The following is a 116828-nucleotide window of genomic DNA, read 5'->3' as shown; positions in this document are numbered from 1 at the left end:
ATTTCATGTATAACAAGTTTATGGCCAGTTTATTTGAGCTTCTTGGTTGTAAGCAGCTGCATGTAGGCAACTGTGGGCCATCAGAACAGGAAACAGAGCTACATGGGAGTTAAAGCTCCATACAGCTGCAGAATAAGGTGTTAATTCCTTAGCCAGCTTTGTCAGTACGAACAACCACTTTATATTACACAGAGCCTCACGATTCATTGTCAAAATCATTGATTAATACAGATTCAGTTTTACTTTAAGGCTTGATTCTACCCAGCCACTGAGTTTATGCCCCTCCGAGTCACTCAGCGCTACTTTAGGGGGTCAGAGAAAAATGTTTTTGACATGTGTGGGGGCCTAGGGGAGTGCTAAGAAAAAACAACACACCTGTTTCCCCCTTTTAATGCCTTCTCCACACCCCTTCCCCCCCTTTGAACAGCCACAGCGGCATGGAGAGTGGTTTGCACCGGTGCTTAATCCAGACGGGCGAGGACAGTGGTATTGTCACCCATTTAGAGGGTTCTGGGGACACGTGGCTTACCCTTTAGCACGCCTGAGGGGGTACGGGTGAAGGCAGGCTACGGGCTGCAGCAGCAGGTGCTGTGACGGATGTCCACTGGAGTGCCAAAGCAAACATAGGGAAGGCGAGGTGGGGTCAGGGTGGGGCAGACAGAAGGGTAAAACGGGTATGGAGAGATTAGAGCGCGGTGGCCCTGCCCTTTAGATAGAGGAGAAGGGGAGGGGGAGTGAAAGAGAGATGTGGGTGGTGAAAAAAAGAGGTGTCAGGACACAGGGTCACATTCTGCTGCATCATGCTTCTATGTTTTCAAGCAAGGTGCCAAGCAAATGACCTCAGAATGGAGTTCAGCATGAGAAAATGCAAGTCAGAAAATTATCTAAAAGTCCAAGTCAGCTTTTATTTGTTGAGCAAACAAAGGGAGTGTGTTTAGGTTTTGTGTCAGCCCCTCTTTCATCCAAACCTACAATATACCTCAGAAAACTTTGAAGTCCAGATCCAAATTCCAGCACCAGCAGTGGGAGAGGAAGTATGAATCAGGTAGAGTTTCACTTGCCTCATGTCCTCTAATGGCCTACCCAATCACCAGGACATGAGCGTTACACAGAACATGTGCACAGGAAGCCTGGAGGTATTACTGTTACACAACAGAAACTGGATACGCCTTGTTCGCTAACCTTGGGTCCCTGTCCTGCCCTCAGACCCCCTCACACCATTATGAGGGCGACGAAAGAAGGGCACAGAGAATGTGTGAGCTTCAAACCTATTCTGGACCGCAGCTCTGCAGGCTATAAGGGTGTGTTTGTGAATAGAAGGTTGAATGGAGGTTGTAGGGAGTTTGCATCCCTTTGCTAAAGGCCCTGGACACATCTGGAAAAGTCTTCAATATTCCCATGGCAATGACATGCAGGTTTTCGGGGTGTGGGGTGGGAGGTGAACAAGAACACTCAACAAAGAGGTGGAGAAGCCAAAGGTTAGGCTGCAGTCTATGGGTTTGATTAGGCAGATGTAGGCAGTAGTGGAAGCACTTAAATCCTGCACTGGGCTAAAAGTAGTATGTTATGGGGAAACGGCATTCAAAATTCCTCATAAGAAACAGGGAATAGGTGTTGGCAGTAACTATTAACAGTAGAAAGTACAGGGATTTGTTGACATACTGACATAAACTATAATATATGTAATAAAAATATATCAGATTCAATGTGTCATCTTTCTAAAACACTGAATAATGTCTGAAATGCCATCAAGTTGAAACAGAGCATGAGAGCTGGCCAAATTCTACTGGGGCACGGAGCATGTTTTCCCAACAACCAGAACATGTTCCAGAGTGGACTATCAATACCGCTCTGTTTCCACTTAAATCCCAGACGTCATGTGCTGCAGCTAGACCTCTGTACGTGACTCAACCAACCTGACTTAGTCGTCAACACTGCAGAAAACACGGAATTGTCAACAAATCTTACAAAACTGATTGGAATTAGTGCCGGATCAAAAATACATACACAGATACAAAAATGCCATCAATAATGAATGCATGACAAATGCAAAGAAAAGCATAGTTAGCTGGCCTGAAAGTTCACATGACCTTTATCTGCCTTGGAAGAGGCGTTACTGTGGAATTTCCACCTCCGCATGTGTGGTAAGCTACTCATAACAAGAATTCAAACGCAATCCATGGTCTGGGTGATGTGTCTGTATTTGGCTTACACATGTGTGTGATCAGTAAATCTGATATCTAATTTGACCCATTTGATTAATCAGATTATTTGAATGGAACATTTTCGCATGATCTCACACTCATTCTTGTCGTAGCACTGTGCCTATTCCTCAAGCATCTGCCTCTGCATCTCTCCCTCCCTCTCTTTCATTTTTCTCTCTCACTCTCAAAATTTCTGCCAAACATGCACTGGCCCAGAAATGGAAATACTCAAGTAAAGCACAAGTGCCTGAAAATCAGGTTATCGTGGTCATTTTCCACCTTTTCTGTCTGCGTGTAAGTTGGTGCTGTTGTTAAAATTGTGGACATTGTGGACTCAAAATGGACAGATGAATCCATCTTTTGACATTGGAACAAATACCATCCATCTAATACTTGATTCACTAAACAGTGTTTGTTGGCAGGACAGGAGTCAGTGGGGGAAACAGGGATGAGAATAGCAGGTGGCAGCATGACTTCCTGTAACCTAGACCTGGCTTTGAGTAAGCCTTGGACGTCAGGGGGCCTCTAGCCAAGTCTGTTTTGTTCTTTCTGTCCTTCTGTGTCTGGTTCTCTTGTTTGTAGTTGTGTCTCACTCTTTCTCCCACTCTTCCTCTCCCAAAAGTTTTCATTATATATTTACAGTGTGTTTTTCCAGAAGCAGGGCTGAGATGTCTAGTCAACCGAGCAGGACATGAGCAGTAAACATGAGCTGTGGAATGTCTGATAGAAGTTCAGGGGTCAGAATGAAGCATGCCTTGGCAGGGACAGAGGGACATAGCCACCTGGTCATCTGGGTTAATTATAAATGAGGCAGGCCGCGAGGGGGGAAGATGAGCTGGACAGCTGTCTCTCCAGACACACTTACACAAACACACACACACTCACACACAGGATCACAGTCGGTACGCACGGTGCGCTCTGCTGAGCAGCAGATCCCAGGGGCCCGTCGTGGCTGAAAAGAGCTCCACCGCAGCCAGGTGGAACTGGGGAAAAGTTCACAGTTACAGTGACCAAACTCTCTTTCACTCTCTCCATCTCTCCAAGGTGCTCCCACGGAAATACAAAATAAAGTACGTTCCTTGGATTCCTCCACTGTAATTCACTGGTATTCTCATGACTAACCTGATATGAAACAGACCTCTGAGGCCCGTGGAACCAGAGAAATGACTGATTTGTCAAGAACTAGACATTGTTGATTGGGAGATGAAATGAGGAAACCCGAGATTAATGCTACCATCATGACTGATGAAGATGAAAAATTCAATCACAGGTCTCGGATAATTTCAACATGCATATGGAGCATTGGACTGTAATGTATTGGAGACAGAGGCAGCATCTGCTTATACCAAGACTTCACTCATGGATAAACAAACAGTAAGCAGCTTCATAATAGGGCCTCCGCCATTCAAATGGCAATTTGTCACTGTCTTCTCTGAGCTGCACCCAGGGGCCTCTGTGCAAATGGACAGTGCTCACTTTAATCGTCAAATAAGCATTTTTACTTGCATAGACAGGACACACACACACACACACACACACACATACCAAATAGAGGTAGAATTGTACAAGGAGACGTGTGTGTGACACTACACCAAGACAAGTGTCACCGTTAGACTAGTGTGTTATCTTAGATGTTGCTGATGTCACATTTCAAATTCATGTATAAATCATGTGCTAGTTTACAAACCGTGCACTGCCTACCTGATTGCTAACATTACACAGTGCAATTTCCTTTTGGCCCAGATCAGGAAATTGTTCTTCAGTGCTGAGGAACATTGTTTTGTCGCTTTTGCTCACATTGAAAACAGTTATTCTGTCGATGCCCAAAAACATCCCTTTGACTTGTTTTGCATGACGGTACATCCTTGTCTGCTATCTAAGAGCATAGAAATGGCAATAGGTCGTTGTGTGGTGGAAAACACAATGAATACGGAGAAAAAAACAACAACCTAGAACTGAGTTTCTATGAAATCAGAGGCCACAAGAAGAAAAAAGTGGTTCTGAGCACTGGTAGGAAAAGGATAAGATGTTGGATCCTGACACTCCATATGCTAACGTGTGCTGCAGGAATCTCAGCCAGTTAAGTCAACTAATTTAACCAATCTTCAGGATCTCTGTTGGTGTAAGTGATGTTAAAGCATTTTAACCATATTGACCTCTGTATATTCACTATACAGAAGTCAATTCTGCTCATTTGGTGGGATCACATTGGGAGGACATCCAACATGTCTGAGCTTCTCCAGGTACCTGTTCCCCTGCGTTTGGTACAGGGTACCAAAATAGTCCTCTGACATTTCTGTCTATGGGCGTTTAGTTAGGTTGACTGACTGTCGGTATTCCCCCAGCGGACGTGGTTTCAGAAAATGACGCAATGTGCGCTGTCTCTATGCAGTGGTATGTCTTCCTCAGAAGATCTGAAACAGGACACAAATTGGATTATGACTATCAGTTGTCCTCAGCACCTATGATCTACTTGATAATATTTCACTTGCGTGTTGATGGAAGGAAAATGATAAGGCTGATTATTTTTTGCTGATCCCACACACAAAGTAATGCTCCTCAAGACATCAGACACACAGCTCCCTGCTACATGAAATATGTTTTCACGTTCACCAGATCGAGAATGCAGATGAGCAGACATTGTCAAAAAGTGCTGACAGTGGAGAAAGAATCGCCTCTTCAGTGAAAGAGCCTTAGTCTCTGCGAGTGTCCAGTCACTGGAAAAGTCATTGAACTAAAGTGGAGGAGGGATCCTGTTTTTTCACTTTGGAAACCCATAAGAATCCAAAGCCTGAGCAAAATAACTCCCCGGACGGCCATAGCTGGGACGGTAAAGCCAGCACTGTGTTTGAAGTAAACACAGAACCTGTTTCCATTGGGCACAATAAGACTGCTGTCGGCTTAATCGCTCTCAAGACAGCAAGAGAATGCTCTCTTAATGTTGCAAAACAAACACGTGTGAGCGCTTTGTGTGCTGAAAAAAAAGAAAGGATCGGGGCTTACATGCAAATCAAAGAGTATAAATGCATATTAGGATCAAGAATGCATTGGGCTCCGTCTTTCAAGGACATCATATTAATCCAAGAAAGCACTTAAGGAGGAAAGGTTGGCTTTAGCTAAGGTTTATGCTTTCTAAGTTGCCATAACTCTTAAAACACATGCATTACTCTAACTTGAATGATATCTTGATGTTTATTAGTTAAGGAATGAAAATCAATTATTTGATAGTGACAGGACTCTTCTCGATTGAGATTCGTAGCTATTGATGATTTATTAAAAGTGTATTTTACTGAATCAGCATCGTCTCAATTCAAGGATGGTCGTAGTTACATGTTTACCGTGTATTGTAGCCCTACCAGGCACTCAGCTATGCCTGAATAAATATAGCTCCTGTGTGAAAATGGATAGAAACCACAAGATTTAGATATAAGTGATCCAGTAATGTAACAAGACGGCTTATTTGAAGGCTGGCTGTACCGTCCTTTGTCTCTGCTACCATCTAGTGGTAACATAGGACAAGCAGTCTGAATGGTTGTCTATGGCCTGAAAATAATGTTTAAATATGGAATAACTTAGCCAGAGGTGCCGCAAAATCTGCAACAATGTTCCTTGATTCACGGGCCACATCTTCACAACACTTCAGGGGATAAATGTATAAACTTAAAATCATTTTGCCAACATACATAACCACATCACCACACATGCACAACCGCACACACTCACACACACGTAAACTCACAAACCAAGGCAAAAACACAATCTCCTTGGCTGAGGTAACAATAACCTTCTTCCAACCTTCTCTTACCATGAGCCTGAGCCATGAAAAGTAAAATTGAGCATTCTTTTCTTTAAACTGTCATTTGAAGTCTGATCCATAAGGATCAGCACACTTGACGCTAATGTGATTTGTCAGACCCATGCAGAGGAACATCCTTACCTTTTAATTTCCAACCACACAGTGACAGCTGGGGGCAATCTGCTGTGTATCACCCATGCCAACCCGTTTCTTCTCGCAGGCATCTGCCTTTGAGAAACGCCAATGTCACCTGTCACTCACAAGGGCCATTCAACCAATTAGTCCCCCGGGAGATCTGATTAGGTGGGCCTGCCAGCGTTTAACTCACAGAGAAAATGAAATGCGCTGCTGTTGTCTGTGCTTATCGTGGTTGAAACCCACTGTCAACAGGATGCAGAAACCGGCCAGAGACACAAGATGGATGTGCATTCTCATGTAGAGATGTGATCTTACAGAATTGTATTGTAGCTCGACTCTAGCTATTCAGTTTGAAGCGTATGAGGTTTTGTTATCAACATGGATCAATACACTAATTTACCGAATGGTAAAATAATTTGCTCTCTGATGACTGTTGAGTGTCTTTCACATTCACATTTTTAAAATGTTCTGCAGCTTGCATGCACCAGGGTGAACCAATATTTGTCCTTCAAGTCAGCCTGCAAATATCAGTCCTGTCCCCAACAGGTCAACAAATCTGAGTAGACTTACAGATGTACTGTGTTTGAGTAACTTAAAGCACAGAAAATCTATTCTTTTCTATACTCTATGTCAGAGGGAGATACCCCACATGCTCACATTTACACATTTGATGTCTGTAGTTATTTTGAAGATTCAGATGTTCAAACATGACATAAGCTCATATCACACGTCAGCTTTTCTCCTTTGCTTAAATACAGGATTTGAGTTCTTCTTCCATCCCCACTGACTCCCATCCTGGGTGGGCCTCTATAACTGACCCTGCACTTTGACCTCCCCAGTGACAAAAGTCTTTCACTCAGTGGAGGTCAAACCTTTATAGTGCCCATTAAAAACAGTTTTGACGTGATACTGTGGCCACTTTCTTTTGAGTTTTCTCTGTCTGTCTGCTGGGCAGAGCAGTTGGCCTTCATCCCATGTCACCTAGCTACAACATCTAGCAAAATCCAAACAAAGCAAAAGTGCCCATCAGTTGCAAGTTGAGCCCAGCTGTTGCTGGGGCTAGGAGAGATTGGAGAGAAAGTGGAGAGCTGTGTTGGGGTGGCAACTAAATGTCCAACGCAGGGACGGGGGGGGGAGGCAGCGGGCAGTGGGGGTAAGGTGGTGGTGGTGGCAGGGGTGCAGAAAGGGAATACAGGGGATGGAAGGGATCAGGCTGGGGTGTTGTATGAGGGATCAGGTGGTGTTTGGCCAAGGCCTGAGGAAGTATCATATGCAACACCTTCATGCGGGAAGGTTACTCTGGGCTGAGGCAGCCTCCTAGACCACAGGACTCAGGAAACGCTGACGTATACACACACATAGACGTTCACACGCACACAGATAAACACCCTCTCACACACACATTTACACAAAATGATTTAAAATTCGAGGCTGGCAGCGAATCACATTCTCAGCAAAAGTTATAGCCTAGCCCCAACACACACACACACACACACACACACACACACACACACACACACACACACACACACACACACACACACACACACACACACACAAATTCATTGATTAATCCTTTCAGGCTAGCACAAACACAGCAGTTCGAAACAGCTGAGGGATGAAACTGAAGGCCTTCACCCAAACAAAGCTTAGCAGGTCACAATCAGCTCAATATTGTGGAGTCGCTCTCAGGGTCGAGGGATCACTGCAACTTTGCACCACGTCACTCATAATCTCATCAAACACAGATATTTGACTGGAACCATTGCAAATATTCAGGCAGGATATGATAATCAAAAGCAGAGGCCTTTATGGGAGCATTTGGCATTTCAAAAGATGTCTTTCCATATGATTGAGGAAACAGATAGCATTCCATAATGTTACAAGGATAAAAGGATCCCATTACTCTTGAACGGCAGGTCATATGCATCCATTATGCGTCTGGCTAAGAAGATGAAAAGGTCAAGTCCTATTTTATCTGTACATCTATCATCTATCTGTCCATTTTGGAAAGGCTTTAATGCTTACAATCTGCACTGTTCTTTCATTTATAACAAAGATAATTCTGCTGATTGTACAGAAACTCTTTCTCCTTCCCTCTCTCAGGCCAAAGCGTCCAATCAGCAGGTGGTGGTCCTGCGATTGACATCTGACTGAGATGTGATCACAGATAGCCCTGGCTCTCTATTCCACCTGGAGCTAGCCCGGCAGCCGTGACTGACAGCTCTGCTCTTAATAATTCATCCGGCCCTGGGTGTCTGAAGGTCAGGAGATGATCTGCTTGGGCTTCGGGTACTGAGGAGAGGTGGCACAGTCATCAAATATTTATTGACCCGCTGTACTCCCAATACACTCTCAAAATACACAATCTCCTCCCTCTAAACACAGTACAGATTCGCACTCCCACAGCTTCGGCAGAATAAGGATACGCACACACACACTCAATGCTGTTCAACTGTGATTTGTGCGCAAGTGTTACTGGTTGCGAAATGAGGTCCTCAGGAGTGTCTGTGTGTGTGTGTGTGTGTGTGTGTGTGTGTGTGTGTGTGTAGATATGATGGGATAGGAAAGGATAGGACTATATGCTGTGTGGTTGTCAATATTTAACAGGAAAACATGATTATAGATATTGAAATGATAGGTAATCGATAATTCATTTGGGTAACTACAACAGGAAGAAAAAATTTGGAATGTTGCGACCGGGGAAGGGGGATCATGGTTCAGTTTACAGGACTGTTGGGCCTTGGTGGAGGTATTTCATTGGATAGTAATGCAATTTTTAGGATATATGTTTTATCATCATATGTTATATCATCATCATATGAGAGGGTACAGGAGAGATTTCAATCACCTGTATCAAAAACATGACAGTAATTCTATGATGGATTTTCATGAAAATCTCAATAAGTGATTAGCCCAGTGTTACATTACGTTGACATATATCAGTCAGGTCCATACAAGGCTGCTTAACATTTATTAATGAGTGTTTAACAATCCTCCCCAGCTCTAGGGCTAATCAACTGATCCATTTCAAACCAGAGATCTTGTTCCAGAAGTGCGCATATGAAACATTTTGCGAGCGAGCAAGAACCTCCATATGTGGACATGTCTCCACCAGTCAAGCCCAGCAGCTGTAGAGACGCCAGCATAACTGATGACCTAATGTTAGTCCTGCTTCATCACGATCACTCCTGAAGGAACACACACACACACACATACACGTACACACAGAAACATCAGCCAAGCCATGACGCTCTCCTCCCTCCCAGGTGCTGCTGTTGTTTGTTCTAATATTTGGCAGCACAGCGTTGGATTGCAGCAATTCTGTGCATCTGTATCAGCTTGATACTAACAGTTACGTATTCTGCGTGGTATGCTACAGACCTGGCACACACACACACACACACACACACACACACACACACACACACACACTAATCTGTTTGAGAAGAAGGTTTGTAAATGTAGACCAGGACCCTATAGACTTTCTAAATGTGTGGTTATGCATATTGGCTTATGTGTGAGTGCATGTGTGGCCGTTCATGTGCTTTTAACACATCAGGTAGGTGTGATGGAAAACAGCATGTGTGTTTCTTTTCTCAAGAATGAGCCATGCAACTCTAGTTTAAGGCTGAAAGTTTATGCACTGAACAGCAAAATGTGAAAGCTTGTAAATCTTTATTTCGCCAGCAGTGAGAGAAAGACTTCAATCTTTCACTTGAACAAAATAAGCAACACCAGACTAATGCATGGAAAAAGTCATGTTTACATTTTCTTGTTTCTCGTTTTAGGAGTAAAATTACCTGAAGTGTTCAATGATTTAATAAAAATGGAAATAAATGTAATACCTACATATAATAATAACTAACTACTCTGATGACTATTGTGTTGGGAATAAGTGAAATATTACTTAAGTAAATGAGTTCAGTTCATTTCTAACAATCTGCATATCACATTCTTGTTGTGGGGGTGGAGAGAATGCTGATCCACTTTGGTTTGTGATTGGATCAAGTGTGTGTGACAATTTCACTCTGCTAATACGTTTCTTGCTGTAAACGCCAGCACTGTATTGATTTTATGCACGAGGTGAGACAGGAATTGTTTATTATGTGGCAAATGAGTGACTGTTGGCCTCAGATAGAGTAAACTGGTGCATGAGTGTGCACTCATTTTCTCCCGATTAAAAGCTGATAAGCTGTGTGTGTTTAATTAATAGAGTTCGCAGTGATGCAATGATTTGATGTTGTTGTTGGTCACTACGTATCAAAGGATCTCAGCAGGAAAAATGTGTAGAATGTAATCATTACAAAGGGGATTCAATTAATGAAAAGGAGAAAAGGTGTGATTGTTATTTAAACTACTGTCATTGTATATCTACACAAAATAAGTGTATGATTATGTACACTGTGAGTCCTTTGTGTGTGTCTGTATGTGTGTCTGGTCCACTGCCGTGTACAGGGTGAGGCTGTAGATGCCACAATTACATTAATAGTCTCTTCAGTGGGTTGAAACGTGATGTATTTCACTTGGCCTTTCTGGCACCACAGTAACTTGAATGAAAATTAATCTGTTGGTTTGATGGTCTTACCGACACCGGTCTCTGCGATCTAGTGGTAACCTAGTGTTAACAAGTCTGAATGGTTGTCTATGGCCTAAAGGTTTTCAAAAAAATAATCATTCTAAAACTGTGATCCACATCAACCTTGAAATAAACCATTAGGTTTCATGGCCCATGAGCCACCTCTCCCCAAATTTTCATAAATATCCATCAATAAATGTTTGAGTTATCTTGATAAAACACACACCCACATACAAACTAAGTAAAAAAAATAACCTCCTTGTTAGAGGTACGAACAAATCAAACAACTCTGATCTGTCCTGTGATCTCAATCATGTAGCTTCTGTCGCACAAATTGTTGCTGCATTCAGGTGTCCAGAGGGCAACCCATGACAAATGACATGCATTGTGTGAGGATGCAGATACATCAGCAGTTGTGTGTGAGCTCAGGAGATGGAGCCACAGGTGTTAAACAGTTAAGCGCTTTAGCTGCTCCGGGGGAAAAGATGTTATTGAACCAGGGAGGCTTCTCAGGCAGGCCCTCTCTTCAGGGCAACTCAAAGCCCAGGGGTCAGAGGTCACTCTGAGCTGTGATGGAAGCCATTTGTTTGGTTGTCATGGCTCAACAGGTGAGCCCGGGGTGGAAGGGGGGGACAGGGCTTCTCAAAACATCTCACCCTGCTAGAAAAAAAAACACTAGAGGCTCAATATCAGGAATGTTCACCACACACATGGTCACTCACTCACCACACACGTCACAACAACCTGTGTTTACCCGTATTCACACCATTCTGTTTGCTTTGTAGCTTTGTGAGGTGAAACTGCCCCCCCAAAAAAACTTGCTGAAGCAGAGAGAAAGACCGACTGCGACCACCGCTGGTGTGCGGCCCAGTGCATGTTTTTGTTGGGAGTGTCACAAGGTCGAGGTTTCTTTCATTTGTTTGGTGGAGGGAGACACACCATACTGCACCTGCGCTGCGAAGGCCCCAGGACAGGCGGTTCCTGTTTTCCATAGGATCCAGCCTCAGGGTTTGAGCCACAGAAGACTAATCATCGCAGTGAACATGTTGCTGCACAAATTCCTCCACCCCTTCGCTCTATTGTGCAAACTGTGTGGCCAGTGAAGCACATTCTATAGACAGCGCACAGCTCGTTTATACAGGTTTTGGGTGACTTCCATATCTTCACAATAAGGATTGATTGCTTGTCAGCAACAGCTCATTTAAAGCTAATTTATTTACATTATTCTATAGATTTGATTTGTATATTTAACACGCATCTGTATGGAACTACTCCAAGGTTTTTATTTGAAAAGAATTGCTTGGCTGTGTAGTCCTGTACTACAAGTCAAGTCAAGTCAAATGTAAAATTGGTCATTATGAGGACTGATCACTGTGGGAGTGTTACTTTTTTGTCATTATATACCATTTTGGGATGTTTGGTATGAAATAAGTTCTCGAATGGAATAATATAAATGCAGAATATTTTAAATATACAGCAAGAAAAGCAAAAATAAAATAAAATAAAATAAAATAAAATAAAATAAAATAAAATAAAATAAAATAAAATAAAATATAATAAAATAAAATAAAATAAAATAATGGTTCTTCAACTTGTGGAAAACCTGTGTATATAAAACTTTTACAAAAAGAATGAAAATTCTGAGTCTGTGTCAGGTGGAAAACCTTGTACCCAGTGTGGTGAAGAGTGGAAACCGTATTGATTATCAAATTTAGATATTTTAAAATGCAAATAACTACAGAGGCAAGGGTAAAAGCTGATTAAATGTAGTTTCACTGCATTGACTCAGTGCTGTCTTTGTGATTTAGCAGCCGGTGCATCTTGACTTCTCCAGAATTCCCAGCTGTGAATGCATGCAGAATGACATCATATTTCAACATAGCCTGTTTAATGGGTAATAACTCAGTGTGTTCTCTTAGATAGCAGATCAATCCACTAAGCAGCAAGGAGTTACGGTCCAAATCTGAACAAGACGGCACATTAACTGAATTATCATAAGGGGCCGTGACTGTTTCAAAGCTGTACAAACACGGCAGTACACATGAAAACATCTATTGTGTGTGTGTCCGAGGACGAAAAATATAGCAATTTCTGACCAAGAAAAATACGTGGAACATCATCATCTCAATTTTCCAGCAATCCCCAGGCTCAGCAGCACATGTGCAAATGAACACACACACACACATGCACACACACACACAGATGTCCTATGTCATCCTGTCTCGATGGGCTCTGCAATAGAGATAATTACATTTAAATGCAGCCATTTAAAGATAAATGAGCAATAGTAAGTAATGATGGCTTATTTCCCATCTGTCTGTGCCGTCGCTCTGCAGCTGAACCTTGTGAATGAGCGTCAGTGTTCTACATGCACAGGCTGATTTTCAGAGCTGCAGTTTATCTCAGCCATTACAACCATCAAACATTAAGCAGTTACGTCCCAAATTGGAGAAATGTTTCTTTTAATCTCCTTGTTTTGGCGTCTTTTCTCCCACCAAGGAGGTTAATGTTCGCTGTCATGATTGTTAGCAGGATATCTCAAGAATTTAATGACAGATATCAATTGAACTTGGTGGGCAGGTTGGACGTGATGCTGGGAGGAATCCATCTAATTTTGCTTAAAGCTTTTAAACAATCAAATTCCGTCGTTATGCCCACAGGATTTTCTGCCAGTTTGAATGTTTTTGTTATTTCTTGCATCTGCTCCTACAATATTGTATGAATTGTCACAAAATGCTACATGTTGGACAAAAGTTATATCTCTGATTTTTGATATTCCTTACTCTTTTGATATAATTGCCAGCCACAATTGAGTGGGTGTGGCTCATTGTATAAAAAGTGCTATGTCTCATCAATGAATTAGTCTATTGTAACCAAACTGAAGCAACCTGATGGTTGCGTTACAGCAACAACAGATACTGTACGTATAGCCTGTAACATTGGTCATCGCACAATCAAAAATGTGTTGGTTTGTCAGCTGGGGAAGGAAGTTGATCAGCGTCTCTTTAACCTGTTAAATTGAATCATTGAGAGATTGGGGTCATTATTGAAGGAAGACCCAGACTTCTATTTTCCATGAAGCAAATCAAAGGATGAACTTATTGTTCTTTTTTACCACAGCAGTGGTCCTGGTTCTGAGTCATGGGAATGTGAAGCAGACAGTGTGAGAAGTGTTTAAAGAGAACTTAATGCTTTGCAGGTTTGACTGAAACCAGGCCAATGACACGCAGGAGTGTGTTGTTGGGTGATTGAAAAAGCAACTGTGCAGAGGGAAAATAAGAGAAGGTCCCGGACGGGGGGAGGGAGGCCCCGAAAAAAACATCCTGCACGAGGTTTACAGCTTCTCCCAGAGTGGGTGAAGGAGAAACTGGAGCAGAGACTTCTCCACCTGTGTCGTCTTAGTTTGTCTCTGTCCTCCTTTTTTTCCCTCCATTTCTTTCTCTCCTCCTCCTTCTTTCTCTTTCTCACACACACAAAACAAGTCCAGGGCATGCAGGTGTGACGGTTGTGTAAGCAACTTATCCCAGGTGCGGATCAAATGTTTCTGCTATGACAAACTACGCACAGCATTTCCACATTCCAATACATTATTAACCTTCTGTTACATTCTAATTGTTTGAAATGTCAGACACTGAAAAGTACGTTTTAAACATCTGATACATCTGCTGTTTATGTTATATAATAGCTGACTTCAAAGAGTAAATGACAAGGTTAAGCCGGTTGTAAAATCGGTTTGGATGAACATTTAAAAAGAGTCGGTGGAGTTTTTCAGGTCATTTCACATCTGAAGGAGTTCTGTTCTAGACCAGCAGCTCACCACTGTTTTTGGCAGGAGCTTCGCTAAATCAAAACCTCTCGTTGTATGAGACGTGTGCGAATGGAGAGTAGTCAAAACATGACGGTTGATTGCTAAGTTCTGAGCCTAACAGACATGGAAAACGACAGGTAATGTTTTGGTGTGGAAGAAACAGGATCTCTCAGGTGTTTGTGCACTGCAGTCAGATTTATTTGAGCTCAGTGATTCTAACTTAGAAGAGATACTCAGCGTGTAGTGACTGTGAACCTGCTGGCTGCTGGGCACTGTGGCTTTGAACTACGCACCCAAGCGACCAGCGGTGTGGACTCACTAATCTAATTATATACATACTGTATATAAACTTTAATTAATAATTATCAGTAGACAGTGAACGATTTTCAAAGTTATCAATGCCCCGTAGTATAAATAAGGAAGGCACTGAAGTGACGACATAATTGCTGCTCCATACATTCGAGTGTTGTAGTTCCTCAATTAGTTATAATCTTTCGGTCGAAAAGCTTCTACAGAAACACATATAAGTATAGAGTATCACGTCTGGTTGAACTGTTTTCATTTATTTTGTGACATATATACATTGTTTTAGCTTGATCTGCTAAATTACATTCAATTTCATGTATATTGTATGTAGTTATCAAGTGTACAGTATAATTAACCTCACATACAGGTGTGGAAAGCAGAAGCATTCAGTGAGTAAAAACTGTGATTATACGGCAATTAAGGCAATAAAGGATTTTATTCAAACATCACGTACACACTTAAAAGCTATTTAAATTGGCACACATCTCAGTATGCTCAATCCAAGTAACAAGCAGAGAATTTGCGCTTGTAAACCGAGTTATTAAGGCCTGTAAAAGTCATCCATGCATGAATATGGCTTAATCGCATTTGCCTTAAATCGCAGATGGGACAAATACTGCCTGTAAAAGTTTGCACTTGAAACATCAAAAGTAAGATGTGTTAGCAGCACAGCAGTAGAGCGTCTGCTTAACTTCTTGAATCACAGACACACACGCGTCTTCAACAACTGGCAGAGGCTTTGCAAGTCTTTGCAATTACGTAGGCATTTCCTGTCTGATCTAGAGATTTAACAGAGGAGGAGGTAAACGATGGGGGGGAACCTACAGGAGACGCTGCGTCATTACGCCTGTGCGCTGTTCGTGTCTGCAGGCACGCACAGCACACATATTCACACCTGCAAATGGGTCAGTAATGCTCATACCAAATGTGCGCTCACATGCCTGCATGTATGTATTCACGCGTGTTGACACACACACACACACACATAGCAGGCAGGGCATGAGGAGAAACACAATACACTGTGCATGTCTGTAGAAACCTGAAAAACAGCATATGTAAACCCCGATTTCATAGATTTGGAATACTCGTATGTTTGTTTCTGATATTATACAGACCAAATGAAAGAAATAGTGAAAGGGAAGACTAGAAAATAGTTTCTTGCACAAATAACAGTTTGTTATTCCTCTATTTCATTCAGTCGAGCCAAATATGAAAATCAAAGTAGATGAGGCCCCATTCCATGATGAAATGTGATCCGAGAGAGTTTTATCCAACACAATCTATCTTCTCCCCACAATAACTGCCAGACTGCTGCTCTGCTGCGCTCTCACCTCAGCCCACAGAAAGTTTCCACTGCTAATTACCTGCTATGGTCATGTTTTAATCAACCTCCGGTGTGTGTCATTTGGGACTCTTCACAGGTGTCAAACACGCAGATTGTTCAGAGGACGTAAACCTCTGACGTCTGCCTCCACGAGTTGAAACTCCCGACCGGAGCCAGAGCTGAGATGTCCAGTAGGATTATGTCACAGGAGCCTTTGGAGAAGAAGAATGTGATGGTGTGCTGTGATGTTGATGTTGATACTTGCCTCCTACAATGTTATAAGTTTCTTTTGCACAACACATGGTGTGATAGATACAAGGTTAAGTAAGGAATAAGGAAATACTCAATGCCAGAATATAATAAAGGACTTTATTTCTTTTTTTCTACCATGGCCCTCATATAAAGCCATAATTAAGTAACTAAACATGCTGACACTAACACAATTGGCTGGGACTGGGTTATTTAACTTGAGTTCTCAGTACAATACAACTTAATTTGTGTAATCCTTTGAGTTTTTTAACTCAAAATATTGCATATTCGTGCACATTTCATTCATTTTCTTGAAATATCTCTAATTCTCTTGGGCTATGGACTTTATTCTTTAAATCTCTTTTCCTCCCCCCTTTTTTCCAACAGTAGCATGAATACTCCAGGAAAACTTTGCCCGCAAGAGCACCAAATTGTACTGTGACCTATGTAGCTTTCTGTCACTGTAAACATGCTGTTACCAGTATACAGATGAGGGGAAAAAAGGGATAAGTGTTGCAGAGAGACGAAGACACAGAGAAATTGCGAATATCTGGTAAGATTTAGACAAGCGGAACCACAGTGCAGCTGCCTTGTCACACTCCTGGCCTCAAACTGCCTGAGGTGCCCATGCTAAATAAGCACAACAAATTCAGCACAGGAGGTGTGTGTGTGTGTGTGTGTGTGTGTGTGTGTGTGTGTGTGTGTGTGTGTGTGTGTGTGTGTGTGTGTGTGTGTGTGTGTGTGTGTGCGTGTGCGTGTGTGTGTGTGTGTGAGAAAGAGTGAAGAGGAATGGTGAGCATAATGCAGGTTTGACACGTAGCAGCTTCTTACTGGCAAAACTAATCGCCTCATCATGTCTGGGGTGCAGAAGGTTAAATTTATCTGCAGGGCTTACGTCAACATGGAAAAGCTCCAGAAGAGTGTGAACGCCAATTAATCGCTGTCAGCGGTTCTAATGAGCTAATGAGGAGTATACGCAAATTTTTGGATGGCTTCAGCGGTGAAATAAAACGAAGTCTGCAACATAGAGTATCAGATGTCCGAATCTCATTAATAAATGGAATATCATTCCTCTCTCCCTCCAACAAATGGAGGCATCTGCTGTGTGTTCATGCTCGTAGTATGAATTGTGCAACCGCTGTAGGAAACCTCAATGTAAACAGCTGGGTTACTGTAAATCTTTCACATCATGCCAAAAGCTACCAGTCAGTAGAACATTTTGTTTGTCAATCACACATGTGGAAGACATTGAAAAAGAAGAATCTTGCTTACTGGAAGATGTGAAATCAAATTTGATGGCATGACAGATTTCATTTTGCAAATTAGTTTTGCACAGCGTCTCAAATGTATCTGCTGCTGAGGGATGCTCATTTATAGGCTGAGTCTTGTTTAGGTTTTGCATAATAGTTTCACAATTCACAGTAATGAGATTTCCCCTATCCATCGATCCAACATGTTCAAAGCTGTGTTTGTGTGTGTGTAAACACTTGTGGATGAATTGTGTGGCTTTGTTTACATCCACGCTCATAAATCAAGTATAATGTGATCAAGGCGGTACTGTGATTAAGGTGGAACTCCTGTAGACAACATATTGAGATTATGTTAATGTAATTATGCTCAGCAGCACCCATATGCTTTAATCACAGTAGTTTTTATGCTTTTATTATTCAAACTTCTTATTCATCTTTTACACTTTCTTAGTTCTATATCCTATTTTTATGTCTTTGAATAGCCCAATGTTTTATCTCTTGTTTTAATGGTGTTTTTATGCTAAGATATACTGTATATATCTGTATATGACTTTGTTGCATTTCTTCCAATCGGAACAATGGATGTGATGTTCTGCTCACGCCCCAGTTAAAACACATGATGGAATGCATGGGGAAGGGTCGCTTTTGGGAGCCCCAGGGACAGAATTCATGCATTCATAGAAGGATAGTGACATGATGCTTGTTACTGATGGGAATAGATGAGACATCACAATGCAGGTAACCCCAACCCCATTTTGATCATGTTGGTTTGCCTGTGTGTGTCAGTTGTCTCACAATTTGGAATGTACCATGTCTAGAAAAAGCTACAACTTCATTAGGAGCAACAAACTAGCACACAAACTGGACTGAACAGGTTTGTAGAAGTTTGATGCCTTTCCTCAATCATGGCCCAATAATCAGACTGTGGTGCACATGCAAACATAGCCAATGTAAGCTCTCTGTTTCTGATTCTCTCTGGTTGACTGTTCATCTTCGGTATTCCTGCAGCACCGGCTCCAAAGATTAAAGTCGGGGTACACGTTAAAACGTTATGAGCGTCCATCGAGAACCTTTCCAGCTGGAGGCGAAACCCTGACAGCTTTTGGCTCTTGCTTCACTTTATCTCCAGCGTTCACTCTTTTTATGGAGGAGAAAACATTTGCAGAGGGAACTTTTGCTTTACCTCTTACTGCCCCCAACCCCCTCGCCCTCAACCCCCACCCTCATTGCCTCGCTGTTTGACTGTGACATCATTTAAGGTTTCAAAGCTAACTTGCATGGCGAGGGGTCTCCTGTGCTGTAGGGGAAATGGATGTACATCACAAGCAGCAAACATCTGCTAGGTAGTTCACACAGCATCGACAAAATCTGGCCGTAACTCAGAAAAGCTCAAGTGGCCTTTTGTGTTTGTCTGCCCATTTTCCTATAAACAGATGTAGATAACTTCTGTATAGTTGCCATAGGCCATAAATCAGGCAGCAACTCACCGATAGCACCATCCAGTATGAGGATCCAGTTTGTAAACGTGTCAGCATTTTGTCACCCAATCTCTAAGGTTACCTGTAATAAGTTATAAGTTGGCTTGTTTGCACGAATAAAGATCAGATTTGCACAACAATGGACATGATGTTGTTATAATTTATCATGGTAACAAATTTGAGGTGACTTTATGATACAAAGATGCATATTTCCTCATTTTTGCCTCTACACTGGTGAACGATCTTCACTGTGAATGTTCCAGCTTTGTTACTGTGGGTGCCTGATATAAATGATGTGTTAAATGATATTCTGATTTACAGAATGAGCTCCATTGAACAAAGGATCTGAATATTGGTGTCTAATTTTTACTCTAAAGGAGTTGTAGACACACATTCACCTCATTTATAGTCAATGCAATAATTTACCTCCTCTGTTCATGCACACACACACATACACACACACACACACACACACACACGGTCTCACAGCCCTCAGCACTGCTCTGTGGGTCTTAAGTGTGCATAACATGGCAGCCATTATCCTATTAGCAGCAGCAGAGGCCTCGGGGCAGGCAGGGGGGAAGAGAGCGAAGAAAGAAGCTGGCACCAAAGAAAGAAGGTGCAACGGATGGAGGGATGTGAACCAAGGCAAGAGAGAGAGAAATACAGCACGATCATAAGAATGGTAAAAGAAGAAAGAGCAAGAGGAATGTACTGTAGTTGTTGAGCAATCGAGGAGGGGTCTTTCTGATCATCGAAACTAATTCCAAAACAAGCGCTATAACTAGGAGACATCCACAAAACACTGAATGTAGCCACCTGAATAAACTTGACAGGGACGTCTGCTGTGTGCACGTCATCACTACTGCACCGAGCGTGACTCTGAAAGCTCTTTAGAGTCCTGATTTCTCTTTGAGCTTTGGTAGAGGACCCCGCCAAGCTCGATTTGGCCCGGCCCGTCCGCACATCCCTGCTCCAAAGTCAATCTCCCCTTTGAACTGCAAATAATGCAAATAATGGACTCCTCCGACCGCTTCATTATCGCACGCTAATTTCCATTATGATTGATTAAACCAAGCTGCTCTTCTTCTCTGCCCCAGAGGCCGACCCAGAGAGCTCTGAGCACAGTGGGGACATAACGATGGGGCTTAGGCAGATTCTGTACCCTCTCCTCCCTTCTCCTTTCCTTTCTTCCTTCCTTCCCTCACAAACTTCCATTCCTCACTTTTCTCCGGCTGTATTCAGCGACCCTGTCCGGGCTTCTTTTCACAAGGTCTCTATTGAAGCCAGGGATAAAAAAGGCTCAGCGGCAGCAGCTGGCCACTCTTTTCTCCGGAGCAGGTATGGAGGGGCTGGGAGCTCCTCTCTGCATGAGCGAGCCCCACTCTTCCAGGCCCCATTCAGCTTTCCCATTGCCGCTCCTATTCACCGAGGCCCTACTTTGTCAGGAGCAAGGGAACGCAGAGAAAAAGGAGGGATCTCCCTTCTTTTCTCTTTGTATTCCTCCCATAGCTTTACAATCGCTCCCAAAGCCTCTGCTAATGAGTTTGCCTCTGCAGTGTTGAGAGGGGAGAGAGAGGCAGGTTTGTAAAAGAGGAACATTTGATTCATTTGGGTTCATTCTCTCCGCTGATGGAATGTCAGTCTTGTGTTCACCGGCTTGCTGGGTGGTTTGTGTTGTGTATGCCGGCTTTGGAATACTGGGAGAGCTACAGTATATTGCACCAATCAACGCTTTCTTAAAACATACAAGTGCAAATACAGGAAGCAGTGATTTTATAGAATTTATGGAGTCATGTGGTCCAGAGGAAAAACGCTTCTTTCTCGATAACCTTGAATAAACCTGTTTGTGAAATACCAGTGGGAAACTACACACGCACACGCACGCACATGTTTTGCAGCATCAGTTAACGCGCCATCTAATTGGCATTTCTCCACAGTTAATGATACACTTCAGATAATGTAATGATGCTGAATGAATTGCTCGTAAACATATATGACCCACACCAAGGGAGAGGCCATATGGTCCGCCGTGCAGCAAATGGGTATCCACTTACTTCAAATAAATTGAATTTTCCACCTCTGGCCTGTGGTGCCATTGAGTGTTTGAAGACTTAATTGAATTTAGACTGGTGGACCATTCTGATTTAGCCGGCTAATTAAGCCACTCAGTGGATGTCTGAACACCGGGCCTATGTGTAACCAACCGTGAAATGTGCTAGGTCAAAGGTAAGCTTAGGGATTTTATATTTCTTGTGTTTCAATGTAGTCATTTTAAGATCCCAGTGTGAAATACTATTAATACTATTGCTTTTTAATGTAAGCTTTTAGAGAGCAGAAAGCAGGGAGTTTGAGTATAAAACCTTCTTAACAGCCACTGGAGTCGGAGGGGAGAGGAGAGGAGAGGAGAGAAGAGGAGAGGAGAGGAGGGAAAACGAGGAGGAAAGAAAGAATGAGATCCTCTCCTTGGTCCAAATGCATTCACAGTAAAAACACAGAAACAAAGAATGCTGGCAGACAAAACTCTGTTTGGCCGCCGCCGTACAACACAGAAGTCACCTTTGAAAGAGAGAAACGAGCGCATTCCTCTCCTGGCGCTGAACAAAAACCGTTCCAGGCCATTGCTTCTTTTATGAAATATTCTATTGACAAGGCCTATTAAAACAAGCATAGCCAAACAAACAAGAGAGACACCCTTCCACACCCTGTCTGTCAAAGAGTGTAAAACAATCTACGGCTCGGCTTTTTGTTTTTGCAGGGTAAGGATGTGAGCAATGTGGATACAAGTAAACACCTGTTGAAAAGATATGGAAACTAGCTGCCACGTTGGCCTTACTTTCAACAATGCATACCTTCACTGTGGTTGACACTGTGACTCAAGGTGTAGGCATAACTGACAGGGCCGAGCACCTCTGGCCACGCCTCCTCCCCCGCCGTGATCCAGCAGGTTGGGGAGGAGGCGCTGTTTGTCTCTCATCGCTTGCCGTTGGGCCGCCAAGCTGCGAGCCTTAGCTACTGACAGGATCTTGGCACAGAGCGGCCTGATTCACTCTCCTTATTGAACAAACATCATGAGAAATGTAAATGTTAGCACACACTTTCAATATAGGTAGAAAAAAAATAAAATAGAAGGAGAAGAAAAGCCAGAGCCAGTGTGTTTGGACACCTGTAGGGCATGTGGCTGCATTGAACCCCGACAACAAGCCTCCTTTATTCAGCCTCCTCTTTGTCTTCACCTCCTCCATTTACAGTTGTTTACTTCACCGCCCTGGTGAAATATTAGCGCCTTGTGCATGAGTCGGTTTTGCCCTGAGTCAAAATGTGTGGCTTGTTTTTGTGTAAATATTGGGACTTTATAACATTTGCCCGCAGTTAAACTTGCAGCATTTGCAAAATGTTCAGTCTCAATTTTTTTGCAACACGTGGAGGTGTGGGTCACAAAGCCGGTGTACGCTGTGTTACAAAATAGAACAATCTGCCATTTTTTCTTCTTCTTTTGTAGTTCAGATCAATGTTCCTTGTTTTACACTGTATTTAAAGCATGTTTAAAATAGTGTTGTGTAACCACTTAAAGCCAAGGGTACAGTATAAGACAGAAGCTTATCACCACATTGACATTGAAAGGACTTTCCTGCTTTCTGTCCCTCTTTCTTTTAACAATCAAAGACAAGGTGCGTCAGTATCATTTTCCTCCTTGTCTGTAGCTCCCATCAAAATATTCTGTGACATTCTTAATTACTGTTAACAGCAGCTGGAGTGTGTGCATTTTACCCATTGTTTTGATGTTCAGTTGGCTCTCAGGCTCCATGAAACAGCCAAGTGACGGACTAGTGAGCATGTGTCAGACATCCAAATGAACTGTATGTATGTGTCGGTTTTGGACAATTGCAGACATTTGAGTCCTGCTTGTGAAAATATTGTACCAATCTTTTTCCCTGTAGCTTAAACCAGATCGAACATACTGCACTTTCAATCGCTGCATCAGCACAGAGTGAGACAAAATATGTTCATGTGCTTTAATCTTAATCAAGACTCACTGGGACTTTTGCTCCAAAACAAATCATTTGTACTCCACGAAGCCAACAACGAGAGGTAAGGCAGATCCTTCAGTGCAGTGTGTTGGCCAGGAGGATTTGTATACATGTAAAAGTTGGACTTTTTCCCACGAGGACATTACTCTGTCATGGCTCATGTTGTCCTCTCATATTTTCCCTCTCACTCTCTGTCTCTGTCTCTCTCTCTCTCTCTCTCTCTATCTCACTGTCTCCATACACCTACATCTGTTTCATTTTGCTTTCCCCCCACTCTTCCCTCTCATTTTCCCTTGTAGCCCACGCATCACGCCACTTAGGCAGTAGGCAGACCGTTATCGACAGAAATGCCCAAACTGTTTCTGCTTCCCATTAGCAAGGCATCCCCTTGCCCCTGCAACACCCGTTAGCCATCCAGTCCTAGTATGATGAGTTGGCTGGGTTTCACGCCTCTCCATTTTATTGTTGAGGAATGGCTGGAGCAGATGGTTTGTTATCTTTGAAGATTCCAGTAAGACGAGCGTGATGAATCGCTCCGGGTTTCTCAGATCCATCCCCCCTCTCAGCGCCACCACCACCACCACCACGGCCATCATACCCGCCCTGCAGCATGTTCAAAAAAACTTCAAATGAACTGCAAAGAATTTGCATTAGACTCATTGAGCTTCACCCAAAGAGCTACCAGTCAGCATTTCTCACAGCAGGTCCAACATCTTCACGTTCGTGTTACTTTGGCCATGTTTGCATGGGCACTCATTCTACTCCAGCTGTGCAAACACCAATATGGTTGGTGTTAAAAACATCCATACAGAAAAAAAGACAAGGGTTCATCTGGTGCAGTCATTATCCCCTTTACAATGCACACTCATGACAGACTCACGTCCACTCTTCTCATCAGTCACAACTTCACACACATATCAGCAGCACATGGGTTGGGTGCTGGGGTGAGTATGAGGAGCAGGGCCCAGTTATGGTAGCAGAGGCTGTTAATTCCTTCCTGCCAATATGAATTCTTTGTGGTGCTCTCTCTTTTCTCAGAATATAAATCAAGTCCGAGCCTGAGGAGAAATATCCCTCAAAGATGGTGCCATGTCAAATGTCTGAGCCCTCGGGGAGAGAAACCAGAGTCTGAAAAGAGCCTGCACACTTGTTCTCCTCACTGCTATACATTTGTGACAGATATAATAAGATTGCAGTATTAGAGCAATATACTGTGGTTGCTTGAAATGAAACATGAATTCCTTTCCAGACATGGAATTCTTGGTAGCTGTCGTTGGTTGACTGCAAATACTTTTCTTTATTTTACATTTCTGGAGATGAAAATTAACTTTCAAAGTGATATATATATATACATTATTTTAAATGGGTGTATCAGTTTCTCCACCAAGGCAGCCCTATGCTACGGGAAACAGTATCTCTGCAATACCACATGAATTATGCTGAGTTCACAAGCCACAAACTCGCAGTTTATTATACAGGCATTTTACTCCCTATAACCTGAGCTTGGTTGAAATTTTAACCTGGAATTTTGCCCATTGCATCACTCACAGTAAAGTTATTTGTGTGCCTAGTCATTCAAAGCAGGCCATCCACCGTATAAATCACATTAAAAGACGTGTCAACGGTCCTCTCAAAATAGACCCCAAAGTACCTGGACCAAATACCCTAACTGTTGAAGGAACATTAAAATGCAGGGGGTTCAACATACTTGGAATAGCTGTGATTGTAGACCTCCTGTCAGCTGTAGCTCCTGTTAAAGCTACAAATGAGAATCCAACAGTGGGCAAAATGGAAATTCTGTTTTCAATATGAGGGATGAATGGTGTCACCTAAAACATGAATCATCACAAAGTGTTGTCTTTTTCCAAATAATTATACATACATTATTAATAATATTATTTTTTTATACATTGAAAAATGTTTGCATTTGGTTGTTGTCCAATTTTGGTTGATAAGAGATCCATTAGTATGATACTTAGTCTGAAGTCTATTACTCTAAAAGTATCTAAAAAGCCAAAGAAAGTTATGAAAATGATGCAACATCAAATTACCAAATCGTACCACATGTTGCAGACAAATACATTAATTAGCGATAGTTATTTAGCTATTAGTTATTGACCCCTACACACTGTGTGTTTCAAATATGTGTTTGTGTGTACTTGGCACCAGTGTACAGAATACTTGTGTATTTGAGGAGCGGCTATAGTTTATATATATATATATAGTTTCTCAAATTTAGGCACTTTTTGTCTTGTTTATTTATTCATTATTTTATTTTAGACATTTTATGTTCCCTCTTATGTTGGTCTCACTTAGTAAGAATAATATAATAGGAATCCTGAATTTGATTTTCTTTGTGACTTTGTAGTATGTCTGCTGTGAAAAAAACACATTCTTACTGGGGTTGATAAAGTCTATCTTTGTTTTAATATGGGTAAAAATAAACACCTGACATTTACCAGGGAATAAGAGAGCCATGGAGGAGGCTCCCTAAGAGTTGAAGAGGACAAAATGAGAAAGAAATACTTGATGGAGTGACATATGACCATGTATGTTTGTAAGTACCCACTAAACAGTTAGCCTATTCTTTTATAAGACGTTGCACAGATTCATCATTGGTCGCATTTGTCAAACTAACAGAATTTTTGGAGAAACTGCAGATATCAATTGAAAAAAAAAACATTTCCACTATAAAAGTGCTTTGCATCACAGATGAAGTCATGTTTTAACAGGGTCTCATTTTTCAGATATTTTCCCTGCTCATGAGGGCCTCACCTGTGGGCTACTGTGTTAAAACACACACACACACACACACACACACACACACACACACACACACACACAAACACACAAAATGCAATGTGAAACCTTTGCTTATTCAATGTAAAAGGAACGAGGAACTGTGCCACTAAAGTGCCTGCAGTGTTGCAGGTGTGAATATTTGTGTCCCCATTACTTTGATTAATTGAGATGAAATCTGGGACTCATCCCAACACAAAGCGATCACAATGGGTCTGACGAAGCCAATCAATATGATCTGTCAGTGCCAGGAAAGAATTGTGATGAGGAAAAAGTGTTCATGGGGGCCAAGTGGCTGACAGCCCACTGATTTATCACAGATGTGTCTTTTAGAGACAACGAGTGAACACGGCTCCCACATTTGGGAAGAATTTTGTGCTATCATGTGACCATTAGAGGGCATATTCAAATGATGCAAAGATCAGTTTTGATTCATTACACATGCAAACACACATACAGCACATGGGTGTGCCCACAAAAAATACCTACATAAGCACCCAACCGCCATCATTCACACATGCACAGACACACCTGCATATTTATCCAGCTCAGATGCACAACTTTTCACAATAGCAAATTGTAGATTTGTTCTGATTGGTTTGGCTCACATAAAGAGACCGAAGCAGATGCAAGCATTCTGCCAGACATCTAGAAAACTCTCACACCACACATACATACAAGGAGTTTATCTGCAAAAACAGAACATCTGTAATGCAAAAAGTTATACAATCAAACTAACTTTAGGTTAAACAAAATAAATAAATAAACTTAAAAAACAGACAACACAATTTTATCGGTATGACCGGGAATGCAGATCAAATATGATTTTAAAATAATAATAAAAAAAAACTGTTTAAAACAGTATGTAGGTGGATCTATGGATGTAAGACAACAACAAAAAAATTAAGATTATATGATGATTTGTCTAAAATGAAATGTGGCTGTTATTGATGATCAAAGAAAATTGTTTTCTAGCAATTACATTTGCACATTGTAGGTATTGCAAGTGAACGAATTGTAAAGCCTAGTATTATTTCTTTGTAACTTACACTTATCATCATCATCTTAATTTTAATGTTCACCTTACTCAATCATGTCCTGCTGGAGTCGTGTTGGTGTCTGTCTCTTTAAGAAGCAGTGAGAGTGAGAGGGGGCGGTGCGGTTTCACACCCCGGGGTGGGAAACATGGGCGGGGCCAGCCACCGCTGACTGACAGCCGCTCAAAGGCTCTGCAACTCCGCGAAGACCCAAAAAATCACAACGACCAATCAGTGTAGGATGTCACCCGTCAGTCAAACGGCACCAGCCAATCGCGACACCGCAGGGGCGGTCCTTGGGCTCGCTGTTGTGCTTCCAACGTGGGACCGCAGAGCGCTCATCATGAAAAAAAAGAAAAAGTAACTCTGGAAAGGGAAAAAACTCATGGTGGTGGTTCACGTACGGAAGGAGGGGGACTGTATTTTGCTATTAATCGGATCGTCGAGATTTTGTAACCGCAGACTGCACCTGATAAGTCGCTGGTTGAGTTCTCCTAGACGAGACAGAAGAAAGTTGGGATTATTCAGCACCGGAGTAAAAGCGGTGTTTCGGTTTGGACGTTGTGCGGCACTCGCTGCGAGAGATCGGAGTTTTCGGCACCTTCCCGCGGGTCTTAACTTATTCCACGCACTGTTAACTTTACACCGCAGCCAGAAGTTACACTGCGAACGCGGTGTGAAGTTGAGCCCTGTGAGGACTCGAGTTTTGACGCCACTCCGTTGGTCCACAATTATTTTGAAGAACACGGCTTTTCATCCTTCTATTACATGTTTAAAACATGTCAAAAGCAATGGACTTGTCGGAAATTTTACGTATTTGTAGCAATGTATGAGCGTGTGTTTGGCCTTTAAATTTACGGAGACTCACACGCTACTTTGAGCCTACTTTTACTGGGTTATCTATGAATTACCTTTGATTTCAAACCCGCTTCGGACACTGAGGGAGAAAGTTGGACTGGGCACTTGTGTCCTGAATGACTGCTTCTGAATGGAAAACAGCTTAGTTCAACATACTTATCTATACTCTCCGTGATACTAAAAGGGAATTAATGTGTTGTAAAGGGTTTACAAGCTTTACGAAGCTTTATTAGTTTCCCAATTTGTGGATACGAGGAGAGCTCTGCGGTCGCGCTATTAAAACTGGATACAAAATGGCGGCGTCCCTGGGGCGATTTGGATATGTTTTTGGTTTTGTTTTTTATTTAATTTTATCGTTCGGACTGTTAATCAGTTATGGATTGGCTTCAGACTTGCACTGTGCCCGGAACTGTACCTGCAACGGGGATTCAGTGGACTGTAGCGATCTGGAGCTGACAGCTACGCCTCTGGACCTTCCAACCTGGACTGTTTCCTTGTAAGTAAAGCACCCAATGCCCACAGCCTATTTATTGACCAGCCCATAACGGGAAACAGAGTTTATTAACAGAAAAGTCTGCAATAATACAAACTGTTTATTGTCATTGTATGGTTTGTACGGTTCGCGGACTCCACTTGATAGGGGTTTCTCCAAAGGAATCCCGCCCGAGAAGGTTTTTGTGGTTATGGTTACAGTTCCATAAGGGTCTACTTAAAAGCAGGGGGAGTGCGGCAAACTTTACATTTCAACAGAAAACTAACTTTGATTGATTGATTGATTGATTCAGTTGAAACCAATCTCAACTTTGATAAAAATTGACCGAGGTCCCTCTATAAGTCTGAGAGGCATTTAAAGGTCCCTGCACTGCACTTTGGGAACCAATCAGTGTAACTTGGCTATAATGTTTTGTCTCGACATTAGTTAACAAGGTGTAACTTCATCAAAATTGTTGCAAGTAACCAATTAATGTCTCAACATGAACTTTAACAGACATGGTGTCATTTGTCTATTTTAATATTTAATATATTTTAATATTCCCGTTTTATCTTATTTTCTATGCGTTTTTAATCAGACTTAATTAGTTTTATTTACATGAATTGGCAGAGGTAATATATCGGCAGGAAACGGGATAGTCACAGACGTGCATTTTACATAGAAGAGGCCTGTTCTGCTGCTGAGCATCATTTAATCAATGTGAAATGCCTTGCCCAAGGGCACTTAAGAATTATTGCAATGGATAGAAAGAGCTCTGTGCGTGCCTTTATCCTGCTGTTGAGAACTCTAACCAGCTCATTCATTCTTCAAGCTTGAATTAAAGATTTGGACTGTTGTCAGTACAATACTTTTAAAATAAATGTGAGCCTAATATTATTGCAGAAATGCGGTAACTGACTCCATGCAATGATTTGTCATTGCATAAGTGAGTTTTTCCATTTTAGTTTGTGACACAGGAATGCAAGACATAGACATTTTAATCAACAAATTCGTCCACTTGTCCACCTTAGAAAGAACAAGTTGTCCCGTCGAGCAGATGGGCAAGTTTAGTTGTTATGACATTTCTAATGTCATAACAACTAAACTTGTTGAAATTTACTGCGGTTAAATCCTTATTCCATGATTTCATTCTGCTTGACACAGCTCATAAATTAGATTACTTGCAAATGATGCTTGGATTGCTCAGGATAAGATTAACAACAGGTAAAACTCTATCTGCCAGTTAATTTTGTGAATGATCCAAATTGGGACATTTGACAGAACATCCCCTGATACTGATGAAGCATCAGCTGTCACTGAGCTGAATGACACAAATTGTTTTCAGACAACACACTGCTCTGTCCTCGCAATCAACATTTTGGCTCCCACGGCAGTATGTAAGGACCAGCACGTCAAGTGTCATTTGTGAATCTTCTGTGACAATTGCTACAGAATGTTTGTGTGTCTGTGTGTATTTTGCTCCGAGTGCAGAGTGAAAGACCAAAGGCCTGAAGATTCCCCTGGCTCTCAGGTTCTTGTGTTCTGTCCCTGCAAAGCGAGGAATGCAACTTTCAAAAAGTCCTCTAAAAACATGAATAACAGTGCTTGTGCCTGTGTTGGCCCTAAGCACCACTTGGCCACATTCAAGTGCAGTCACTGTTTATCATGCATGTATGCAGACACACACTACACCTCCTGTCTTTATGGACAAAGCACAGCTACTGTATGTGTCCTGTATGAAACAGCTGCTCTGATTCTTTTGGTTTGTGTGATACTAAGGTCCTGCCTGAACCACATCTAGCTTTTATTTGCTATCTCAGTCAACGTTATCGGTCAAGATTTAAGGACCCGCAATCTCGCTGTTTTCAAAGGGAATGACTTTATGGTGTTGAATTATCTTTGAAACACCTAGCCTGTATATTTCCTCACCTCACCTCAAGATTGTCCCACTTTGTCGGCAAGTAGCTCAAAGGGGGCGAGCACTTCTCCTTTGAGGTTTGTGAAAGAGCCAGATTAATAGATGATTACTGTAAACCCAAACAGACAAGTATGGAGAGTTTCACTTGTGGCTGAAATTGATCTCATTATAAGGTACCTCACTTCAAGCCCTGTCCACTTGAGTGGATAAAATTACTGACTTACTCACTGTTCTTGAAAGTTGTTATTTGAGTTTTTGTGCACTGCCTGTGCGTGGAATGTAAATGTTTTAAGTGTGTATACTAGGTGTGGGTTTACAGATGGTTGTGGCAAATCTGCCACACAGCCGTACTTACTGTAGGGATTGTTCCACACCTTCTTTGCTCTATTAATACGTCAGTCATGTTGCATTGTTATGAATAAGAAGCACAAGTAGTAGGATTATTCTGCATAAACAACTGCACTATGCTGTACTGCAGAGTAACTCAGGTTTAATTTAAGGCCTTTAACATAGTGGCAATAAATATCAATTTGTCTTGTTCCCTGTTGTTTGGTTCCAGTTTGAGTTTTTTTCTTAAGAATTTGTGTGAGTGTTTCGCAGGAAAGCAGACATAATGTCACATTTTATGAACTATGTCAATGTTGAAATATGTTGTCCAGCTTTAAGGAACACATCTCTGGCTCCTACTTTGTTTTGCTGACTGAGAGCATTTGCACCCCACTGGAGTTGCAGACCTAATGTATCTGTCCACTCCTACCTTCAGGCTTTTGAGCCAAGTGCAATCATGTGGAATCAACTGTCCCTGTTATGTTTGGCCTGGGGAGGGAGCAGCAGCAGCAGTGGTGGGTTGGTGTAGGGGGAGAGGGGGGGGCATTATTGGTGAATGTCAATAAACAAAGCCACCTTCTCTGTACCTCCAAGTGTAGCGAGGAGACATTCAGAGGGAAATCTCAGTCATCTGCCACAAACGTATCACTGCTATCAACACTGAGCTTTGCTATACAATATATCTCTTTTGTACTATTTTCTATTTTCACATTTGCTCTCTGCAAAGTTGATGTAGACCATGCAAAGAGATAAATCTGTTATGTCTACATTTCATGCCAAATAAATACAGCGACTTGACGTTGGTATTACAGTCAAGGCTCCTGCAGTGGTAGTAGTCAGGGCCTGCAGTTATCCAGCATCCCAGAGGAGGAAATAAGTCCCAACTACCTCTGAATTCTCAGCGTGATGGACAAGTTTGTTAACCTAGGGAAGTATCTTATCTCCGGGAGGATTTAGGGGAGACGGCAGAGCTGTCCTGACCTGTTAGAAGTTCCCAACTGGTGGCAAGTAATTATGACAGACAACGCACACATCCAGGTACACGTGGAATTACAGCATATAGTAAAGATTTGTTGAATTAAGATGACAACATTGATCTTGACTGATTAGGTTCACACTTAAACAAAAACATAGCCCACTATACAGTAAATGTGTTCTTGTAGTTACTTTTTGGCAACAAGAATGTACAGTGACAGCAGTGATGCTTTGGCTACCCTGGCAACTAATGGTATTTAATGCACTTTAGAGATCCAGAGCCATGCATATTTAATAATTTACCCACCACTAAACCTGATTAAAGAGATTTACTGATGGTTTTCCTGGCTGATTCATTGGCATGAAGAATTTTGTGTCATAAAATTGCTCCAATGTTGAAGGGGAACCATAGTAACACTTATAAGTGGTTATGAATGCATGGTCTTTGGCCAAATGTCCCAGGTGACTGTGGCTCACAGCATGTTAAGGAGTAGTGTTAGTTTTGGCAAAACCCTCTGTCCTTTAGCCATGTGCAAGTAGCTGTATTTTCTGGATTATGTTTTTTTCCCGGTAAGCTTATTCGTCTTTTCAATGTGACTTATCCACAGCTTTCATCTAAAAGATACATGGGACATCATGATTGATTTTCATTTTGCAGTTCTCTGTTTAAATACTCTTGAAGTCATTCATTCTCATGTTGGAAGTATGATATCATAACTCTTCATGTTCTGCTCTCGAGTAGCAGCGATCTTAGTCTTAGTCACACTTTCATCGCAATTCCTGAGAAAATTTCCCATTATTTAAATTAACAATAGTCTTAAACCAACAAAGAACCGATCCATTACATTTAAAATGTTAATTCCTGTTAGTTTATTGTTGTACTGGTCTATCCATAAACTATTGAAGACAATTGATCTAATACAGTATGTTGTCATATTAATGTTTTAGGACGAATGTGAGGTGAACTGAGAATTTGAAGTCTCCATTTACTAAATTGTGTAGTCTGAATGATTTCTTTGTTGATCATATCCCTTTACTGTTTTACATCTGTGCATAATATATGACAACAGACCACCATTCAAAGTTTGTCTGTCGCGTGTGATTGATGAATAGCCTAATAACATTTAAAGCAGCTTTCCTCTCGCGCACAGTCACATATTCCCTCTCAGGAGTGGGGCCTTATCTTATTTGTGGCCATGGTAATGTGTGTAAAAAGCATTTTTGCCCACAGTGCTGTCTGCGTAATGGAGTTTTGCAAGTAAATAAAAGCATGAGCATTACTAATGTTGGCTGTGATTGCTGTGGTCAGAAAGAGATAAAGCAGATACCCAGCGTGTGCCCGCTGGCTCCTCTGCATCTTTTCTTACATGAGCTGTTAAAATCCTCTCCTGTGTTTTGCTGTAAGGATCCAGAAAGCTTGTCAAAGAGGAACCAGTGCATAATCTGGTCAGAATCACAAGTGGAGCCAAGGCTCAACAGATTTTTGTAGCCCAGCATTTCCTGAGTGGTTTCCTGAGTGGTTGGCCATAACAATCTCTCTTGCCTTCGGATGTACAGCGGTGAATTCTGCTCTGACTCAACCCCAAGCCGTAGCCTTAAACCCCGCATTGCAGCCTTATTGGTAAACATCACCCCCAACAGTTGGTTTTGGCTTCAGCCCTCAGGAAATGGGGTTTGTGTCGGTGGTTTCCTGACAGAGGTTGGTGGCTCCACTGGCTGGTCAACGGTGGGTGGGGCTGCAGATCACCTGGCCTGGGGGAATATGGGGGTGGTGTGGCATTTTTCCGCCCACAGCATGGAAGTGTTTTGTCAATGTCACGGTCTGATGCTGTTGCCTTCAGGCTGGTTCCACTACTTGGTGAAAGTCCCGTCGGTGGTCAAAAACCTCAACCACTGTCAGTCATGTTGGAACACGCTGAAGCAAAACTTGACACGACTGTATGCTTCACTGTCAGAAACAACAAGCCTTTCCACCATGTATCAATAACTCTGCTGGAATTAATCAGTTTTTGTATCCAGGACAATGTCACATTAAGTAAGTAATGTGTGGTAAAGCGCTACAATTTTACAAAATAACATGAGTTTGAGGTCTGAGCTAGGCCTCTGACATTGTTGGTTGTAGCGTTCTGGAGATATTTGAGGTTCCCTTACCAGGACCTTAATCTGAGGAACAATGTGGTCCCATAATTTGAAGTAGCTGAGGGAATGTTGCGTGGATGTACTTTACACTGAAAAATAGGACCCAAATAAAACTTGCTTTACGAGGCATTACCGCCATTATAACGTTTCTGTTTGCGAACCTGAGTCGTTGAGCTGATATTGAGGCGTGCACAACTTCAATATTTGCATTGTTGAAAAAATAACAATGTGGATGCGACACAGGCCCTTTCAGCCCTACAGACCTAAGTAAGTAAATGTCAAATATCTCCAGAATGCTTCCAAAACAACAATGACAGTTTGGACGTCAATCACCTGACAACCAACACCAAAATTGCTGTAGTATTTAGGGGTAGGTTGACGGTTAATCTAAAGACAAGAACTGACCATTGTGTAAACTCCATTACTTGAAGATGAACATTTCAGTAGTCAGGCAGTGACGCAGCAGCAGCAGCAGCAGCAGCAGCAGCAGTGCTCCGCAGGGCTCAGCCGGGCTCAGCCTCTTGTGGTTTTCAGGGTATTTTTCGCTACGCAGCCTTGTAATCTTGTGGTATTGGGAGTAATTATACCAAGTTTGTTTATTGTCACAGTTTCCCTCGCCTTGTGACTCACATGTCCTCGGGCAGATATTATAAAGTTACATCTCGAGCGATTTCCAAGGGTTTAAGATGATATTGCCATTGGCACAGATTTCTATCAGTTTCTCTTTTTCTTTTTTCCCCTTATCAGGCGTTTACCGTAGTTCGATGTTTACTTAGATAGTTAAAGCACTAAATGTTCTATGTAAATTGATATCTGTTAGACAAATGACCCCATTTGAAGCGATTACACTGAATGATAATTCACAGTGAGCAAATTAACAGGGAATAACTGAAATTGAGCCACCCTGCAAGCGGCAGATAAGAGCCGACACGAACACGAAGATATGGAGTGAGCTCATGGCCGTGTCCTGGCTTTAATGACAATCAAACAGCTGCTGCCACAAGTCATTCTGCAGGAATCCAATCCGCAGAATAGATGGCCTTTTTGTGAAGACACTCTAGGGCGCCAAGATCTTTTTTTTCCTCGCACCCCCCTCCGCCACGCCGGTGTCTACAAAGTGAGCTTGATCGATGAATCATCTGTGAATGCTCTACATCTGGTAAGAGTTTTGGAAATCTGGAGGAGATGTTTGGAAAAAAAAAGAGAAAGAAAAGCGTGACTTGGACGGAGAGCGAGGTACTGCGCAAGTGGATCAGCTTCCTCACCAAAAGATCAGGCAACATGTCGAAGTGAGCAGACCCATGAGTGCTAACTGGGGCCAAACACACCCCCGCCCCCCCATACAGTAGAAAGAAAAGGAGTATCATAGATCCAATATCTAGACAACCACACGTTCACATGCACTTTGGATGTAACGATAACAGCCCACTATTTGGTCACTAACATTCTCCACTGGATATTGTGTAATTATCACAGAATTCTGCTCTGCAAGCATAATAAACAATAAGTAAGGGAAATAATTGACTAAACGATCTGTCTTTCTCTTGACTTTGAAGTGGAAAGCCTCGGGTGAGCAGTCTGCACAGCACTCTACCCCACCAAGGAGACATATTTATGTTATTCTTTCAGATTAATTGGGCACACTCATTTCCTTTCACAACGTAACGAAGCAGTCTGGCGCCATTTATAACAAATTACAGTGTTATCAGGCCAGAATCCAGCATTTAACGCTGCGGTGAGATCCTACGTGTGCGTGCATATACACACCGTACGTTTCAGAGTGTAGGGGTGTTGTTGCGCCTCTCCTCAGCAGTGCGCTTGCTGGCGTCGTCAGGCCTTGCCACGGGTTCATGTTGTGCCTCAGGCTGACCCTTTCCCCCAAACTCCCCCGCCTGTTTGTTTGGAGTGCCCTGCTCCGGCTCTGTCCCCAGCCCCAAAATATGGAAGAACGTTGGTGCACATGGCCCCAAGATGTGGCCCGAAAACTTCAGAATCCCGAGTCACGCTCCTGGACCGACGGATCTCAAAGGCTGAGAGAAACTCCTTTGTTGTGTTGTGTGTATTGGGGGGTGGGAGAGGGAATCTGTAATGCAAATGTGGGAACTCACTGCCCTCCCCACCCCCCAATATGCAATACACGTTTCTGATCTCTCGCATAAGTTCTCTTGAGCCTCTGAAGATCCTCCACGACAAAGCCTGCTGGTGTTACAGATGTTACCACAGCGCATTTGTCATTATCAGAGCAGATCTTCTTTGCCGGCTCAGGCTTTTAACCTTGTTGGGGTTGATGAGATACTGGCTCTTTCTGCCTCGGGCCTTCTACTGTTTGACTGGCATGTAAAATGGTGGCCTGGAGGTGGTGTTAGCTGTGTGTACACTCTCACTGCTGTTGCCTGGTTGTAAACTGGTCCTTAATGACAGGAAGAGAGGCGTGTCTGTGTCTGTGTCTGTGCGTGTGTGTGTGTGTGTGTCTGGCTCTCTGAAATACAGGTTATTATTTGACTAGTTTTACGATACTCTGCAATCAGCCACATTAAAGGGCCTTTGTGTCCCCGTCGGGCTACAAAGGGCTCATCACTGACATCACTTCACACTTAAGGCGAGTGAAGTTCACGCCGCCTTTATCTCTGACAGAAATGGGAACGATAATGATGATCTATCAGTATGTGCAAGTCTCCACTCTCTCTCTCTCTCTCTTGCTCGCTCGCTCGCTCGCTCTCTCTCTCTCTCTCCCACACACACACTCACATACAGGCCTTATGCTGACTTACGAGCATGCTGTCATACTCAATGACATCACTTCTCCTCTCAGAGCTTTCTGCTACTCCCACATCAGCCATAACACAGCTATCTTTTAAAGCCTTTTAATGAGTTTTATATGTCAAATCAACTACATAGTCGAGCAGTGACGGCCTACTGCGGAGGAAGGCGTCGGGCCACATTTTTCTCCACAGTTTGCTTAGTCAGACGGGCCCATTTATGAGATCATCCCATTGTCTCTCAGTGCTTTCTCTGCTGTGTCAGACCAAGACATAAGCTGATGTTGTTTTCAGGTGCCCCCCTCCCATCTCCCGTCTGTCAGTCAATCTTCTGACCTAGGCTGTTGTTGCTTGACCTTAATGTGATGAATAAGCCTGCAGCCAATAGTTATTTTCAAGGCACTATCAATCATTTTTTCTATAATACAGCTGAAAATAATAACAAATGCCACATAAAACTTACTAGAGGCCAGAATGTTGTTTTATGTTTGTCACAGAACCGTTATTTCGTAAATGTATGGTACTAAAACTACATTGGGAAAAACAAGCAGGCAACTTTCAGTGTTTATATTGAGCAATTGTGTGCGGTCTTTTTTGTTTGAAGTTGAAATAATCATTTAATTAACTGCACAGCTGTGTTGATGAATAAACACTGCACTTGCTCTTTAAGTTCACGACAAATCTCATCTTTTTGCAGTGACAAGCTTTGGCGTTGTTGTGTTCTAAAAATAAGGGCTCTCATTGAGTACACAGGGAAGCCAGACACCTTTTCCTGAAAGATGACAGCCTCTTCATGTTTGTGGTTATTGTTTGTGATGTGTGATGTGTGCAGGGGTGGAGTTGAGTCGATCCCGTATCTGCCCTCATTGCACCTGCACTCATGTTCCTGTGCGGGCGTGCTGGGAGAAAAGAGGCGACATTGTGGTCACCGATGTCTTGAGCATAGTTGGCTGGTGGAGCTCAGAATGCGGTGGAGATGTCTATAGAGTCTGTGTTTTACATTTGGGACTGAATGTTATGAGAATTCAGAGGCTTCAGTGTTAAATAGAGTTGACTTCAATGCTTCAGAGAATCGTTGGTCCTGACGGAGGCTGAAGTGTGCCACTGGATTAGATACAGACTTTACTGTGGTTTATTGTAATTGTCTAATTTGACACATAAATTGTCTTCTAGTCATATTCCACTTTTTTTTTTTCACAATTGATTTGTCTTCTTTACATTATACAGTTTCACTCTATATTTTAAAGACGCTGTCACTTAACTTAAACAAAGCTTGATTTAATAACATTACAGATGGGTTTGGCCACAAGAGGAAAAAGTAACGGGCATCTTTATTTAAGAAGAAGAAGAAAGAAGACACTTTATTGGATCAAATCACATGCGAACACGTCAATCTGAAATTTGCGTGTCCCTCTTACACACACACGCGCATTACAGAAGGGTCAACGCGGGGAATTGAATTTGTGACAAGATGCCAAGCAGGAAGAGAAATGTATGATTTCAAAGTCATTTAAGATATGAACTTAAGTGAGGCTCTCGCATTATTCCCAGGGCTCATCTCAGCGTCCATATTGAACAAGTTTGGGGCTGCTTCCTCAGTCAGAATCAAAACCAATCCATTGGGAAAATTGGTATTTGGCTCACAACAAAGTTTTAAACTATCACATATTTCTTGCATTTTTTTGGAAAGTACCTGGCTAGCAGCACTGATTTTGATCTTTCTGACTAATGTCAAACAGTCTGGCCCATTTGGATAAACAGGCATTGTAGCTGTACCATGTGATGGAATGCACTGTTAGAAACAATCGAGGCTTTGGGAACCAAGTGGCTTTGTAGTGTTTGCCATCGTTAATCACACCGCCTCTTCATATGTCAACAACACAGTTTTTTCTATGTGTGTGTGTGGCTGAACTAGATGAAGTAAACTTTGTTGTGCCACCACTGGTTTTGTTCTCTGTGCCTAGTTTACAGTTGTACATGTTTTTGGATTCTCATTCTCTGCGTGGTTCAAACTGCAGTCTTTTTTGGTGTTCCCCCTGTGAAGCATTCTGAAACTCAAATGACTTTTAACCTTCTGATCGTAGCCCAACAAATTCTTCTCGTAGAAACAGCACAATCCTAAGGTCACTTCTGGAAAGCATTAGGCTCGCTCAGCAGCGGTGTAAACCCCCCCACCACCACCAAACTCCCTCTCCTCTTCCGCAACAAACGGGGGAGAGACAAGGAGGGGCACGAGTCTTATCAGTATCACCTCATACAGTAGGTGTTAAAATGCTGTGGAACTTATCTCATCTGATAGGCAAGAAAATGAATCGGGCCGAATGAAAGGGAGAGAAAAAAAGTTGTGTAAACACCTCCCTTCCTCTTTGCCTGTCATAGGTGACTGAGAAAAAGGCACACACACACACACACACACACACACACACACACTCACAAACACTCACAAGGAGGACAAGTTTAGTTTGTTTCCGTGGCCTTTAGCACCAGTGTGGCAGGTTTTGCTCTGAATTGTGAATTGCTTTTTTGTCTTTCTTAGCCTCTTGATCCGTTTTAGAATTCTTTCATGAATCTGTAAATAACCAGATTTTTAATGAATTACTTCAATAATCCAACTTTTAGATGTTATAATAGATTGATAAGACCTGCAAGGTTTACTGGCAGTCCCCTGGCTCATTCTGTGGTAGTGAGCAGGTTGGTAAAACTCCTAATTGCTCCTCCAGATGACGTTTCTAAGCCAAACTATCCCTTCTGGTGCGTTTATGTCATGTGTGTGTGTGTGCATGTCTTAGCTGAATATGTACCTCCGGGCAGCGGTGGCCCAAAAGAAATTTTTTTTCCACTTTGCCTCGCCATAACGAGGTAATTGCCTCCCGTTGCAGGGGACGACAATTAAACGGTCCGGGGCACAATGGGAGGTGACCAAGCCAGTGATCATAACACAAGAGACACATGTTCACCTCCCTGTCAGGGCTCTGCCTCCAGGGCGGACACACACTCTGCTATTATCTCGTTACACACATGTTTGGGAGAAGGAATTGGGGAGAGGGACTGTCATTATCTGCAATCAAGTGCACAAGCCTAGAAAGTTAAATCTGTCAAGAGTGAAAGGGATTGAGATTAATAGACGTGAAGAGGTTTTAAAAACTGTAGTGCTGAAGTGGTAAGACAGTCGTAACGTTTAGTTTAGGTAAAGCTCCAGACCCATTCATCACTTTCTCCCCAGTGAGGAATTTGTGACAAGAAGGAATATTTTTCAGCGTTATTTTTGCATCAAGTAAGATCTCTGATATGTGACGGTAGCGGAGTCTCATCCCTCGTTGCGCATGGTGGTCTTTAAAGGCCACGGTGGGGTGAGAATGTGGAATGTGGTGTATCAGGTAAATGTGTCCCCAGTCTTTGGGAACAAGCAACCATCTCTCGGCAGGCCTGTGAAACATTCCTGGGCTGTCTCTCACGTCTGGGCAGAGGGTCGGTGGGACGGAGGGGCGGGAGGCGAGCGGCTCTGAGCTTTCTGGGCTCCCTTTGTCTCGCTCAGCCCAAACCCCACCACACACACAACACAAACACTGCTCTCACTGCAGCCTCCTCTCTGCCAGCAGGCCGAGTGCCAGCCAAGCAGGAGGTTTGTGTGTGTGTATGTGTATGTGTGTGTGGTGAGGTGGGGGGATGGCAAGAGAGATAGCATTTGTTTATGCGAGAGATTAATTTGATTCATATTGCGTGGGGAGCTTCATCTGTAATGCAGATGCATGCTAGGTGCACACAAACCCGCTCGCTCTCTCTCTCTCTCTCTCTCACACACACACACACACACACACACACACACACACACACACACACACACACACACACCCTCTCTGACAGTGGTAACGTTATATCACCAGACAAATCACTCTCTAATAAGCTTCTGTACAAGTCAAGTGCCAGCTATTAAATAGAGTGTTAGCCTAAAGTGCAAATTGACTGCTGCAGATGAATGGCCTGTGGCTATGTTAGGTAAGTGAGCCAGGAGTGAGACAGCCCGTATCAATAGTATTGATCCCCCCCCCCCCCCCCCCCCATGGAAGGCCAAGCTGAATGGACGTACTGCTGTGTTTTCTGGCATATTTAATGTGGACGGATGAGGCTGTTAAGACTGTTTCATTTCTTTGGTTGTTCAATGCTCTTCTTCAAATGCAAAGTCTTTACTCTTCTTCTTCTTCAATCTCCAGAAACCTTGGCAATAACGAGCTGACCGACATCAACGTAGAAGTGTTTGCCAACCTCCCCAATTTACGAGAACTGTAAGTAATCACCGACAGGATGCACGTTAACATAACGAAACATTTAGAATGCACACACACACACACACACACACACACACACACACACACACACACACACACACACACACACACACACACACACACACACACACACACACACACACACACACACGCACACACATACTTGGCCACTGAGGAAATTGCTCTCCCAGGTAGGACACTTAAGACAAAAGGGCCTCTGACACTAAACAAGGCTCTGTGTTTCTTTGGCAGAGGTGTGTGTGTGTGTGTTGACTGGACTCTTTGTAATTGGTCTCTTTCACGATAGGACATCATCAGTTGGCACGCCGCAAACTCATGCACACAATTACTTCCTAATTGACTGCCATCAGGGTGTTTGAGTTTGGCCCCTTTAAAGCGATACGCCCCTAATTTTGCTTATTTTTTGATAGTTTATTTGAAGTTGTGGCATTCTGGAGATATTTGTTGTCCATGTACATGAAAACCATGTACTACATTATATAACTTCTATAACTAATCTACATTAAGTTATTTTTAGTTATATACGAATATTAACAGGTTCCTCTGAAGGGTGTTGGAAGGACAAAATAGGGCGTTATCTTTATAACTTAATACAGTTCATAGGGTACATAGAAGAAGCCCTGAATAACTGCCTTGCGGGACACCTTTCTACCCTGAAAATTGTACTTCTGACAAACTACACTGGAGGCTCAGGTGTCTCTCCAATGTTTGATTGTGAATGTATTTGTTTAATTGCTTCTCCACTTCCAACGTCAGGGCGTTATTCTAAACTGCAAACGTTGGTCTTGATACATTTTCATCAAAGGAAAAAACGCCAGAGGAACACGCACGATTGCCACTCCACTTCCTAGCAGCATCCTCGCATGTATTGCCTTGAACTAAGTCCAATTGAGAATAAAGTGGTGGTTTTCTATATTAAGCCTCCCCTCCACCACCCGATACTGTGGCCAATGCTGGCCTTGTAAATATTTTATATGGTGAGGAGAGGGCTAGGCTCTATGTCACTCAGCACCGGTACACAAGACGCGCACGCACACACACACACACACACACACACGCTAGCTGACGGGTGATACACACACTGGTGACATCTTTGGCAGGCCGGCCAGCCAGTCATACGCTCGCGGACATCTGTTTTACTCCCGTGTTATTTTGGGGTTTTTAAAAGGATGACTTGCGGCTTGCTTCGCGACACACGTGTTGAAATCTTTTGAATCACACAAGGTTTGATTGAATTTACTTGCATGCGATGGCTGGCATGTAGAAGAACAGCAACAATGTGGCACCGCTCACTGTGGTGTATTAGTATGACCCTGTGCTATTTTCATTCCACATTAAAAAAAACATGTCCTATCTGGGGCTTAAAGTAGGAATTTGTAGTATTTGTTTTTTACCCCGTTATAGTAAACTGCCTCTTGACCTCACAACAACCCGTCAGCCCAAGGGCTAGGCCACAGTTTTGTTCTCTAACCCACTGCTGTGTGTGTTTCTCATCTTCAGACGGCTGGACCACAATGAGCTGACCTCCATACCGGATTTAGGACAGGCTGCCTCCAAGATCGAATCTCTCTACCTGTGAGTATCGCCCCACTTACTACTTATTTGAATCATCCAGCTGCGTTGCCACGTTCACCTCAGAATGGCTCTTGAAACAGTCTGCTGGCACATGTGTAGTGCTGAGACGTACTACTGCATTTATTTGAGATACTGCAGTTTGCTGGCGTTCGGGGATCCTTTTCTGTGTCAGGAGTGATTAGTATGCGGCAGAGTATCTGATTCATCTTGTCTATAGCGGGAAGCGCTGGCTGTGAGGGTTGGCTCACACTGTGTAGAGTTCTGAGTCGATTGCTTCTAGTTGTGAAACTTTGCCTTTAGGGATTGCCTCCGCTGGCATCTCAGAGATTTGCAGCCGTGTGCGTGTGTCATAAATGTAAGCTCATTGGCTCTTCAAGAGGCCCAAGATCAGAAAAGTTTGGATACTTCACTCAAGCAGCAGTTTTGGAGCCAAGAAACACAAACGCAGTGTCTTAATGGAATTTTGCTACTAAATTAGGAACTACTTTACCCAGAAGTAACTGGAGCAGGAACTACAATGTTCCTTCAGCGAGCTCTTTGCTTACATTCACATCACGCTTTGGATACTGTGAAGCTTAAGAGTGTAATTGAGGCCTACTCTGTGATATTGAGGGGCCATACTACTGTCTAATGTTTAAAGACCTCTTCGTCTCTCACACCAGTATCCATGGCCATGGCAGTCCCATAAAAGTCCCTGTTAGTAAGAAGAGAAACAATCAGAAAATGGACCAAAACTAATAAAGGTACAGGTACAAAACTTATCTTAATGCTGGATATTTGATGGTGTGAGTTTCTGTGACGTTAAAGACCGTCGTAAGGAATGGAAGGCAAACAAAACACACACATCAATCAAACTGTCTCTCAGTCATGAATACTCTCTAAGATAAATATCAAAAGGTTGGAGCCGATAAAAGAACCTGAGTTACCGTCAAACAGAAAATTAATTGGCATGGTGTTTTTCTTGGTAAGTTTCCATCCCCACAGAATGTCTGCTTCCACGACACAAACACACACTTGCAGACTTCCACAAGAATGAAACACAGTTGCGGTGATCGTGTCTCATCAATGTCTCATCTGTTGGGCGAAACCGTGCCTGCCTCCCCCCCCTCCCCCATGTGGCTGTGGAACATTCTAACATCTCACTCAACCAGAAACAAGAAAGCTAAATCCTCCCCGGCTAATCTATTGCTGACCATTACAAACAGTCTGTGTATTTTCTTTCGCACCTTGCTCGCATGCCGGCTAACTCTGTGGTACTAAAAGTATGCAGCTGCTGGTTCCTGTAAAGTTACTCATCATCATATCACTTTCCGCGGCGAGACTCACGCTTTTCCTCCCCCTGTGTGTCATAGCCGGCTTCTTAGAAATGATCACGGCGGCCATAATTTGGTCCGTGTGTATTTTAAGACATTTTTAAACCTTTAGTGAGGAGACCGAAGGTTTGATCGATCATTTCTGAGAAGTCAAAACCTGTTCAAAATGTTGGCGCAAGTAAGATTGTTCTTTTGGATGTGTTTCTGTGTATGTGTGTGAACCTGTAGGAGCCAACATGAACCCCTGTTTACTTGGCTCCTGAGCCAGATGAGAGCAAGTTCACCTTTACTTGCGCAAACTGTGCAGAGTCGCACCCTTTCCAAGCGTCTTTTTTTGGCCTGACTTGAAGCCTGTTGCTAGGGAAAGGTGTGTAGGCCTGACAGGAGCGGGGGGGCGGCTAGAGGGAGGGTTGTAGCTTTACAAAGCCATGCAGCTGAAGTGAAGGCCCGCAGAAGCACTTGCAGCTGCGGCTGTCCATCAGAAGGCTTACAGTAAAATGGGTGACAGCAAGCACGGGAGGAAGTATGATAAACAGAGAGGGAGGAAGGAATGGGGGATGCGAATAGGGATCAGGGTGACATCACGGCCGTGAAGAAAGTGTGGAGTAAGCAAAGGGCAGGTTTAGAGCAGCAAAGGAAGGAAGAAGAGCAGGGGCGAGGTGTAATGCTCAGGGTTTTCACTCAAGAGTAAACCCAGCATACCCACACTCTCCCCTGCCAGCAACTGAGCTCTCTTGAGTGTGAGGCTTTGTGTATATGCGTCTGTGCAGAGGTAACAGTATAGGCAGCAGGTTAGTGCGTTCCTTTGCCATTGGTTTGAGAGACGCTGGAATGCCGTCTGACGACAGGTTTGTGTGAGACAGTGGGTACACAGACAAATAGGAAGCTCGACAGGGAATCTGCCTCCGGTCCAATTATGACCTGTCAGAAAGACTTTGAGGCCATTATTTGGGGTTGCTACTGTTTGCCTAGACTCCACGTGTGAAACTAGCTAAGCGCTGATGATGAACTCTACAGTCACAGGCGAAAGACACAACGGGAATGTTGCTAAAGCAGAGAGCAACAAACCTCTTTTTTAGTTAAGAAAGGAAGGATCTGTTGGGAAACACAAAGCAGGCACCAACAATGTGTTGTAAAGAAAGTTTGCAAAGATTAGATAATTTTTTGGTCTCAGTAATAGGAATATATAAATCGTGATACAGTGTCATAACATTTAAAAAAATTGCAGTTGAACAAAATGATCAGTGTGACCTTGTTCTCTTTGTGTATCTGTCAGTTCCGTGTGTGCACTTCTGCTTTGTGTAAAATGTCATAAACTGAATAGTTCGAAAGAAGAAGCAGCGTTGTTAATTGACAAGGGCTAGTTTATGTCATCAGGCTAATTATGACTTTCTTCTTTCTTGTTAATTTCGTTCCTTGTGGAAGAAAGACTCTCTCTCTTTCTCCTTTTCTACTTCCTATTGCTCTCCCCCTTTATTCCTTTCACTCACTTGGTTGGCAGCTCCTTTTGATCCTCTGCCGCTCTTGGGCCGGGCTATGCTGTGTGGTTGCTGCTGCCATCTTCAACGTTTCTCCACTTGCTGTGTTTTGTGTCGACCAGGGACCAGAGTGTCTCATGAAGGACATGGTGAAACAAAACCAAAAGACAGACAGAATCTCACCTGAACATTCAGAAGCTTTTGATGGAACAACCAAACCCATATGCAAGCACTCCATAGTCCCACAATGCACTTGGCCGGCCCGCTGACGTCCTGCAGACTCGCAGAATGCCTCAGCATGATGGCAACAAACATGCAACAAAAAAGTTTTAAAAACAGTGTCAAGAGGCAGCAGAGCAGCACAAACTTTCCCTTTGTGCTCATCGCCTCCCCACTCACCATCAAAGAGGCCTTTTAAAATACATCTGGATAGAAATCATATGGCCCATGGGACGGTCCCATTTTGAAATAATTCCCCTTTTGTCCCGATGGCCGGCTTCAAACGGGAGCGGACAGGCCGAACGATTACCCCAAAGATGACACTAGAAGCAAAGAATGGGCATTGCTAGTATATGCCACTGATATACATTCCATACATCAAAAGAGGCGTCAAAATGAGCCTGATAATCAGATGGTCAATGGGGGGGATAATGTGATATGGAATTAAGTGGGATCAAGGCACATCAGGCCCTCGGACATCAAAGAAAACCAGAGGGGAAGCCAAGCTCCCCTTTAGCAGAAATGTTGCTGGCCGTATGATAATCAGCTCTATTAAACACCAGTATTGTATGCATGTACTTCAACCCACTCCGTGCCCACTCTTTATCTCTCTCTCTCTCTCTCTCTCTCACACACACATACAGCTGGGCTCAGGCTGTGGGAGGGAGCGGGGGAGGGGGCGGGGGAACGCAGCACAGGGAATTTGGTTTTGAGTGGATGGAAGAAGGACGGGGCGAGAGAAAGAGTGAGAGAGGTCAACCTCTCCCACCAGTTTGAGAATGATCTGTTTTTCCCAGCAAAGGTCACCAGCTGTTGACCCCACCTCACCCAACTACCCCCCCCCCCCCCCCCCCACACTCTACAAGGCTCACTCTAGCCAAAGTCTACCGGTCTGTCCCGTGTGTGTGTGTGTGTGTGTGTGTGTGTGTGTGTGTGTGTGTGTGTGTGTGTGTGTGTGTGTGTGTGTGTGTGTGTGTGTGTGTGTGTGTGTGTGTGTGTGTGTGTGTGTGTGTGTGTGTGTGTGTGTGTGTGTGTGTGTGTGTGTGTGCAAACGAATCACCCTTAACCATTTCCGCCACTGTTTATACAGGTGGGCCACTGTGGTGTGAGCCCTCCTCCTCCCAGACTGTGTGTGTGTGTTTGTGTGTGTGTGTCCATCTGCTGGCTGAAGGCTAGTAAGGAAGGAGGGACTGACCTTGTTTTGACAGAGTTGGAGTGGTTGAACACCTGCTCTATCACTCTCTCTCTGTCGTACACATACAGTTCTGTAAAGTTACACTCATAATAATAATAAGAATTATGCAAAGTCTTGTCCTCTGTTGTTTTGGTGTGACAGGTTAGCTCTGAATCCATTTGGGTGAAATTAGGCCTCATCAGTTGTCTGCTTCTTGTGAAATGTGAGGTCAATATGTTTGTGTACGAGAGTGTGTGTGAGTGTGTCAAATAGGTAGAGGAGGATGGTTCAAGTGTTAAGGAAGGGAATTTCAACTAACTATTTCGGAAAGGAAGCTGGATGTTTGAGTGTCCGTCTGTTTTGTGTGTACCTAAAGTATTAACTTGACTGTGCGCTTTGCATTGTGTTTGTGTTCGCGTCTGTGTGTGTTTGCAGAGGAGTAGAGTTGTGTTTGGGTTCCTTATTTGCCTTATGGCCTTCAACATGCTTTTCTTTGCGCTTTGGACTTGCACGGGTCATTCCCTCTGGCTGTGCCATGGTGTTTCCCCACAAACTCTTGGGAATTGTCTTGTTTTCTATGTCTCTGTTCCTCTCTTTGTGGAATGGGTGCTGGTCCCACAAAATAACCCACCGCAGATGTTGGAAGACACATGACCCAAAAGCAGGACCAGAATCAGAACCAAAACTGTTTAGACCTCTGTCAGGCCTCTGGATCGCCCGGGCAAACCAGGCCGGACTGAATGGAATCGAGGCATCTTGAAATAACATCTCCTTGTGTGATGTTGTAAATGTACAATGTTTTCCCCTCAGCGTTGACAACTTTTGACAAACTAGGAGGTCTAGCGTTTTAATCCCTGGTGGCATATCTTAAATTATCTAACCTGGCCTATGAAACCTCCAGCTGTCTCAGTGAACGTATGCTTGAGCTGTTGAAAGTGGTTTTAGGTTTTGCCCTCCTGGTAGCTTAGTCATTAGTCCACCCCCTGCCTTTGTCCTGGGGAGATTAGGACCTAGATAGTGGCCAGATCTTCTTGAGAATCACACAACCGACTCTCTTTTCCATCACACACTGAAGCACTCTGAAAGCCCCCTTGAAGTGGCTCTGCTTGGATCACCAAGGCTTCATCTATCCAACGGCTTTTGCAGCTAAGCTCTGCAGGGAGAAGCACAGGTGTCCTTGGAATTGTTTAAAGAAGGCCAGCCTCTGTTTGGAAGCTCTTGAAGTACACATTTTTCTGGTAGGATGGGGACCACTTTGTTTTGTGTATCCTTCTCTCTTGTGTCTGAGTGGGCTTAGCGAAGCGAGAGGATTCACAGTGTGTATCATCCTACGATGATGGGAAAGGGACACTAAAGTTGAGCAGCGCACAATTTTTTTGAGGATGTCTATCGCTAATGTGTTTGTGTGCCTTATTTTGTTTCCAGACATCATAACAAGATCCTCAGTATCGAGGGCAGGCGGACCAGAGAGCTGGTTTCTGTGGAAACTCTGGACCTGAGCAATAATGACATCACAGAGCTGCGAAGCCACTGCTTTCCTGCTGGCCTCCAAATCAGAGACCTGTAAGTACAAACTTAGAGTGTTGCTGTGACTGAGACTATTAGTAATACCATGAAGAAAAGTCAGAGAAAAAAACAAAGCTTCAAAATTCTGCGTCTGTGTTACAGGTATCTGAACAACAACAAGATCAGCGTGTTGGAGCTGGGGGCTCTGGACCATCTGAGTTCAACTCTGCAGATCTTGAGACTGAGTCGAAACCGAATCAGTCAGGTCCCAGTCAGAGCGTTTCAGCTCCCTAGACTCACCCTACTGTGAGTACCACTGCATCACAGACATTTAATGACTTTCAGTGTGTGCATACACTTTAAAAGCAATTAAGGCAATACATGGATCTTTTTCTAATACTTTAATGTGATTGAACTCTGCACAAATCGAAGTATAGTTAATTAGAGTAGCAGGCCAAGATAATGCGATTGTAAATCAATCTATTCAGGCACATAAACGTTTTCATGCCACCTCCACGTGCATTTCCAATGTGCGACATGTCTCTCATACTCTGTGAAAGGCGGAGTACCGGATTGAATGGCTTAATTGCATTTTAACTTAACTTTACACTGCAGTGAGGACAAATACTTTGCAGTACTGAGTGCATGTGAACGTACTTAATGTGCACTGACTGGTTTCTGTTTAACTCTGACGGAACCTTTATGCTTTAACAGTTTGGAACCATTTTATTAGCCGAGAGAATTGAAAAGAATAAAGAAATTTGAAGGAAGGGGAGTTTGCATTGTGTGTTGATGTAGCGATGTGCTTTTAACATGTGGAGCACTGTTAGCGTGAGCTATACCTCTGGGGGCGGACAAGGTCTGACTCAGTCAACACCAGAGCCACATTATCGTTGATTTATTGCCTTCATCCATATCCTCAAAGTAGTCAGTTCATTCCCCATAGCATGCTCCATTATCTTTCTCCAGCTTCCCTCTAGCGTAGCAGTGAGGTAGACCCATCTGTAGCTCAACACCTCCATTCTAGGGGATGAAGGGACTGGCGTAATGGGAGTCTTTCCAAATATGGCTCCAGCAGTTCCCCCAGATGCCATTGTTGGTTAGGTGGCCCCGGTGACACTGTATCTGCTCACCCTCGTGGTGATGCACGTTAGACACAAAAGAGCCCGCGTGGATGTTTATCTTTGTGAACCTGAAGGCTTTTACAGTCTTCACTCTCACATGCCAGATGTATAGATTCACGGTCAACACGGCATGGGACATCTTACACAGTGGTCTTCTCAAATCTCCTCTTATTCATCTCTATTAAATTGAATCGCAGTGATGATCAAATGCTTTGCTACCACTCGCAAAGACATACTATGTTGAATATTTGTGAATACATGGTTCTCCATGTATGGGGAGACGGCAACAGCATGATGTTATTTTTAGGTGTTTGGTAAATTGCTTGTGGTCCTCCAGTGGGATTTAGGTAGCTTGCGTTGGTGGAGAGAGATGGCTGCCTCATGACTTGACCCTTGTTTGTAAGGTAAAGCTGGCGGGGATACAATGCTGGCTCCATGCCACAGGTGCAGAGGACACCACTGAGGAATGCTTGTTAAGTTGGGGGTTGTTAGGGACAAAATGCTCTAACTTTAGAGGGTAAGCCACAGGAATTCTTGGGTTTTAAGTTTGATGGGTGTAATATTCTCGTGTTACCCCACCGATCTAAAATTCCAAAATACAACAAAGGGTAAAAGCAAAAGTGTGATTTCATGCCTCACTGATCAGTTGCTAAATTTATGTTTGTGTGTTGGTCTGTTCACCCTCCCTGTAGTGATCTGCACAGGAACCGTATCCGTCAGGTGGAGGGTCTGACCTTCCAGGGTCTGTCCAGTCTAGAGGTGCTCAAGCTTCAAAGGAACAACATCAGCAAGCTGACAGACGGCGCCTTCTGGGACCTGGCCAAAATGAAAGTCCTGTATGTAAAAACTCATCTGCCACTTAATAATTGCACCTACATGTATGTGAAATTTACACAATCAACTGTAACTGTGACACTTCACACGTAATACAGTTTTTCTACTGACTGATCTTAAAAGTCTTTACATCAAGGTTCTCTATGTCCCAGCATGTAAAAACTGCAGTACCTAAGTCTCTGTGTTTCCTGTCATGCAGTCACCTGGATTACAACAGCCTGGCGGAGGTGAACAGTGGCTCCCTGTATGGCTTGACGTCCCTTCAGCAGCTATTCCTCAGTAACAACTCAATCGCCCGCATCAATCCTGATGGATGGAAGTTCTGCCAGAAGCTGAGGGAGCTGTAAGTAAAGTTCCAGCGGTTAAATTCGCCTGAACACCCAAACCCCAGTGCCAGATGTCCGATATCATGGAAAGACAACTTCAGTTGAAGTGGAGGGTTGTAAGAGAGGGCATTAGCAGCTACTGTTTCAAGCATTACACTGTTTTTGCGTTTATCACCAAATTTGAAACTTCAATTCTCCCAGATTCTAGATCGACCTACATCTAAGAAGTGCAACCATCAGCAAATGGCGAATGAGAGTTAATGTTCAGATTTAGTATGTCAACTTGTAGTCTCTGTTGGGATCTAAATCCCGTGCTGTGGCTTCGTCCCCACAGCCTGAGAACTCAACACTCCTCCTCCCCACCCATATCAGCCATCTACCTTAGCGAGGGTTAAATGACATTGTGCTTTAACACTCAATACGCTACGCTATTCTCAGGATAAGCCTGTTTATCCCATAATTAGAGCCGGGCTCGACAGTGCTTAAGCCCTTCTACAAGAGTTTTTGTACTCAGGTTTGAAGCGCTGGGGTTTGGCAAACTGGCATGTAATCCTCTGTCGGTCGTGTTGTGGTAATTACACTGAAGGATCGCCCCTGCGGCCTTTGTGTAGCAAATGAGGAGTTATTATCACGACTTTTGTGTCATGTTGACACGACTGTCGTATTGCGGCTGTAAAGTGCTGCGCTCAGTTCAGGCGTTGCTAACTGCGAGGTTGCCTGGGGTACTTGTGGCAGTCAGGAGGGATGGAGAGGTGGAAAGACTTATTGCCTCTCCTGCCGCATTCACGTTAGTTTGCTTTGTGTATCTCGATGTCATTTCCTATGCGCAAGTCTGTAAATGACAGATTGCTCCCCGAGGCCTGCCGCGTATCATCCTGCTAGCTCTGCATCCGTCTGCGGTTATATGATTTTATTACGCAGGGTCATGATGACCCCCGTCCCTGAGACTCGTCTTTATGAGTAGCCTGTTATTGCATTCCAAATGGAACAGGTTGAGCTGCTCATCAGGGAGAATCTCTCCACACATGACTGGTCAAGCAAACCTGAAGCCCGGTCCGCAGAGAGGGCAACAAATGCACAATACTGCCTTTGACCGCTGTTTGAAAGATACCCTTATGTGATTTATCGTCACTTATAATCAAAATTGATCAAGCAGGTATTGCGTACATCACTGCAATGCAAAATAACCAGGTGGCCATCTAGATCTTTTTTTATTCCAAATTCCTGAAACAATTAAATGTGCACAGACGTGGATGTCAGCAGACACGGTGTTGAGGAGAAGCAGCATGTTCTCCTGGGGCTTACCACACGCTCAAGTGGCCAAATAAATCGAGGTTGTAGATATGTAAGACTCCAACCAAGAATTAGGTTGATCCGTTTTGTCTGGTTAGGACCTCACTTAAGCTTCAACGTCTGCTAAGCTCATTCAGTTAACATCTTGTGGTGGAGATAAAAAAAAAAAGGCACAATGGGGAAAAACACATGACAGAGCTGCAAATTTGACATTAAATCAGCCATTAGATTTCATCAGAATGATGTTGCGAGTTTGCCCGAAATGCTCTGCCAACCTGTCATCTCCCTCCAGACCTCACACTGAACATTTCTCCTTCTTTTTCCTCTCTCTGTCTCTCTCTCTCTCTCTGTCTGTCTGTCTCTGTCTGCTTTTCTGTTTCCGTGTATTCCTCCACCTCTTACCATTCTCTCTCTCTCTCTGCTCTGTCTCTCACCCTCTCTCTCTCTCTCTCTCTCTCTCTCTCTCTCTAGGAATCTGTCATACAACAACTTAACTCGTCTGGATGAAGGCAGTCTGGCTGTGCTGGGGGACCTCCACACCCTCCGTCTGGGCCACAATTCCATCAGCCACATCACCGAGGGAGCCTTCAGGGGCCTCAAGGCGGTACGCATCCTGTAAGTACACACCCCCACCCCCCTTTCCGCAACCCCCTATTACAAAAGCCCCAGAAGACCCCACCAACCCTCACATAACAGATTTGCCCCTGTTGACGATGAGGCTATAGGATGGGCCACATGGGAGCAGTGTAAGCTGAGATGTTCAATATTGGTTTTTGCTTCTGTGATATTTGATATATGAGCTCTCACAGTCCCCATGGTTGGTTTTAGAAAGGCAGCTTGTTTGCTTTTTCAAGGCCGCCGCTCTTTTATCGTTTGGTTCTCATTTGCAAATCATGTTTATTCATGAGTGAATTTAGAAAGAGGTGTGCATGCATCGCCGAGGCAACTTCGTCCACGTCTTTTCTCTCTCTTCGGCTGTTAAGCTGTTTGTTTGTTTGTCTTGACCGATGGTTCTCGACCACTTTGGATGCACAAGTGTTCCGTCTTGCTTACCTCCCTCGAGACTCCCCCCCCCCCCCCCCCCCCCCCCCCCCTTTTTTTTTTTTTTAAAGCCATGAAAAGCTCAGAAGTTTTTGTTCTCTCTGATCCACTTTTTTGTTTTTTTTGTACAAAAAGCCCAAACTGTCCCGGAGGAAGAAAAGAAGGTAATGAAAGAAAGTCAGAGGAGAGATTCAGGGGAAAGGCTTTGGTGGGTGGGGGTTTGGTTCCTTACCAACCTGGCTCTCACCTCTTCTCAGTGAGCAAGCCAGAGGAAAGAGTTGTGCCCAAGCTCGCTTGACAAGCTCTCTGTCACATGGTGGGGTGACAAGAACTCTATAGACTTCCCTGCCACATGAACATCTACAGAGGGACAGTAGGAGAGGTGCATTATGGTTTCATTCACCTGCGGTTTGCACAATTTCAAGTTGATGGTGATGGATGAAAGAAACTTAACTAAACTCAACTATCGCCAAAAAGTTCAAAGTTCAGTTGAGGTGGATTTTGTGGCGATAAATAAATTACTGACATTTGTGGATCTAGATTTGAATTCAACCAGAGAAAGATAATTAAAGCTACAGCTTTACTAGATGGAAACCGGCATTGCAACAGAAGAGTCGCAAGAGAAAAAGCAGTGAAACATTCGGTCGTCACTTCCAGTTCATACAGACGTACTTGAGACTGTCATGGTTATTAATTCTCACAGAATGTTGACTTCTGAGCGCTATCAGAAAAGCAAGGCTTATGCATCAACATCAAACCTTACATGTGTTTTGGCCAAAGCTGGAGTGGAAGCACAGCGTCTGTCACTGTGTTTTCGTGTCCTCTTCTCCTCCCCTCTTCCTCTGTCACTTTTGCTCACCGTGTCTTTGAGGCAGGCCTAATCTAATCAGCAGAGGGGAGGATGGGGCGCAGGCTCGGCACTGAAAAGGAGCCGGTGGAGCTTTAATTGGGCCTGTGCTGCTGGCCGTGCTGGCATGGGGCTGGAGCCTGCATCGGGGTGTGAAAGCTCCAAACAAGTCAGCCGGCGCTCTAATTCGGCCACGGGGGTTGTTGGCTCTTCGGGGCCCCCCCGTCCCTCTGTCCGCAGTCCCTTCTGCTCTACGGCCCCCACACCACTGGCCTTGCTTTAACAAGGCAGCGGCCATTCACGTCCACCCAGCCAGAAAGAGTAGGAAATTGGCAGGCCCCAGTCCGATCCAACTGGTTCTTTTCAACTTCCACTGGCTGTGTTGCAGAGGGGGGACAAGGGAGGCTCGGGGAGCGGGGGAGGAGGAGGAGGGGTGCAGGGTGCTATTGTGGAGGTGTGTGGGGGGGGGGGGGGGGGGGTGACCGTCAACCTCAAAGGCCTTTCCCAAGTTTGAAAAGAAGTCTTTGGGGAGTGCAGCAACTCAAAATTCTCTGACTCTAAGCGCTGTTGTTTTTGCTTCTTGCTCGCCATTCACCAGTTGCTTAGTAGATCCTGCGAGGGGAAGCAAATAAAGTGCATTCAACAAGTGTTTAGTTCTCCCCCTCCCCAACACGCTGGAAAAAAAACAACAAAGCTTTTATTCACCGTCTTTGTTGCTCTCATGGAGCCTGTTCTCCATCTCTGCCCGGCCGTGCCTGAGCTCTGTCACTAACCTCATTAAGAGCACTGGCTTTGGTTCTGGCTTTGCCGTACCTGCCACCATCAGACGAACAGGCCCAACTGTCTGGCTCCCATGAGGCTTTGTGCTCTTGCCAATCTCCCCATGCCATCATGAATTATACATGTTTGCCTGCAGTGGGGTTTGCCTTTGCACACACACTTCCACACCCCCCCCCCCCCTCCCATGTATGCTACTCCACCCCTCCAAGGAAAGAATTTGCTTGGCTGGCAGAGCAGAGCGGTGGAGGGGCCCTTAAGGCCAGGTGCTGGAGGGGTAGGGGGGGGACGGACGTGGGTGAAAGGGGGGTAACCCGTGACTTCCAGCCCAGCCTCTGCCAGGGCAGTGAAACGCTTCAGTGCTGGCAGACCGACATCCCTCCTCTTCTTCTACTGCCTCTTTTCCCCTCCTTCCCCCCTCTCTTATGCCCTCTTTTCTCTCGTTCTCCACAGGGAGTTGGACCATAACGACATCTCAGGCACAATAGAGGACACCAACGGGGCCTTCTCCGGGCTGGACAGCCTCAACAAGCTGTGAGTGTCTCCCCTCTCTTTTTCTTTCTTTTCTTTTCTCTGCCTCTCCTTCACCATCATCCCCTCCTTCCCGCCCCTCTGTGATTCTCTGAGCTGTTCTTCTGGACCAGATAATCCACAAGGTTCCTTCCATGTCCCAACTCACGTCTATCTTAGCCATTCAAGGCCCTACAGGTTAGCAGTTTGAGAAGTCTTAACTTAGATGGGATTCTTTTATTTCCTTCACTTCATCCAGTGGAGGTCCACTCCAGTTTTTCTACAGTCCAGTCTTTCGTTTACTTTTATTATGCCATGGTTCCACTGTTCCTGAGACCAAGTTGGGTTTGTTTTGGTAACAAGAGACAACAAAGACAACTCTAAAATCAGTTTTTTGGGATTTACTGAACAGTCTTTGTTTCATCACCTCAGCTTGTAGAAAGTTCAATGTCAAAAGTTAGCAAGTTGAGAAATTGGACTTGGATTTTCTGGCACTCAGTGGCCGTGAGCAATCATCAACCTGCGAGATGAAAAGATGATGTCCAGCCAAGATGGTTCCCAGTGTGAGCACTTCTCCAAGAGAAAGAAGGGAGAAACAGGCAGAGAAAGGGCTTTTCTTCAAGCTGGCAGGGGATCCGTCCCCAATAGGCTTATTCTATTTCTCCTCTATTCCTCCACTCTTCCCGTCCCTCTTTCCCAGTCCCTGTTGTTAGGAACTGAGAGAGGGTGAAATTGAGGGTTGCATTCAGTCGTCAAACATCAAACGTCTCAAACGCCCCGCCCCCTGACCCTGCCCCCTTTTGTCAAAGCGTTGGCGGAAGCGGCTCGCTCAGTCCCAGCACTGGCAACACGCACATAAACCAGCCTAGCCATGGGAAAAAGAGACGCAGAAGAAGAGAGGGACGGGGTGAGACATCAAAGTGTCCACAGCGCACACTGGGTTCCCCCCAAAAAGCAGCGTGTCAATGCCACCACATGGGAGGGAAGTGGATCGTATAGATCTAAGCCGGATAAGAGGTGTTTCTAACATTGTGTCTTCATCCCCGCTTATGGAAATCGGACGGGACAAAACCTTTGAAAGACCTCACTTACTTACTGAGATGGTGTGTTGTTGGCCTGTTTGGGGGTTAGAAGTGAAAATTTCAGATGAATACAGATCAGCAAGTAACCCCTGCCTACTACGCTGACTCAGCACAACTGGCTTAATTATTGCTAGAATATAAGGATAACACTGACAAACGAGGTGTGTGCGCTGACAGGCGTGCTTCCACTTCCTGTCAAGTAAAAGCTAGGAGAGGAAGAAGAGGCGGATGAGGAGGAGGAGGAGGGCTGGGAGGCGGGTGATTGTGGTAAAGGATTGGACCGTGGTATCACAGGAATACCTGGCTGTAACCAGGCATGACAAGCACATACACATGTGCACACGCTTGAACGTATGTCCTTACAAGCTCCTGGTAGGGGGAAAAAGGATCCTGCCTCATTTAAGTCACCGCGTATCCTCCACACGCACACGCACACGCACACGCACACGCACAAGCACAAATGCATGCACATCAACCAAACCCCGCCCTGTCATCGCTATTAAATTCTAATAAAGATAAAAGTGGCCTTTGAAGAGCCCAGGTGCCCCCACCCCTTGACCCCATCCAATCTCCCTCACCCTTCCTCCTCACTAATCTCTGCTCAGTTCAGATTTCCAATACCTCACTCCCCCCCTGCTCTTATCAGATTCAGCTTTGCTAATTGTGCTTCTCTCCCTCTCCCTCTCCCCCCCCCCCCCCCCTCTCTCCCTCTTGATCTATCGGCACCCTTCATGTTTGGAAACGGCAGGACTCTGTTTGGAAACAAGATCAAGTCGGTGGCCAAGAAAGCCTTTGCCGGCCTGGAGACCCTGGAACACCTGTGAGTATCCCACAAAGCTTTGCAGCCACTCCTCCCGCTCAGTGAGAGAGAGTGCTGGTCGAGTTAGGAAGGGGTGGGGGCATTTGCCAAAAGTAGCTGGCAGAGAGGAGGCAGCTAGCAATTTAATAGCGTCTTTGTAAAAGGAGAAGACCGGGGCTTTTGCGAGGGCCCAGCTGCTGCTCCCTCGTTAGCCTAGCTCCAGCTCTCAACTTTGGCCTTTTTTTTTTTTCTCCCCTGCGTCCGCCCAGGCACAAAGTTACAGAGCATATGGTCCGCTTGCAGAAGAAACAGAATTCCTCTAAGCTCTTTCACAGGCCGTAGTCGTTGTGCATGGGGGCGGGGAGTGAGTGAAAAGTTGGCGTGTATCCTCCAGTCGTACATGTCTGGGCCTTTCCCGTCATGTTAAAAAAGTCATCTCCTTGCTAATTAAAGGTGTACGCTTGTTTGTGTGTCTGTGTTTGTGTGTGTGTATACTGTTTACTGACGGCCCCTTGTGTTATGTGCCAACAGGAACCTGGGGGAGAACGCCATCCGCTCCATTCAGCCCGACGCCTTCAGCAAGATGAGGAACCTCAAAGCGCTGTGAGTTATTGACACGTCCGCACTGCGAACGTGCCGCAAAACCACACATATGTTCACGTTCCCAGAAGAAACATTTAAATGGAACCCCCCCGCCCCCCCTTCCCCTCTCCAGTCTCATTCAGAGCGACAGTTTCCTGTGCGACTGTCAGCTCCAGTGGTTGCCAGACTGGCTGGCCGGTCGCGGTCTGCAGTCGGGTGTCAACGCCACCTGTGCCCACCCAGAGAGCCTGAAGGGCAGCAGCGTCTTCCAGCCCCCCTCTGAGAGCTTTGTGTGTGGTAAGTAGTGTGTGTGAGTGTGAGTTTTGTGTTCATGTGGGTGGGCGTGTTGTGCAAGAGGCGTTTAAGCCACAGATGGACCATACTGACAGTTTGGCGCTGTGCAGTTGTTTACATGCTTGCACATATTTGTTTGTGGTGTTTTGTTTACCTCAGACATGCTAATGGATCCGTCTGTGTGTTTTCTTTGCCTCTTTTGCATCCAGTTATGCATGAAGCAACACACACCGACACCTATTCAGTAAACATTTGCCTTATTTGACATTGGAGCACGTGTCTAATCTCTATCTTTCTTTTTTCCCCCCTCGTCGCTCTCAAACCTCTAGATGATCTCCCTAAGCCACAGATCACCGTGCAGCCAGAAACCACGGTGACGGTGCTGGGAAGCGAAGTGCGTCTCACGTGTACGGCGGCCAGCAGCAGCTCCTCCCCCATGACTTTCGCCTGGCGCAAGGACCAGGAGCTGCTGCGCCACGCCGAGACGGAGAACTACGCCCACGTGGGGGCTCACCACCACAGCGGCACGTCTGAGCCGCTGGGTGGAGCGGGAGGCGTGATGGAGTACACCACCATCCTCCACCTGCGCCACGTCACCTTCGCCCACGAGGGCCGCTACCAGTGCATCATCACCAACCACTTTGGCTCCACCTACTCCACCAAGGCCCGGCTTATCGTCAATGGTGAGGCCTATTTGACATTTCCAAATGTTATGATTTAGCTTCTGAGACATGAAAATAGTGTTTTATATCATCAAAACATCAAACTTCAAATTCCTCAACTGTGGTATGGAAATATTTCAAGTCCTTCATTTATTATTAAGGATGATCAATTTTCAACTATCAGGATTTGTCATCTATCCTGCAGCTCCAATGGAAGTAAAATAAATCAAAATAAACTGGGTCAAAAGAGCTTAGAATGTTCTGTCGTTGTTCAAAGCTCTGCATATATTTTGAAAGGTACAAATAAATGTCAGTCCCATGTCTCGTTGACGTGTGTGTGTGCTGATTGCGTCTTTTCCACCGACTCCAACGCGTCTTCACGCTGCACTTATCTGCGTTTCAGTTGTTCCGTTTGAGAGATGAGCGAGTGAGATTAGTGAGCTCTCCCCACCCACTCCTGTAAACTCCCTCTCCTCTCTCAATCTCGCCCCGCTCGGAATTTGGAACAAATCGATTCAGCGGCATGTCGGCGCTAAACAGGGGCCATCTCCTCTTCGCTCTGTCACTCTTCTTCGCTGTAGATGGAGAGTCGTTACTTAAAGTTTGGTTCCCTGCCCGACTCCACAGCACACCTCCATGCTTACCTGCGTGCAGTGGAGTAACGACAGTAGACGTCCTGTTATTGCGTGTTTTTGTCCACTCGTTGCCGCCTTGGCATATGGCTGCATTGTGATGAGTGTGAAGCACAGCAGGGGGGGGGCGGTGGTTGGTAATCTGGGCTTGTGACCAAAAGGTTGCTAGTTCAAATGCCAGGACCAGCGGGGAAGAACAATTTTTAGACCAAACTGAATCTAGACTGCACTAGGAGAGCACATACCTCCGCCAAGACCAAGTAGTCACCCAAGTATGACTCTGTCTCTCAGTGATAGGAATAAGCAGGTCTCAGGATTTCCATATGTAGTGAGGTCACATGTCTATCAGGCTTGGTTGTAGTAGACCTCATTCATACAATACAGCACTTTTTGAGGACTGAGCCACGCCCACACATGGGCAGAAATATCAACAAACAAACAGACAATGTGTGTCCGTCTTGGTCCAGACATTCTACATGCAGACAATTGTGACAATTGACCCAAAAGTTGTTATTGCACCACAATCGGAGTGTTGAAAGAAGTGACAGTCCTGCTATTGATCAACCAACACTCATCAAATCCTATCTTGTGTCTCTTGCAGTCCTCCCATCCTTTGTGAAGACTCCCAGGGACAGCACCATCCGGACCCGCAACACAGCCCGGCTGGAGTGCGCCGCCGAGGGTCACCCGGCTCCGCAGATCGCCTGGCAGAAAGACGGCGGCACGGATTTCCCCGCTGCCCGGGAGCGCCGCATGCACGTCATGCCCGACGACGACGTGTTCTTCATCACGGACGTGAAGCCGGAGGACATGGGCGTGTACAGCTGCACGGCGAAGAACACAGCAGGCACCGTCTCTGCCAACGCCACGCTCACTGTGCTGGGTAAGACGTGTGTGTTTATCCACTGCACGCTGCTCTCACTGTCCAAATATTATCCAGAGTTCATCCGGTTTATTTCTAATTCCATAGGTAATAATTGGATGAGATCACAGCCTTGGCCAATCCCTGGTGTCTGTGCATCACCATGGCAACATAGTCTCAGTTTCACATTTCATTTTTCAACGGTTAGAAACATTTTTAATACGTCACCATGGAAGTTTAGCTTTGGAAAATCTGAGTGAATGCTGAATATTTCAGAAATTGATCTGAGCCAATATTGGCCTAATTAGGACTTTGTGGTTGATCATTTTCCCACATCTCCAATAACGAGCCCTTGTAAAAGGCTTTGGTCAGCCCCGAGGCCGTAGAATGAAAAGCTTTATATTTTTCTTTTCTCGGCAGCTGTGGTCTCACTTCGGGTCAGGGGCCAAAGGTCACAGTTGGGGGTCAAAGGGGACGGTGGGGGAGTAAGGCCGTCTCACAGAGGGGTGTTTGTTAGGCATTCCCACCCCTTCCCCTCCTCTCTGTGGGAAGGACAGTCATGCCTGCTTCACTGTAGGCCTCAGTGCTCACACTTTATTGGCTGTTTGACTCTGTTCAAACCAAAGCAAGCTGCTCTGCTGGAGCATCCCATCACCCAGAACCTGCTCTGACCTGCTCTGACCTGCTCTGACCTGTGCCGGGCTCAGTGGGCAGAACGCTGAGCTGGTTGGCTGGATTGCACCTCGACCTTTGTTGCTTTAGTGCTGAAACCTGCGACAGGCAGATGAACAAACAGACAAACACAGCCGAGCAGAACTTCTTGAAGCTGTTTAGATTAGTGACAGCATAGAAAGAACTCTCTCTCTCTACGTTACTTCTTTACTACACAACAGGCTGAACTTTGCATTGATGTCATGCAGTACACACACATGATAATCATACCCTGGGCCCTGTGTAGAATTTGATAGGCTGCGATAAGTATTTATTGAAAAAGTCTTGTCTCTAATTGCTTACAGCAGATTGGTTAGTGAAGCGTCGGGAGGGAAAGAGGGATGTTTGGGTTCCAGAGATGTAAATGAAGTGGGGGGTTGGGGGGGGGGGGGGGGGGGGCTGCTTGCAGTTGAGGGGCCCCTGTCTGGAAAAGAGTGGCGGGTGAAAAATGGGAGGTAAAGCACAGGAACGCGTTGGAGTGTGGGGGGAAGGTAGAGGAGTGGAGGAAAGAGAGACGAGGCGGAGGCCAATGAAGAGGGAGAAAGTATTGATAGAGAGAAGAGGGCCGACTGAAGTGGGTTAAGTGAGATCTCTTAATCTGTGCACGTCCCACTGTGAGGGGAAGTGCTCTGTCTGAGAAGAGAGGCCTACCTCACACACACACACACACAAACACACACACACACTCAATGTGCTCCATTCAGCAGATTGTGAAGTTTCCAGGGAAACACCGAAAATGTTGTTCTGAAGAGGATTTCTGCCCTGATGACTTTGAAAGCAGAGAGAGAAAAGTTGTAATGAACACCTCGGATTCTGTCGTTATGAAGTTAGCTGCTTTACACAAACACTGTGACGTCAAATTACCCACGCACAATGTCAGCGTTTCGCAACTAAAGCTTGTTTTTCCCATCCTATGATATTGAGATCAGATCCAAAACATGGAGCGGACTTTCTAAGATCCGTCGGCTCTCTGGGAACCGATAATCATTTCATCCTCCAGTCTATCAGCTTCTCCTGATCCGGACAAGATCCACATCCAGATGCTCGGGCCTATGTCTGATATGAATGTAATGAGAGAAACAGCCAGCGTCTCGGTTTACAGTGACACGATGTTCTATCAAGACATTTCAGACCAAAGTGGATCACATCAACGTTACCTGAGCTGAGACTGAAGACCTCAGGCTGGGTTTCAACCTCAGGACATCACATTTTCTAGACATTCTGTTCAGCTGAATCACTGAAAACTCCTCAATATACATTTGAATGAATTTAAACAAAACACCGACTGAACTGAAATCAATACTTCCCGTGTTCTCTCCACAGAAATCCCTCAGCTGGCCCAGGACCTGGACGACCGCAGCGTGGCCGTGGGTGACACCGTGGCCCTGCAGTGCAAGGCCCTGGGCAGCCCGCCGCCGCGCATCACCTGGCTCCGTAACGACCAGCCGCTGCGCCCGTCCGACAGGCACCACTTCACGCCAGGGAACCAGCTCCTGGTCATCAGCTCCGCCTCCCTGGAGGACGCCGGCCGCTACACCTGCCTGATGTCCAACACTCTGGGCTCCACGCGTGCGCACAGCCAGCTGGTGGTGACTCGCCACAGCCCGTGCGCCCCGTCGCCCGGCCCCAGCACGGTCATCATAGGGATCATCATCATCGCTGTGGTGACGAGCATCGTGGTTACCTCACTGGTGTGGGTGTGTATCATCTATCAGACCAGGAAGAAGAGCGAAGAGTGCAGCGTCACAAACACAGGTGAGCGCCTCAGTCTGCTCTCCTACTGTACGTCTCATGTGAAAGTGGTCTTAGAGTGATGATCCAATTTCTCTGCGTGTTCCCCTCTCCCAGACGAGACGATCGTTCCTCCCGACGTGCCCAGCTACCTCTCCTCACAGGGCACTCTGTCCGAGAGGCAGGATGTGTGTATCCGCGTGGAAGCCGGCGGTGGACCGCAGCCCAACGGACACGTAGATCCGACAGGTAACGGCACGGCTCAATCTCAGACATTTGGCCTCCCAAACTGTTTCCTTTACTCCTCGGGAAACCTATGAACGCCTGCTCAGCATCAAGACTAATTACAGCAGACACGCTGACCACACGCCAGCCGCACTGTTGCTCTCCTCCCTCTTAGTCATCTTGTTTTCTCACTCTTTTCCCCCACATTTCTGATTTCCTCGCCTCCAGGTTTCGACGGCGCCATCGTCTGCACAGACTGTCTGGAAAACGGCAACAGCTACTCCAAAGACCCCGACTACCTCGCTCACGGCTTCGGCCCGGCCGTGGGTGTGGAGTACCAGCAGCACTGCGTTCCCCAGCCCTTCTCTCGGCCTCACCCGGGCGAGCAACACGACGCGGGGCGCCACACAACCCCTCTCTGCAACGGGACCCCCAACGGGATCCGGAAAGACATGCAGGGATCGACGTTTCCTAACAGCCATAACACGCAACATGACAGAAGAGGTGAGGCGGTGATGACATGAAGGCGGTGACACCGGGCTGCTACACAACAGGGAAGAGTACGGGATTAGATCTGAGTCGTTTCCACACCTGGATACATTTGATTCAAATAAAATGCACAGGAAGGCTGATTTGCCTTTTAGGGGTTTTGCAGAGTTTAGGAATCTGATTTTAATGGTACACTAGTGGAACCCTGACAGGTCAATGTGCTTGCTAAGAGATTGTTGATAGATCGACTCCCTGTGCTCAAACCCCCTTAGGGGATCTGTTAAAGAAACCTGCAAAGAAAAGAAGCATTGAGTTCCTGCTGCCGCCGCAGGTCCAGACCTGCTGGGAGAGTTTAGCCTCTGAAGCAGAGAACAATACGAGTGGAACTGTTCCCTCCAAACACAGATTCTCACCTCCACATGTCAGCGCAGCCCTGTGTACACATTCCATCTCTCCACTGTCCTGAAGCTCAATGCATATTTTCTGTGCGTGCGTGCGTGCTGCATCATCATCAACCTGTTTCCTCTCCTCAGGTTCATCGGTGAACAGAAACAAAGGACAGACTGTGGCGTGTTCGCCGTCTCAGGACGAGTCCTTCCACAAGCCGGTGAAGCTGAGCGGTGTGACGAGCAGCGGACTGGACAGCGACTGCGAGCCCGAGCTCAGGCAGGCGCTGCTGTCCAACGGACACGCCCTCAGAGCCTCTCAGTGCGAGAGCGCCCCCCTAAGGAGAGCGAGTGACTAGCGGGCGCTCCATCCTCGATGGACTCACAGTTGCTGAGTGGAGTTTTGTTTTTTTTGCACTGGGAAAAAAATCGGCTACCTCATATCGAGGCGAACGGTCCTGAGCCCCCCGGATGTGGACTGAACCTGGGGGAGGGGGGCGGTGCCAGGAGGGGGAAAGAGCAAAGGGCATCCGGAGTTTGAAGGCGGAGCTTGAGTGGGCGGCGTCCCATCTGAGCGTATCAGCTGTACATAGTTAAAACCTTCGCTTTGGAGGTGACCAATCAAACTCTAGTTCCAAATAATGTGACTTGCATTTGAAGCATGCAAATGTAGGGAATCTTGTACAGTATATATATATATGTATGTATGTATGTGCAGGGGGAGAGAATTCTACATTTTGGACTTTTGACTGTACATAAGAGTTTTCTTATATATTATATAACTTTTACAAAAGAGTATTTGAATTTATGTGCATGACAAAGAAAGGAGTGATGGTATTTTTTCTTGGGAGCCTTTTTCAGCTTTGAGCCGCTCCAGCTGTGGTGCCTTATTGCATGATCAAAGAAAACGCAAGAAACCGAAAACGCGTAACAGCATTTAACGAGACTTTAGTCAGATATACTGGTTCACTCTTTATAGCGTACAAACAAAAACACATAATTGCACTTGAATGTTTTGACAAATGTCGCCAACCACGGCCTTACAGAAACACAACGTTACAGTCATTGTTGTTGTCGTAATGAAGGAGGAGCTTTGAGGTAAATTATTTTGGTATGTCAGACGGTTTGGTATGTCAGACGGTTCACCGCGGGGTTATGTTTGGGTGACGGTTGGAACATTTAAAGCACTTTTTCTACTCTTCATTAACAAATCTTCAGAATTGCAAATGATGTGCTGGGCATCTGCCGATAGGAAAACGGGGAACATGAGTCCCTCCTCTTCGTGAGGACATGCCACATATTTGTACACGGTTACGTCTTTGGTTCTTTAAGGCTCTTCAACCTTCTCTCTCTCTCTCAACAAGTGTTACTGCAAAGACTTAGATTGGCTGCTTTATTTGGCTGAGAAAGTGAGATTGGCACACACTCTCTTACACCGCCAGGTACAAGTGACCCAATTCCAATTTTTCGTCTTTGTCCCCTCATGGTACGTCTGTGATGTTGTGAATATGATCATGACTCGTATGCGTCCGTTGGAGCTTTTACTTCACCTTCGTCTCAGAGAGGAAACCCTTGTTTGTCCTTGTGGGTTGTTTCAGATTGGATGGACGATTAATTAACCACTTAAGCCTGAAAGGAAAACGTCTGCTACACCTGAGCTCCAGCTGTCAGCGTCGCATACAACACATCGTTCTGTCTCCTTTTAGCAAACAAATGTCGAGACTGAAATAAAAACTGAGACTTAAAAAAAAAACACATTTGTATCATAACTTCACATCGGATAAAGATGTGTCTCATTCTACCAACACCAACAAAAAAAGTCCTACCTGGAAACCTGGAAGTCCCCTTTGTCATTCATAGGATTGTATTTTAGACCCACTTGAAAAAAAAATCAGAAACCTGGGAGCCTGGGTCTTCAGGGGTTAAAAGCTATCAAAGAAAGCATATATTTAATGAAACAAATATATTGGAATTGGGCATTAAGACATTTGGTGTAAAAGTTTGAATACAAACTGAGCTCTGAAGCAGTAAGGATCTCTCTGTGGACACTTTTCATAATCAATCGTTGGATGTTGACATTTAATTCGCTTAATTCACTTCCACGTAAAGAGGTCAGATAATCAGGGAGAATGATGTCATTGTGTTACTGCTGTAATGTGCCTCTACATCCACCCATCCACAAGCAAACGGCCAGTATTACACCGGTCAGTGACCATGATGGAAGAACTCGCAGTACAGTCATGTTTTCTTGTTCAGCGTCGTGCGGTGAACGGTCAGATGAACGGTTGTGAAACTTGCTTTTACCAAACGTAGCGGATAATGCAGTCAGACGCTCCACACAGCCCTGCTTACACTGGGGCCAGGAGACGTTACGTTGTCTAATGTATGCATTGGGCTGCCCTTGTCTGAAGTGTGTATTGTTGCCAGTGGCCTTATCAAGGTGAGCCGGAGGACACACTCCTCTGGTTACATCTGATAGCACCTATCAGAGCTGATTTTACCAGTAAGACCAATCAGAGAGCCCGGGCGGGAAAAGGATCCCAGTGTATCCAGGTAAAGGTGAAGTGTGAGTGAGGTGCAGTTTGATGTTCTGAGTAATTTATTAAAACAAACTGTGGGAAACCATTCTACCAATGTCAAAGCGGAAAACATTGAAGTGTCTAACATGGCATTGAAGTGTAATAAAACACATTTTGCTATTAACTCAAGGGTTTTGCCTTTTATTCCTTCATGAAGAGTTTGCCTCTCAGAATGTTTCCACACACATACATGGATGCAGAGTACACATGAACTCAATGAGTACCTGCTTTAGGAGGGGGAGTACAGCAGGAAATCCTTCAGGCCCCGGTTGATCAGATACCTGCTACTGAAACAAAATTATAAAATCTCTAACAAAGGTAATAACATGCAATAATTTGTTCTTACTTCTACTACTAACCATAATGTTAATACTAATATCTTGCCTGTTAGAAATTACATTACAATCATTTAGCAGATGCTTTTATCCAAAGCGACTTACATTACATTACCACCCTTTTTTTTTTTTACAGAGGGGGGAGCAAGAGAGGGTTGTGCCTTGCACAGGGGCACCTCGGCAGGGACTCGAACCGGCAACCCTCCAGTCTCCAAGCAGAATCTCTACCCGCTGAGCTACTGCCTCCCTAATAAAGATAAAAACATAATTACGTTGCTTATTCTGGATGCAGATCAGAAAAATTCTACATTATCTTGCCACACTTTGGATGTGGTCGCCTGTTTCAACATTATAGTAACTCAGTGTGACTGACTGCACATCAGATCGAGAAGAGGAATCTGCTCATCTTATGTCTCTATGTCACTGACTGAACACACACCCAAACTGGCATCAAACTCTGACTCTAACTGTGGGTGAGGGTGATTGTTAACAAAGCATTGGATCACTTACACAGGTCTTGCACAGTCATGGAATTTCAAATGTGTTTTCCAGGCCTGGAGATGTCGAAGTTTTGTGAAAGTTCTTCATAAACATCTTTACAAATAAAGGGAAAACCTGAAAAGGGAAAACCCTTTTTTTATTCAGTAAACTCCCCTTGTTTCATCTCAGAAAAACAGGCAGTAGTGGTTACTGAAACATCTTGCGGCTCCTGGTTGTCAAGTGATTAGGACTTTGTCATCTTTGGCTGGACGACAACAGACTCACTCAAGTAACCACGATGCCTGGCAAATAGTTCAGACATTTAAGTGTAGAAATAAGCGTGAAACCCAGTTTACATGCTTGAGCAAACTGATTACATTACAATTTGGTTTGAAAATCCATTACTGAGTTAATCAGCTTTGAACTTTATTGTGCATGTAGACATAACTGACAGCAACAGTTTCGCTGCAGAGAGTCGTTGTTTTGTTTGGTGACAATGTGATCGCAAACAGCTGACTAAGCAGTTAGCATTGCACACACGGTCACAGACGGTGGTTATGGAGAAGCGATCAATTGAAATGGAGCATGCACAGAGATATGAAATCCAAAGACCTTGATCTTCAAAGAGGTGCAGTAGCTTCTGCCCCGGACCACAAACACACATGAAGCTAATCTTCCGAGCAGGGACGTCTCTGGGCTCCTAAGCTCCAAAGACAAGCACGCATATTTTTCCTTCTGTGGCCTGTTTAAAATATTTGCTATTGAGTCGGGGCCGACCGAGGGTCAGCGGCTGGCCAGAATGTGCATTCCAGATGGATGTTTGTCATTGGATGATTGACATGCCCCTGGCTGTGGCCTCCACCAATCACATGCAGACCATTGTTGTCCAACAGCGTAGTGACAGGCAGCATGACTAACACTCCCACCTGTGAGGCCATTTGTCTCCCGTGGCCCCCCGACAGGATTTACCAGCGCCCGGCTCACCTCCAATACCTGCTGCTGAAGGACGCTGCTGGAGCGGAGACGTTGCAGCTATCTCCTCCTGCCGCAGTCCTGCCGTGCTCACTGAACAGCGACATTTCAATGGTCTTCTTGCAGCAATTTGACATTTTTTTCTTTAAATGCTAGGTTATGTTAAAGGAATCACCAACTCACACTCACACTCACACTCACAGTGTAGAAAAACACTTTAATATCATATAGTACAGTACAGCATAGGGTGTTGTTGAAGCCAGCAGAACCACAGGCTGTTGGCAATGATCAACTCTTCATCAAGTGTTCCTTCTTGCCCTGCAGAGTAGCGGGGGACAAGCCTTTTTTCGAGTGTTGATCGAAGCGGGGGAAGACGATCCCAGCTTCCAGGGACGCTTTTCCTCCGCTTGGTCAGGAGTGAGGTAGAGTCAGAGGTACTTTTGGTCACTATAGCAGAGTGTGACGGACCTTCTCGTAGGCTCCCAGGAAGATGAATCCTCCCACACTGATACCGGTCATCCGTGGTACACTGCCCGCAAACAGGCTGCAGAGAGAGAGAGAGAGAGAGAGAGAGAGAGAGAGAGAGAGAGAGAGAGAGAGAGAGAGAGAGAGAGAGAGAGAGAGATTGTTGTTGCTGTTTAAGTTCAATGCCTCAGAAAGTCTTTTCCTATGACATTTGACCCTGATATTAGCTGGAAACTGGAATCAAACGCCATATTTACAAGTTATAAACTATAGAGAGCAACAAGGTATGTGACCTAGTTAGACAATTTTGTAAATTTGCCACTGATCTCCACGGCGGGGCTGGGCGTGGCTACATGGCGGGGCGACGGCGTGGCGTGGCGCTCTGACGCTCAGTATCTGCTGGTGATTTAGGAGTGTTTCATGGAAGCGGGGCCTCATTTCAGGTTCCCGAGGCCTCATCGGAGGAACGTTAGGAGGCCGGCTGAGGCCTGACAAGAATCTGTTGACGTTGCGGGGGTCAAAGGATGTGATGGGCCATGAGAGAGCGCCGGCCTCCCAAGGCCCCCCCCCACCCCCCCTCAGACCCCCACCCCCAGCCCCTCGTGCTCCACACAGCTGTTTTTGGGATTAGGCTTCAAGCCTCCACCCTCGGGCCTCCCTGGAGCTCTCACCCCCAGCTTCTCTCTCCCTCTCTCTCTCCATGACTGATAGCCAGATGACATCCACACATGTCCCTCTGCTGTCTCCATCCCTCTTCATCCATCCATCCATCCATTCCCCCCTCTCCTTCTCTCTCTCTCTCTCTCTCTCCCTCTCTCTCCAGCTGGCTCGGTTGCCGGGGGATTTCTCTTCCCTTCTTTTCTGTCTCCTTTTCTTGCTGCGTCATCCACTTTCTTAAACACATGTTCACTCGGCCCAGTCACTCAGTTCATCTGCTTTCTCATGACTCTCTCTCTCTCTCTCTCTCTCTCTCTCTCTCTCTCTCTCTCTCTCTCCTTGTACTGTTCCATCTCTCACCGTGTATTTGCCTACTAACACCTTTTGGCTGCCAATACGCCCCCGCACTCATCTGGTCTGGCCTTCTCCAGTCCAGATGTAACGTGTGAGTGTGTGTGTGTCTTAGAGAGTGAGAAAGCACATAAAACTGTCTACAAATACAGAAAGTCTGTCTGCCTTCATCACCTGTGTGGGTGTAAGAGCTCTTATGTTTCTGTTTGCACACATTTTAAGCCAACTTTTGAAATATTGCAACATCTAAAATTGTTCTTGTTTGATCAGCTGTGTTTTAGCTTCATACTGGAGCTGCACCACAAATTAAACCACCAAATCACATATAGCTGCGATTTCATCAAGCATATAATAGTGGGAGGAGCCACACAAAATGTCGTCATGACGGTAGGGGTAATATCGGTAAAATTGCAATTGGATTTCTTTTGACCAAGTCCTGCTCCACTGCGTTTCTGCTCACTTTTATCATTTACGTCGCTGCTAAATCCATCCAATCACAGGGAAGTAAGGCCAGCTGAGGTATATTTGTGCTTAACGTCCAAACGGCAAAGGCTCACAGCACCTGGGCAGGCAGGATGGGCTGTGTGTGTGTGTGTGTGTGTGTGTGTGTGTGTGTGTGTGTGTGTGTCTGTGCTCGTGTGTGTGTGTCTGTGCGTGTGCGTGTGTGTGTGTGTGTGTGTGTCTGTGCGTGTGTGTGTGTGTGTGTGTGTGTGTGTGTGTGTGTGTGTGTGTGCGCAGCAGTGCAGGGAAAACAGGTTTATGTGCTCCCCATTTAGAAATGGGGTCACAAATGGACTTAGTGCTTCTACATCAATTTTGTCAACTGCAAAGCTGTACAAGGTGCCAAGCATGTCAGGGATCTCACAACCATCCCAACCATTCACACAACTCCACGTTTCAGAATGCCCGGCCCAGATCGGGTGTTTTCCAGAAGACGGACTGTTGAGGGTTAGCTGGGCTTGGTGAGTGTGTCTGTGTGTGTGTGTGTCTGTGTGTGTGTGTGTGTGTGTGTGTGTGTGTGTGTGTGTGTGTGTGTGTGTGTGTGTGTGAGAGAGAGAGCGCGACACACACACGCACACACACAGAGGCTATATGTGTAAATGTGAGGGTCGGTGCATGAGAGTGTGTTTGTCTAAGCACGCAACAGCCTAAATGCTTCAGATAAACATGGAGACATGATTCAGATTGCGTCTTCATTGTGGGAGATAATCATCATCACCTGCTGAAACACACACACACGCAAGAACTGATGGCATTACTTAAACAACGTTACATATGAAACATGGATCCAAGTCAAAACAGTTTGGAAGCCAATTGGATCACCAGACCCAAACAAAGAGGATGAACTCGTCCCGAATTAACCCAGGTTCAGTATCTTCACAAAATATGACCTGATTACTAACGGCGTAAATGCTAAGCTGATGTCTCCTCTGCAGCGTCAGGACGTGCTGTCTAGGATCAGACCCACCTGTGGCCTCTGACATCTGTGAACAACCAGAGCTCAAATTTTCCCATCAGCCCCCTGGGTGCCCTGACTCACGCTGACATCACGGCTTTGGCGAGCCACTGAGATCTGTCATCAGCGAATCGTCGGCCAATCGCGTCTCTCGAAAGAATCGCACCAAAAATAGTCAGGAGAGAGTTGCTGCAGCTTCAGCGTGGACGATCTCCAGAGAACACACATTGGTTTCGAACCCTAAATCAGGCACTTTTAACAAACGCAGGAGGAAGACGCCGTTAAGAAGCTTCATCCCAAACTTTCCATGCTCCGCACAAAGCAAACGCAGGTTTGGTGGCGCGTTGTTGTTGCTGAGGAGTCGGGCGCAGACTTGCAAGCGCTCTGAGGTCTCTGGGGCCTCGCGCACACATGGAAGCACTTTAGGGCTTCACTACACTGCAATTGGGCCCATTACCATAATTACAGCTTTAAAGCCCCAGCAATTTGTATCAGGCATGCACCAGCGCAACCGCACAGGCCTTTGGCCCCGCCGAGCAGCGAGGCCTCCACATCCACTTTCTACACGCTCTCCTCCGTCTGGTCAGTTCATTCTCTCGTCTCGCTCGCTCTCACTCGTCCTTTATGTTCTCACTCTCCACCCCCGTCTGGCTTTGCCGCCTAAACTCCCGAGCACATCAATATCAAGAGAGCAATGTGGAGGGGGGGTGGGGCGGTGCTACAGGACCACATGGTCTAATGAACATCAGAGCAAGAGAGTAGCTGGGATGAGATGAAGATGAGGTTCTGTGGTGTGGAGGTGTGGAAGTGGTTTTGTTAGCATCACTATCAGGTCCATAGAGGCCCTGGAACCACCTGATGGAGAGCATAGTGTGACTGTAAACACTTTTTAAAAGCACTATCATCACAATGGGAAAAGGTTCTCTGTTAAATATATTCATTTGTCTCTCTTCTCTGTTTTTGTGAGGGAGGCAGTGGCTCAGTGGGTAGTGCTTCCGCTTGGGAACCGGAGGGCTGCCGGTTCGAGCCCCTGCCGAGGTGCCCCTGAGCAAGGCACCGAACCCTCAATTGCTCCCCCCTCTGCGTAGGGTGGTAATGTAATGTAAGTCGCTTTGGATAAAAGCGTCTGCCAAATGATCATAATGTAATGTAATGTAATGTTGTCTGTAGTACAGCGTTGTCTAAGTGAGATGTTTGGTTCTCAAATGATGTAACCTTTGAGATAAAATGACGAAAAACCCCAAAATGTGGAGATATCATCAAAACTGCAAGCTTCCCAATATCAAGAGAAGTCATAGGTTGGTTAGGGGCAGATGAAAAAATAAGTAGAGCAAAATAGAAATACTCAAGTAAACGTTGAAGCACCTCAACAACACCGTATGGACTCGGCTGATGTTTGAGAGCAATTTTCCCACAATGCATCCTTCCCCTTTTCCTGTGAAGGGGGAATCACCCCGGGCTGCCATTAAGCACAAAGCTGAGGGAGAAATGTAATCACCCTCTGATTAGATTCCAGCACTGCGGCCTATACAAACACCCAATGATATAGTGCCACAGCTTGTGTTCGTGTGTGTGTGTGTGTGCGTGCGTGTGTGTCGTCCCATTGGCGTTTGGCCCGCTTCCAGACCAAATCTGCTAAGAACATCAAGCGGAGGTGCATCGTAATTAAATGACGACGCTTGTACTCAGGCAGGCCGATTATTCACGGCGGCCGTTGTAGCGCCGGCGGCCCCTTTGCGGTCCCATTAGACGCGGCCTTCTCTCCCACGCGCATCATAAACGCATCTAGACGCATCAAATCAACCCGTCTGCTTGGCCCCTGTAACACCTTAATCAATACGACTGCGAGAAAAAAGCTTTTACACGTCTCGTTTCTCAGCTGCGGTTGTAAATTGGTCAGCGGGCGAGTGAGCTAGCGAGGGACGAGGCCGAGTTCATCGCAAATACAGGAGATACGGTTTTAATGGGGGGAGGGGGGCGAGGGGGGTCGCACACACTCACCCTGTGAGCCCACGACTCCTCCACACCTCACACAGCACCAGAGGGATGCTCACTGTGGACGTCCCAGTCTAGAGAGAGAGAGAGAGAGAGAGAGAGAGAGGGGGGAGAGAGAGGGGTAAGGTTTCCATTAACCTGATTTGGAGTTACAAAACGAAAACTCAAATCACAGAAACCTTGGATTTTGTGTTGAGTCAATAAGGAACTAACCTGCTAAACGCTAATGGAGGATGTGTTAGACTGAGTTTGGTTGTTTAACGAAGCAACTACATTGACTTTTTGACATCTGCTTGTGTTTTTGTGTTGTGTACAACGGTGGCAATCAAAGACAACGACACAGAGAGAGAGAGAGAGAGAGAGAGAGAGAGAGAGAGAGAGAGCCAGAGAGAGAGAGCAGGAGAAAGAGAGCGAGAGAGAGAGAGGCAGAGAGAGAGGGGAGGGGGGGTTAGAGCAAATAGAGGTGTGATGACGGATGGATCGTCTCCTTCGCTTCCTGCCTCTTGGACAGACATCTTGTTTAGTCTTCCTCAGCCAAACTTCCTCCGTCCCCCGGACAGCTGTGTCTGTGCAGGTGACACCTCCAACACCCATCCAGGCACGCACGCACTCAACCACCCGGCCATTTGCCCACCCTACACACATCCATACCCATACACACAACCCTCACTCTCTCTCCTCTCTCTCCCACACACACTCTTTTATTTACATAACACGGCTTAGCTGGCCTGAGAGTTTTTAATCCATCTCTCTGGAGAGGCAGAGGGGTGTGACAGTTGCAGGATCGGGTGAGTCCGGGTTAAATGAGGGTGGGGCGGTGGGGGGGGGGGGGTTGGCAGGTGGCAGCCCAGAGAGAGAGAGAGAGAGAGAGAGAGAGGGCGAGAGAGGCTGAGGAGGGCAGAGCAAAACGAGGAAGATGAGAGGAGGGAGTGTAGGGTGGGGTGCAGGGTTAGCATAACTGCCGGCCGGACTGTAAATCACCCCCACACTTGGCAGGAGTATGCATACATGTGCTGCAGTATGTATGTGTGTGTGTGTGTGTGTGTGTGTGTGTGTGTGTGTGTGTGTGTGTGTGTGTGTTTGCTCCCCGTTACGGCTCACAGGGCATGTAGGGAACAGTGGCGTCTTCCGCTGTAAATTGTGAATCGCAAATCAGGAGAAAACAGAAGAAGATTCCTAAGTTTTCCTTAGTATCTATGGTGTGTGTGTGTGTGTGTATGGGGGAGGGGGGGGGGGGGGGGGGGGGGACAGGTGGTCTTCTTCCGACAAGTTTTAGCTAGTTTGAGTTGTAGGTAGCAGAGATCAAGGACTGCATCCAAAGAAAACATCACTGGCTCTGAAGGTCAGAGGTCATTTCTGTAATTCTCATCAGAAAGATTGTGTGTCTGATGGTTTCAAACCGGCCAATCAGAGAGCCTGGATCTCGAGTTTGAGGTTTGACAGCACATCAGAGGATGAATAATAAAGACAGAAATACAGTATGATTCCAGTTACTATGGGGACATTCTCAAGGTCAACGGGTCAGATTATAAAAGTGAAAGTTTTGGTCTTTGGACTTACGTCAAGTGAGAGAGAAATGTTTGACTAGCGTCTTCCTGTTATGCTATGAAATGAATAACAGTGTTGAACATGTGTGAAAGCCATACAGGCTCGGAGGCTGTTAAAGTAGTTGACGGTGTGTTTGCTCCGTCGGCTGGTAGTAAATGTGGTGTAACGCGATGTTGACGCTGGCAGTTTGGTGCCATGGCAGGTGAGAGGCCGGGGGAAAGAGAGCGGCGTTGTGCGGTAGCGACGTAGGTTACGGTTGTGTCGCCCTGAGGACGGGACGGGGCGTCCTGCCAGCGCTGCAGCTGGGCCGGGAGTGGCAGCCATCCTGCCGGCCTGGAGGGGGGGCGTGCGGGTCCAGCTGTGCCAGGTGACCCACTGTAACAACGCCACACATTCATGCTGTCCACCCAAACAGCAAGAAGGAAGAAGGAAGCTTCTCCTCTGCTGCTGCTGCCAGACGGAAACTAAAGTGACAAGTTCCGACACCCTCATGCTCTGCCCTCCACTACACTGCCCCCCATTCCCTTCATCACCACCCTCTCTCTTTCTCTCCCTCTCCTGCCTGAACTTGTCGTCCTCTGCTGCTGTCGGAGTGTCTCACACAGTTTAGAAGAAATGATACATTACCTTCTCAGGCGAGGTGCTGCAGGTGAACACTTTGGCGCTGGGTGCACCTTGTATAAACATGCAATCTCTATCTAACAATGGAGGAATTGGGGGGCGGCCAGAAAGTGGGAATGTAGGATTCAAAGCAAACAGCACGATTATTTTAATATTACAAAGATAATATATGTAGAGAGGATGTTCTTTGTCTTAATCTGATTTATTTCATGTTTGATTAAATAGGTACAGAGCCTACAAGCAAAATGCTTTAACAAGACATCCAAGAGCGTCTAGAGTGTGTTGTTAATTCCACTATCTGATTAGTTACAATGGGGGAGGGACGGAACACTGTGTCTTCTACAAGGACAGTTGGGGCGTGCGTGATGGGTGGTGGGGGCGCTGCTGGTGCTGCAGGGGGTGACGGTGAACTCGGTACCCTTATATACCCAAACACACTCTCACACACATACACACACACACACACACACACAGGACGTAGTGAGGGAAGCCAGACACAGGAGTTGGAGTGAGCCAAAACTGAAAGAGGAGGTGGAGAGAGGGATAGTGCTACACACACACACACACACACACACACACACACACACACACAGAGACACACAAACACTCACATACAGTGAGAGTACAGGAGGGACACTGGCCTTCTGTTTCACCTCTCTGAGACAAGAAGCCTTGAGATGGAAATTCCTCTGGAGCGGCAACGAGTCCCCACATTAACACTAACCACACACACAAACATGTCTGCCCGACACTGTCCATAGTCCGGATCAAATGATGGATGTGTGTGTACGTCTCAGTGCTGTCCCAGGTCTACCTTTGCCTGATCTGTCCCGCACGTTGACAGTGTTGAAATTTGCTCAGGCTGTGGGCCCGCTCAGCGCTCTGCCTGCAAGCCTTCACCTGACAGCAATGTTTAAATGTTGCTGGAAAAGGAGCTGTGTGTGTGTGTGTGTGTGTGTGTGTGTGTGTGTGTGTGTGTGTGTGTGTGTGTGCATGTACCTTTGCGAGCATGATTCTGGTCTTCGCCACGTCGAGGGGAGTGGTTAAAAACGCTGCGGTCGCACCTACGGAGGAGAGGCGCATACACATGTTTAACAAAGTAAGGGAGGTCTGAGCAGAGACTTTAAATAATACAAATAAAGCTGTTAAAAGTCAAAGGATATCTCCACAGTTACAGCAACACAGTAATTCATCAACAAACATTCAGTTCATTCAAACCATAACATCGCCCAGCTGAGACCTTTACCATTATTAGACCACAAAAGCCAGAAAGACACACTTCTATTCCCGCTGCCCCATCCAGACCCACCGCTTCCTTTATGTTCCACACACACGCTCAGGCACACACACGCACACAAGTTCCAGACACGCACGTGCACACATTTGGGACACATTTAGGTGTGCATTGACACCCAAGTCACTCACAAATCTCGCTCTCGTTCTGTCTCTCGCTCACATGTACACAAAAACACACACACATACACACACACACACAGGCACAAACCACTTCCTCCTGTGAGTTTTACAGAGTAGTTACACCCCAAATTCCCTCCATCATTCCGCAGCCAAGTTGGAAGCTGTATGTGCTGTTGGTTCCAGAGGTGGCCCCACTGAGCTGCAGTGTGTGTGTGTGTGTGTGTGTGAGCGAGAGAGAGAGAGTGAGTGTGTGTCCCTCTGCCACAAACATAGCAACTGTTCTTGGTAAATATAACCATATGGGCCACCAAGGAGCAGTGCGACTGCCACAGAGGAAAACATTAGGATGAGTGTAATGTTACACACCGTTACCTTTAATAGCACCGGCTCGTTATAAAAACGTATTTAAAGGCATTTTCCTCACTTTGGTGGATTAAGCTCTTACCCAACCTTCACCATGGATACAAAGCCACAGCTCTCTCACCGTAGGCTATTGTATAATATTCTTGGGCGGATATAAAAGGAGCGCATATCCCAATAAATCTTGCAAACAAAAGTACCGCAGGCAGGTTTTGGGAAGATCTAAATTTGGCAGGAAACGCCATGTGAAAGAGATGGAGGTGAGATCACAATCAGGCCGTGACGTAATCGCGATGGCTTACATGATCGTTTCCGCTCAGACAGCTCAAACGGGTGGGGGTGGGGGTGGGGGTGGGGGTTGTTCAATGCACCAGGTGTGGCCGGGGACGATCGTTTAGCAGCAAAGATGCTGAGGTTTTAACATAAAGGGAAGAGGATGGAAACGATGAGGGCGCCAGGTGGAACACCGAGGATCTCTGTCTGCGCCACAACGAAATGAAGAAACAAAGAATGACAGACGGCTATATAGTGTGATTAAAGTGATTCTATTTTGATGTCCGCACTTTTTTTGGTAACTTGCAGCATTCTGGAAATATATGTGGCGTTCACTGACCAGGTGTCTGTAGGTCTTTGAATGGACCCTAATGGAGCCACGTTGCCATAATAAAAGCCAAACGCAACATCAGGACAGATGCATAGAACAGTGTGAGCGTTTGTCACTGACAAAAACAAGACGATAACTAAATAAAAACTACAAAACAACACTACTGGGAGAGACGAATTTGGAAGAGAGCCAATAAGAATGCCAACTGCCCTTACACAAATGCGTTTGTAGTCACGTGACTCAGACTTGAATCACCTCGGGAAGTCGACCAGTATGGCACAGCAGCGGCAATGAGCTGCCATACCGCTACTTAAATGTCAGCGCTTGTTGGGAGAAAGAGCAGGAGTGACATTTCTATACATTTCACATTAGATGTGGAAGAAAAAAGACCATTTTTAAACCGTGTGGAGCAGAAATAACCGACCAATGACAACACATACTATCTTTAGCATGTCAATCAGTCTCCTACGATCCGATACATCTTTGTAATAAAAACCATGCACTCGTGTTGTATTCTTAATGTAACACATATGCCAGGAGAAAGCGCAGAAATGTTGCATAGCGACAACCTGGATCTGTGTGAGAGCGAGAGAGAGGAGGGGACGAGAGAGAAAAATCGAGGTATTACATAGATCCAAAATTCTACAGAAACATAATGTATTACGTTTGACTGCTTAAAAGCATTGGAGGTGACGTGGCTCGGGATGGTAGAGCGCTCGTCAATGGTTTGGAAGGTTCCTGGTTTGATTCTGAGCAAGGCACTGAAGCACTAAATGCTCCTGCCTGATGTAGAGGTTGGTAATTTGCATGGTATGAACCTGCATCAGTGTATAAATGGGTGAATTTGGGGTAGAATGTCAGTACAAAGTCCGACATATATATGAAGTTCATTTAACTTGAGTCGACTAAATCTATTGTACATTTAGTCGACTAAAACCAGAACAAAACAGGTGACTAAAATATGACTAAAACTAAATGGAAACTTAGTCAAAAGACTATGCTAACACCAAAATCAACACTGCTATGTAATGCTATAATGACAAATAACATTTTCTTTGGGTACTGTTTTCCCTTACAACGCAACTTCAAGTCATGTGGCAACAATACACTGGCTGCGAAATGAAGAGAGAAGACACCGCAAAGTTACTGAAAAACAGCGAAACCTGCTTTGATATGTTTCTTTTGAAACCTCATGTATATGGATCAGGTTGTGGCAGCATTGTGGTTCTGTTCTGCACTGGTCTGTTTTCGCTCAAAATCTTGGAGTCGTGAAGTCCTGTAGCTCCCATCATCCTCTTTCTAAATGTGTACGCAGTCTTTCTAATGGCTTCTATACTGAAGTTACTCAGTTGAATCCCCAAATCGCATACATCTGTTTTAAAACACTCCTCTTTGTCTTTCATTCAATCCTGACACATCTGATCTATTCCCCTTCCATTTCTTTCCGTGCTCGTCCCCCCCACCCCAGTGTCGAGCGAGTTCAGGTAAGGTGGTGCTTGGCCATGTCTCAGCTCCTTGGGGTGCAGTGTCCTCATCTCCTCCATCTCCATTTCTCCACCGACCCCCAGGACAGCAAACATCAATCTGTCTGTCTCGCTTGGCTTATCGTAGTGTTGCAAGAGTTATGTATTAGAGCCTAAAACCATCCAACAGCAACTGCTCCTTCTGCGCATCTTCCACATTTTCCTGAAAATATGTTTTTGATTGTGGTTCTTGTGCAGAGCGATGATTCCACACAGCTCACATTTCTTATTACAGAATGCCGGCGGGTCCTTATTCATCATGCTGAATATAATGATTAAACTGCAAATGTCAACAACTCCTGCTTTTCCAACGGCAATGTCACTGGAATGACATCATCACCCAGAGGCAAATTCAGGTTAGTGAGTCAGCTGAGCAGTCTACTCTTGCCTGATGAGAGCGCTACCAAAAATAGCCCGGAACTCTTAAAAAATCATCCTCCCTCAAATCATGTCTGTGGTTCTGTGGTTTGTTGAGTATAAAATGCTAAAAAATGTGTATTATAGCTACTATAAAAGCCAAGTTGACAACTCGTTGGCCTTAAACAGCAGCGAGAGGCAAGAGTGTGAACTTTGTAGACTTGAATCGCAGACGATGATGTCACTAACGTATTCTGGCCACGGACCCAGAGTGAGTCTCCTTTCCTCCATTAGCTGGAGGAGAGCGAATGGTGAAGAAAACCGACTCTCAGCTGCTCCCGAGTCCAGCTTCCCTCTGCTCTATGGAAGCAATATTGAAATTTGAATAAGGTATGAGTTCATCATTTCCTCCCAACTTATTCCAGATGGGTTTGTCTTCAAAAACAGCTTACTACCTACTATCCAGCCCCAAAAAATGTCAACGAAAAAACAACGTCAATATCCCTTTTCGTCAAATATAACCACATCTTGGCTTTGAGGCGATTATCTGTGGTGGAACTCAACACCAGGCAGGAATCACCACCACAGGAACACGCTGCGGATTTTTTTTCTGAAATCCTTATTACATCCAGATAAGAATCCGTAAACTGAGTGGTCTTTGAAAAGATATGACATGTCTGTAGCATCTCCTATTGATGGTCAGAACTGGAAAAACACTTCTTAAACTACTACCAAGTCCAGTTGCCTGAGAATCAACTTTCCTTGGATACGGTGACCTAGATGACTGAGAACCTTGACAGACAATCGACCAATCACATCCTTCTTGTCAGAATACGGGTGGGAAAAAAATAACTCTTCTTCCTCATTCCTCTTTCCCCCATCATACAGACTGTCACTTTAGCCATCTCGAGTATCTTGAATAGACAGATAAAGTTGGGAATCAATCCAAGAAGTCAAGGAAATGTTACATTTAGGTGAAATCCATGACATATGAATAACTCTGAAAGCCAGAAATGGTAACAATGGCTAATATTCAATAATTAAAAAAATTAAAAAGTTGTGCTCCAACTTATGAGTATCCCTTAAAAATCAGAGATCACCCTAGATATTCCTGAATGTTCCTGACTGACGATGACTGAATAGCTAGCATGTGCCCTGTGTTCCTTATTCTCTCATTATGGTCTTTTCCTTTCCCTATTTGTCTTGTTTTTCCCTCCCTTCCTCTACCTTTCTCTCTTCCTCTCCCACAAACCACTTCAGGCCCCAGTGCTCATGAGGTCGCACAGCTGCTGGGGCCTGTAACCCAGGACTTGGCCCCCTTCTTGTCCCTCCTCTCTTCTCCCCCATGCTCGTCCAGCCCGCGTCGCAACAGGAAAGACTGCGAGAAAGTCGTCTCCACTCATCCATTCTTCTCTCCTTCTCTCACCTCCTCTCTTATGTCTGCTGGCCAGGTGAGGATGTGGGTCGCCAGCTGAACTAACCCTTGTGGAATCCTACAAGAAATGTGGCTTTGGGTAAAGCCGTCCTGCTCTCCCTGGCTGTGTATCCACCTATCCCTCCATCTATCCCTCCATCCATCCATCCATCTAACCATCCAACCCTCCGTTCCCTCCTTCCCTCCCGCCTCTTTCCCAAAGCAGCATATAATCCCCTGCACCTGCAAAAGCTCCGCACACTGCACTCTGCCAAGAGTAGACCGTGTGACCTTGCTTCCTTGACCACAGCGTCTGGGAGAAGACGAGAGAGAGAGAGAGAGAGAGAGAGAGAGAGAGAGAGAGAGAGAGAGAGAGAGAGGAGAGAGAGAGAGGGATGATGAAAGAGTGAGAAAGGAGGAGAAAGAGGAAGGGGGACAAAGAGGGAAAGATTGCGGTTATTGGAGATATCAGACTCATTGAAAACACATTGTGAACCCTGGTCGGGGGATCTGGGGGTCTGGGGGTCTGGGGGGGCTGGGGGGTCTGAATTCGTGGCTGGGAACCGAGACGTCCAGCTATTTTTATGTTGCCTGCTCTCCCCAGTGATGTCACGCTGCTCGTTTCCCAAGAAACAGGACAGGAGCGTGGGTGAATGTGTGTGTGTGTGTGTGTGTGTGTGTGTGTGGAGGGGGGATAATGCTGTAATGCTGGAGATTCAACGTCGTGAAGTTTCCACATAGCCGCTTGGTTCAACGTGAAATGAACGACTGATGTTGTCGATAAAGTTATAGGGTACTTATGTGATTCAGATCATCTGCTGAGGAAGCTGAGTGCAGCCAAAGCTCACTCTGTGGGGGAGCAGCGGGGAAATAAAAGGCTGCTCGTCGCCGGGTCAACGGCAGGACAACAATCCAGAATGCTGGCAAGAACGTAGACAGCAGCATCCAATGTGGCTTTAATATCTGCTGTGATTAAATTCCGATATGAAAACAGCAATTGAAGTCGCCTGTGACATACATAATATCTGAAAAACCCTTAATTTTTATCCAAAACATATATGAAGGAATATTTAGCAACAATTTCAATGTATGACAAATTCAGATTTAAGAGACATTTGACTGACCAAAAAAAGTCAAAGCCATAAACCATAAAACATTAAAAGTGGTAATAAAAATATATGCACAGATAAAAGCCTAGAAAACAAAAGAAAAATACAAAAATAAAAAATGGCTGGGACAGGCAATAAATATGGGCTTAAATGAATAAATGGAAGAATTGAAGTAAAACAAAATGTAAAAAAAATAGAATAAATCGTACAATATATGGACATAAAACCCTATCCAAAATTAAAAGATAAAATACCTCATAATTATATTCTAAACCAAAACAAATGGACAGTTGAATAAAACAAGTATAATTTTAAGCTCGGATGGTTTGAAGATAATAGATCTAAATCTAGAACTCACATTTCTTTGATTTCACAACTTCTCTTTTGTTTTTGTGTCTTACTTTATTGCCAATGTAAGGCAACGACTTTGGATTGTCTATGACAGTTCCTGTAACAAACCTTTCTTATATTACAAATGCCATCGTCAGCACGTACCGGACACAATTCCTCAAGCAAGCACTTAAAAAATGATCTACTTGGTTTATCAACAAAGCAGACTTCAAATGCTCTCCACGTGAAGTTATCATAATGAAGCTCTTTCAGTCTCTTTGAAAGCTTTCATAATGTAAGGTTTCTTGCACAAATGCGAGCGGCTGCTGAGGGAAACCACCTGAGCTTTCTGTTCGGTATATGAGACCAGCACACAAAGGGAGTCCAACTCTCTCCCCTCCCACTATTTGGGGAGATACTGACTATACAAGGTTCGTCTTCTCCTGAGAGCCCGTGTGCACAGCTGGGCCGCCTCAGGCACGGCAAGGTACGATTCCTTCTCAGGGAGGGCAATCAGGCAACAGCATGGAGCCATTACTAATATTTTCTTTGTCCGTTTCCCCCGTGAGTTTAATCTGTTGCACGCTCTCTTCCATCTCGTCCTCTGCCGTGCACACACATGGGCATCTCCAAAACCAGATGTGTGTGTGTGCGCATGTTACGCACAAACAAGTAACAACGAAGAAAAGGAGGAGGAGAATGGATGAACTCAGGAAGCGTCATGTGTATTCCATTAGATGGGTAGAGATTAAAAAGGAGATTTTTTTGTTTTCCACATCAAAGGCCCTCATCACATCTCTCTCTCTCTCTCTCTCTCTCTCTCTCTCTCTTCTCTCTCTCTCTCTCTCTCTCTCTCTCTCTCTCTCTCTCTCTCTCTCTCTCTCTCTCTCTCTCTCTCTCTCTCTCCTCTCTCTCTCTCTCTCTCTCTCTCTCTCTCTCTCTCTCTCTCTCTCTCTCTCTCTCTCTCTTCTCTCTCTCTCTCCCCTTTGACCCTCATGTCAGCATCAGCCTCTACACCTGGCAGGTCTATGTGCATGTCTTCGCATTACATTACATATTGCATACATCCTTCTATCCTTATTTGGAGAATTCTTCATTCTTTCCCTCTTTTTTCCCTTTACTTCTTCCCCTCCATTCTTCTCCCCTTTCCATTCCTTCTAGAAATAATCTCAAAGCATAAAATCCCACAAATCAGAATCCACCTTCAGACTCTGGATACTTCACTAAATTCTCGATGAAAACCCGCAAAGTAATGACATATTAAATTGGAAACAAATTGGGAACTTAGCGTAACGTAGCGGATCCCTCTACAGTGACCCATTTGTGTATTTGCATCTCGCCTGATTCATTTACAAACATCCCTAAATGTTCCTCTCTGGATCCCACTTCCAAACTTCACGGCCATCGGTTGATTTCGTGAGAGGAAAATGTAGAGCTCTCTCTCTCTCTCTCTCTTCCCCTTTCTCTCTCCAACAGCTGTGCTGGATCTGTGTGAGCCAAAGGAAAGGAAACCATAGCGCAGCACATTGCTACCCCACAGAGCAGATGGGAGAAGCCCTGGGTTAGAATGCCACACACATTCACTCTCTCATGTTCCCTCACTCTGCTATTATTCAATCTAAGTCACATTATTCCTGTCCATGTTCCAGCCACTAAACCTCCAGGTGGTCAGTCAGTAGCCTCCTCCCTCAGGCACACTCCTTCATATGCTGTAACTGTTTAAATGCCTTGTTAGGGATTCACAAAACCAAGCTCATATATCCCTCACATTTGAACTCACATCATTAACAGGTGTAGATATCACATGTACTGTAGATCGGTCAAATTAATTAAGTGAATGAAATTCATTGACAGGGCCTAAATGCTTCCTTGTCCTTCTCACAGCATGAAAATTATATTGAGCAAACTTAGAACGGAAGAGAAGAGAAGTCTAGATTCCAGTCGTTTAGCTCTCCAACAACAGACGTGTCCAGATGGTCTGTACAGAGAGAGAGAGAGAGAGAGAGAGAGAGAGAGAGAGAGAGGAGGCCTTTGACTGAGGGACAAAGAAACACTTGTGAACGACAAAATCTAACACACACACACACACACACACACACACACACACACACACACACACACACACACACACACACACACACACACACACACACAGCTGTGCTGCTGCGTAGCGTTCATCCTAGCTTGGCCGCTCGCACCGAACATTGATGGAATGCTTGACTGTCCGCCTCTTGCGCCCTTGAGACATGATGTCACTCCAACAAAACGCCTTTTCAAAGAGAAACGGCTTCCTATGTCTTCGGGGCCACACAATGAAGAGAGACTGGATACCCTCAGAGCTCTCGATAAATTGAGGGCCGGTTTGATGGTCGTCGTGACAACCATTAAGCCGGGCTGTAATTTTCTACAGCCACAGTGATATAAGGTAATGAGGAGGGCGAGCCAGCTGTAAATGTGTCAGAGCGTAAGCACGTTATTATGGCTTTACTACGGATTTATCACTGACTATAATAACTGTAAATGACTGTACTGGAATTAGGGATGCTAGAGGAGATGAAATAAACGGACGCCGTCTGTAACAAAAACCTAACTATGTAACAACGAGGCCACTGTATTGAATATCTATAGACTCAACAGATGGAACCTCATAAAGTGCAGATGGAAGATGGCGACATATAGAGAAAGATCCAATACGTATACATACCTTTAAATATTCCCAAAGTGGAAACTGCACCAGTGAGAACGGGATCTGGAAAACAGACAAGGCAAGAGTTTAACTCAGAGGGAACATTTTAAAGTTGAAACTTTATTGCAACAAATGGTCTGCGAGTTTACTAGAATGCCTTAAAGGACAGAACTCACAATATGTCCAACACGTATTACATTTATTCTTTCTTTCACACAAGAAACCAGTCCACATCACCGATCCGCTCTATCCTACCCTCTCTTGTGAACAAGACTCTGAAATACTTGTTTGTCTTGGGGCAGGAACTCACTCCCCACCTAAAGAAGACAATCCACCGTTTTTCCCAGGAAGCACAGGCTCAGGTTTGGAGGCGCTGATCCTCATGCCGGCTGCTTTGATACACTGAGACATCGCTTTTAATCTGCATCATATTTGTGCTGATTGAAGGCGAGGAATGAAAGGAAGGAACTCTCTGGGGGAGCCGCGCAGTTCCTACTCCTGACAGTTGCAGGCAAAGTAGTTCCTAATCTAGTTCTGAACTTTGGAATTAAAAGTGTCAATCCTAACTCAAACAATCAATCTCCAAAATAACCTCGCATGAACTTCAATTTCCCAAACTGAAAAACTTTTCAAGGTGGATTACGATAGATTGAAAAATACAAGCCATCACACACATTATTGCCAAACTGATTTATGGAGTTTTAGGTTTCAGTCTGCTGCACTTGTCATTTCTGCCACCTTTCTCTCTCTCCCCTGACTGATCCCTTGTTCCCTCTCATTGCTGATGATTAATGAATGAGACAGGCTGTGGTCTGGCAGTCCCGAACGGAGCAACGGATGGATAGATGGAGCAAGCTTGGAAAGGAGGAATAGAGGGAGGAATGAAGACAGTTACAGAAACAGGAAATGAACCGTGGTGCCAAGGCGAGGGGCAAATGGCACACAGTCAGACCACACACATACACCAGCATGAACTCTCCCAAACGCACATGAAAAAGGGCACACACACACACACACACACACACACACACACAGAGTCACACACACACATATCCTTCTCTCACAGACACTCTACAGATGCGCACACACAGACACGCATACACTTATGCGTCTTGTCATCTTGTGCAGTAGCAATGGCAGAGCAGGACAGGAAGGAAGAGCTGGAAGAAAAACAAAAGCAAAGAGAGAAATAAACAAAGCGACAGTGAGTTGTGTGATCGGCCTTTGATCACAGCAACAAGGCATCATTCATCCGTCTGTGCTGGCCGTCTGCGGGATGTTCCACCAGACTGCATGAGCAAAAAAACAACTGGACCGGCCCGACCGCGACTCAGCCACAGCTCAAAGAGGATGATCCATTTCAGTGTGTTTATGCCGCTTAATGAGCTTAGTAACGGCTTATGGCAAACGAGCGCTGACCTCATATAAACACACTATTTGCACTGCAAGAGGATCTGCAGCAGGTGGTTTGTGAAGAGCCAAATCAAGACTTTTCATGATTTTTTCACTGCCATTGTGAGAGCATTTCCAATTGAGGATAGCTAAAGAATTCTGTGATAACTGGAGAAAAAAAAGGGGGGGAAAAGGTTTGTGCGCTGTCTTGAAATGGAAGAGGTGGTGTTTGTTGTTTTATAAAATGAAATGCAATACAACTCCAGGGAATTCATTCGTTTTCCACAAATTGAGGGCTGCAAACTATTTTCAGGGATACATGGAAGATTCTGAAGTAGACTAAGTGAGAAGTGGCTATTTCCTGCATCATTATGGCCGCTACTGCATGTCACGTGTGTGTTCTTACAGCACTATATACTCTCCTCTCTCTTTAAATAAAGAAAAGGAGGAGTGTCTTGATTACGCGGCCTAGGTTGAAATGTACTGTAGTTTCTGTTTGGTGAAAACAATAACACCTGTGGCTCTAGACACACCTTTAATGTGGATTATTCATTGTTAACAGACAGATCCTTGATTAAAGTAGTTGTCATTTTTAAATTCACATGATATGAGACACGATCTGATCAAACTCTTGGCTGTTTGCTCGATAAAGCCGGTCTGATAAGTGCAGCTAACAACAGGAAGTTTCCACTGGAAACTTTGCCCATCTGGCTTATCCAGGCAGACAGCGGCACAGTTCCCAGTCCTTGGAGTTGATCTAAAAAGAGGATTTGACGTAGGTCTGGTATCCAGACCCGTAAAAAGTGGAGTGTGATATGATGAGCAGTACGTCCACCTCTGCTTTCCAGCTGTAGAGAGATGAGAGTGAGCTTTCAAAATGAATCAAAAGACTGGACCTGTCTTTTGTTACCACCCGGTTGACTTCTGACTCCAGACCAGAATGAGGGGAAACAAAACGATGGGAGGAGAGAGAGAGAGAGAGAGAGTTGGGAGCATCCTTCTTCACCTGATGTTTATTTCCATAAGAATGCACATATGTGATCAAACTGTATATTTCTGCCGCAATTGGAACGCTGCAGTGATGGAAGCAGATGGTAGACATAATAAATTCCTGAATTGGAAATAAAGCGGAGCTGGAAACATAATCTCTCTTTGAAACCAATACATCCATTGCACTCATTAACGCGACCCTACACTCATTTTCCACAGAGCAGGGAGCGACGCCGCAGACAGGGAGATTTTAGGATTAAAAATGATCTCCATACAGAAACAGGCCACAACTGCAGCGTTTCCACTGCCACTGCACAAGAATGCTGCATTTCCCCACAACTGTAGTCATTACTATGCCTGAGCACATACACTCACTATCAAATAATGTACATCTGTTACTCAAAGGACCAAGGCGTTGATTTATGGTGATTACACCGTCATTATTTGGAAAAAAAAGTTTCTCAGATTCAATTCAATTCAACGTTTTTCTAAATATTATGCTTATACATCTATGAAACCGCTTATTCTTATACTTTTGATATTCTCGAGTTACAAAAAGGTCCTACGCAAGTGTTCAGGGCACATTTAGCACTCAGCTATGTCATGCTAGAGCAGCACAGCGCTATGCAGACAGCCAAGGCCGTGCTAAGCGATGCTATGCTAGTACGCAGGCAGCCAAGCGGCATCAAATTCACAATACTCCATGGCGCTAACTGCTTTGTCTCATCCCCCCAACTCGTATAACGCCCCAGCTACGACAGCATATTCAGCTCCCTGAAGCCAAGAAAACCTTAGTGTGTGTGAGGATGAGGACCATTAAATCCAAGCTATGCCAAACCCAAAACCAAGCCAACTTTCAATATGCCCCGACAAACTTGAGGGAAAAGTGTTCATTCACGGAAAAACGCAATCTGTCGATATCACCACACACCGCAACGTGAGGTTCAGATGTAAATAAAGGAGAGCTAGAACACACACACATAAACCCAACTTCATTATTAAAGGTGACTTTTTGTGATTTAAAATGTCCATCAGGCCTCTGTTGTGATTTCTCATGTTTCTGCCCGGAGCCTCAAACAGCCTAAACGTGCAGTTCTAATTTAAAGATCCGTCAAAGCGAGAGCATACGCGCCCCTTGAAGGCAGAGCCGTGATGTTTACGTCCATTAAGAATGACTGAGGTTTGCCGCTGCCTGCCAAACTTTTGCAAGCTTGTACGACTTCGTCATGCTTCCACGGCCATATGGGCAGCAACCAAATCGTAACGAAAACCAGGGAGACCGACGCGCCCGCTGCACGGACATACTGCTACGGTTTGCAAACACGGCCTGTCACTTGACATTTTCAACAATAAAATCAAATAAACCAAATGAGGAGCAGAGGCATAAGACATTATTTCCAGAGTTATGGAATATGAGGTCTACTATGCAAATGATTGGTCAAATCAAACCATGTTGGATTCTTCTTCTTGCTTTGACTGGAAAGCACATGGCAGTCTGAATCCCTCTTCATCTCTCAACCGCAGCTTTGTACCAACAACGTCACATGCTAATGCCACCATTCAACACGTGTTATTCCTTACCTCTACATCCTTTATGTTTCCATCTATGGCTGCGTTTCCATCCAGGATTCCAATCAAACCCTAGCCAATATTTAAAAATATAGCAAAGTATACCACGTTTTCCATCAGCCGCATACGAGCGAATAAAACGCTGGCAACGTCACTTTCAAAACATGATACACATACCTGAGTAAATGTTGGATGAGAGCTTTAACTCTTCACCTCTGTCCACAAATTCTTTCCACATCATCAAAGTAACCAAATGCATTTTTTAAATGTTGCTTTGATGCCACGCTTCCTGCCACTTTAACCAGACAGGAACAACACGACTAAAATACAACACTGAATATTTCCTGTTCTACTGAGCTCACTCTGTCATATAATACATTGGGAATTTTTTTTCCCCCAGGAGTGCAGATCAGCACGTTTGGACTAAGTGGACACTCTGGGCTGTGGTCTTTATGTCTGGGAACCTGGAAGTCCCCTTTATCAACTAGTTATTTTTGCTGGTCTGTGCGATCATTTATTTTTTAAGACCCATGGAAAAAAATGGTGATCATTGGAGTCAGTGAGGCTCTGAGGGGTTAACATCGTCCGTGGTTTGTCGTTCCGCTTGTCAGATTTAGCGATCCCATCCAAACCCTCACTCCCAGGCTTCATATCCATATAATGGAGCTGAGTCACTTATTATGAAAGGTAAATTCATTTGACCTCAATCATTCTCCCTTTCCTGTCTCGTGTCAAAATGATTCAACAGGACTGAGTCAAATCCTTTTCCGGTTCTCTTACTCACTGTACAGTCGACTCTATAATCTCTGACTTTATGTTACATCTTATGTCTTCACTTCTCCAATCAAACCTCCATCCCACATTTTCTCCTACTAACCACTCTCTGCTCTTTTAAAACGCTATAATCAACCTTTTACAGCTTTTTTTTTGAGGGGGGGAATGTTGCCAAGTTAGGGCTTTGCAGTTTGGCCACAAAGTAACAACTCTGTGTTCTAGAAGCTCAACAGCATCTGCTCCCAAAGCCCACAAACATCTGTGTCATCCAGCTGGCCTACCGGGACAGGATTCCACTGCTGGGAAACACATGAGCACCATTCACATGGACCTGCTATCCTCTGCGTGTGTGTGTGTGTGTGTGTGTGTGTGTGTGTGTGTGTGTGTGTGTGTGTGTGTGTGTGTGTGTGTGTGTGTAGCACTTCTGTAGAAACTAGCTGGCATCTTTAATTTTATTTCCATGCAAATGTGTATGTATGTGTGTCTGAAGAGTAGCATTATTGGAGTTGTAGTTGACACAGTTTATGTATGATCAGCAGTGACAAGGCCACTTGCTGTGACTGTCAGGTACTATATCACACAAATATGGAGATTGCGTCTGCTGTGTCATTCTGCTGACAGCGCCCGAGTGCATCCAGCTCGTGTGTATGTGAGTGCGTTTGCATGTCCTTGCCAACTGTATTAGTGCTAACTGTATTAGTATTCAGCGAGGCTTTGGGCTGTCACAGGTCCTTAGGCACTCAGCGGAGGGCAGGAAAAACACATGTCAAAATATATTCACATTGAGCCGGATTGCGGCCAAGCCAGTTGGCTGCAATTTGACAAATGACTTTTAATAGGTCGTACAGCAGCCTCTGCATTCTGATGAGTCCTCAGACGGGAGGAGCAGAGCTAAAAAGTAAGGAAGATGGATATTAAGACAGAGAGAGACCAATAGACACGCGTGCGTACAGACAGACAGACAGACCAAGTAATGAGAGAGCTCATCCCTCCGTGTTAGGACTATTTCAGGTCTAAAAATAAAAACAAATCAAAAAAGTGGTAGGTAACCAAAATGTAGGACATTTTTTGCAAAGTAACAAGAGCTGTAACAGTTTCTCTGTCTGCTGCTTAGTTTGAAGTCTGTCTCAGATATTTCATAAGCCAGGGAGCAATAATGTTTGATGCCTGAAGATGAAACAGGCAGTATAGGGGATTAGCTACTAACTTTTACAGTTGCTTGACAGTCGTGCAGCTATTTTTCAACACTGTACAGTAGCCTTTCCAATTCGTTATTTAAACAATTTTCCATGGGTCAATGAGTTCCATGATTCAATTCAAGTCAAAAACAACCTTACAACATTTTCTTGTTTAGCTGTAAGATTTTCTGTCATGTTCAGACATAGAAGTCAGTGTGTACTCCTGCAAATATCACTGTAACTGTACTAGAATACACCACAGGAAAAACAACAGATTATCGTATTACCATAGTACCATATTAATATTGTTTTGCACATTTGTCTGCTCCTTTGCTTGGAGAGTAAAATGGCACACATACAGTATTTTATATCACCTCTTGAAAGTGCTTTTTCTCAGGAGCTTGAAGTGTCAGCTAAATACTGTATCGAGAGTAACCTGGCTACATCTTAACAACTTTAAATTGCGAATAGCCTGTAGGTTGAAAAGCTACCGTTTCAAATAAGCTTCTATAAGACTGCTAATAGGAACAAATAAAAGTATTGTGAAGAGCCACTATTCACACATTAACTCGGCGCAGACAGGATGGTGCAATCACAGACACTGCATCTATGCCAGCTTAGGCACTTGCAACTCATTCCATTCTGTTCTTGCCACCAGATGTGAAGCTGATGAGCAAAAGAGCAAATGATTTAGGTGCCAGAGTTCTGCAGGATCATCTGTTAGTGCTTGAAACCAAGTGACCATTCCAAAACCATTTGGCAAACTTGGGAACCATGTGGTTTCTGCAATTTTTCAAATGTGCCATTGGAAATGAAACACTCGGGTACTCGATTTAACCAAAGAAAGCATTAACGAGTCATTTGAAAGGTTTAGACGGTCATTTCCATAAATCATGATGTTCTGAAGACTCAAGGTTGAGAGTTGACCCATTAGTGACAATTCAACCTCACTATTTAAGGAAAATGCCATTGCACAGAAACACTTGTGACCACATGACAGCAGCCTATGGGAACAAATTTGATTGCCCAGGAGCTCAGCTTTGACAACTTCAGTCATGTTCTGACACCACCAGCAGCAGCCTCGGTATCGGATCTCTGCAGCCTTTTCTCCTCATCGTGATTGGTCAGCTCATTTTTGAAAGTGCTTGATGCCACAGATAGGCTGTGTGACTTCTAAAGCCCTGCCCCCCTATTGTAAGAGAACCCCACCTCCTGTTGGATTACTTGGAGCAAAGTCCCTCGGTACGTTTACATGGATTTTAAAACATGGATTACACAATGTGATTAATGCAATAAGACCCTTTATTACGCTTTTTCAAACAGGATTGAGTGCATATAAACATACCAACTATCACCAGAGGATATGGCACTGTGTGTGGGTGTGTGTGTGTGTGTGTGTGTGTGTGTGTGTGTGTGTGTTTCACAATTTCTGTTGTCTCAGTCTCAGTGGTTCTCTTCTGTGCCCCTGAGACCTGAACTTTGTCTGAGAAAATGTCCAGCACAGTCAAACAGAGAAGAACTGATCCAAATGTCAGGAAGAAGAAAAGAGTGCAAGGGGGGACAGGAGAGGTAGGGCTGAGGAGAGGAGAGGAGAGGAGAGGAGAGGAGAGGAGAGGAGAGGAGAGGAGAGGAGAGGAGAGGAGGATGTTAAAAGGAAGCAGATGTGAGTCAGATGGTGAAGCGATCAGCAGCGGTCTTATTCAAAATGAGGAATCATAATAGACCTTGTGAAGACCACTAAACACACACACACACATATATACAAACACACACAAGAACCATAACCACTGGCGAGACCGAGCAAAGCCCTGAGTCTAAGTCCACATTTATTACCTGCTAATGCAATAATGCAGCGTGGCTTCAAGCTGCGGCTCACTTGCCAAAGTCATACGAGTAGACATGCACGTCTTTCACAAACACGCAGACATGCCCGCACGCACATTCCATCCCCTGCGTGTCACTTAAAGCATGACAGGGACTGACTGCTGTGTCATGCCGAAAAACAAACACACAGGGATCAGATTTCAATGTAGGTTAATAAAAAAATCGTAAATCATTTCAGACAGGCAGGTGGGGTTTGACATCTACGTGTCAGAGTGCCAACCGTTCAACCTCAGTCAGTAAAAGTCACCGAGTGGGAAGAAGGCAGACCTGTTTGACTGTCAGTTGATAGACAATCTGAATGAATATGCTGGATGCACACACGCATACGTACATACGCACACACGCACACACACGAGGGGAGCCTTGAAAAGATCTCTTGGCACCTTGTCTGCCAAGTTTAGTTACATTCAACTCATATATTCATGGAGAATGTGCCACGCCCAATACACTTTGATCTTCCTCACCGTTTTGCTACCGTTGCCAAACAACACAGATAACATTTAGTGACGACTGGCAAAAAATTGTAGGAGGACTTTTGGAAAAATTTCAATTTGGCAGAAAATCTAGTTAGCCGCAAGTGGGCGTGGCCTATATGGAAGAACGCAAATCGTTGAAAGGAAAACTGATTCTATGATTTCAAACGTTCTGGGAACTAAACATAAAGTGGTACAGCACCACCATCAGGTCCCACCGAACAGACACACAACCGCGACCAAAAACACATCCTCAACTGACGACACACGGCACACAGACACACACCGACTCAAACACACCCTGGCACGCAGGCAAGGTTGCTGTTTAGTGCCGTCCTAATGAAGCGCGACAGATTTGCGATAAGGATGCTTGTTCCAATGCCCCGCGGTCGGACCAAATTGCTAGCAGGGTACGGAAATATTTTCCCTGAAATAACTGCAGCTGGAGCGTGAGCAGGCATGACGTCAAAGCGCTGCTGGCTAAATTAGGCTATTGACTGTTCCGAGTGGGGCGATGAATTATGGTCCCAATATCGCAGAAGGCCGTGTTTGTGCTACCAAACACCGAGCCCGTGTACTGTGTGCATGCATGAGCTAATGTCACACCTAGTAACAGCGCTGACGACACACAGTGTGTGTGTGTGTGTGTGTGTGTGTGTGTGTGTGTGTGTGTGTGTGTGTGTGTGTGTGTGTGTGTGTGTGAGAAAGAGGGAGAATGCGTGTGTGTGTGTGGGTGTGTGTGTGTGTATGTGTGTGTGTTTGGCACATAAGTACACCTCAGGGACAGAGGGGTTCAGGGCCTTTTAAATAAATAAACAAACACATAAATAAAGTCAATCGATAGAGGGAGCCTGATCCGGTGCTCGGGGCCTGTGTTTGGCCTCACACTTCATAAGAGAAGGCCTGGGGCGGGCGGGCGGGCGGGGTGGGGGGAGGAAGGGGGTTTGGATTACCTCTCTCTTGGTGGTTGTATAGAGGAAGCCAAGGCCTGCTCTCTGTCTTACAGAAAACAGACCGTGTCTCAGCTGAAGCATGCACGCATACACACACACACACAGTCTGTACACTCCCCTGAGGCAAACTCGACACAAATCATACAACTATCCAAACCCAAAACTATAACACATACAAAGCATATCTCTCCTAAAGAGCTCAGCAGAGTTCCTCAATACCTAAATCTGCTACAGGCTTTGGCGTGTTAGTCCTCACGTGTGCATCCTGTAGCGGGGGCCGCTCGTCCTGTAAAGGCTTTATGCTGCGCAACCATAAGGAGTGTTCAGCCCTAAGCAACTGACAATCACTCATTCCAACTTTCAAGCTTCTCTGTGCTGTGCAAACCAGAACAAGTGTGACTGCGCTCGCTGAAGAATTCCACCTGACAGTGTTTGAATGCCGAGGGCCGCGCCGCGTGTGTGTGTGTGTGTGTGTGTGTGTGTGTGTGTGTGTGTGTGTGTGTGTGTGTGTGTGTGTGTGTGTGTGTGTGTGTGTGTGTGTGCGCGTGCGCGTGCGCGTGCGTGTGTTTAAACAAGCCAAACTAGGGAGAGGTTTTTCAAGCTGCAGCACAACACGTGTGAGCCAATCATATCAAAGCTGGCCCCGGTTCCCATAAGCCGCTGCAGCTCAGCGAATGTCAGCACGGGGCAGTAATATTCCCGACAAATTAAGACTTGTTCCGCGGCGAACGGAAGAAAGGAAGCAAAAGAAAGGGAGAGAAAGAGCTGGAAGGGGTGGGGTGGGGGGGGGAGAATCCTGGCAAAAACTCAAGAGCCCAATTCCATCGACATGAGAGAAATGCTTCCCAGAAACGTTGAATAATATTTATGCTGTGCTGGTGATTTTTTTCTTCTTCTCTCCACCTGTGGAACGTCACGTAGCTCCTTGCCTCAAAATGGCTGGCGACACAACAGAACAGGCAAGAAGTTCTGTCCTTTGACAAGGTAAAAAAACGTGACAGTTTGGGTCCGTCGCAGCCAGTGACTGATGACATAGATGGCAGAGTGCACATTAGCCGATGAATGGCGGAGCGCTATGACACAGCCTGGCCCGAGGGTCGACCAATTAGCTGTTGACAGGAAGAGAGATGTACGGCTGCTGGAGGATTCGGCCGTGAGACGTGGGAGAGGACGGAGGTCATTTGACTTAGTTGCCATTGCTGCTGAACAAACAGGAGAGGGGTTTCTGCTGACCTGCACTGAGCCAGTTGTTGGTTATGTAGGACATCATGGCGTCTAGAGTTTCACTGAATATGAGCTACGTGGCGGAGGACTACGGAAGCTTAGCGTATTGTGTTTTCTTTTTTGAAACGAATGGAATGGAAAGCAACATTGCCAACACAAAAAATATCGAAAAGGACAAAATTGTGGACAAAATATTCGGATGACTGCCTGTAGTTACTTTACCCAGATCTGATTAGTGGAAGATGATGTCACCATATTTCTCTCATTATAGCCCATTTATTGGATTGTTGGCCAGCTCCACTCGAGTCTGCTCTGCTCCACGTGAAACACAGAAAGATTTGACACTGATGATCAATTCCATGCAAACAAAATGTTATGGAATTGTGCCGTTTCGCAGTTCAACTCTGACAGCTCGAAAAATTTGCCTGTGTTTTGCATAAAACTGGCGGTGGAAAAGCGCAGAGTAATTGAAAATGTTGGGAGGATTTCAAAGGCATTATCAAGCCGGTGGACTGATCCAGCATCAGGCTGTTTGGTGAGGTATGTCCAGCCTGGCAAAACACACACACGCACACACAGTTCTCCCCACAGCAATAAAACAGAGCAGAGCGATTCCAGCTTACCAATCACTGCCTGAAGGCCAACTGAAAAGCTTGTCTCTCTCTTTCTGGCGCGCGCGCGCGCGCACACACACACACACACACACACACACACACACACACACACACACACACACACACACACACACACACACACACACACACACACACACACACACACACACACACACACACACACACACGCACACACACGCACACACACGCACACACACGCACACACACACACGGGAGCATATTTTATCACCTGGATATCAGATAAGCAGACAGAACAGCTGGAAATAACAGGATCGTCATAGTGAGAGAGGGAGAGGTGTATATTGGAGCAGGCTGTTTGAATACACACATACGCGTAGATATATGAGTGAGTCAAACAAAGCCATGTATGGAGCAGATCAATCTCTACTGGCCTCAACAAAAGGCTACAGAAAACACAGAGCGGTTCTATCATTACCATATGCAGAGAACACTCACCCTGCCAGGATGAGGCATCTAAACTTTGTTATCCAGCCTGTACTGAGTACAGACACAGCAGGCCTTACAGCAAACCCAAAACCCTCTGAGGTCCTCAGCTACGCCAGCAGGTAATGCGAGCGTGCCGTGTAGCTATGTGCCAGGCTTTGTTTGGCGTTGATGGTCCGAGCAGACCTGCAATAGGACAGTGTGGGTATGTCACATGCCAATTAGTGACACGTGGCGTGAGTTGAAACAGCCTGTCCCTCCGCTCACAAGGTGCCCCGAAAATATTTGAATAACTACACATAACAGCACACACCGCAAGGGGTCAATACCACTGTTTCCCCCAACACATGATGGTCTGACAAGGATGTGACTGATCATTTGCCATCAAGTTATACAGAAATGGCTTAAATCTTCTCCTTCTTCCCTAGTTTTGTTATAGTGCACAAGTTCAGGCTACATAACCCTAATAATGTATTAACTTTGAGTCATGATAGGTGTCGTTCACTTCCAAGATGGTTCCCAACTATGACAGTTTACCCCATTTGTTGTCGCAACACAGGTGGGATAAAAAAATAATGGTATTGAACGTGACTCTGGACAGGACCCAACCCAAAGAGCCATCACTAGGTCCAAGTCAACCCCCTACAGACAACAATGTTTTGATTACAAAACCCGTCTCTGACAAATTCATGTTCAACCCACCTGATACAGAGCCAAGACTCTGAACCCAAATGTACCCAGAGGGAGCCTAACCTGACCAGTAAGGAACCAGAAAAAACAGTCTGACAACAGCATCATAATCAGCAAACTAATCCAATATCAATTGATTTGTTGCAGCTTTGGCAAGCTCACGCAAAAATAATTGGAGATTTGTGACGGAAATTTGACAATTTTACCATGAAACTGTTTTGGGATGTTTTCATTTTGATCTAAACGTTTAAATCAGCACTGTAACATATCCTGTAGAGATTGGACAATTTTACATTAATTTATTGTGAGTATCCATGAAGAGGCACAAATAATAAACTATGTGACCCCCTTACATAAACAGCTTTAAGTTGGACTAGACTGAATATAGATGAGTGCTGCTGCTGATGAATTATGAATCATTTTGAACTCCTCACCTCTGCAGGGGTTGAGTGAGGTAAACGCTTGCGGTTGGAGCGACGCTTTATATTACTTTGCTTCTTTTTTTTTTATTGGACATAAAGCAGTGACATCACACCGTGACCCTTGACATTCAGGTGGTTCACTCCAGATGCTTTTTGTCTGAGAGCTCCTGCTAACAAGATGATGGTTGCTGCTGGGGGAGGGGAGGGGCAGGCAGGCGTAGGGGTCTGTAAACGTGGGGGATTAGGGTGAGGGTGGGGATGAAGCAGGTGCTGCTTCTGGAGAGCCTCACGCAACTCTGGGCTGGGAGAGGTTGCGTAAGCGCCGTTTCCGCCCCCAAACTGCTAACCTGTGGTGTAAATAACGAGAGGCCGTCGCAATGAACTTTATTGTGAGATGGGATCGCTTTCTGGAATGGAGACGAGCAAAGCAGGTTCGTGAAGGGAGAGGAAGGTGGTGGTGTATGTTGTTGTTGCGTATGAAAGAGCAGGGAAGACGTAAGAAAAAAAAAAAAAAAAAGGTTAGGTTAACCTCTAATTACAGGGTGCTTCCCTACGTCTGGCTACGGCTCAGCACTGATTTATCTTTTGCTCCTCTCTCCCTCTTCCTCTCCCTCTTTCCTTGTACAGTTATAAAGTGGGAATAAGAGCTTACCGTTACGTTTAGGAAATGTTTTGGAGAAGCAAGTATTGCGCCATAGAATATTATAGTAGCAGTTTTTGCGACATTATTTTAAGGCTATACACAACTATTCAGACTGCTTGTCCTGTATTAACAGGGTTTTAATTGTAATGTTTGTTAAACTCAGTGGCCCAGATAACCAACTAACTCTGCATCCACGTATGGTTGTTTGGCATCATCATCGTTTGTGTATTGGCACCGGATTCCAACCTGCAGGAGCAAACTCTTGATTCTTGACTTATTTCCTTCCCCTTGACATCCAACCCAACCTTTTCCCTTACGCCTCCTCTTTCGACCTACTCCCCCCCCTCTGAAATCCTCGCCCAGCTTCAGTCCCCCGCCAGGCCAATACGGCTGTGTGTTATTAGAAACACATGTGGAGTGCTGAAGGTTTTCTGCTCGGATTGAGGCAAACATGCAGAAAATTGTGGGAAGCAAACATAGCCCCGAGGCCCGCAGAGACACACTTATGAACATGGCCTCCATGTTGGTTATGTCTACAGAATACAAACACACACATGCAGTGAGACACCAAATAATTGAGGGGGAGAGGCATGAAATGGTCCTAGTTGTCCAGAAAACATTTCCAGGAATAATGTCTGGCAGTAAATATTGGTAATAATTCTTCACACACAAACGTACCAACGCACAGAGATTCCCTGCATTACAAATTACATCCACTATGATAGATTCTTTGTAGTGCCCCGAAGTACTCAATGGGGATAAATGTACTTAACATAAGTGTGTGATCCATGGGTCTCCTTGGCACAGCCTTATAATTCATCATCCACAACTGGAAAGCACAGAAAGCTCGGCCCTGTCCGCCAGCCAAGTCTGCACTGAGGGAAGCCCACATGGGGGTCTGCCTGCATAGCGCAAAACTCCTCAAGCCCGTCTGACTGTATAAGTCATCAATAAGAGCATTTGTTGATCTAAGGGAGGTTGCAGAGGTCTTCTCAGATCTGCGGAATCCACCTGCCAAGGACCATCCCAGAGGGAGTGTGTGTATGAGGGGAATGCAGTGTGCGAGCTGCATGGTCCAGCACAGAGCCACAATGAGAAAAAATCAGAAAACATAAAGAAACTGAAGTCCACACACTCCCATAATAACATGAATGACACATGTAGCGTAACATGAAGGGAAGCCCCCCCCCCCATCCATCTTCCAGAGTGGCAGTGCCAGTAAACCATTCATCCTTACAGTGACAGATCACCTAGTGAAAGGAGATGAGTTTTTGCTGCAGCTAAAAGACGGCCATCACTCTTCTAAGGACGGTGTCCTTAGCCCGTTAACTACATAAATGGGGTCACCATTGATACCATATTATTCCGTAACTCGAGCTGAGAGAGACAGAAAGAGATAAAGCAAAGAAATTATGACGCAAACAAATGAAAACTGGATCTACCTTCTGCTGTGCTGTTTGTTACTCTGAAATTCCCACCAATATCTGACTATTTACTTATTATTATCATTTCTTCACACGTCCTCATGGCAAGATGGCCCTGGGTTCAGATCTTGCCTTGTGTCTTTACCTTGCAGGGTTTTGTGTTGTCCCCTTACACCCAATGCATGCTGGGCAAAGATCCAAACTCCTCTGTACTTCTCAATATCGTGACCAAAACCAGAAACATACTCATAATGGAGAGTACAAATGTGTGTTTTGCATGGGAGAATAGCGGAATGTAAATGTACCCATGACTGTGTCTTTTCCCCCTATAAACATGAACATGGAAACACACACTCACATACTTACACAGTGGCGGGTCATGTCATTTTTCAAATCTACAGAGGTCAACAGGTTCCCTCAGGCCTCTTAGGCGACTCATTGATCACAGTGACAACAGATGTGATCACACCACTTGCATGCATTTTTAAAGACATTCTATACAACTAACAGCACCAAACACTATATCACAATAATTACATATTGCATTGATGTTCAGAGGATGAGAAAGACGTCATTTCCTGAGAGATTTGTGCAGTTTTTCTGTTCTTCTACAAAATACAAGCAAGTAAGAAGGGGGAGGTATAAGTGAAAACTGTTGGCATAGGCTCTAACAGACATAGATTACATTTCACTTTCAACCCACTGTTTAATCTTTCCTTTTGTTTATTTTCCCCCCAACACAATCATACGACATTTTGCATTGTAGTTAGTCAGTTCTTGTTCAGCTTTTGGAGCCATTTCCTAAAGCTCTGGTTGGACATCTGGTAGCTGCTCCAACCAGGTCCGACTGTAAACACAAAGCAGGAGGAAGCCTCTGTTCCTTCACACGTGTCCCACAAATCCTGACTTTACATATGCAGAGGAAAATAAACACTTCTGCCTTCCCTGGTCCTGGCCCTGTCTCTCTTCCCTCTTTCTGCTCTGCCTCTCCTCTGCTCATATGAGGGTATATAAACATGAGCCTGTGTGGATCAGTGCACACCGACACAGGATATGAGTGTGATTCTGCCTCACCTCTCCCTTTTCAACCTGCGTCACAGACAGTAAAAAGTGGCTCATTCCCCCCCCCCCAAAAAAAAGAAAGGGCCATGTGGGGGTCAAGCTCTGCTGTGCTGCCTGTTGCCTATTGAGATGAAGAACCTGAACCAAAACAACCAACACACACACACACACACAGCATACACAAACATGCACAGCGTTCCACCTTTTAAAAACAGAATCCGGTGTGACGGAGCCGGAGCAGGAGAGTGAACAACGGGGGAATGTGAACAAATTGGGGTGGAGGTTAGACGGAGACCCCGAGGGCCCGAAGCACATTTCAAAGAGGAGGAGAGTGAGAGCCAGAGAGAGAAACAACAAATGATATCATGTTATCTAAGTCGGAATCCTCTAACCCTCACTGACACTGATCACTGTATGAAACTCAAACACACACAGAGACGCATGTGACATACAGCAGTAACAGCTTTACAATGACCTACATGGCAGATTCTATTCAGTTACATGGGAGGATGAGCAGCATTTTTACTCACAGCATTTGATCAAAAGTCAATATTTCCCAAAAGTGGTAAAAGTAGAGAACATAAAAGAAGAGAACATGTGTAAAAGTCACTCACTCATTATTGATAATCATTATTTGGTTAATTGTTTGGTTCGTGTATGCCCTTGTTTTGTTTTTTTTACTGTCGTGACAAATTGCATACCCATTGATGCGAACAATGCATTTTCATCATTGATTGAACCTGAGAGGCGGGTGTGGCATATTTACATCAAATAACAACATTAATTAAAATAGATGGCGATGAGAATTCATCATAATGTGGCATGGGAACCACATCCAGGTTCAGCATCTATATTTTATCTATCTATCTATCCGGCTTGAATAACTTGGTAGGTAATCAGAAATAGAAATACATGATGTCATTTTGGAATGATTCGCACTCTAAATGAATTCATAGGTAAAAAAAATAAGAAAATAGCAGGAAACCCAAAAGAGTAAAAACAATCATCACAATAAAACAAGTTCCATAACATCTCAAATGGTTACAGAGGCCAGACGTGTTCTGCCTGAGAAACTGTCTCACTGCTGCAGACGCTTTCACGACACGATGTTTACTATAGCTCAAAATAAAACTTGTAAATAGCTTGAAGCTGATGACTAAAAATCTTAAAACCGGCTGTAAAGCGGACCAGACCAGTGATGCGGCGTGGCCTGTTGGTATTTGCCTTTCCCTTTCCTTACAGCTGCTGTGATGGAGGAAGCAGACATGGCGTCAAGCAGGAATTGAAGAAAAGACAGAGGGGAGGAAGCAGAGGTGTGGTGAGAAGGAGCCTGTGGAGAGGTGTTTCATAAGCCCTGATCCTCTACACGCCAGTTTGCCAAGTCCCAGCTGGCGGGCTTGAGAATCTTTCAAGACTGATTCACGAGCCATCAAGAGAAAAATATATATATAACATGCATATATATATAAACACTGGTAAAGGGTAGACCAGGAATACATTTATCATCCCTCTACCCAACAGTTCACTCTCACTTAAGTTGCTCAATTACCTTTATTGTCAGTATGCTCCACTACTTAAAATGTGTGAAATAAAGGGATTTAGATGAAGTGGTTTTCAGAGGAGATGAGGGAAGAGAGATTGAGTAGGTGCAAAAACATGAAAATGAAGCCACATAAAAAGTGAGAGCAGCGTGGCCGCAAGCTTTAGTCAATCAGTGGATGTTCCAGGTGCATTAGTCCACTTTGTCAGAGACTGTCAGCTTCACTTACACCTATCTCTCCACAGTCCCACATTACTAAATTACTATCTAATAACCCATCTCAGACTCATTACTCAAACTCAAATTGGTGCAGTTTAGATCAAATCCGAGATCACATGGCAGCGTTTTTCAATCAGATGAATGTGGGTGCTCTCTATCACGAAAAGCGATCATTTTCACTGCTGCTCATAAATGTCACAGAGCTGGATTGGTGTTAGGGATGGGGAAGAGGTGTGTGTAGGTGGTTGGGGGGGGGGGGGGGGGGGGGATAAGGAGTGCAAGAGGGAGGAGAGGAGTGGAATGAGAAAATCAGGTGGCGGGATCAGAAGCAGTGTTAGTCTAAGCATGCCATCTAGTGGTAAAAATTGGTACCAAGAAATGTGCTCTTCAAGCGCACCAAGCTGGGGAACAAACTTCATCATACAGGATGATAGTGATAAGATTTAAGATTTAAGATACTTTATTCTAGTCATTTTGCATGCAATTCACGGCAATCACACACAATTGAAATTTGTCTTGCACCCCCTACATATCACACACATAAACACATGCAGAAGTGAAACCCAAATTAACAAGTTACTCTATGTATTTTCATATAATGAATTTTCATATAATGAAGGGCAGTTTGTTAATCTTTTCCCCAATCCTAAATTGTAACGTTGAGCGGAGTAACTACAGGTCTTCACGTTCCAAAACAGACACATGGAAAACCAACCTGAGCCAAACATGCATGACTCCATTTTCAACAAAAAACTAACTGGATCTAAAAGGGACCCGACTACGTGTCACCCGCTTGAAAACAGATCTGATGATGGCTGACTGATTCCTCACCAGGGCAAAGAACCCTTCCATTTCTCCTGCACTCCACTTTACCCTCTCCGACTCCCCTTGAAATCACATTTTCCCTTGCGGGGATTTACGACTCCGAATGTGATCAGAGCCAATGCGGATCAATTCAGATATAACACATTGACATACAGAGCCATGACCTGTGGCATTAGCTGGCGACCCTACCTGACACAATTAGACCACCAACTGTAATTTGCATGTGGCCCAACTCAAGCCTTGGGTCTAGTCTCAACCTGTGAAGAGCTCCTATGTCTCCTAAACACTACACCACCTCCTACGTTGTTAAATAGCTGCACAGTACCTGACGGTGATGTCATGCATTCCAGCATCTGAATGAGGTGTTCACTCTACATGACTAATTGGGGACGTGGGGACGCCCACAGCAAGATATGGAGATAGTGGCCTAGTGGGTAGAGCTTCCGTCTGCTAAATGATCGGAATGTAATGTAAATGTCCAACCAGGAGAGATCACTGATGAGTCTGTTTCAAGACATAAAAAAACGTGACGTGTTTTTGGGCAGCAGCATCCGCAATGTTGTGGCTGCCCAACTACAACAAAGAGGAAGGGAGGCCTCGAAAAAAAAAGGGGGGGGGGGGGGGGCTTTAAAGGGCCAAATTCAGTGTACACCGCAGTGCTCCAGCAAGGGAGAGAGGGGTGTTGTCTCTTAATTGAAAATCATAATATGGAGGAACAGCCTCCTGTAATGCCATGACTACATGAACAGCTTACACCAGGGAAGTATTATTTCTGAGAATCCTGTAAAACTGCTGTTGGTGTTAATTGCGTGTCCTTGTTTTCGCAGAGGTGAAAAAAGTCATTTTTCACAGCCTAACTTTATTCCTCTTAATCTGAATCTCATTGATTTCATGCTCTATTCAGCCAGAACCAAAAGGTGCCGACTCAGCAGACAACTTGACAGTTTCTGTTAAGGAGAGCGTCGACCACAGTAAAGATTAATGTGGTGCGAGAGCAAAAAGGATTTAATGCCCATTAGTCAATAGTGTAGACACAGTTTTTTAAAGACAACTTTGGACCTTGTAGAGGTGCGCCGGGTGAAATCTGCCAAAACTTGTGCTGGTGATTATGATAATCTGTGAGTAGGCTGATGCTTCAATATGAATCAGAGTCATACCTTCATTCCACTTTGCAAGTCCAGTCCAGTCTCACCACCCTGAATATCCTCATATATTACACTGGTGTGATATCATTCCCATCAGAAAAGCCTTCTGAGAGCTGATTAATGAATACACGCCACACAGAGGACCCCAATTAGTGGGTCTGCGAGGGGAGGGGGGCATGCCATACCACACAAACAAACTTATCTTGACAGGGTCGTCTGGACGAAGCAGCGAAATGGGCGGATAGCGAAGAAGGCCAAGAGAAAATGAATTACCGTCCTGACAAATGTCAAAGCCAATCGTAGCCGAGGATCCCTCTGCCGCTCCCGCAACCCAAATCCCTGCTGCCACCGTTGCGTTTCATCTGCTGCCGTTGGTATGCACGCAGGCTGTGCGCCAGCCTCCAAATGTATTCATTTATTCAGAGCCCCTCTGAGAAATCACAGTGTCTTGTTGTCCTTTTTTCCCCCAGCTGTCCAGATGGAATTTGCGTGAATAACATCAGTTTAGTGAGGCGGAAAATAAGTACAGGGCAGCACAGCAGAGGGGGCTAGATTACACCCTCGCCCACCGCCCCAAAAAAAGGAAGGAGAGACAAGTGTCACCTTCATGTGCTTTTTGTCTCCCCTTCTTATTTTGTTTTCCTGCTCTATTGAAACCGAGCACGCAGGTGGGCCAGCCAAGACACCGAGATCTATAAAGCTCACTACAGTTAGCCTGTATTATCATGCACTCCGCGTGCAATTAAACAGGAGATCATGAATCAAAGAAGTAGAGCGGCTATTTCATTACAAAAAGGTGAGCGACCATCTAGGGAGCGCGGCCCAGCGCTCATTTATCCTGGGTTTGTTTTGCATTTATAACGCCCCTAATTGCATTAATTAATCAGATGCAGTTCCAATAGCAAGGAGTGTGTAATTGAATGAGATGAAAGTGATGAGAAAAAAAACCTGTAAATCAATATTTCCAACCGCAATAAAGCCCGAGAGTAATTAAATTGTCTTCAGTCAGAATAGTGGAAAACTTCAATATTTGTCTAGCCTATCAAAAAGTGCTCACCACTTAGTCTTCAAGCATTTGCGTAATTGTCTTTGGTCGTAAACAGATTTCTAAAGAATGTGAAAACTGTTTAGCTTCTACTGTAGTATATAAGATGTTTAGGGCAGGTATTAGTTGCTCATATAGATATGGTCAGAGGATAACAGACTGACAGGCTTCTGAATTAGAGAAGAAGAATCCTCTTACCTCTCTGAAGACTGTGCTCATGTAGCCTCTGTAAAGGCCTCGGATGCCCTACAAAGAGAGGAGACACACTTGCTTTCATTTAAGAAATGATGGAATATGAAAACGGTTTACATTTCATGACTTTCAATCAATTCTGTGATGTGTGTTCAACTTCCTTTCCTAATTTCTAATCCTGCCATCCGGTCTTTTGCTAAACATTCAGATTTTCATTCACATTCAGACTCTAGAAACCATATTCCGTTTATTTGTCCTATGAAAGCAAAATATGGAATTGAGAAAGTGACTTTGTCTCTTACCTCTTCTCTGAGTGTAGCCAGCAGCACTTGGTAGGAGGTGGATGAAGCACAAGTTTGGGTTCTCTGCTTGACCACCTCTGTGGGCACCCGGATCAGACACGCCACCTACAGGGAAAGAGCATGAAAGAGCATTGAAAAGATGAACCACACGGGTGATTCTTACAGGTTTGCAGGCTACATACATCAATATGGTTTCACTGAACTAAACAAAACCACCAGGGAAGCTATGCGTGCGTGTGTGCGTGCGTGCGTGCGTGCGTGCGTGCGTGCGTGCGTGCGTGCGTGCGTGCGTGCGTGCGTGCGTGCGTGCGTGCGTGCGTGCGTGCGTGCGTGCGTGCGTGCGTGCGTGCGTGCGTGCGTGCGTGCGTGCGTGCGTGCGTGCAGTTATGAAGGTGTCTGTGCAGGATAAGGCATCATGGTAGATTTTAATGCAGATCCGGATCCTGGTTTTAAAGTTCTTTACATTCTTTTTAGGCTACACACACAACCATTCAGACTTCTTGTCCTGAGCTGACACTAGATCATGACTAGGCTAGGTAGCAGAGTAGCCAAGGTCTACAAACCAAAACAACCAAACACTCGCTGTCACTGGACCTGGATTGCTACAATCTGTTAATACAGTTATAATGTACAGTATCTTCATCCAGAGAAGCTCAGGTCCCTGTGGAATTTTCAAATTTCCATTGATCTCCTTCACTGATAAATATAAAGAAATCCCTCCAGTTACTATGGGGATGTTTTCAAGATCAAAGAGTCATATTATAACAATCAGATGTACAGAGTTATGAGTGTGAAGTCACTGTGTGGCAGGCGGCCCTAACGTGGCCACACCACTGAGCCACCGGGCCAATTAGCAAACCAGCACATACTACACTACACACATGAGCAACAGGTATAAAAGGAAGGTCGCAGCATTATCAGGCTGGCAATGCATCTGTGCCAGACCAACCACCATATGTCAACAAAATTATGGGATGCAAACAGGTAAACATGAATATTTACACATTCTAACTCGCATGACCCTATAGGAAGCCCTTAAGGCATGAATGCCCACCTGGTCAATGTGACTTCCCATTTAACCTGCAGTGGAGCAGAAATACACACCAGCAAAAAAAAAGAAATGTGCCACCCCCATAGCATCACAAGGAAGGGAGAGTGTGACAGAGTAAAGAGGAAATGCAGCTTTTCCTGAATTCTTTTGGTCCCCACCATAAGTAGAACCCTGAAGGATACGGCTCTTTTTGAGCAGGGGGGGGTGTGTGTGTGTGTGTGTGCAAGCCTGACAGCTGTCAGGAAAGTTGCTTCCGTCAGTCACTTGTACCGTGTGTCACTTCCTCGGTCAGCCAAACACCCAGGACACCACATGTTATCTTAATGAATATGAACACCAAAATGAAAATGAGCCATTAATTTGTAAAACTCTTCATCTTATCCTCCGTTACAGAATACATTACCGCACCTAAGAGCAAAACACTGAGTCCCTGAGAAGAATCCTGACCGGTATTTCAGGAAAGCTTGATCTTATTGTAGCTGACAACTAACGGTGGTACAACAGTACCACCAAGTGGCCAAACACACGGCCCCATAGCTCCTCATGGTAACTAAGGTTGCTGGATCTATCTAAGCGATCTCATTTGCTCTCCCTTTGGTCGTGTTACCGTTTAGAATACATTGAACATCGTGTTTTCCCCAAACCAATCCTCCAAAGGGCCAGAATAAGGCAGCTAAATAGAAAGAAAGTGCCTATGACAAGTAATTACTGGTGTAATTGGATGGGGGGCCTGGAGTTGAGACGGCTTCCCCTCTCCTGTCACTGCAGAGGGGAGAGCAGAATGAGCCGGAGATTATACCAAATAAATTAGGGACACTGTTTATTTGGGAGTAATTTGGACACCGAGGGGTGGGAGGAATGAGGTGGAGTGGATAGAAAATAAAGGATGCAACCTGAGAGGCTGTTTCAAATGACTGATAACAGAAGCAAATGGAGGAAATCAAGGTATACAAATCAGAATTAATAGCGGGAATGGAAGGAAAAAGGAAAGGAAAGGGAGGAAGAAAGAAAGTCTTCATTCTCAGTAACTTCTTCTCTCCGACTTGTGAACTTAATATAAACTTGTTGGCAGTCATTTAAATCCCCGCTGCCATTCATCTTTATTTACAAGCTATTTGGTTGTCGAGCAGCGCTAATCATCAAGCTGGCTGCCTGTGAGCGGAGCCTCCAAGTTTCTCCCGGCCTCCTGCTGTAATCGAAATGAAAGACCCTGTTTTCTATTTCCAGCTTTGGCGTCCAAACAAACAAGGTAAGAAGCCGGCGCTCAATCACGGGCGAGCCACAGTACGGAATGGGAAATTAACAGAGACTCACAGCTCATTATCGGCTTAGCCAGTGAATCAATCAGCAGATTAAGTCATTACCTCCCTCTGTCCTCCCCTCTTTTGTTCCAGGACAAAGTGGTCAGTCGGGTAGGGCCAGGGCAGAAAACCAACTTGCAGACGATTAGAACAGAACGGCACTGAGGCTGGTTAGCACTGTCACACTCAAAGCGAGAAGGTTCTGGGTTTGAACCGGACCCGTTGTGTCTTTGTGTGTGTGGCTGCATGATGTCCACATGTGTGCCGAGCTTTCCAACAGCTTTTGAACTTGCTCAGTGGTGTTTGGGACGTTTGGGAAAACTTATTCCACTAAGACACGTAGAATTGCTACATAGTCTTTGCTACCATCTAGTGGTGACCTGAATTGTCGTCTGTGGCCAAAAAATTATGTTAAAACTTTAACAACATACAGTGTGAATAAATGATATCTTAGACAATGAGAGACATTATCTCATCCCCCCAAAAGCAATAAATCTGTAATAAGCCGAAGCCAAAAAGCAGATCAGCGTTTATTGGTCTGTTGGAGAGGAGAGAAATGTGTTATATTACATTGCAAACATGCAATATATTGTGATATTGATTATTTCCCCCTAACCTCCACCATGATGCGACAATCAGAGGAAGTAAATGTAAACCAAAGCATCATCATCTGTTTGCTTAACCCAAGAATCCCAGTAATGCCACAGTATCTACACCGCCGACCGTGGAATCCAACGCATCAAGGTGCCTGGAAAGGACGGCGGCGCGAGGAACATCAAAGGAAGAAAGAAAGGGAGCGAGGAAAGAAAAAAAAGGTCAGGGAGGAAAGAGAAGAGACAGCGTGCATCTCCAATTCTGAAACAACAGCCAATAAATCACAGAGCGTGGTGCTGCTCGAAGGCGATGCATGGATTATTTCTCAGCGCCAAGTTAAGTGCCTGCCAGTTTGTCCCCTAAAAAACTCCTCCCTCTTGCCCGCCGTCCCCCTATCTTGTCATGTCACACTGTATTTTCCAGTACATCCTCCCATAGACGTGCGGTGGCGGGGGTTTATAGATGCGAGAGAAGAACGCCGCCTGGCCTTGACAAATGAGCTTTCAGGGCAGACGTCAAGCGAATGGGGATGAAGATAAATCTGATCTAATGGCTGGATAACAGCCTGCTAGAGCCTGACAGACGCCTCAGCTTACACATTCTTTATGGGAGCATCCTGGCGTCACACTGGCACCAACACCAGGACATTCCTGTTAGTGGGATTTCTCATCATATCGTCCCTCTCCTGGTCTTTCCATCTACAGCTTCCTCCTCTCTGGCTTTGGGTTTTACTGACTGATGTGACTAGAAAGTCAATGACAAATTCTATTACATCAAACTATGACTGATACCTGATATCCATTCCAGTTTTGGGGGGGACCAGATGTGCCCCTTTACCAGAGACAGTCACCATTATTGGTTCTCTACCCCCCGCAGATTTCCCTGTTTGTGTGTTCAAAACAACACGCAACAGAGGAGGCTGATTGCTATAATGGCTTCATGTGGCGTCATCGCTTCTCTTTCTCTACTAACTACTTGCTCAGGCTACTTTCTCATTGTACGGTGCTGTGAACTATGGGTTCCTGACATTGCTTACCATGTTACATGTAAGTACCCCGTCTTTAAGTCAAGTCAAGTCAACTTCATTTCTTTAGCCCAATATCACATACAATGTCTCAAAAAGGATTTACAGGCCCACAACATCTGGAAAATTCCAAACCCCTCCCAAAGCTCTCTAGGAAGACGAGGAAAAACTCAAGAGGATTCCTCAATGTATGAGGAAAAGAAAAGAAACCTCAGGAGAGGCAATTCCAAGAAAGATTCCACAAACAGATGGGTGTGGATTAGGAACTTTCAGTGGGATTATCCAAAAGTCCAATAAAGCATGAAAAGCAGTAAACACAAACAGTCATGCATCAGGAAATAACATGCAAGGCAAATGTCCCCTTTTCTGTCTAAAGCTTCTCATTAAATACTTTGGGCAGAATAAACTCTTAACTACAACTCACTCCGGTACGAACGTAATAGACTTTGGATGAAGCCCATATAAAGAAAGTTAGTGCCAAGTGGCGCGCATCATCGACTGAAAGAAGCTCGGGGATGGGATTAGCAAAGCAGTGAGCATAAAGCATCTGTCTGAGCAGAAACAGTTGGTGAATGGCTACATGGACACCTGGGGGGGGATAACAAATAAAGAAAGTGGCCCTGTGTTATGCTGCCAGTAACAAATAATAGAAAAAGGAGAAAGAGGAAGAGAGGAATCACAAAACTAAGATTAAAGCACTTGGAGAGAGCAAACCTCTGCCAAGGCCGAAGATTTGTCTCTAATTTTCCTTAACACCCTTAACATTGAATACATACTTGTAGAATTTGGAAGATATGAAGCCCAGTCAGGATCCCTGCCATGACTTGTTCATGGTCTAAGGCTTACGTCTATCCATGTCTCTGCTACCACCTTAGAGGAAACCTAGATTTAACACAGAACAAACAGTCTGAATGGTTGTCTATGTGCTAAACATAATGTTAAAATGTTAAATAACTTTGATCTGGATCCACAATTGTATTAAATTTAAATGGACATTGATTGAAACTATTGATTGTATCCAATGGAAAGCTGCCTAAAAACTGCTCCCTTAGGCTGGGTCAGATTTTATACCCTTTCTGAGCACACTGCATGCTAGCTAGGAGGGTGTGTTTGGTTTCACATCACACTACGTGTTCATTGCTGCTCTGAGGCGGTTTTAATGATGATTGATCATTGAAAAAAAAGTGGTGTAATGCCACGAGTTGGCACTTTTGACAGCTGTTGATGGCGTGTCTCTACTGTATGTGCAGGGACTGCTGAAGGATGATGGGAAACATACAGCTGCCATTTTGAATGTGTCATTGTCCAGAAAGACCCCAGAGGATTTAACCACTCAAAATGCCCATTGGATTATTGTGGAATAGTGAGCGATGCACCTGTTGTGCTCCCGGAATTCAGCCAAGGAGGCTTTGAATTAGGCCATTCATTGTGAACTTCAGAGGATCACGCCTTTGCTTGATCTCAGCCTCAGCCGGTCCGGTCTGACAGAGCAGAGTGTTTTGAATCTGAACCAGACTGTAACCTGACAAAATTCTGTCAAACTGAGGCAAAAGACTTTAATAACAATCCATGTGATTGCTCATATCGGCATAACAACTACATTTCTATTCGATACATTGTGTAGTTAATTAAAGGGAGAAACTATCAATAGATGAGAAACAATGTAACTCAGTGGTTCCACTTTTTTGAGACATAACACAAAACATATTATCAGGGCAGAAAGGAAGAGACAGGAGCAATCCTATGTGGCAGTGATTGCATCATGAGGCTGACGTTCAGACCCTGCTCGCAATTTAGGGCAGTCCTGGGGTCGAGCCTTTAATGGCTAAGCCTGAAGATTACTCTCTTCGAACGAGACATGGCCATGAAACAGAATGCAGTGTGTTTCTGCCCCTGATCTGCTCAGCTCCGCTCAGAGGATTTCTTCCTTTGATGTGCTCAAATCCACAACAGTGTGAAAAGGGTCAAAGGTAACCTTCACCTCAGTCTCACCTCTACACACTCATCTAGACCTAGCCATTATGAGTTGTTCTACTATAACCGTTCCACTGTCTGTGACAAACTGAGGTCAAGATACAAAAAGCTAAATCCAAGTTCTTATTGAATTTGTGCTAATCTGAGCGTGACATGTTTCACTGCTATTTGAAACTGTTTGAGAAACCATAAACTCCCTCCTATGAAGAATAATCGCATTTCATAAACATGCAAAACTTGTGGAAATTACATCCATCCAAAAGCCATGAATACTGAAAGCCTAACATTTTGCAGGAATCACGGCGGTGTAACAGTGGGGGGAACCCCGTCTCCAAACCAGCGTGAAAACGCATGGCCCCCATAGTGCTCGGGCTCCGTGGTTCAGGGAGAGCGATTGGGAGAGGATGGGCTGAGGAAATTACACTGTTCCTCTTTGGATTCAAGCCTGAATTCCCCAGACTAAATTGGCAAAGTCTGCCGGGGTCTGAGCTGGGAATGCAGATAAGTCAATAGGCAGTAATAAGCTCTTATTTACCCAGCTGGTGGGGGTAAATGCTGGGACAGTCCTCAGGAAGCCCCCTTGACTCACCCAGCTGGACCCCGGGGCCCTACAGCCAAAATCCCTCCTTTGCCTGCTGCCCCTTTACAGATCGGTCTGTGAAAAAACATTAGGGGACATACTTGGAGGGGGTGTACATTTGGGACTTACAGTGATGGGAAACGGAGAGCGTGAGGGAGAACTGGAGAGAGGCACTAGTTCAGAATGCAGTTGGCTGTCCAAAGATGGAATGACTGATATAGTTCCAAAAATAACCCTATTGATATGTGTGTGTGTGTGTGTGTGTGTGTGTGTGTGTGTGTGTGTGTGTGTGTGTGTGTGTGTGTGTGTGTGTGTGTGTGTGTGTGTGTGTGTGTGTGTGTGTGTGTGTGTGTGTGTGTGTGTGTGTGTGTGTCAGAGCTAAAAAACAAGTACAAATACAAAGGAGGTATGCGTGCCGAGAGATGCTATGCTCACACCCCTCCTGGCATTTTCGCCATCAGCTTTGTTTCCACATTTACAAGCCATGAACCTTTCCAGCAGCAGTGTCACTTTGTTGCCAAAAGGTTGCATTTAACATTTAAGATTGATTCAGGACAATGTGGCGAGGATACAGCTCCACTTCCTGTTTGGCGGAGTTTGCTGTCGGCTTTCTTTGCGGAGGTATATTACACTCGTCTGCAACTGTGCAGCGAGGGAGTAAAGAAAGGGGAGGACAGGAAGATATAGAACTTACTACTTCAGCCAGGGAGGCGGCGAGCATGTGAATGACAGGTGCCACATGCGGTGCTGCTGTCTGTCTGCCTCCGCCGAACAGGGACTTTGTGCAATCGTAGGTGACAAAGAAAGCAGCAGCTGAAACCAAGCAGAACCACAGCAATTTAAGGACCATTAGTCAACCAGCATACAGCAATTAATATCCCTCAGTACCACTGACAGGGGAGAAACAGAGGTGTGTGTGCCTGTGTGTGCCTGAGTGTGTGTGTGTGTAAAGAAAGTTTAGTGTCATCATGTGGACAGAGTTCAGTCCGTAGTCTTACTGGTGAAATAGATTCATTATGCAGTTCAGTGTGTTGAATTCATTAGATTGACTCCAATCATACTTTCTCATACAGGAGTCATTAGACTTCATGCAGTCTTGTTGTTTGCATGGTCCAGTAATACAAAACACCAGTGGCCTACTCAAATTAATTGATCCCCCTATATTTTTCATTTTGCATACTTCTTCTTCTCAAAAGTCTGATTTGATTTGTTGCGATTTGCATTTACATCTGCATAATCATTTCCCTGAATGAAACCTGCATATGCACAACTACTTTTAAGTTGTTTGATATGTTCAAAGTTCCCATCCATACAACCAGACCACGGGAGATACATTTTGAAGAAGCTGGATTTGTGGACATAATGGCCCCATTTACAGTTTGCATTAATCAACATGTTTTCCCAGGTTATCCAAATAACAAGGTCACATGTTAACATGTGGTGTATGTTTGGTTACGTGACACCATGGTTACGTAAAATTCGACAATGACCGTAGAAAATAGACCCGATATAAGGCAACAAATATACTATTTTTATTGGGGAATTAAAAAATGTATGAATGCGAATGAAGTGTGTGTGTGCCACGTCACCAAAGTCCACAGCAACTTTTCATGGGACTTTCCAGCTGCTAACAGGGCATCATGTGTCGTTAGCGAACAAACCGGCTTCGTTCTTTTAGGTGAACGAAGGGAGCCCGCTCCCATCCGAGACCGGTTTATATTTTTTCTGCAATTTCTTTCTTTCTAACTGAGGTTGTGCCGTCTGACCAATTCAAGTGAAAACAGACAGGAAATTCCCTGACTTACAGGGAATGTGAAGGGAAATTGTGACAGTGATATGTGGACGGACAGAAAATGTGAAATAGTTTAGGTAAAATAAAGAATAACATTGTTTTGTTTTCAATGATATTAATATGATGTGAATTCATTAGTGTGAGCTTGACACTGAAAATGTATACAGAAAAAAACCTTGAAAAATTTAAGTGCATTTTGATACAGAATGTGAGTGTAGGATAGCAACATTTTGTAAATGTTCACACAAAAGACGCTTATTCAGCTGGTTTGGGTAGAGAATCCGCCATGTGGCTAAATGTTACTTAGAATTTAAAACACAGGTAGCCCCCGACACTTTTATTTTGTAAAAGTAGCTCTCAGAGGCAAAAAGGATGGAGACCCCTGTACTACTTGGTTATCTTTGTGGGAGCACCCAGAGTAGGGATCTCACCGTACCTCCACATAATTATCCATGTATCAGCTGATGATGACTAAGAATAGTGATGCAATATTTCATGCCAACTCAAACCCAATGGCTCAACTGTGAATCAACATAAATCCAGCTTTCATAAATGAGCATCTCACCATTGGGAAAGGAGCCGATGGCAACAGATGGGACCCCGGCGTAGATGGACCTGAACCCCCCGGCCTTGTAGAAGCCCTGCTGACTCTGCAGCCTGGTTTTAATGGTGTCCAGAGGGAAGAGGATTAGATCCACACACATCCCCGCACATCCTCCAGCCTGCAAGCAAAAGTTTTCACTTTTTGACAGCAAAACACAGCAATAATGTTGGTCTCAGTCAAAATTTAACACAAAACAAAGGATCTCTTAAACTGTGGGTAGTGATAATAATAATAGTGGTGATAATACACGGTCGCCCATGAAGTTGGAATGCTTTTTTATTCCAACTTTATGGGCAACAGTGTATATATACAGCATATACTGTTGCCCATAAGGTTGGAATAACTGTTTATTCCAACTTTATGGGCGACTGTGTACATAACGTGGTTACCCGATATATGAAAAGAAAGGTTTAGGGGCAGAAAAAGAATGCAATGACCAGAGAACAAGCAACATATTCTCCACCGGGCATCATTTTGTATGTACGACATCTTGACTGGGACTTTGATTGCAATGTCTTGCACATCCAAATGAATTTTAAAAGAGGGATGTTTTTGTGAACAGACAGAGACAAAGACACACTGCATGCCGTCAGCCTGTGACCTTCTTTGCTGTCACCTTTGCATTTACCTCTGTGAGGCACCAAGAGGATAACCTTGTTTTTTTTTTTTTTTACTTCCATCAAAAGTTGATTAATGTCATGTCATTCATTCATTCATTGCATACAAAATTGTGCCTGTGGTATCATTGTACTGGCAGCGTTGAGGTCATCTGAAGCTGAAATAATGTCACCTGGTTCACATGAATCTCATAACCACATGCTCATAATTATGTCATTTATGCTTTATTTAATAAAAATATGTCCTGTCCACCTTGATATCAAACTGTATATTGAAAGAGGGATGTTCTTGTGCATCCCGTCAGTCTGTGACCTTCCTTAATAGCTTGGGGAACAAAAAATAGCCTACACAATGTAATTAATGAAATACTGTACACTCATGACACCCCTTACAGCCCCAGCCTAAGTAACACACCTCCACACTCATGTTCTACCTCAGTCATAGCACTGTTTCCTCTGTGGTTAACTTCAGTGAATAAACACAAAAAGCCCTCTGCTTCTTTAACAGTAGATGAATTCATTGCCTGCTGTGGTGAACAGGCAATGAATGAGAGAAGACAATCAGGCAGTCTGGGTTATGGTTATGGTTAGATTTAGTATGGACTCAACCCTGCCAGTTCAGGAGCTTGTGGAAATGAAGCACCTGTGCCTGGTGTAGCCACGGCCTTAAAGAAAAACATACTACTAATACTATATTATATTTAATAATATATAAAATAATATTAGTAATCTGTTTTCAAATTATTATTTACTATTATATATAGTAATCTATGTTTTATAAGTATTGTGAACTATGGAAAAGTATTTGAAAAATATTTACAATCCAACGGTGTCTGTGGACGCTTATTTTTCCCCCACCCATGTTCCGACAATATTCCTACGAAACTGGGAACGAAGTGTGACCCTATACGTGACAGCAACAGCATCCTTGTTGTCGGAACACGGGTGGGAAAAATCACGCACATGTGTAGTACATGATTGGGGGCTACATGGTCTGCCTAAAACTCTTCTTGGCTTTTACTCAGGATATTACTATTTCAAAATCAAATACGTAATATAGAGAGGGATGGCCAAACTCGATGTGTGTAGCCTGGGTGTTGGTGTGTAACGCGCTCCACCCACAGACCAGCCCCCTCACAGTCACACGTGTGCAGCCAGCATGTCTGAATGAAGGACTACAACCTACCCTTGCCTCTGCCCTTGTCTTGGACTGGGGAATCATAAACATATACAGAATGCAGCGTATGCCTGTGGCTTTACTCCAGTCCTGTCACCTTTTCAGTACAATATTCTCCGTGGGAGTCAAATTATTTGTGAGTTCAATGTGCACCAAGCAAACAAAACACAGCTGAAGCTTTAAAGCTAAAGTCGATCAGCAAAGATGGTGGTTAAACACGGAGCATTGTTAGTTGAGATGTTGTTAGTATAAGATTGAAATGATTAACTATGTAAAATCGCCACTGTACCACAAGAGAAGCAACGAACTCCCGTCTGTCCATATTCCGTTCTCAAACTTGACAGCGGTTCTCGTCTCGTAATATTTTTTATTTACTTCCGCATGACGTCATGACGCACGTTAACCTCGTACGTCTGCACGCAGCTATTGCTTGCTCCGCTCGCTCTCGCTCTCTCTCTCTCTCTCTCTCTCTCTTTTTCTCTCTCTCTCTCTCTCTCTCTCTCTCTCTCTCTCTCTCTCTCTCTCTCTCTCACAGTCAGTAGTGCAGCTCCTGCAACCACTTCACCCTTGTTTGTTTGATGCTTTTACTTATTACCCAAAGATTT

At 44.8% G+C, this 116828-nt stretch overlaps 2 protein-coding genes across 2 annotated transcripts; one reads left to right on the top strand and one right to left on the bottom strand.

The window, feature by feature from the left end:
- The first annotated feature begins 27193 nt into the window (after positions 1-27193).
- On the top strand, positions 27194-65124 carry lrig1 (leucine-rich repeats and immunoglobulin-like domains 1). The gene is made up of 18 exons (XM_076156783.1): positions 27194-28353; positions 40659-40730; positions 42255-42329; positions 47939-48076; positions 48182-48325; positions 49836-49979; positions 50177-50320; positions 52068-52211; positions 54715-54795; positions 56602-56673; positions 57184-57255; positions 57368-57531; positions 57858-58211; positions 59424-59705; positions 61719-62150; positions 62244-62375; positions 62580-62855; positions 63374-65124. Exons 1-18 carry the CDS (start codon positions 28151-28153, stop codon positions 63583-63585), a joined length of 3141 nt encoding a protein of 1046 aa, XP_076012898.1. The 5' UTR covers positions 27194-28150; the 3' UTR covers positions 63586-65124.
- Positions 65125-67802: 2678 nt separating this feature from the next.
- On the bottom strand, positions 67803-116603 carry slc25a26 (solute carrier family 25 member 26). Its single transcript, XM_076156913.1, has 10 exons — positions 116513-116603; positions 114391-114547; positions 112728-112846; positions 105510-105614; positions 105214-105261; positions 84503-84547; positions 80603-80672; positions 75685-75749; positions 72523-72590; positions 67803-68136 (listed from the first exon to the last, which is right to left on the bottom strand). Exons 1-10 carry the CDS (start codon positions 116543-116545, stop codon positions 68040-68042), a joined length of 807 nt encoding a protein of 268 aa, XP_076013028.1. The 5' UTR covers positions 116546-116603; the 3' UTR covers positions 67803-68039.
- Between the last annotated feature and the right edge of the window lie 225 nt (positions 116604-116828).

The sequence above is a fragment of the Genypterus blacodes genome, unplaced genomic scaffold, assembly GCF_046128005.1.
Source record: "Genypterus blacodes isolate CSIRO-AG114 ecotype Tasmania unplaced genomic scaffold, CSIRO-AGI_Gbla_v1 ptg000070l_1, whole genome shotgun sequence".
Lineage (NCBI taxonomy): Eukaryota > Metazoa > Chordata > Actinopteri > Ophidiiformes > Ophidiidae > Genypterus > Genypterus blacodes.
This window is presented reverse-complemented; position numbering and strand designations above follow the sequence as displayed.

Bases quoted from the DNA above. Each gene is read 5' to 3' on its own strand.
- lrig1 (XM_076156783.1), top strand. From the start codon at position 28,151: ATGGCGGCGTCCCTGGGGCGATTTGGATATGTTTTTGGTTTTGTTTTT. The intron at 42,330-47,938 runs GTGAGTATCGCC...TTTTGTTTCCAG, and splicing joins AAGATCGAATCTCTCTACCT to ACATCATAACAAGATCCTCA. The intron at 62,856-63,373 runs GTGAGGCGGTGA...TCCTCTCCTCAG, and splicing joins CACGCAACATGACAGAAGAG to GTTCATCGGTGAACAGAAAC.
- slc25a26 (XM_076156913.1), bottom strand. From the start codon at position 116,545: ATGGACAGACGGGAGTTCGTTGCTTCTCTTGTG. The intron at 114,548-116,512 runs GTACAGTGGCGA...TTTTGCTTGCAG, and splicing joins AGTTCGTTGCTTCTCTTGTG to GCTGGAGGATGTGCGGGGAT. The intron at 105,262-105,509 runs GTAAGAGACAAA...CTCTCTTTGTAG, and splicing joins TGGCTACACTCAGAGAAGAG to GGCATCCGAGGCCTTTACAG.